This window comes from Hypanus sabinus, chromosome 6, assembly GCF_030144855.1.
Source record: "Hypanus sabinus isolate sHypSab1 chromosome 6, sHypSab1.hap1, whole genome shotgun sequence".
NCBI lineage: Eukaryota > Metazoa > Chordata > Chondrichthyes > Myliobatiformes > Dasyatidae > Hypanus > Hypanus sabinus.
Genome location: NC_082711.1, coordinates 21382633 through 21526811, shown reverse-complemented (window position 1 = coordinate 21526811; position 144179 = coordinate 21382633).

Below are 144179 nucleotides of genomic sequence, written 5' to 3'. Positions count from 1 at the left end.
GATCAAAGTTCAATTCCCACCACTATCTGTAAGGAGTTTCCCCATGACCTGGTGTCTTTTCCCAGGTGTTCCAGTTTCCTGCCTTATTCCGAAAACACACAAGTGAGAGTTGGTAAGTTGGGGGCATCATATGTTGGTGCTGGAAGCATGGTGACACTCATGGGCTGCCACCAGCACATCCAACGTTCATAAACCTTATGTCTCTAGTTAAGATTATTAGTTAAGCAGTAATTATTTCAATATTCTGATAACAGTTGCCAATTTGATTTGTTCCATGTTATATCAAGAAATGGTAGAAAGTACTGGATGGAGCGAAGGAAGCAATATCATCCAAGCTGAAAAGATAAAGATCTCCACTCCAGAATTAGCTGCACCCCTGGCCGAACAGTATATACACAATCGAAACATTTGCATCCATATTTTAATGATTTAAAGATTATCTGTGTTTATCACTCATACCTCAAGCCATACAGTGAAGTCAAATCGAGCTAGCAAGGGCTGTGCCGGACAGCCCACAAGTGACACCACACTTCCAGCAACAATGTAGCTTGCCCACAACTCACAAAATGGAGAGTGACCTCAGTGACTGAGGCCCATCATCCCCAATTATGGAAGTGTCCAGAAGGTCTTGCCTCCTCTGACCAGCACTAGTCAATCTGTCCTGTTGGTAGGACCATCCGGGCTTGGTGAAGGCGACACAGCAGCGAGGTTGCTGAGATCTCCAGCAGGGATTGCCATGGCTGTCCCCTGCTTCTTCCTTGTGCAATTCAACATGCAGGAGGGTCAGTCCCATCAGCTGATCAGTGTGGCTGGCTCCAATCAGGCAGAAATTTACTCACCCATGTCTGACATAGTAAAGCAAGACTGGTGCCCAGACTTAACGCTGAGCTGCCCCAAGGCCACTCCCTCACAACCGTTCCACCTGGTGCAGAGAGACAAGCCAAGCCTGGTGGTAATGAAGCAGACTGTTGGGATTTTATGACTTCTGTCTGAACACAGCCACCACCCCCTGATCTTATCTCACCTGTATTATAATGCATGAACTCCTTTAAAGAAGGTTGAGGTTAGAGTGTTGAAAAATCCAGAATAACGCACACCAACTGCTGAGGAACTCAGCAGGTCAGGCAGCATCTATGGAGAGGAATAAACAGTCGACGTCTCAGGCCAAGACCTTCTCACCAGGGCTGGAAGAGAAGGGGGAAGAAGACAGAATAAGCAAGTGGGGGGGAGGTGATGGGGTATGAACTGACAGGTGAGGGGAAAGATAGGTGGACGGAGGAGGTGGAGATGTATCAAGAAGCTGAGTTCCTATACCAGAGCCGGGAGTGATTGATTTTAAAAAGACAGTCAGATTCATTCCATTTCTAAGATTCTGCAGGTGCTGGAAATCTTGAGCAACACACAACACAAAACGCCCAAGGAGCTCACCTGACTTGCTAAGCTCCTCTGCTACTCTGAGTGCACTGCCAGCGATTCAGCTTGTCAGAATTTTATGATTTCTTCACCCAGCCTGTGATCTGTCTCACTTGTATTGTTATGAGTGAACTCCCTAAAAGAAAACACATGATATTGGGTTTGGAGAGAGGGTAAAATCTTATAGCCAGAGCTGAGAGTGACTGATGTCAAAAGGCAGTGATGAATGATTGTTCTCATTATTGAGAGTAATTAGTTATGAGAGGGGAACGTATCCTGAAGCATAGATAATGGCTTCTAGAAGATTTCCTTTCTGAGGATGGACTTAGCCTATCACTATAAATTAATTTTCTGACACTGGAAACCTCCATAAAATGATGAAATAATTGTGCATTACAAAACTATAATCTAAAGTAAAACATTGTAACTAGCTAATAAATCCAAGCCATAAATCAAACAAGGCTGTCTGGTGGATGTACTGTACAAGACATGAAGTATGCTGCCCATTGAACTGAAGGTTAATAGCTTTGAAGTTAAACATAAGAGGTATTGCATAGTGCAGAGTGATTTCAGTTTATATGCTGCAAATTAATTTTTTGGATAATTTGCCCAACGACTTATTGAAATGACCACGTAATCCTTTATTCTGAAGGCTTGACCTTGATTGATTATTGGCTAAATTGGAAAGGCTGTAAGGAGCATTTATGAGGAAATTACCGGACTGAAGAGGTTAGATGATAAGCAGTGGCTGGATAGTCTGGGACTACTTTCCCTACAATGCAGGAGGCTGAGGGATGAGATACAGTGCAGAGCAGGCTGTTCCGCACCACCCAGCAGCCCACTTATTTAACAGTCGTCTAATCACAGGACAACTTACAATGACCAATTAACCCACCAACTGGTACGTCTTTGGACTGCTGGAGGAAACCAGAGCACCCAGAGGAAACCCATGCAGTCACAGGGAGAACATACAAACTCCTTGCAGATGGTGATGGAATTGAACTCCAAACTCTGACTTTCCAAGCTGTAATAGCCTCGCACTAACCACTACGCTGCATGGCAATTTGATAGAGGTTTATAAAATCATGAGGGGAGTAGATAAGGTGGATAATCACAGTCTTTTCAAGAGAGTAGGGGAGTCCAAAGCTCTAAAGTTGGAAGTAAGAGGGGGAAGATTTAAAAGGGACCTGAGCGGTAACTCTTTCACACAGAGAGTGGTGGACATATGAAGTGAGCTGCCGGAGGAAATGGTAGAAGCAGGCACAATTACACGATTTAAAAAGCATTTGGACAGGTACATGGATAGGAAAGCGTTTAAGAGATATGGGTCAAAAGCGGGCAAATGAGATTTGGTTGGCATGGATCAGATGGGCTGAAGGGTCTCTTCTGTGTTGTATTACTTGATGACTGTACGAAAATGTGCTGAAAAGACAGTTGCTGTGTTGAATATGACACTAAAACAGTTTATTCTCTCCCCACTTTCTTCCCAGATAAGGGTGGATGAGTCTCTGAATCAGAATCAGGGTGATTATCACTAACATGTGTTGTAAAACTGGTTGTTTTATGGCAAGAGAACAGCGCAATGTATAAAAACTTACCATAAGTTACAATAAGAAATATATAAAAAATAAATAGTGCTAAGAAACAACAAAATATTGAGGTTGTGTTCATGGCTTCATGGACTGTCTAGACATCTGATGGTGGAGGTGAAGAAGTTGTCCCTAAAATGTTGTGAGTGCATCTTCAGGCTTCTGTAGACCCTCTGCAGTTGTAGTAATGAGAAGAGGGCATGTCCCGAATGGTGAAGATCCCCAATGAGCGATGCCATCTGAAACGGTAATTCAGTACACAAGCTATTCCTTCTCCATCTCTCACTTGATTCTGGTTTGGTTCTGTGGTTTGTGACCTGACAGAAGTCAAGTGGCAGGAGGTGTGCATCGGGACCACTTGTAGGCTGGTACGCTCTTTCCATTGCATGCACTCCAAATGCATACTTGAGGTTCTCAATACCATCATGGATGCTCTTTCATTGGGTCACCAATGGACCAGGGATCATTGAAAGTGTTGCACAGTTTCAGAGGATCAGGGAACATCTTTGAATTTTTTTCTCTCTGTCTACCTGTGGTCTTTTTCTGTGAGAGCTCACAATCACTGGCAGGCTGGTCCATCAACCAGCTGATGTCCATTAACCGGCCTGGCACTGCATACTCTTTTATCTCCCTCTTTAATAGAAGGAAGTCCCTTTAGAACAGAGATGAGGAAGAAGTTCTTCAGTCAGAGGGTGCTGAATCTGTGGAATTCATTGCCACCGGGTATGTTTAAAGCAGAGGTTGATAGGCTCTTGATTACTGAGTTAATGGGGAGAAGGCAGGAGAATTGGGTTGAGAGGGAAAATAAATCAGGTGTGATCAATGGTGGAGCAGCATTAACGAACCCAATTGGCCTCATTCTGCTCCAGTCTTATCGTCTCAGTTTCCCTGGGGATTGTAGGTGTTACAGTAGTGTAGTGGTTCGTGCCTTGCAGCTCAGAGCTCAGTTCCTACATCACCTGTAAGGAGTTTGTCTGTCCTCCCCTTGGAATGTATGGGTTTTCCCCTGGTTCTCAGATTCCCTCCCACAGCCCAAAGACACGCCAGGTATTGTAAACTCTCCTTTGATTTGGCTAGGGTTAAGTCGGAGGTTGCTAGGCGGCATGGCTCGGCAGTAAGAACCCATTCCGTGCTGTATCACAACAAACAAACAAATAAAGAATGAGCAACGACACTGCTTTATAACAACCCAGACAGACCTAATCTCACTATCACCCAGCGGCACTTACATCCACAGTGATAAAATGTTTGAAGAGGCTGGAAATGCAAAATATCAGCTCCTGCCTGAGAGGTGACTTGGATCCATTCCAATTCGTCTGGCAGAGCAAAAGGTCAGCATTGGATGTCATCTTATTGGCTCTTCACTCAATCCTGGAACACCTGGACAGCAAAGATGGACACATCAGGATGCTCCTTATCAACGACAGCTCATCGTTTAATGCCATCGTCCCCTCAAAACTAAACAATAAGCTCCAAGACCTTGGCTGGATTTCCTTACTTGTAAACCCCAGTAGTCTGTATGGGCAAAAACATCTCCTCCACAATTTCCATCAGCATGAGAGCTCCTCAGGACTGCTTAGCCACCTGTTCTATTTGCTTTACAGCTATGACCGTGTGGCTAAGCACCATATTCAAGTTTTCTGATGACACCACTGTTGGAGGCCAAATCAAAGGTGGTGATGAATCAGCATACAGGAGGGAGATTGAAAATCTGGCTGAGTGGTGTAATAACAGCAACTTCTCACTCAATGCCGGCAAAGCCAAGGAACTGATTGTAGACTTCAGGAGAGGGAAACCAGAGGTCCATGAACTAGTCCTTATCAGAAGATCTGAGGCAAAAAGGTTTAGCAACTTTAAATTCCTGTGTGTCACTATTACAGAGTATCTGTCCTAGACCCGGCATGTAAAAGCAATCGCGAAGTAAGTACGGCAGTGACTTTACTTCCTTTGGAGTCTGTGGAGGTTTAACATGTCATCAAAAAACTTCAAAAAACATCTATTTTTGTGCAGTAGAGAGTGTATTTATTGGCTGTATCATGGCCTGGTACAAAAACACCAATGCCGTTGAACAGAAAATCCTTCAAAAAGTAGCTGATTTGGCCCAGTACATCACAGGTGTACCTTCCAGAGCTGAGAGTGATTGATTACTGTCAAAGGCAGTGATGAGTGATTGGACATGAGACACTGCCATAGGAAAGCAGCACCCATTATCAGAGATCCCCACCACCCAGGCCATGCTAATTTCTCACTGCTGCCATCAGGCAGAAGGTACACGTACCTGAGGACTTTCACCGCCAGATTCAAGAACAGTTGCTACACCTCAACCATCAGGCCCTCAAACAAAACAAGATAATTACTCTCATCTTTTGAAATGTTCCCGCAGCTAACGATCTCACTTTAAGGACTCTTTATCTAGTTATTTCATGTTCTCGTTATTTATTGCTATTTATTTATTGCATATTTGCATTTGCACAGTTGGTTGTCTTCTGGCTGATCTCTCATTTATCCTGTTTACAGTTACTATTCTATAGGTTTGCTGAGTATGCCCACATTAGAACGGAAGTCAGGGTTGTATGCGGTGACATATATGCACTCTGATAATATAATTTACTTTGAACTTTGAGCTCACCATTGCCACCAGGCTCCACAGACCAGCCTGCTGCAGCCAGTTCTTTTATCGCCAAGTCATTCTGCCATTTGGAAGGATGAATGAATGAGGAAATCGAGCTTTGTCTGCAGAAGAGACGGTGGCTACCTCAGCCCAGTCAGAACTCGCAGAATTGCAATTGGAATTGGAATTGGTTTACTATGGTCGTATGTGCCGAGATACAGTGAAAAGCTTGTCTTGCCTCCTGTTCATACAGATCAAATCATTACACAGAGTACCGAGGTAGAACAAGCTACAACAATAACAGAATGCGAAATGAATTGTCACAGCCACAGAGAAAGTACTCCTGGATCTGATGATATTGATCCAGAGTTTCTTCAGAAGTCAAGAATGACTTGGTGGTTACAGCCGTGTTACAAGAGCGAAGAACAAACAAAGAAAGATAAAGAGCAAAGACGTTGTGGTTGTCTTATACTAAAACCCAGCTCAGACCAGACAGATGAAGGGCATTCCATTGAAAAAGGGTAACCTTTAAAACAATCAGTTTCAGTGGCATAATGCAGGCTGCAAGTAACCTTCTGGAAAACGACGGAATCAACTATATTACAATCACTGAAAATTCACTGAAAAATTACACAAATAGAAGTTATTATTTAAAAACTATAAGCAAGCATATAAAAGTTAAGCTACAAGAAAAATAACAATTCTACGCGCTTATCCAGCAGTGCAGTGCAGGTAAACGATAAGGTGCAAGACCATAATAAGGTAGGTTTTGAGGTCAACACTCCATCTTATCATACTAGGGAACCATTCAGTGTTCTTATAACAGCGGGATAGAAGCTGTCCTTGAGCATGTGTTTTCAGGCTTTTGTATCTCCTGCCCAATGGGAGAGTTGAGAAGAGAGAATGCCTGGTGCTGACTGCTTTACTGAGTCATGCTTTACTGAGTTCATGGAGGGGAGGCTGGTTTCCGTGACGTGCTGAGCTGTATCCACATTTCTCTGCAGTTTCTTGCGGTTATGAGCCGACCAGCTGCCATGCCAAATAGGATCATTGAGCAATCTAGATTAGAGAGTTATTAACCCTTAATCATTAGGCTCCTGAACCAGAAAAGATAACTTCACTCAACTACACTTGTCCCATCTTGTACGCTGATCTGTTCCCACAAACTATGGACTCACTTTCAAGGACCCTTCATCCCATGTTCTTAATTCTTATTGCTTATTTATTTCTTTTTGTATTTGCACAGATTGTTGTCTTATGCACATTGGTTGAATGCTGAAGCTGGAGTGGTCTTTCATGGATTCTATTACGGTCATTGGATTTATTGAGTATACCAACAAGGAAATGAAACTCAGGGATATATGTGGTGACATATATGTACTTCGATATTAAATTTACTTTGAACTTTCTGTCATACATTGTTAAAATCCCAGATTCATAAATAATGAGGTTTTTTACTCAGTGGTTGGTGCATGGAATGAGTCAGTGGTGGAGGCAGATACACTAGTGAAATTTAAGAGACTACTAGACAGGTATATGGAGGAATTTAAGGTGGAGGGTTATATGGGATGCAGGGTTTAAGGGTCAGCACAGCATTGTGGGCCAAAGGTCCTGTACTGTGCTGTACTATTCTATGTTCTATGTTCTATGAGGTGCTCAGCAAGTTGAGCAGCATCTGTTGGGGGAAGTGAATTGTTAATGTTTTAGTTTGAGACCATGGACATTTCAGCCCAGGACATTGACAATTTCTTTCCAGGACAACTTCATAGAATGCATCCATGATGGCTTTCTTGAGCAGTTTGTTACCAAACCTACAAAGGCACGGACTAGAAGGGCTGAGATGGCCTGTTTCTGTGCTGTAATTGTTAATATGGAACGTGCTATCTTAAATCTGGTCCTGTTGCAATGAGACAGGTAAAACTAGTGATCTTGTAAGTTAGGGATCCTCTTGGAAAGAGTGATCACAATATAACTGAGTTTCTTATACAAATGGAGAGTGCAATAGTTTCATCTAAAACCCATGTATTACGCCTAAACTATGGAGACCACAATGGGATGAGGGAGGATATGGCTAGTGTAGACTAGGAACACAAGATATATGCTGGGATGGTTGAGGAACAGTGGAAGACTTTTAAAGTGTGGGAAGAGCCAGCCTTAACTAAGGAAATAAAAGAAGGCATCAAAGTAAAAGCTTACGCGTACAAAGTCGCCAAGAGCTGGAAGATTCCAGCTGGAAGCTGGAAGATTGGCAAAACTTTAAAGAACAACTAAGCAAGTAATAAAGAAAGGAAAGCTAGATTGTGAAAATACACTAACACAAAACATAGAAATGGATAGTACAAGTTTTTATAATTATATAAAGTGGAAAATGGTGTCTAAAGTTAACGTAGGTCCCTTGGAGGACAGAAGGGGCAATGAGGAATGGCCGAGGCTTTGAATTATTATTTTGTGTCTGTCTTCACAGTGGAGGGCATGTCTAACATGCCAAAGAGAGACGTTAAGGATGTGATGGGAAGTGAGGGGACCTCAATACAAATTGTAGAAGTTATAATAGAGATTTTGGTGATAATTTACCAAAATCCTCTGGACTCTGAGCAAGTCCTGGCGGATTGGAAGACAGCAAATGTCAAGCTACTGTTCAGAAAAGGATGTAGGCAAAAGGCAGGTAACTATAGGCCAGTTAGTTTAACATCTGCAGTTGGGAATAGAAGGTATCATTAAAGAAGAAATAGCGAGGCACCTGGAAAGAAAATTGATCCATCAGGCAGATGCAGCATGATTCAACAAAGACAGGTCTTGTTTAACAAATTACTGGAACTCTTTGAGGATATAATGAGCACCGTGGATAGGAGGAACAGATGAAGGTTATTTACTTGCATTTCCAGAAGGCATTTGATAAGGTGCCGCATAAAAGACATCCATAAGATAAGGATGCATAGAGTTGGGGGAGATGTATTGGCATGGATAGAGGATTGGTTAACTAACAGAAAGCAGAGAGTTGGGATACATGGGTGTTACTCTGGTTGGCAATCAGTGGTGAACAGTGTGCCGCAGGGATCAGAGCTGGGCCCACAATTGTCCACAATATACATTAACGATATGGAAGAGGGGACCAAGTGTAGTGTATCTAGGTTTGCTGATGACACCAGATTGAGTGAAAAAGCAAATTTGCAGAAGACATGGAGAATCTGCAGAGAGGTATAGATAGGTTAAGTGAGTGGGCAAGGGTCTGGCAGATGGAGTACAATGTTGGCAAATGCGAGGTCATCCACTTTGGAAGGAAAATGAAAGAGCAGATTATTATTTAAATGATAAAAAGTTGCAGCACGCTGCTGTGCAGAGGAACTTGGGAGTGCTTGTGCATGAATCTCAAAAGGTTGGTTTGCAGGTGCAGCAGGCTATCGAGAAGGCAAATGGGATGTTGCCCTTCATTGCTAGAGGGATTGAATTTAAAAGCAAGGAAGTTGTGCTGCAATGGTCGTGGGTACTGGTGAGGCTGTATCTGGAGCGCTGTGTGCGATTCTAGTCTCCTTACTTGAGGAAGGATATATTGGCTTTGGAGGAGGTGCAGAGGAGATTCACTAGGTTGATTTCAGAGATGAGAGAATTAGATATGAGGAGAGAATGAGTTGCCTGGGAGAGTACCCACTGGATTTCAGAAGAATGAGAGGAGATCTTACAGAAAAATATAAAATTATGAAAGGGATAGATAAGATAGAAGCAGGAAGGTTGTTTCCACTGGTAGGTGGGACTAGATATAGCCTCAAGATTTGAGGATGTAAATTTAGGACGGAGATGAGGAGGAACTACTTTTTCCAGAGAGTGGTGAATCTGTGGAATTCTCTGCCCAATGAAGTTGTAGAGACACCTCAGTAAATATATTTAAGACAAGGTTGGATAGATTTTTTCATAGTAGGGGAATTACAGGTTATGAGGAAAAGGCAGGTAGATGGAGATGAGTCCATGGCCAGATCAGCCATGATCTTATTGAATGGTGGAGCAGGCTCGAAGGGCCAGATGGCCTACTCCTCCTCCTATTTCTTATGCTAGTATGTTCTAATTTAATTCGGTAACATTCTCTGTTAGACTTTGTAGGCTGAAGGGCCCGTACTTATGCTGTACTGATCTATATTTTTGTGTTTCTTTCCCGAAAAATCCCTTTGATTTTCACCTGATGTCTCCTTGTCAGCTCCTGCGAAATTAGTGTGTTCCCTTCAGCAGGGATCACTACCTGCTGCCTGGCCAGGTCTTTCATATTAGCTGTGCACGATTCGCCGAAAACATTCAAATCAGGCCTTGCTCACTGGCAAACGACTCCAATTACTGAGTTCAGAAGGTGACCATTGGCTCCCCTTGTCTTCGTCAGTTGTTGTAATCAAAATGATGGAGGAAGATTAAAACAATTTAAATATGCTAATCTACTAACTGAGCAGCGAGGGTCACCCTCCACTCTGGTGAATGAAATAAGAGCTCTCCGCACCAGACAGCTTGCTGACAGCTGATATCCTAGCTTGTCGTAGACATTAAATCGTTGCTCATTTCCACTGCCGGGCTGCTCCCCACTGTGCCTGAGTTTTGCTGATTCCTTCCATTTTACAGGCGATTAACTCTGTGTTTAAATTGCTACAATGCAGTGGAGCCATAAAGCTGTGGTGTGCATTGCCAGCATTGGCATGTACACCCTCACTCAACCTGCTTAAACAAACACTGTGCGGGGGCCTTAGTCCCAACTCCAACCTTTCCCTTCTTCTCACCTGCCAATTACTTCCCCTCCTCCTTCCCTTTCTCCTAGTGTCCACTCTCCTTCCAAGTCGCAAGCAAGAGAACATTTGCAGATGCTGAAAATCAAAGTAACACACACAAAATGCCGAAGGAACTCAGCAGGCCAGGCAGCATCTATGGAAATGAACAAACAGTTGACATTTTGGGCAGAGACCCTTCATCAGGACTGGAAGAGCAGTAAAGCATCAGAGTAAAGAAGGTGAAGTAGAGAGTTGGGAAGATGATTGGTGAAAGAGATAAAGGGCTGGAAAAAGGGAAATCTGATAGGAGAGGACAAAAGACCATGCAAGAAAGGGAGAGAGAAGAGCAACAGAGGGAGGTGATGGGCAGTTAAGGAGAAAAGGTGAGAGAGGGAAACAGGAATGAGGAATGGGGAAGGAGTAATTTCTTACTCTGACCTCCTCTTCCTTTCCAGTCCTGATGAGTTCCTCCAGCATTTTGGGTGTTTCTCTCCTCTCCTGTCAGATTCCTTCTTCTCCTGCCCTTGACCTTTCCCACCCACCTGGCTTCACCCATCACTTCCAACTAGCCTCCTCCCCCCGATGGGTTTGTGGCCAAGTTTGTGAATGCAACAAAGATAGGTGGAGGGACAGGTGGTATTGCAGAAGCAGGGAGTCTATAGAAGGGCTTAGATAGATTAGGAGAATGGGCAGAGAGGTAACAGGTGAAATTTGGTGTATGGTCATGCACTTGGGTAGAGTGCATAAAGGCTTAGATTATTTTTTAAACAAGAAACAAATTCAGAAATTGGAGGTGTAAGGGGAATTGGGAGTCCTGGTGCAGGATTTCCTGAAGGTTAACTTGAAGACTGAGTCAGTAGTAACCAATGCAAATGTGATATTAGCATTCATTTCAAGAGGTCTGAAATATTAAAAAAGAAGAGCGTTTTGATGAGGACTTACAAGGCATTGGTCAGGCAATATTTGGATATTGTGTGCACTTTTGGGCCCCATATCTAAGAAAAGATGTGGTGGCATTGGAGAGGGTCCAGAGGAGGTTTATGAAAATGATCCCAGGAATGAAAGGGTTAACATATGAGGAGCATTAGATGGCTCTGTGCCTGTACTCGCTGGGGTTTAGAAGAATGAGAGGGAATCTCATGGAAATCTGTTGAAAGGCCTGGAGAGAGTGGGCATAGAGAGGATTTTTCCAAAAATGGGTGAGTTTAGGACCAGAGAGCGCACCCTCAAAATGGAAGGACATCCCTGTAGAACAGTGATGAGGAGCAATTTCATAAGCCAGAGTGTGGAATTAATTGCTACAGAAGGCTGCGGAGGCCAAGTCATAGGGTAAATTTAAAACAAAGTTTGATAGGTTCTTGATTAGTCAGGGTGTCAAAGGTTATGGAGATAAGGGGTGAGAATGGGGTTGAGAAGGAAAATAAATCAACCATGATTGAATGGTGGAGCAGACCTGATGGATTGAATGGCCTAATGCAATAATAACAGAGTTGTTGTGATGGGAGATGTAATTTCCCCAATATTGATTGGCATCTCCCGAGAGCAAGGGGTATAGATAGGGTGGAGTTTGTTAGGTGTGTTCAGGAAGGTTTTCTGACACAGTATGTAGATAAGCCAACAAGAGGAAAGGCTGTACTTGATCTGGTATTGGGAAATGGATCTGATCAGGTGTCAAATCTCTGTTGGAGAGCATTTTAGAAATAGTGATCATAATTCTATCTCCTTTACCATAGCATTGGAGAGGGATAGGAGCAGACAAGTCAGGAAAACATTTAATTGGAGTAAAGGGAAATATGAATCTATCAGGCAGGAACTTGGAAGCATAAATTGGGAGCAAATGTTCTCAGTATGACGACAAACGTTCAGGTGATACTTGCGTGGAGTTCTGCATAGGTACGTTCCAATGAGACAGGGAGAGGATCATAGGGTACAGGAACCATGGTGTACAAAGGCTGTTGAAAATCTAGTCAAGAAAAGAAAAGCTAACGAAAGTTTCAAAAAGCTAGGTAATGATAGAAAACTTAAAAGTTTTAAGGATAACAGGAAGGAGCTTAATAATGAAATTAGGAGAGCCAGAAGGGGCCATGAGAAGGCCTTGCCGAGCAGAATTAAGAAAAACCCAAAGGAATTCTACAAGTATGTGAAAAGCAAGAGGATAAGATGTGAGGGAATAGGACCAATCAAGTGTGACAGTGGAAAAGTGTGTATAGAACCGGAGAAGGTAGCAGAACTACTTAATGAATACTTTGCTTCAGTATTCACTGCAGAAAAAGACCTTGGCAATTGTTGGGCTGACTTGCAGTGGACTGGAAAGCTTGAGCATGTAGATATTAAAAACGAGGATGTGCTGGAGCTTTTGGAAAGCAACGAGCTGGATAAGTTGCCAGCACCGGACGAGATATATCCCAGGCTACTGTGGGAGACGAGGGAGGAGATTGCTGAGCCTCTAACGATGATCTTTGCATCATCAATGGGGACAAAAGAGGTTCCGGAGGTTTGGGCAGTTGCAGATGTTGTTCCCTTATTCTAGAAAGGGAGTAGAGATAACTCAGGAAATTATAGACCAGTGAGTCTTACTTGGTAAGTTGATGGAGAAGATCCTGAGAGGCAGGATTTATGAACATTTGGAGAGGCATAATATGATATTATGAACATAATATGAACAGTCAGCATGGCTTTGTCAAAGGCAGGTCATGCCTTACAACACTGACTGAATTTTTTGAGGATGTGACTAATGTTACGTACCCGTGACACATGACAGTGGTGTACTTGTCATGTGACAGGTGTTGAAGCTATACTGGACTTAAGGTAGTGGTCTTGTGATGGCGGAGTGACGTCATTTTCCCACCAGTAGAGGTCATGTGACAGGTTTTTTGTACAGGGTATAAAAGGAAGATCCTCCCTGTGAGGAGGGGCAGTTTGTGGCTGGATTTGCCATTTTGACTTCATGCCACTGCGTGGTTCAATATTATGACGCAGTTTGGTTGAAAGATGGAATTTTATTTAATGCCTAAAGTTTAAAAGGTCATTGCCAGCAGTTTCTTTATAATACTGCCGGTTAAAAATCAGTGGAGAGTGAAGATCGGAATTTGGGAGCTAAAAGATCGAGAAAAGTCAATTTCGACGGCGAAACAGGTTCGACCTTGTTTGATCCTCATTCGAAAAGAATTCATTAGCTGTCCCCGTGCTAATCCCTGTGAATAGCAGAAAGGGTTGGGCACAGTTTTGTCAAGGAAAGGTCAGTGCCTTTAAGCCATTTCATTTCCATCTTTGTAAATTCTCCGTGGGAAAAGTATAGTTCAACTGGGAATCGCAGGAACACGATGTGAAAGAGAATTTAAATCTTCTAAAAAGTCTCTCCTTTAATGGACTGCAAGTATTTTGAACTTTTGCAGTACTACTTTGAAGAACTGTTTTTGCAACATCGCTTTAAGAACTGTTTAAGCTTCATTGCTTTAAGAACTGTTTAAGCTGCCGCACAGCAGCTGATTTCCGGTTACGTTAGTGGTTTGTTTACTTTTGGGAGTTTGTTTTTCAGTGTTTAATGAATATTTTATTTGTTACAAAATCCCCTGCCTCACTTATATATTTATTGTTGCTGAATCTGTAACATTAAACACATTGATGAAGGAAGAGCAGTCGATGTAGTGTATATGGATTTCAGCAAGGCATATGATAAGGTACCCCATGCAAGGCTTATTGAGAAAGTAAAGAGGCATGGAATCCAAGGGGACATTGCTTTGTGGATCCAGAATTGGCTTGCCCACAGAAGGCAAAGAGTGGTTGTAGACGGGTCATATTCTGCTCAGAGTTTGGTCACTAGTGGTGTGCCTCAGGGATCTGTTCTGGGTCCTTTACTCTTCATGATTTTTATAAATGACCTGGATGAGGAAGTGGAGGGATGGGTTAGTAAGTTTGCTGATGACACAAAGGTTGGGGGTGTTGTGGATAGTGTGGAAGGTTGTTAGAGGTTACAGTGGGACATTGATAGGATGCAAAACTGGGCTGAGAAGTGGCAGGTGGAGTTCAACCCAGATAAGTGTGAGGTGGTTCATTTTGGTAGGTCAAATATGATGGCATAATATAGTATTAATGGTAAGACTCTTGGCAGTGTGGAGGATCAGAGGGATCTTGGGGTCTGAGTCCATAGGACACTCAAAGCTGCTGAGCAGGTTGACTGCGTGGTTAAGAAGGCATAAGATGTATTGGCCTTTATCAATCATGGGATTGAGTTTAGGAGCGAGAGGTAATGTTGCAGCTATTTAGGACCCTGGTCAGACCCCTCTTGGAGTACTGTGCTCAGCTCTGGTTGCCTCACTACAGGAAGGACATGGAAACCATAGAAAGGGTGCAGAGGAGATTTACAAGGATGTTGCCCGGATTGGGGAGCATGCCTTATGAGAAGAGCTTGAGTGAACTTGGTGTTTTCCCCTTGGAACAACGGAGATGAGAGATGACCTTATAGAGGTATATAAGATGATGAGAGGCATTGATTGTGTGGATAGTCAGAAGCTTTTTCCCAGGGCTGAAATGGCTAACACGAGAGGGCACAGTTTTAAGGTGCTTGGAAATAGGTACAGAGGAGATGTCAGGGGTAAGTTTTTTTACGCAGAGAGTGGTGAGTGCGTGGAATGGGCTGCTGGCGATGGCAGTGGAGGCAGATATGATAGGGTCTTTTAAGAGACTCCTGGACAGGTACATGGAGATTATAAAAATAAAAGGCTATGGGTAACCCCAGGTAATTTCTAAAGTACATGTTCAGCACAGCATTGTGGGCCAAAAGGCCTGTGTTGTGCTGTAGGTTTTCTATGTTCTATGTTCTCCTGCCATGTCTTATGGTCTTATAATGTTCAAATTCATGCATTCCTGGATTTGTTAACGTATGTTACATACCGCTCCCTAAATGGTCAAATTGAAATCACTCCGCACACTCCAAATGCAAACCAATTATAAGATTATTGGCGCATGCGCGCACACATACACACACCACAGACACTGCATACCAGCACTCTCCAAATCTCACCCTCTTTCTCTCTTGCTGATTATTGCTGATTTCTTTCATTCTTTCACTTTCCAGGCAATTAAGTCCGTGTTGAAATTGCAATAAGCTAGCAACGACATAAAGACTTAGTGCAGGCTACAGTGGTCATTAAGTCATTGGACTTGCAGACTTGTAGTCAGAGTTATGGACCATTGATCCAGAGACTTGAGTTCAAATGTCGCCTGACTCTAAGGGAATTTCAATTCAAGTAATTACATGAAGTTAGAATTAAGAAAAGCTAGCACAGTAATCATGACCATGAAATCACTGGATTATCAAAGAAAGCCACTTGGTTTAATAATGTTCTTCAAGGGAGGGAATGTGTCCTCTTAACCCACATCTAACTCCAGATTGACTCCTCAGTTCAGGGGTAAATAGGGATAGAAGATAAATGCTGAATAAACTTAAAAAAATAACCTGGAAGGAGGTGGTCAGCAGGCACGCCTCCAACTCACACACCATCTTCACTTGGAAATACATGAAGGCACAAGAGAGACTACAGATGCTGGAAGTCCGGAGCAACACACCAAACGCTGGAGGAGTTCAGCTGGTTTATGGAGGCAAGTGGACTTCTGCAGTTTTGGGTCAAACTTTTGGGAATGTATCACTGTTCGTTACCTAATTCCAGCATCTCCACGTACTGCGGCACCTTGGGATACCGCCAACAGAAGCACTGCAACGTTTCGCACCTTCAACACAGAACATAGAACAGCGCAGAACAGTGTGGGCCCTTCGGTGACAACATTGTGCCGATCAATATCAACCCACTCCACGAGCAACCTAACTCTTCTCTCCTACACAGCCCACATCTCTCCAATTTTCTTTCATCCATTTATCTATCTAAGAATATCTTAAATGTCCTAATATATCTGCCTCTGCCAGCACTAGGGGCAGTCTGTAGGTCTGGAGTCCCATATGGGTCAGCACATGTAATTGATTAGATAATTACACGATTCCTTTCCAGGAAGGAGAAAGTTGAATGGCACTAAAGACCAATAGGAAGTGATTGGAACTGGATAGACGACGCATTCTCTGGTGATGACTCTCTGCAGGTTGCGAAGTGTGTAAACTCAGAGCCAATATTCCTTTCCCCACCTGGTTCACTGATCTGCTGTCCATTGGGAAGGAGCCACAGGGAACCTTCGGCCCCACATCCCCAGGTTCAGGAACAGCTGTTACCCTCCAACCATCAGGCTCCTGAACCAGCGTGGATAACTTCACTCACCTCCACACCAAACTAATTCCACAGCCTACAAACTCACTTTTGAGGACTTTACAACTCATGTTCTCAGTATTACTTAATTACTATTTATTTATCTTTTTTTTGTATTTCACAGGTTTTGTTAGGTTTAGTGTGTAATTTTCATTGATTCTATTGAATTTTGCGCTACTGTGAATGCCCACAAGAAAATGAATCTCAGGATAGTATAGGGTTAACGTCTATGGACTCTGATGATAATTTTACTATGCATTTTAACTTTGGGTATGCAGTCTAAGAAGGTAACAAATTATGGGCAGTATATTCTCTTCAGAAAGATCTCACTACACCACTGCATAATCTGAAAGATGCCGCCAGGATTTCTGCCCTCTGTGCCTTTTAATGAGAGGTTTTGATAGTTGCTATGTTTGAATACCACATATGTCCTTGAGAATCAGGAAAGTTTAACTTTCAGTTTTCTTTTCACTTGTAAGAGGCCTGGGGATAATCTACTGACACAAGAAGATCAATCTGAAGCATTTGTTTACTGTTTAATTAAATTGATTTACTGTTACGCCAGCAATGGAAATGGCTATTATTGTTAGCGGTTGGGGGAAACCTCGAGGGAGATTTTCCTTCAGACTACCTACATTGAGGGTCAAAGTGTTAATGGATTTACAACAAGTTTTGCTGGCAAAATTTGCAGACTCGGTCATTAACTCTGAATAGTCTGACACGGGTGATCAGCTGGGACATGGCATCATCAGGGCTTCCTTCCTGGACAAAAAAATTACTGGTGCTCTTTACCCTAAATGTGATCACCGCTCGGACAGTAACAGCTCGTAGTAAAGGATGGCGACCATTACGTATGCATGGAGCAAGAACAGCAACGGAGTAGTATAATTCAATGCTTTTTCTGAGTCACGTTAGTCACGCTATACACTGGGTGCTTACAAACTGGAAGCGACACACTGAGGCCCACTCCAAGTCTAAAAGCAAAACATACGCACTCGAAAGCCGTGCAAAAAGAGGGAGCCTTGCCGTGCAGGAGACCCAGTCGATCCTCACAGCAATCAATCAGCCACATGTGCACTTGCCACAATCTTGCAGTGGATCCGATACGGTTCAGAGGCCAGCTGTGTGTTGGGAATGAGTGCGGGGCTGTCTGACGAGGGGGATCAACATATCAACAGACATTTGGGCAGGTGTGTGGACAGGAAGGATTTCGAGGAATATCACATGCAGGCAGGTGGGATTTGCTTAGATGAGCATCTTGTCTGGCATGGGTGGGTTGGGCCGTAAGGCCTCTTTTCCTTCTGTATGAACGTGTACGGTTCATTTCTGTGTAGATGCAGTAGATAAGGTACCATGGATCATGGGGAAGTTACATACTATATACTACTTGAAATCTAATGCCCTTCCTTTGGGCAACATCGGTGGCATGGAGAGGGGAGACTTGCAGCTTGGGCAACTGCCGGTCATCCATAAAAAAAAACTTTGCCCAGGCTTGCGTCCTGGAAACTTTCTGAGGCGCAAATCCGTGGTCTATCGAGACTAACGGAGGCCTGCACGTACACACTACTTGAAGTGGCCAGTACAAAGGGACATAATTTTAAGGTGAGCAGAGAAAAGTACAGGGGGAATGTCAGAGGTGTGGAGGGCATGTGGAGTGCACCGCTAGGGGTGTGGTAGAGGCAGATACTTTTCAGACACATAGCTGAAAGAGAAATAGAGGGCTACATGGGAAGGAAGGGTTAGATTGGTCTAGAGTCGGTTAAAAAGTGTGCACGGCATTGTGGGCCGAAGAGTCTGCAGTGTTGTGTGTTCCATTGAGGCTGACACTCATTCTGTACAAGATCCGTCATGGATAAATGGAGCCAGATGCCGCTTTCCGTCGGAGCTTATGCTTCCGCATTGGTACTTGGTAGCCGGTTTGCTATTGTCATGTACACCAGGAGACAGTAAAACGTACTGTTTTGCTAGCTACCCAGACAGATCATTTCTCAGCGTAAGTACATTGAGGTGGTTTAAGGGAAAAGCAATGACAGACTGCAGAATAAAGTGTGACAGTTACTGAGAAAGTGCAGCGCAGGCAGACAAGAGACATGATGAGGTAGACTATGAGGTCAAGAGTTCATCTGTACTGGAGGAAAGGCCCACTCAACAGCCTTATAACAGTGAGTGAGAAGCTGAACTTCCACCTGGTGGTGTGTGTTAACTTTTTGCCTGATGGCAGTGGTGGGGGGAGTGAGGAGACAGGATGTTGAGGTTAGGAAGGGTCTTTGATTAGCTTGGCTGCTTTTCTGAGGCAGCCACAAGTGTAGACAGAATCCATGGAGGGGAGGCTAGATTTTGTGATGGGCTGGGCTGTGTGCAAAACTCTCTGCAGTTTCTTGCAGTCTTGAACGGAGCAGTTGCCACACCAAGCCATGATGTATCTGGACAGGATGTTTTCTAAAGTTAATTTACAAACATTGGCGAGGGTCAACAGCAGCATACTGAACTTCCGTAGCCTTCTGAGGAATCTGAGGTGCTGGTGAGTTTTCTTTGCCATTGTGTCTATGTGGTTGGACCAGGACAAGCTATTGCTTCTTATACCTAGGGACCTGAAGTTCTCAACCATCTCCATTGATACAGAAGCAGGTGGCAGGCACCCTTGCATTCTTTCCACCATATTGGCAAACTCCAGTTTCTCCACTCCAGCCAGCTCATCTTCCAGTCTTTATCCGTCACCAATCCCCTCCTCAGCAAGGTATTAAAGCTCTCAGCTTCTTTAAACAACTAAGATTCAACTAGTTCCCTTCAAGCAGCACTTCGATCCACCTGGCAGAACCTTTTCTTAGGCTTCTAGCTCCTCAACTCCCGGTTCCATCCAACACCTTTGCTTCCTGGTGTCCCTTATTGTTCCCACCAGAGGATATTTTCAACTGATTCTGGTAGTGAGATCAAAAAGTTGCTTGCTGTTTACTCTTCATTTCGTTACACATCAAAATTAATTAGGGTGTCACGGTAAACTAACGGTTAACGGGATGTTATTACAGATAAGGGCAGTGGAATTCAGAGTTCAGTCCTGGTGTCATCGATAAGCAGTTTGTATATTCTCTCTGTGACTGTGTGTGTTTCCTCCGAGTGCTCTGGTTTCCTCTCACAGTCCAAAGATGCACCAGTTAGCAGATTAATTGGTCACTGTAATAGTCATGTGATTAATCGGGGGGGGGGGGGGGGTCTCATTTGGCCGAAGGGCCTGTTCCTCACTGGATCTCTAAATTAAGTTAAAACCTTCAGAGTTCTAGTGGGCCTCTTCGCATCCTCTTCATGAGGAAAGATCTTAAATCATTCCAAGAGGGAGCATTTTCCTTATTATTCATTTTGCAGGATCTGCATACTACATACAAAGTCAAATTTTATTGCTCATTCTTAACTCTGCTCAAGGAAGTAGTGGCGGCCTCCTCTTATTTTCTAAAGATATGTACAAGTGTTTATACACACAGAAATGCATACAATAATCAGAGGTTCACAAAACTATTATTGATTTAAAATTAAAGCATGATTACTATTATCTCAAAGCATTCAAGCCCTGTAGGGCTCATTGCTTTCAGAACTCCCCCAGTGTACCCATAGAGACCATATGCTCCTTCTCCAAGGGCATCCAAGCATCGACCTTACCCGGGAAGAGGGACAGCCAGTCAGGCCAGGCAGAGCCTTCCATTGCCTGCCACCTGGACCATCTTGGCCAGGCCGAGGAGCGCGATTACCAGGAGATCCCCTATGTGACCCACCTCTTTCCATAGTGGGTGACCACAGATCAGGAGCATGGGGCTGAAGGGCAGCCAGAACTTGAGAAGCAGCCCCTTCAGATACTCAAGCAGGGGCTGCAACCTCCCACACTCAATATACTGTATACATGGTATATCATCTCCTTTAGGACACAGAGAGGGCAACTGGCTGCTGTGTGAGTGAACCAGCTCAGAAATCTGTTGGCAGCACCTTCCACCCCTGGTCCCCCGTGAGCCACTGCAGTCCTTCTGGGGAATGGCTAGCTGTGCAATTTTAGGAACTTATTTCAACGTCAAGAGAGAGAGCAACCTGGAAGGAAACCAAATGTGTGGTGTTCTTAAGCACCTGCAATCCTAGGTGATAGAGGTACTGTTGGAGTGTTGGAATTTTAGCTTCATAAAATTCTAGCTCCGCCACATTTAGAGTATTGTAGCTGGGTAGCCTCAACCTGAACACATCACCATCCATTTCTCTAAATTCCGGTAATTTCTATCCCTTTCCCCTTCTCTCTTTTTCTGTTCCTGATTCTGGCTCTAAACATTCTGGCATATTGCCAGCGGTTTTGGGTCTCCTGTTTAAGAAAGGATGTGCCTGCATTGGAGAAAGGCCAGAGGAGGTTCACAAGAACGATCCTGGGTATGAAAGGGTTAATGCATCCGAATCAGGTTCAATATCACTGCCACGTGTTGTGAAATTTGTCGTTATGCGGCAGCAGTGCATTGCAGTGCATAAGAATAAAAACTGTAAAGTACAGTAAGAAGTATATATATATATATTCAAGAAGTTAAATTAAGTAAGTAATGCAGAAAGAGAAAAAAAAACAGGAGTAAGGTAGTGGTCATGGGTTCAAAATCCATTCAGAATTTAGACGGCAGAGGGGAAGAAGCTGTTCCTGAATTGTTGAGTGTGTGCCTTCAGGCTTCTGTACCTCCTCCCTGAGAAGAGGGCATGTCCTGGGTGATGGGGTCCTTAATGATGGATGCCAATTTTATGAGGTATTGCTCCTAGAAGATGCCCTGGATGTTGGTGTGGCTCACATCTTTCTGCAGTTAATTTTGATCTTGTGCAGTAGCCCACCCATACCAGACGATGATGCAGCCAGTTGGAATGCTCTCCACAGTATACCTGTGCAAATTTGCGAGTGCCTTTGGTGACATGCCAAATTTCCTCAAGCTCCTAATGAGTAGAGTTGCTCTCATGGCTTCTTTGTAACTGCATCAACATGTTGGACCCAGGATAGTTTCTCAGAGATGTTGACACTTAGAAACTTGAATTTGCTCATCCTTTTCACTTCTGAATGGCTCTGAACCTGTACTCACAGGAGCTTAGAAGAATGAGAGCAGATCTCATTGAAACCTACCAAATACTGAAAGACCTAGAAAGAGTGGACATGGAGAGGATGTTTCCTATAGTGCAATGTCTAGGACTAGAGGGCATAGCCTCAAAATATAAAGATGTCCCTTTAGAACAGAGATGAGGAGTAATTTCTTTAGCCAGAGGATGATGAATCTGGAATTCATTGACATGGATCACTGTGGAGATTAAAGCAGAGGTTAATAGCTTCATGATTAGTAAGGGCATTAAGGATATGGGGAGGAAGCAGAAGAATATGATATGAGGATAAGAGTCCATTTTATCTTACACGAGGCCCATTCAGTAGCTTATAACAGCGGTGTAAAAGTTATTATTGAGCCTGGTGGTATGTGTTTTCAAGCTTTTGTATATTTTCCCTGATGGAAGGTGATGAAGTTGAGAGAATGATTGAGTTGGGTAAGGCCTTTGAGTATGTTGGTTGATATACCAAGGCAGTGAAAAGTAGAGACGGTCCTTAAGGGTAGGGTTCTTTTGTATGTGGGTGGGGTGGAGGCTGGTTTCTGTAATGTGCTGAGCTGTGTTCACAACCCTGCAGTTTCTTGCAATTGCCATACCAAGTTGTGATACATATGGATAGGATGTTCTCTATGATGCAGCTGTAAAATTGGTGAGGAAGAAGGTACAGGAGCCTTAGAGCCCACACCACAAGGTTTAACGGCAGTTATTACCCCTCGACCTTCAAGCTCTTGAACCAAAGCTGATAACTTTTCTCAACTTCACTTGTCCCATCACTGAAAAGTTCCCACAACCTATGGACTCACTTTCAAGGTTTCTTCATCTCATGTTCTCCATATTTATTACTTATTTATCAATTATTATTAATTCTTTATTTCCCATTTCCAGTCTGTTTTCTTTTGCACACTGGTTGAACTCCCTAATTGCAGTCTTTCATCGATTATATAATGGTTATCATTCTATTATGGATTTAGACCATAAGATCATAAGATAGAGGAGCAGAAGTAGGCCATTTAGCCCATTGAGTCTGCTCAGCCATTCAATCATGGGCTGATCCAATTCATCCAGTCATCCCCACTCCCTTGCTTTCACCCCATACCCTTTGATACCCTGACTAATCAAGAACCTATCTATCTCCGCCTTAAATGCACTCAATGACTTGGCCTCCACAGCCACTGGTGGCAACAAATTTCACAGATTTACCACCCTCTGACTAAAGTGATTTCTCTGCATTTCTGTTCTAAAAGGATATCCTTCAATCCTGAAGTCTTGTCCTAGACTCCCCTACCATGGGAAATAACTTTGCCATATTTAATCTGTTCAAGCCTTTTAACATTCGGATGTTTCTGAAATTCCCCCTCATTCTCCTGATCTCCAGGGAATACAGCCCAAGAGCTGCCAGACATTCCTCATACAGTAACCCTTTCATTCCTGGAATCATTCTTGTGAATCTTCTCTGAACCCTCTCCAATGTCAGTATATCCTTTCTAAAATAAGGAGCCCAAAACTGCACACAATACTCCAAGTGTGGTCTCTTGAGTGCCTTATAGAGTCTCAACATTACATCACTGCTCCTATATTCTATATTTCTAGAAATGAATGCCAACATTGCATTCACCTTCCTCACAATCGACTCAACCTGGAGGTTAACCTTTAGGGTATCTTGCACAAGGACTCCCATGTCCCTTTGCATCTCTGCATTTTGAATTCTCTCCCAATCTAAATAATAGTCTCACACACAAAATGCTGGTGGAATGCAACAGGCCAGGCAGCATCTCTAGGAAGAAGCACTGTCGACATTTCGGGCCGAGACACTTCATCAGGACTAACTGAAAGAAAAGATAGTAAGAGATTTGTAAGTAGGAGGGGGAAGATGAAATGCAAAATGATAAAAGACCGGAGGGGGTGGGGTGAAGCTAAGAGCTGGAAAGGTGATTGGGCAAAAGGGATACAGAGCTGGAGAAGGGAAAGGATCATGGGACGGGAGGCCTAGGGAGAAAGAAAGGGGGAAGGGAGCACCAGAGGGAGATGGAGAACAGGCAGAGTGATGGGCAGAGAGAGAAAAAAAGGGGGAAGGGGAAAAATAAATAAATCAGGGATGGGGTATGAAGGGGAAGAGGGGCATTAATGGAAGTTAGAGAAGTCAATGTTTATGTCATTGGGTTGGAGGCTACCCAGCCAGTATATGAGGAGTTGTTCCTCCAACCTGAGTTTGGATTCATTTTGACAGTAGAGGAGGCCATGGATAGATATATCAGAATGGGAATGGGACATGGAATTAAAATGTGTGGCCACTGGGAGATCCTGCTTTCTCTGGTGGACCAAGAGTAGGTGTTCCACGAAATGGTCTCCCAGTCTGCGTCGGGTCTCACCAATATATAAAAAGCCACACCGGGAGCACCGGACACAGTATACCACACCAGCCGACTCACAGGTGAAGTGTCGCCTCACCTAAAAGGACTGTCTGGGGCCCTGAGTGGTGGTGAGGGAGGAAAAGGGCAGGTGTAGCACTTGTTCTGCTTACAAGGGTAAGTGCCAGGAGGGAGATCGGTGGGAAGGGATGGGGGGACAAATGGACAAGGGAGTCGCGTAGGGAGCAATCCCTGCGGAAAGCAGAAAGAGGGGGGAAGGGAAAGATGTACTTGGTAGTGGGATCCTTTTGGAGGTGGTGGAAGTTACGGAGAATTATACGTTTGACCTGGAGGCTGGTGGGGTGGTAGGTGAGGACAAGGGGAACCCTATCTTGAGTGGGCTGGCAGGCGGATGGGGTGAGGGCAGATGTGTGGGAAATGGGAGAGATGTGTTTGAGAGCAGAGCTGATGGTGGAAGAAGGGAAGCTCCTTTGTTTAAAAAAGGAAGACATCTCCTTCGTCCTGGAATGAAAAGCCTAAAAAAATCGACAGTGCTTCTTCCTATAGATGCTGCCTGGCCTGCTGTGTTCCACCAGCATTTTGTGTGTGTTGCTTGAATTTCCAGCATCTGCAGATTTCCTCATGTTTGCTGAACAATAGTCTGGCCATTTATTTCTTCCACCAAAGTGCATGACCATACACTTTCCAACATTGTATTTCATTTGCAATTTCTTTGCCCATTCCCCTAAACTATAAGTCCCTCTGGAGGCTCTCAGTTTCCTCAACACTATCCACTCTTCCACCTATCTTTATTGAGTATGCCCGCAGGAAAATGAATCTCAGAGTTGCATATATATACTTTGATAATAAATTTACTTGGAACTTTGCAGGGTCAGCAAGGACTTGCTGAAATTCTAGGAAGAGGAACTTAAGAAAGAACACAAGGGTAAAGTTTGTGAAACTTTGTAATATAGAGTTGAACCAAAAAGTGGTTGTTTTGGCAACATCTATTAAAAATGCTGATGCAGCACGAATCAGATGGTTAAAGAAAATAATTCGGCAAGCTCTAAGGTTAGCCAACAGCTTGGGCTTGTTGTTCTGGCTATTAACCGCTTCCTTTCCAATCCTGACGAAGAGTCTCGGCCTGAAACGGTGACTATTTATTCCCCTCCATGGATGCTGCCTGACCTGCTGAGTTCCTCCTGTGTTCTGTGTGTGTTGTTTTCAAGAATCATGGGTCCAGGATCAACTTTATTCACCACATACATTTACATTTCAGTATTAGGAATATTTCTTGTGCTGTGTTGGCACGACTTGGGATGAAAAACAAGAAGATTCAACAATGACGAAGAATAAAAATTATATAAGAAGTTAGGGGTTAAAGTCAGATGTGGAATAAAATATACATAAATGCCAGCATGTATTATATTATATAAAGTGATTAACAGTGTTTACAGTGCAGTGACTGATATGGAGTGGGTGGGGGCTCACTAGAATGGTTGATTAGATAGAAGGGGGTGGGGGTTCACACACATCGCCCCCTGCTTTCCATGAGTTATCTGAACCCAGTTGGGTATCCTACTTCTTAGACCGTGATTGACAGATGGGTTTTTGTTGGAAGCCATTCCAGGAAGCCAAGATCTTTTAAGCTCCTCCAATGCTTAACATCAAAAAGGGAAACAAGCAGCAAGTCTTTATTGGTGCTGTTCCACCCTCACAATCCATCCGAAAACCTGCTGCCTCTGCGTTTCCCTGAAAATTAATTTGAAAGCACTGCCCTCAGCACTATCCTGGCAGCTTCTCACAGAGACACGACAAGGATGTCATCTCCTACAGTTAACTCAGGGGGCTGTGAATCCCACTGCACAGATCTACAAAGATCTGCAGGCGTGTAGACGTGTGAAAGCCAACCAAATTAAAAATATGTTTTTCATTTACACCAGGGAATAACGTAGAAGTGGAATGGATTACATGCTAATGGTGAAATTAATATGCACAAATTGCTTGAGGAATTCAACATCTCAGGCAGCATCTATGGAAGGGACAGTGGTCACTGAGGAAAAGGAAGGAAGAGGAAAACCAGAGGGGTGTAATGGATAGGTGAAGAGAAAGGAAGATAACCAGAATGGGTTTTGTAAATAAAGAAAAGAGGGGGTTTGGAATACAAGTCACTGGCAGGGTGTCAACTTGAAACATCAAATATTTATTCCCCTCTAGAGAGGGAATTACTCTGTTAAGAGCTGGAGCAGCTATGATAGCAAAATGTCTTTTATCAGTTGTAATCCTACGATTCTATGCTGGATCTACTTGGTGTAACAGAAAGATTGAATAATATTAATTGTGTATTAAGGGTTGAGAACCTCTACTCTCCAAGTGATAATTGTTATATTATCATTACATGCATTGAGTGAAAAGTTTCTGTTTCCATGCCATCCAAACAGAACATTCCATGTATGTTTTTTTTTATATAGGATCAGAATTAGGCCATTTGGCCCATCAAGTCTGCTCTACCATTTCATCATGGCTGATCCAATCTCCCTCTCAGCCCCAACCTCCTGCCTTGTCCCCGTTTCCCTTCATGCCCTGACCAATCAAGAATCTATCAACCTCTCTCTTAAGTAGACATACAGACTTGGCCTCCACAGGTGCCTGTGGCAAAGAATTCCACTGATTCTCTGCTCCCTGACTAAAGAAATTCCTCCGCATCTGGTTTCTAAAAGGCACCCTCTGCTCTGAGACGGTATCCTCTGGTCTTAGACTCTCCCACCATAGGAAACAGACCTTTTACATCCACTCTATGAAGCTATTTCACCATTCAATAGATTTCAATGAGGTCACCCCTCATTCTGCTGAATTCTGGAGAATACAAGCCCAAAGCCATCAGATGCTCTTCATATAACAAGCCGTTTAATCCTGGAATCATTTTCATGAACTTCCTTTTTAACTCTTTCCAGTTTCAGCACACCTTTTCTTAGATAAGGGCCCCATACCTGCTCACAGTACTCCAGATGAGGCCTTACGAATGCTTTATAAAGTCCCAACATTACATCTTTGCTTTTATATTCTAGTCCTTTTGAAATGAATGTTAACATTGCATTTGCTTCCTGACCACAGGCTCAACCTGCAAATTAACCTTTAGGGAATCCTGCATGAGGCCCCCCAAGTCCCTTTGTGCCTCCGTTTTTTTGTATTTTTTCTCCATTTAGAATATAGTCAACCCTTTCATTTCTTCTACAAAAGAACATGCACTTTCAGACACTGTTTTCCGTCTTCCATTCCTGTGCCTGTTTTCCTAATTTAAGTCCTTCTGTAGTCTCTCCATTTTCACAAAACTACCAATCCCTCCACCCACCTTCAAATCTTCTGTAAACTTTACAACCAGCCATCAATTCCATCATCCAAACTGTTGACATAAGATGCAAAAAGAATCAGTCCCAACACAGACCACTGTGGAACACCACTAGTCACCGGCAGCCAGCCAGAAAAGACTCCCTTTATTCCCACTCTTTGCCTCCTGCCAGTCAGCCACTGCTTTAACCATGCTAGAATCTTTACTGTAATATCATGGACTCATAGCTTGTTAAGCAGCCTCATGTGTGGCACCTTGTCAAAGGCCTTCTGAAAATCCAAGTACACAACATCAACCGATATTCCTTTGTCTATCCTGCTTGTTATTTCTTCAAAGAATTCCAACAGATTTGTCAGGCAAATTTTCCCTTGAGGAAACCATGCTGGCTGCAGCCTATTCATCATGTGCCTCCAAGTGCCCTGAAACCTCATCCTTAATAATCAGCTCCAACATCCTCCCAGCCACTGAGGTCCGACTAACTGGCCGATGGTTTCCTTTTTTCTGCCTCTCTCCCTTCTTGAAGAGTGAGTGACATTTTCAATTTTCCAGTCTTTCGGAACCATCTCAGAATCTAGTGATTTTTGAAAGCCGTTACAAATGTATCTATGATCTCTTCAGCCACCTCTTTCAAAACTCTGGGGTGTACACTATCTGGTCCAAGTGACTTATCTACCTTCAGACCTTTCAGTTCCCAAGAACCTTACGGTATCTTCAAACACTTCATGCCCCCTGACACCTGGAACTTCCACCATACTGCTAGTGTCTTCCACAGTGAAGACTGATGCAATCAGTTTGTCTGCTGTTTCATTGTCCCTCATTCCTACCTCTCCAGCATTGTTTTCCAGCGATCCAATATCCACTCTTTTACACTCTATGTATCTTAAGAAACTTTTGGTATCCTCTTTAATATTATAGCTCTGCTTACTTTAGTAATCATCTAGTCCTGACGAAGGGTCTCGGCCCGAAATGTCGATAGTGCCTCTTCTTATAGACGCTGCCTGGCCTGTGTTCCACCAGCATTTTGTGTGTATTGTTAGCAATCATCTTTTGTAAACCATGTTGCCATAATATTAGTCACTGGCTGCTTGAAAGACATCAGGAAATCTGCAATTATGTATCTTGAAAAGGAAGACATCAGCGATTTAATTATTGTGAATGAATCAGAATAAGAATTAAGTTTATTAACACTGACATATGTCATGTAGTTTGTTGTTTTATGGCAACTGTATGGCAAGACATAAAAATTATTGCAGTTACAATAAATTAATACATAAATAATGCAAAAGAGGGATTGTGTTCATGGACTGTTCAGAAGTCTGTTGGTGGATGGGAAGAAGTTGTTACTAAATGTGTGAGTTTTTTGTACCTCCTGCCCAATGGTAATAGTGAGAAGAGTGCATGCCCTAGGGGTCCTTAATGATGGATACTTGCCTTCTCAAGGCACCACCTCTTGAAGGTGTCCTCAGGTTGATGCTGGCTGGGATGCAACTCTCTGAAACCCCTTTTGATCCTCTCTACCACTCTCTCATATCTTCTCTATAGAATGGTAACCAGAACTTTACATATTGCGGTCTCACGGACTTCTTGCACACCCGCAACGTGATGTTCTGTCACTTGTTGTCAATGTCCTAAGCACAACAACAACTTTGCACTCGGCATCAATAAATTCAAGGACCTTATAAACAGACCATGGATTTGAGCCTTGGAAAGGTTGTATGCCAGGTTGTATGGGAGACCGGCAGTTGCCCATGCTGCAAGTCTCCCCTCTCCATGCCACCAATGTTGTCCAAGGGCAAGGGCCAACACAGCTTGGCACTGGTGTCCTCGCAGAGCAATGTGTGGCTAAGTGCCTTGCTCAAGGATACAACACGCTGCCTTACCTGAGGCTCGAACTAGCGACCTTCAGATCACTAGACCAACCCCTTAACCACTTGGCCACGAGCCAACACGAGGAACTTATAGAGATTTATAAAACTATAAGGGGCATAGCTGATGAGGTGGTCAGTGAATGTCTTTCTACCCCATCGCAGTGGAAAGGAACCTGAAACTAGATGGCATAGAGTTAAAATGGGAGAGGAAAGATTTAAATGGGACTTTAGGGACAACTTTCTCACACGGAATGGTGAGTACGTGAAACAAGCTGGCAGAGGAAGTGGCCAAAGTGGTTACAATTGTAATATCTAAAAGACATTTGGATATTTATCCAAAGGGACATGGACAAAATGCAGACAAGGGAGACTAACTCAGGTAGTCTTCTTGGTCAACACGGCTGAGATGGGCTGAATGGTGATCCCATGCTGTATAACTATATGACACTGTGGCACCTCTGTGTTGTCTCTTGCTTAGAGTGGTTGTGCAATTCCATTTTTCATCATCCCTTCCTTCAAGATAATTCCACATAAATTGTTAAATCAACATAAATTGGGGAACTTTGTGAAAGAATTGATACTGAACAAAGTCTGAGTATTTTTGGGTGATTAATTAGAATCGATTTGGTCACCATGTGTTGGAGGCTTCAGCTTGGCGTTACTTTTTTCACAGAACATCTTCAAACTATTTTCCATGCCCTCAGCAGCTTGATCTTTCAAAGGATTCTCTTGCCGCATTTAATGGATGCTGTTTGCAGCATCAGCAGTGAGAGGCTTGGATTAAAAGTTGAGAGTTAGTCCAGTGTTGACCGACCAGGTCACATACTGCTCAGTGCTGGAACCAGGTAAGGAGATCTGGTACCTCCCTCGGTTTAGAATCAGAATCAGCATAATTATCATTGACATATGCCATGAATTTGTTCTTTTGTATCAGAACAGTGTAAATCATAAAATGTACCATAAATTATAAGTATTTTATATTTGTACATAATATGTACAGTATATATGCATACACACACATATACATTATGTTTTATTATATAAATGCATTATATATATATATCAAATTAAATAAGCAGTACAAAGAGCAAACATTGTGAGGTAGTGCTTATGGGTTCGTTGTCTGTTCAGACATTCTGATAGTTGTAATGAGAAGACATAGCCTCAAGCTTCAGGGGAGAAGATTTGGGATGGAGATGAGGAGAAACTGCTTTTCCCAGAGAGTGGTGAATCAGTGGAATTCTCTGCCCAATGAAGCAGTGGAGGTTACCTCAGTAAATATGCTTAAGACAAGGTGGGACAGAATTTTGCATAGTGGTGGAACTAAAGGTTATGGGAAAAAGGCAGGCAGGTGGAGCTGAGTCCATGGCCAGATCAGCCATGATCTTATTGAATGGCGGATCAGGCTCGACAGGCCAGATGGCCGACTCCTGCTCCTATTTCTTGTGTTCTTATGTTCTAAGGTGGCACACCCTGAGTGGCAGAGGTCCTTAATGGTGGATGCCACCTTTCTGAGGCATTGCCTTTTGAAGATGTCCTCGATGGTGGAGGTGCTAGTGCCCATGATGGATCTGGCTGAATTTACAGTCCTCTGCAGCTTTATCCAGTCCTGTTCAGTTGCTTCTCCATACCAGACAGTGACACAACCAGTTCGAATCTTCTCTGGGATGCATTTATAGAAATTTGCTAGTCTTTGGTAGAAATCACCCCACTCCTTCAAAAAATTGTCAATTTTTATTCCCATCAGGATTTGCTATTGATAATTGGTGATTAGTAAAAAATGCAAAATGCTGGCAGAACTCAGCAGGCCAGACAGCATCTATGGGAGGAGGTAGGGACAATGTTTCGGGCCAAAACCCTTCATCAGGAGTGAAGTAACATGGGATGGTCGAGGGGGGATAAGAAGCGGGGGGAGGGATAAAGTAGAGAGCTGGGAAGTGATAGGCTGGAGGGAAATGGGCTAGGGGGAAGGTGGAGAATTATGGGAAATAAAAGAGAAGGAAAGGTAGGGCTGGGGGGAGATTATAGTGAGGGGGGGAAAAGAGAGAGAAAGAGAACCAGACTAAAATAATAGATAGGGATGGGTGTAAGGGTGGGGGGCAGGAGTATCAATGGAGATCAGTGAGTTGGATGTTCATGCCGGCAGGAAGGAGGCTACCTAAGCGGGAGATAAGGTTCATGCCGGCAGGAAGGATTCCTGCTTTATTATTGTCATGTGTACCGAAATACAATGAAAAGGTTTTACTTGCCTGCAGATTGATCATTCCATGTTTAAGTACATCGAGGTAGTACAAAAGGAAAAAAAATGCAGTATATAGTCTTAAAGTTACAGAGAAAGTGCAGTGCAGATAGACTATAAGGTGCAAGGAAGAGTCTTATAAGAGAAAGCAGGTGTATGGGATTGAGTGGGATCTGGGATGAGGCATGATGGAATGGCAGAGCAGACTTGATGAGCTGAATGGCCTAATTCTGCTCCTCTGTCTTGTGGTCTAAGAGTGAGAAAGCTTTCCATGAGCCTGGTGGTACGTGTTTTCCGTCCTCTTTGTCTTTTGCCTGAAGGAGAGGGGAGAAGAGAGAATGTCTGGGATTAGAGAGATCTTTGATTATGTTGGCTGCCATGGAGTCCATGGAAGGGAGGTTGATTTTAATGACTGACTGGGCTGTGTTCACAACTTTCCTCAATTTTGTGCTGCCTCGGGCAGAGCAGTTGCTATACCAAGCTGGGATGCATCCAGATGTGGAAATGGTAAATAGACTCAATAGTGTTGTTCTATTTTTTGCACATTATTTGTTTGTCCATCTTTCACTGATTTGTGTTGCTTTGTATTTATTGTGAATGCCCACAAGAAAATCAATCTCAGGGTTGCATCTAGAGAGTGGTGGGTGTGTGGAACGTACTGGTAAAGGCAGATAGGGACACTTAGAAGACTCTTAGATAGGCAATTGGATGATAGAAAACGGGAAATCTATGTAGGAGGGAACAGTTAGCTTGATCTTAGAGCAGGTTAAAAGGTCAGCACAACATTGCGGACTGTGCTGTAGTCCTCTGAAAAATAAGATTTGTCTCTGTACCTTTGTCATTTATTGGGTACGTGCCGTGCAGTGCCGTATAACATGGGCGATCGTGATTTTACATCGCATTTCTTCCCAATTCTGATATTTAGTCTGAACAACAACTGAACTCCTTGGCCATGTCTGCATGCTTTGACTTCCCGCTATATGACGGGCTGATTAGATATTTGCATTAGCACTGGTGGACTGAATAAAGTGTAAATCTAATGGACTTGTGGCTCTGACGCTGGTGAGTAAAACAGAGGGTGAGCTGGGATAATCTATGCTTCGCTCTCTCTCTCTCTCTCTCCTTTTCTTTTTCCCTCTCTTTCACTCTCTGTCTCTGGTCCTCTGTTCTGCTATCACTTCCCTTCTCTTTCTCTCCTCTCTCACCCCTTTGTTTGTCTCTCCCACCTCTCTCTTTTCTCCCCTTCTCTCTCTCCCCTCTCTCCTTCTCTCTCCTCTCTCTCTTTCCTCTCCCTGTCTCTCTGTTTCCCATTGCAGTTAATTTGATTTCATTCTAACAAGGTGTGTCCCATTCACGTGGAGTGAAATTGCATTCATAAAAGCATTCCATTGTCAGCTGTTTAATGGGTTATTTTAAAGGTCTGTAAAATGCACTATGGAAGAATCTCTGTTGTGTTGGCAATAACTCCCAGTGAGCATCATCTCAACGGCAATGTAATAGTTTGATAACACTACTGAGTCAAGGAATACTGATTACCAAGGCTGCCATCCATATCAGCGCAGATAACACTCATTCCAACACTCCACCCGCCTACAGTGGAACTTCCCGGTGGTCAAACATTTAAATTCTGATTTCCATTCCGTTTCCGACATGTCGGTCCCTGGCCTCCTCCTGTGCCACAATGAGGCCACCCTCAGAGTGGAGGATAAACGCTTTATATTCTGTCTGGGTCATTGACTTCTTCTTCTGGTAAAAAATGTTTCCCTCCCCCTCAACTCTTCATCTATTCCTCACTTTGTCCCTTCTCACCTGCCTATCAATTCCCTTTGGGTCCCCTCCTCCTTCCCTTTCTCCTCTGGTCCACTCTCCTCTCCAGCCCTTGACCTCTTCCATCCCTCTGGCTTCACCTATCACCTCTGGCTATCCTCCTCCCCACCTTTTCATTCCAGCTACTTTTCCCTTCCTTTCCAGTCCTGAAGAAGGATCTCAGCCCAAATCATCACTTCCATAGAGGCTGACTGACCTGCTGAGTCACCCCAGCATTCTGTGTGTGTTACTACAGAAAGCTCTGTTTCTTTTTCTTCATACTACGAAACGTAAACGTTTCAAGGTTCCCTCCTGTCTTCCAGTTCTGGAGATGAAACGTTGACTGTAGTATGGACAAGAAAGCCAGCTGATCTTGGGCCACTGGATATCAAAGCTGTCCCACACCAACAGTTTGTGTCCCAATACAGAATGTTATCAATAAAACTGGTCACCAACTAGCCTAGGAATTGAAAGTAAAATAGATGACCTTTGGATCCTTTATAAGTTTGATAAGGTGTATGAGCCTAGTGAGTCCATCAAGTGTATTTTAACTGGCCACAAGGCCCATTTCACCAGAGCCCTGAGTCACGCTGTCCCAAATGTACATCCAATGTCTGTCTGAAGGCCTAGATCAGGGTTTTCCAACCCGGGGTCAAAGGACACCTTGTTTAACATAGTGGCCCATACCATAAAAAACAGCTAGGAGCCCCTGGCCGAGATGGTTCTGACTCCATCATTCCTCCATCAATGCCCCATTAATCCCCAACCCTCTACCCACAGAAAAAGACCAGCGACAATACAATCCCCGAACACCTCCCTTCAGAACAGACCAGGAACAATACATTCCTTGACCCTCTCCTCTGGTCCCTTTCCAATGCTTCCACATCCTTCCTATAATGAGGCAACCAGAACTGGACAGAGCACTCCAAGTGTGGCCTAACCAGAGTTTTACAGAGCTGCATCATTACCTCGTGACTCTTAAACTCTATCCATTGACTTATGAAAGCTAACACCCCATAAGCTTTCTTAACAACCCTATCTACCTGTGAGGCAACTTTCAGGGATCTGTGGACATGTACCCCCAGATCCCTCTGCTCCTCCACACTACCAAGTATCCTGCCATTTACTTTGTACTCTGCCTTGGAGTTTGTCCTTCCAAAGTGTACCACCTCTCACTTCTCCGGGTTGAACTCCATCTGCCACTTCTCAGCCCACTTCTGCATCCTATCAATGTCTCTCTGCAATCTTCGACAATCCTCTACACTATCTACAACACCACCAACCTTTGTGTCGTCTGCAAACTTGCCAACCCACCCTTCTACCCCCACATCCAGGTTGTTAATAAAAATCATAAAAAGTAGAGGTCCCAGAACCGATCCTTGTGGGACACCACTAGTCACAACCCTCCAATCCAAATGTACTCCCTCCACCACAATCCTCTGCTTTCTGCAGGCAAGCCAATTCTGAATCCACCTGGACAAACCTCCCTGGATCCCATGCCTTCTGACATTCTGAATAAGCCTACTGTGTGGCAGAATATAGAATTAATGATAAGACTCTTGGCAGTGTGGAGTATCAGAGGGATCTTGGGATCTGAGTCCATAGGACACTCAAAGCAGCTGTGCAGGTTGACTCTGTGGTTAAGAAGGCGTATGGTGTATTGGCCTTCATTGATTATGGAATTGAATTTAGAAGCCGAGAAGTAATGTTGCAGCTATATAGGACCCTAGTCAGACCCCACTTGGAGTGCCGTGCTCAGTTCTGGTCGCCTCACTACAGGAAGGATGTGGAATCCACAGAAAGGGTGCAGAGGAGATTTACAAGGATGTTGCCTGGATTGGGGAGCATGCCAAATGAGAATAGGTTGAGTGAACTCGACCTTTTCTCCTTGGAGCAACGGAGGATGAGAGGTGACCTGATAGAGGTGTATCAGATGATGAGAGGCATTGATCGTGTGGATAGTCAGAGGCTTTTTCCCAGGGCTGAAATGGTTGGCACAAGAGGACACAGGTTTAAGGTACTGGGGAGTAGGTACAGAGGAGATGTCAGTGGTAAGGTTTTTCACTCAGAGAGTGGTGAGTGCGTGGAATGGGCTGCCGGCAACGGTGGTGGAGGCGGATACGATAGGGTCTTTTAAGAGACTCTTGGATAGGTACATGGAGCTTAGAGAAATTGAGGTCTATGGGTAACCCCAGTAAGTTCCAAAGTATTGACATGTTCAGCACAACTTTATGTGCTGAAGGGCCTGTATTGTGCTGTAGGTTTTCTATGTTTCTACATTTCTATAACAAACCGCAACCCCTCCCTGCAGAAACAAAACAGCATACGTACAAAGCCGACCCTCCCCCACAGATGGTGGCTGGGTTTCTGTCGGAGTCCGTGATCTACAGCTGCACTCAAACTACGGTTCTTCACAGCAGATGAATTCCTGCTCCCAGAGCTCGCCGACCTGGGAGGTCAGAGGAGTCACGTGCAGCCGGGCGACCCACAGAATCAGAGGGAGAAAGGATGTATCCTCCACAGAGAGCATCCAAGGTCAGGATCGAACCTGGGTCTCTGGAGCTGCCAGACGGCCGCGCTATTTGGCGCACCAATGTGAGTAACTCTCTAGAGGCAATCTCAATGGCTTATAACAGCACTGCAGATTTCCCAGAGCTCGCTGAAAAGAATCCAACCTTCTCTGGTTACCAACTGGCAGCTATCCTGTCACTGAGTAGTTGAAACCCTAAGGAGATTGCACTTATGTCCCAGTGACACAAAACATAGGAGGAACTCTGCAGAGATAATTAGTAAAGTGGTTTGCTATTGTCACACATAACCAAGGTACAGGGAAAATCTTGTCTTGCTTATCATCCCTGCATCAATCAATACAACAATGTATTGAGGTAGTACATGGTAGAACTGCTTGACCGTGCCAGCATTAGGAAAACTGGAATTCAGTTCTCACCACTGTTTGTACGGAATTTGCACTTTCTCCTTCTGCAGGTTGCTTCCAGCTTCTCCAGTTTCCTGCCACATTCTGAAGACAGATAGGTTAGGGCAGGTATGTTGTGGGCATGCTTTATTGATGCCAGAAGCAGGGCGACACTTGTGGGCTGACCCCAGCTCATCCGTGGATTGTGTAGATCATTAATGCAAATGACTCATTTCACTGTATGTTTCAACGTTTTGATAAGCATGTGACAAATAAAGCTGATCTTAAATATCACAATTCTTAAGCAAAACAATAGAATGCAAAGCAAAATGTCACGGAGAAAGTACAGTGCAAGAAAACATAAGGTGCGAGGCCATAAGCAGGTAGATTGAAAGGTCAAGACCCTCATTGGAACTAGCTTCCCCATTGTCGAGGACACCACCACAAAAAAGCAGCATCCATCACGAAGGGTGGCGGGTGGTGGTACAGGAGCCTGGCGACGCACACTCAACATTTTAGAAACAGCTTCTATTTACTTAGATACAATGCAAGACAGGCCCCCCTGGTCCTTCAAGCCACACCGACCAGCCACCCCCGATTTAATTTAAGTCTATTCACAGGATAAGTTACAATGACCATTCAACCTACCAACCGGTACGTCTTTGGACCGTGGGAGGAAATTGGAGCACCCGGAGGAAACCCATGTCACGGGGAGAAAGTGCAAACTGCTTGCGGGCAGTGATGGGAATTGAACCCGGATCGCTGGTACTGTAAAGTGTTGTGCTGGCCACTGTGCCCCTCTGCCATTAGGGTTCTGAACAGATAATGAACCCTACCTCACTATTTTGCTCTCTTTTTGCACTGCTTATTTATTTTTATTATGTATTGTTATTGTAACTAGTATTTTTATGTATTGCACTGTATTGCTGCTGCAAAACAACAAATTTCATGTGGTTCGTATCTTATCATTAAAGTTACTTGTATTAAAATAACTGGGTAATTAGGGTCCTGATGAAGTATCTCTGTCAGAAATATTGACTGTTTATTCCTCTCCATAGATGCTGCCTGACCTGCTGAGTTTCTCCAACATTTTGCGTGTGTTAGCTAGGTGAGAGAACAAGGACAGACCTAATACAGAAAGGTGCAATTTCTGCAGATAGTGTGAAGACTGTGGGCTGAGGAGCCTTTTTCTGCACTATATAACTCTATGACTTTGTGACCCTAAGCAATGAAGCAAAGATTATGCAACAGCTGATACCCCTTCACATAATGCACTTCAACTGTCCAGGAACCAGGGAGGGGGAAGGCAAGGAGATACGTTGGTGGGACTTCAAACACAGGTTGCTCTCGTTTCTGCAGAGTGAGGGGAAGGAGTGGTCTGATCTGGGAGGTCTAATGAGTCCTCCAGCGAGGGGTGAGCGTTCTGAGTTGGTGTCACCCCTTACCTCCTTGGTGAATAAATGGCCCAGTGCACAGGCGGGGGCTTCTAGTTATCGAAAGCTGGGAATGTTCTCAGGAATGAAGCCCACTCCCCAAAGGGGAAGAGGAATATGATGCTTGGGCAGAGCAGACCTCACAGATGCTGGATAAGTGGCGGTGCTCTGATGACGAGAGAAAGACAGCGGTTGGTTGAAAGTTTGAAGGAGCCAGCGGCTGACATAGCGAGGCACAGAACCCCTTTGTTACCACTAAGAGCTACATGCAAGCACTAGAAAATGTACTTGGCACAAAGGGAAGCCCAGTGGAGCTTATGACGGGGTTTCAGATCATGTTTCAGGAGAAAGGAGAGAAACTTTCCACCTATATTTACGATAAATCTTTACGATTTATGTCAATCTCTTTACGATTTATGTCAATGATTTAGATGAGGGCATTGAAAACTACATCAGCAAGTTTGCTGACGATACTAAACTGGGTGGCAGTGTGACATGCGAAGAGGACGTTAGGAGAATACAGGGAGACTTGGATAGGCTGAGTGAGTGGGCAGATACTTGGCAGATGTCATTCAATGTGAATAAATGTGAAGTTATCCACTTTGGAAGCAGGAACAAGAGGGCAGAGTATTGTCTGAACGGTGTCGAGTTAGGTAAGGGAGAAATGCAAAGAGACCTAGGAGTCCTAGTTCACCAGTCAATGAAGGTGAATGAGCAAGTGCAACAGGCAGTGAAGAGGGCAAATGGAATGTTGGCCTTTGTTACAAGGGGAATTGAATACAAGAGCAAGGATGTTCTTTTGCATTTGTACAGGGCCCTGGTGAGACCACACCTGGAATATTGTGTACAGTTTTGGTCTCCAGGTTTAAGGAAGGACATTCTGGCAATTGAGGAAGTGCAGCGTAGATTCACTAGGTTGATTCCTGGGATGGCAGGGCTGTCTTACGCAGAGAGATTGGAGAGATTGGGCTTGTACACGCTGGAATTGAGGAGATTGAGAGGGGATCTGATTGAAACGTTTAAGATAATTAAAGGATTTGATAGGATTGAGGCAGGAAATATGTTCCAGATGTTGGGAGAGTCCAGTACCAGAGGGCATGGATTGAGAATAAGAGGTCAGTTATTTAAAACAGAGTTGAGGAAGAGCTTCTTCTCCCAGAGAGTTGTGGAGGTGTGGAATGCACTGCCTCGGAAGACGGTGGAGGCCAATTCTCTGGATGCTTTCAAGAAGGAGCTGGATAGATATCTGATGGATAGGGGAGTCAAGGGATATGGGGACAAGGCAGGGACTGGGTATTGATAGTGAATGATCAGCCATGATCTCAGAATGGCGGTGCAGACTGGAGGGGCCGAATGGTCTACTTCTGCACCTATTGTCTATATTGTTTGGCTGGAGAGGTAGCTGAGTTGCTTGTGGTGTAGGGGGGCCATTCAAACAGCTGAGGTGAATCAGTTAAAAATGAACCAAGTAGCGAAAGGGGCCCATTCACTGGACCCGATCGCTTCGGGTCTCCAAATGTCTCGTAAGACGTGGCCCCCCCCCCTCGTTTGTTGAGCTGATCAGAGAAGTAAGAGAGGAGGAGAATGCGTTGAAGGCATGGGAGGCCTCCGTCAGCAGGGTACAGTTCTCGTTAGTAGCCCCCTTGGCTGAGGTGACCACTGATAACCCACCCCGGGGGAGTGGTGAAGGAGCTCACGGAAGAGTTTAGGACTGAGATGTCCTGGTTATTACCGGCGGGTCTGGCCCCCATGCACGATAAGGCCGACAGGAAGTGGACCCTCTGAGGGTCGGACTAAGCAGAGGGCTGCAAGTGAACAGGGTCCCATGGGGGGGGGGGGGGGCGGAATGGTATTGTCTGTTATAACTGTGGTGAAGAAAAGAGGGACGTATCAGGAGGGAGGTGAAGGACAGGAAAACCCTCGGAGAGTGAGCCCCTGGTTACCTAAGCTGGGAGACCCAGTGAGGGAACGGCCTAGCATCTCGGGTAGAACACATCCCCAACAATATATCAAGGAACACCCTAAAGCAAACAATCCTATTCATGAAGGCTTAGTGGAACCAAGCTCCAGTATATCCCTATGGATTGAGGGAATTTATGCTAGAACCACACTTGACACCGGCTCTCGGGATATTCTGCTGTACCGTTCGTTTTACAACCATATTTTGATGCATTTACCATGGATGCCACTCAGTGCGCTAGAGATCTGGGGTCTTCGTGCAGATGACTACCCACACGATGGTCACTTGTCATTGAAGCTACAGTCTTCAGAGGCAGATGTGGGAGTCGCTGAGGTCCTTGATACATTAGTGTTGGTTTGTCCGGACCAGGGCAAGAAAAACAAAGCTTCAGTTCTTGGGGGACAGATGCTCCTATTGGGAGGAGGCTAGTGGGAGCCTGCAAGGAGAAGGTCGGAAAGAGCTTTCTGAAAACATTGCCCATTCACCATGTGTTCCAAGGAAGTGTGTGGCCGCACTGGGTGGATGATGAGCATAAACGAGGGACTGTGTGGTACACCCAGTCAAAACCAGTTGTGTTATGGCCTAGGGAAGTAGCTAGAGTGACAGGAAACCCCAAATTTCCTGGAATGCCTGATGCTGAGGCCCCCTTGGTGGAATTGGGCTTACCTGCTGGGGTACTGGTGAGGCCTTAACTGCAGAAGCCCTCGGTTGTACAGGTGAACAGGATGACAGTGGGTGTCAGGAACACTTCAGAATGGGAGGTCACACTCAGGCGAGGGGATGCCAATGGCGCACTTCTTTCTGGTGATGGTAATGTCTAGTGTCCCTGTCAGACAAGCTGGGGAAAAACCCTCTCCCAAAGAGGGGAAGTTGACTGCTGAGTCATTCATCTTTGGGGCGTGTTGGCCCAGAGCCTGACCTGGACCCTACACCTAGTAAGAGGGCTCTGGAGCGATGTGGGGAGACCAAAGGAACAGCGGCAGGAAAGATTGGACTGGCCCCCGCCCCTGAACGGGATGCAGACTCGGAGGATGAGGAAATGGGGGTGTGGTATAGGCTGCCTTTCGCTGACTCCCCATGAATTGAGGAAGAAATTCCCAACGCTTCTCGCGCTGAGGCAGGTGAAATGGGGGGGCCCAATCAACGCTGTGCTTTGTAATTAAGTGTAGTATATTGTATAAAAGGCAGCTAGATGGAGTCCATTGGTTAGTTGACCATTGGAAAAGACCTGAGAGGGTGCATAGCTCACACCTGCTTTTATGTTCCGAAACGTTTAAGGTACCCAGGGTCGGAAAGGAAATCGTGATAATTCAGCCCCTTTCCTATAGTGTATATCTGTCACCCAGAAGAAAGCACTGGGAAATCACCCCTGTAGAAAAATTTACCAAGAACAATCATGGATCGGTCAGGAAGACCATGATTGCCCACATCATAAGACACGGTACATAGTGATGATGATGACTTCGATCACATCTGTCATTGTCATAATTTTCTATAATTCCTCTATGCCGGTGACTAAATATTTGAGAAGGGACTTGCTTTGAGTGTTGAGTGAATGATGGCTTCCGTTTTCCACAGCAGGAACAGGGGGTCAAGAGCTGAGCTTTACTAATCAGCAGTGACTCTCCTTAAAAGCTTCGTCTTGGTGGCAGAGGAATGCTTATGCATTCTGCATATCCGTTTGATCTTTGCTCTTATTTTCATGCAGTCCTCCCCTCTGAGGCTGCAGAGGGTTCTTTGCAGGAACCCTTAGCCGGCTCCATCACGGGCACAACCCTCACCACCAATGAGGACATCCTCGGTGCGTTCATTAAGAACCCTCACCATCCAGGAGATCCCTCTCTCGTTGCTACCGTCAAGGAGGAAACACACCTTAGCCTGAAACGTCAACTGTTAATTCATTTTCACAGATGCTGCCTGACTTGCTGAGTCCCTCCAGCTTTTTGTGTGTGTCGCTCTAGATTTCCAGCGTCTGCAGAATCTCTTGTGTTTAGGAGTCTACAGACCGCACTTCGAAATAGCTTTTTCTTCTCCTTCAGCTTTTTTCTGAATGGTCCATAAACCTATTACCACTATCTTGTTTTCTCACACTATTTATTTACAGTATTTTTATGATTTATAGTAGTTTCATGTCTTTGTGCTGCTGCTGCAATAGATCAGATATCATGTAATATAAATCAGTGAGAATAAAACTAATTCTGGTTCTTCCTCATTGGATCTATCAACTACCCCTTGGCAAACCTCCTGTCCCCAAATCCAATTTATGGAAGAGCGAGGCAGTTTTCACGCTCCTGACGAATACCAGAAGAATGGTCCCTGAAGGTCATTGTGGTGGGGTCCATCATTGTGATGGATCCAGCAACCAAGAATAGGTGGTGCGTACTAGAAATATAAACAGGGAATGCTAGAAACACTCGTCAGGTCAGGCAGCACTTACAGGAAAAAAAGAGAGGAAACAAGTTAGGCTTCTAACTTGCTGCTGATACTACTGTTGATGGACATACCACAGGTGCTGATGAGGCAATATGCAGGGGTGAGCTGGGACACCTGATTGTGTCCTACCACAACAACGATAAGCTCACTCAATGTCAGCAAATCAAAAGAGCTAATTGTTGACTTCAGGAAGTGGGAGGGTGGAAGATGAACATGTGCCCTCCCATCAGGGGATAGGCAGTAGACATTTCTGGGCGTTAACATATCAGATGATATATCCTGGATTGTGCACATAGATACAATCATTAAGTAGAAGCACAGAAAACCTACAGCACAATACAGGCCCTTCGGCCTACAAGCTTATGCTGAACATGTCCCTACCTTAGAAATTACTAGGCTTACCTATAGCCCTCTATTTCACTAAGCTCCATGTACCTATCTAAAAGTCTCTTAAAAGACCCTATCGTATCCACCTCCACCACCAATGCCGGCAGCCCATTCCACGCACTCACCACTCTCTGCATAAAAAACTTACCCCTGACATCTCCTCTGTACCTACTCCCCAGCACCTTAAACCTCCGTCCTCTTGTGGCAACCATTTCAGCCGTGGAAAAAAGCCTCTGACTATCCACATGATCAAAGCCTCTCATCATCTTATACGCCTCTATCAGGTCACCTCTTATCCTCTGTCACTCCAAGGAGTAAAGGCTGAGTTCACTCAACCTGCTTTCATAAGACATGCTCCCCAGTCCAGGCAACATCCTTGTAAATCTCATCTGCACCATTTCTATGGCTTCCACATCCTTCCTGTAGTGAGGCGACCAGAAATGAACACAGTACTCCAAGTGGGGTCTGACCAGGGTCCTGTATAGCTGCAACATTACCTCTCGGCTTCTAAATTCAATTCCATGATCAATGAAGGCCAAAACACCATATGCGTTCTTAACCACAGAGTCAACCTGCACAGCAGTTTTGACTGTCCTATGGACTTGGACCCCAAGATCCCTCTGATCCTCCACACTGCCAAGAGTCTTACCATTAATACTATATTCTGCCATTATATTTGACCTACCAAAATGAACCACTTCACACTTATCTGGGTTGAACTCCATCTGCCACTTCTCAGCCCAGTTTTGCATCCTATCAATGTCCCGCAGTAACCTCTGTCAGCCCTCCACACTATCCACAACACCCCTAACATTTGTGTCATCAACAAACTTACTAACCCATCCCACCACTTCCTCATCCAAGTCATTTATAAAAGTCATGAAGAGTAAGGGTCCCAGAACAGATCCCTGAGGTACACCACTGGTCACTGAACTCCAAGCAGAATATGACCCGTCTACAACCACTCTTTCCCTTCTGTGGGCAAGCCAGTTCTGGGTCCACAAAGCAATGTCCCCTTGTATCCCATGCCTCCTTACTTTCTCAATAAGCCTTGCTTGGGGTACCTTAACAAATGCCTTGCTGAAATCCATATACACTACATCTACTGCTCTTCCTTCATCAATGTGTTTAGTCACATCCTCAAAAAATTCAATCAGGCTCATAAGGCATGACCTGCCCTTGACAGAGCCATGCTCACTATTTTAATCATATTATACCTCTCCAAATGTTCAGAAATCCTGCCTCTCAGGATCTTCTCCATCAACTTACCAACCACTGAGGGAAGACTCATTGGTCTATAATTTCCTGGGCTATCTCTACTCCCTTTCTTGAATAAAGGAACAACATCTGCAACCCTCCAATCCTCCGGAACCTCTCCCGTCCCCATTGATGATGCAACAATGATTGCCAGAGTCTCAGCAATCTCCTCCCTCGCCTCCCACAGTAGCCTGGGGTACATCTCATCAGGTCCCAGCGTCCTATCCAACTTGATGCTTTCCAAAAGCTCCAGCACATCCTCTTTCTTAATAATGCTCAAGCTTTTCAGTCTGTTGCAAGTCATCACTACAGTCACCAAGATCCTTTTCCATAGTGAATACTGAAGTAAAGTATCCATTAAGTACCTTTGTTGTTTCCTACAGTTCCATACACACTTTCCCACTGTCACACTTGATAGGTCCTATTCTTTCACGTCTTATCCTCTTGCTCTTCACTTACTTGTAGAATTCCTTGGGACTTTCCCTAATCCTGCCCACCAAGGCCCTCTCATGGACCCTTCTGGCTCTCCTAATTCCCTTTTTAAGTGCCTTCCTACTAACCTTATAATCTTCTAGATCTCTAACATTACCTAGCTCTCTCAATCTTTTATAAGCTTTTCTTTTCTTCTTGACTAGATTTATTACAACCTTTGTACACCACAGTTCCTGTACCCTACCATAACTTCCCTGGCTCATTGGAATGTACCTATGCAGAACTCCACACAAATATCCCCTGAACATTTGCCACATTTCTTCCGTACTTTTCTGTGAGAACATCAGTTTCCAATTTAAACTTCCAATTTCCTGCCTGATAGCTTCATAATTCCCCTTATTCCAATTAACACTTTTCTAACTTGACTGTTCCTATTTCTCTCCAATGCCATTGTAAAGGAGATAGAATTATGATCATTATCTCCAAAATGCTCTCCCACTGAGAGATCTGACACCTGACCAGGTTCTTTTCCCAATACCAAATCAAGTACAGCCTCTCCTCTTGCAGGCTTATCTACATATTGTGTCAAGAAACCTTCCTGAACACATCTAACAAACTCCACCCCATCTAAACCCCTTGCTCTAGGGAGATGCCAATCGATTTTTGGGAATTTAAAATCTCCCATCACGACAACTCTTATTATTACACCTTTTCAGGATCTGTTTCCCTATCTGCTCCTGTTACTATTGGGCAGCCTATAAAAAACATCCAGTAGAGTTATTGACCCTTTCCTGTTCCTAACCTCCACCCACTGAGACTCCGTAGACAATCCCTCCATGGCATCCACCCTTTCTGCAGCCGTGACACTATCTCTGATCTCCCTACCTCCCTCCCTGTCCTTTCTGAAATATCTAAAACCCAGACTCAACCCTCACACATCTGACACAGAGTGCAGAACACCGGCCTCACACACTTATTACTTCCCTTTCCACAATTAACACAGGTAGACCTATCTCGCCTCGTCCCGTTACTGCCTAAGCCCATTGAACCAAAGCCTTATCACTCTGCTGCCTCTCACTCCGCTAACCACTCCGAACGCTGCCTGCTGGATATGGCAGTCTTCTTTTTAAACCCTTTGTGCTCTACTAGCTGACATCACGCACCTGCACAGTCTTGCCTCTCTTTTACCCCGAGTAGTAAAACTGCCTTCGCTCCTGAAATCAGCCGTTCACTCGCAGCCTTCTTACTCCAAATAGTTTGCCAACACCTGAGGAGGTTAAGAAAGTTTGGCTTGTTACTGAACTCTAACAAACCTCTACAGATGTACTTCTGAAAATAGCCTAACTGGTTGCATCATGGTCTGGTATGAATACACAAGAACTTAAAAATCCACAGAGAGGAGTGAACTCAGCCCAATATATCACAGGCATATCCCTTCTCACCAACTGTAGCATCTACAAGGGTGCATCAAGAAAAACACATCTATCATCAAGGATTCCCACCGTGCCGTGAGACTTATTCCACATTGTATCACTAACTAAAAACATATCCTTGCCCAACAAGTCTTTGCAAAGCCGCACTCAGAAGATCAGAATCAGGTTTATTATCTGTGTTGTGAAATTTGTTAACTTAGCATTAGCAGTTCTATCCAACATAATATAGAAGAAGAAGGAAAAACTAAGAATAAATGAATAAGTAAATCAATTACAGTATACCTATTATACATATACCGAATAGATTAAAATTCATGTAAAAAACAGAAATAATATATATTTTAAAAGTGAGGTAGTATTCATGGGTTCAATGTCTATTTAGGAATCGGATGGCAGAGGGGAAGAAGCTGTTCCTGAATTGCTGACTGTGTACCTTCAGGCTTCTGTATCTCCTATCTGATGGTAACAGTGAGAAAAGGGCATGCCCTGGGTGCTGGAGGTCCTTAATAATGGACGCTGCCTTTCTGAGACACCGCTCCTTGAAGGTGTCCTGGGTAGCTTATAGGCTAGTACCTAAGATGGAGCCGACTATATTTACAACCCTCTGTAGCTTCTTTCGGTCCTGTGCAGTAGCCACCCCACCTCCCATACCTGCAGCCTGACAGAATTCTCTCCATGGTACAGCTATAGAAGTTTTTGAGTGTATTTGTTGACATGCCAAATCTCTTCAGGAATCTAATGAAGTATGGCCACTGTCTTGTCCATCCATTTAGATGTTCACTGTACTGTAAAGATGTGGAAGAAGGTCTTGTGGTCAGATGAGACTAGAGAAACTTTTTGACCTCGACACCCAATGATGATCAAATACTGCACTTCACCTTCCCTACTGTATAGTGGAGGTAGCATCATGATATGGGGATGCTTTTTAGCAGCAGGGACTGGAAATCTACTCAGAATTGATGGGAAAATGAATGCCGATAAATGCAGAGAATTCCTGCTAGCCTCTACCAGAAAGTTTAAATTGGGAAGAAAGTTTGACCTTCAGCAGGACAACAACCCAAAGCACACTGCCAGAGCAACCATGGAGTGGCTTCAAATGAAGAAAATTGATGTCCTTGAGTGGCTCAGTCAGACTCCAGACCTTAACCCAAGTGAACATCTCTGGCAAGACCTCAAGATTACTATTGCCCACCACCACTCCCCAACTAACCTGGCACAGCTTGAGTAATTTTGCAAAGAGGAATGGGTAATTCACACTGTGCAAAGCTAATAGGGACTTATCCAAAAAAAAACTACTGGCAGTAATAGCTGCAATAGGTGGTTCAACTGAGTACTGAGTAAAAGGGGATGAATACTTCTGAAATGGTTTTGAATTTTCAGTCTTTCTTGCTTTACAATTTTCTCTGGTTATTTTGGGCTCTACTGTGAAAAAAAAATGAGCATGTGATTCACAAATTAAAATCGCAGTGTTAAATTGATCAAAATCAGCTGTAAATAATAAATCAGGGATAATAAATTAGCCATGGTGGACTAGCAGAGCAGACTTAATGGGTTGTGATAGTTGGACCTTGATGGCTTAATTCTGCTCCTTTGCTTCTGGTCTTAATTGTCCTTTATGACCATTTCAAAGTTCAAAGTAAATTTTATTATCCAAGTATATATATGTCACCACATACAATCCTGAGATTCAGCTTCTGGTGGGCATACTCAGCAAATCTATTAAATAGTAACTATAATGGGATCAATGAAAGATCAATTAGAGTGCAGAAGACAACAACCTGGGAAAATGCAGATGGAAATAAATAGCAACAAGTAATGGGAACATGAGATCACAAGGTAAAGAGTCCTCTTTGTGGGAATTGAGCCATTGGTTGTAGGAACATCTCAATGGATGGGCGTGAGTTTAGCTATCCCCTTCTGTTCAGGAGCCTGATGGTTGTTGGGTAGCAACTGTTCTTGAACCTGTTGGATTGAGTTCTGAGGCTCTTGTACCTGCTACTTGATGACAACATGGCCTGGGTGGTGAAGAACACTGATGATGGATGCCACTTTCATAGGACAGTGTTTCATGTAGATGTGCTCAATGGTTGGGAGGGCTTTACCCATGGTGTACTGGGCTGAATCTTACAACCTTTTCTGAGGTTTTCCATTCAAAGGCATTGGTGTTCCCATACCAGGCAGTGATGCAGCCAGTCAATATACTCTGGTGCATAGCTAGCCTCATGTAGGGAAAAGATGCCACTTTCCTTTCTTGAAGGGAATTAGCAAACCAGATGTTTGTTTATGACAACCTCGTCATTTCATTGTCATGATTACAAACAACAGCTTGTTAATTCTTGGCTTATTTAATTATTCAGCTGCTATGACAGGAGGGGGGATCTGGAGTTGTACCTCTGGATAATTAGTCCTAGTCTCGGGATTTCTGGTCCAGTAACATAGCTATTAGTCATATGGTACATTTATGTCAGTTAGAACTTGAGCAATTAATGGCCTGAAGTACTTACGTTTGTGAATACGTACTTTCATCCTTAGCTTTATAGGTAAAGTCACAGAAGTGTATTTAAGTGCCTAGATAATATATGTTCCGCATTGCTAGAAACTGCAGTGAAGACAGTTGGTTAATTAGAAAACATTTCTGCTCACAAAGTAAATCCAGTCCACATTGATGGATTAGACTGTGAAGGCTGATATCTAGTATATGCGACCGAGGGACTGAGTTCAAATTGCCCTGCTTCCTCCATAATATCTCCACGCTTGGTAAAAAATTAGATCTTGTTTTATTTACTAAGGAGACGGATCGCCAATGTAACGGCAAGACCAGCCTCTGATTAGCATTCAAATAATCGACCAATAAATTTGTCTGCCCCTTGTCCTGACATGTAAGTCATAACTGATTACTGCCCCATGGAATATCCTGCAATGTTTTACTGTGTTTAAGACAGTACAGAAATCCAATCTAATGTAGAAACCTTGAGAAGAAAATTCCTCCAACCTGACAGCACGAACATCAATTTCTCTCATTTCCAATAACATTTCCCTCCTCTCTCCTTCTCTTCTTTCCATTAGAAACATAGCAACATAGAAAGCTGTGACAAACATGTCCTTACCCTTGAACTACCTAGGCTTACCCATAGCCCTCTACTTACCTGAGCTCCATGTACCTATCCAGGAGTCTCTTAAAAGACCCTATCACTTCCACCTCCACAACCGCCATCAGCAGGCCATTCCACGCACTCACCACTCTCTGCATAAAAATTTACCCCTGACATCTCCTCTGTACCTACTTCCAAGCACCTTAAAAATATGCCCTCTCGTTACTAGGGTGACCCATAGAGCTCAATTTTTTTAAGCTCCATGTACCTATCCAAAAGTCTCCTAAGAGACCCTATCATATCTGCCTCCACCACCATTGCTGGCAGTCCATTCCATGCACTCACCCCTGACATCTCCTCTGTACCTACTCCCCAGCACCTTAAACCTGTGTCCTCTTGTGGCAACCATTTCAGCCCTGGGAAAAAGCCTCTGACTACCGACACTATCAATGCCTCTCATCATCTTATACACCTCTATCAGGTCACCTCTCATCCTTTGTTGCTCCAAGGAGAAAAGGCCGATTTCACTCAACCTATTGTCATAAGGCATACTCCCCAATCCAGGCAACATCTTTGTAATTCCCAGTTCTGGCTCCCCTCTCACCCTTTCTCTTCTCCTCAGCTGCTCATCACCTCCCTCCTCCTTCCCTATCTTACATGGTCCACTCTCCTCTCCTATCAGATTCCTTCTTCCTCAACCTCTTCCACCTATCACTTCCCAGCTTCTTACTTCATTCTCCTCTCCCTTCCCACCCAATAGATCTCACCTATCACCTGCCAGCTTGTACTCCTCCCCCTCCACCCACCTTCTCATTCTGGCTTCTCCCCTTCCTTTCTAGTTCTGATGAAGTGTCTTGTCTCAAAATGGCGACTGTTCATTCTTCTCCGTAGATACTACCTGATCTGCTGAGTTCCTCTAGTGTTTCATGTGTTTTACTCTGAGAAGAAAATTAGAAGCCACGATGCTTGAATGGTTCGGTGGGGAGAACAAAATGTTTGTTTGATACAAAGATCTATTCAATATATACACCACAACACATGGCATCTTGATGACAGGAAGAAGTGGATGTGACCCATTCATATTTGTGATTTTTATAATAATGAAAATTAGTGTCCTGTGATGCGTGTGGATTGCTTAGGAAGAGGCTCTAATGGTGTATCACAGACGAAGAGGCTACAATGGTGTGTCACTGATAATTAGAGTATGTAATTGATCAGTAACAATACTCTTGGGTACACTGCAATTTTTGTCTTGTCTTCTCTTTATACAGCTCTGCTGGGAACACATGTAACCCTAGGTTCAGCTAGCGGCTTAATCTAGGGGAAGACAGCCCCTAACCCAGCCAAACCTAAGAAATCTTGTTTGGATGAATGCTGTGTGATGTGTTCCCCTGTTATACATCAGTACCATGAAATAAAAAATAGTACACAATTTGCAATTAAATGATTGAGCTTTGTAATTCTTAATTTGACTATATGGTTAGTAAAGAAATGAAAAAGGAAAAGGGCCCACTCTCATGAAACAGTTTAATGGAGCTCACAGTTCCGTCTATTCATTCCTTGTCAACCTCCTCTGAGCATAGCCGACCCTTGGACCCTCACCAAGTCCACTCTGTCCAGTGGTCTACCAAGTCTCTCCATTCGCGTCTTCTCTCTTCATCTCTCCCCCACAAAAGACCACAAAATCCCTTCTTCACACAAGAACGAAACAACATGCCTCTCACTGGATGGCACACATTCCAAAGCCCCCATTATCTCTCGTCATAACCCAAACACCGCTGCTATAGAGAAACCATTACATGAGCAGTGAAAGCTTACAGTGCATTACATGCAAAAAAAACTTTCTTGTAAAATTCCGTAGCTCCAATGTAAAGAAAATAATCATTTGCATTTGTTCTTTATTTGAAGTGCTTCTTGCTTGGATCACTGCAGTCTATAACTTCTGTATATGAAATTCATTACCTTCCAGGAACGGGCTGGTCCTGTCTTCACAATTTTCCATGGGAAGGATGAGCTAGAATGAATTGGAATTGCTTTATTTTTGTCATATGTATTGAGGTACTCACCTCAACTTGGAACTGATTCTGCAATCCATTGACCCAGTTTCAAGGACAAGTGTGTTTTCTGTAGTAAGTGAGTAAATATTTATTTCTTTGCCCAGTTGGTCTCCTTTTGCACATTGGTTGTTTGTCAACCTTTGTCCAATCCTATTGCATTTCTGCCCTGATGGAATGGCGGAATAGACTCGATGGGCTGAATGGCCTAATTCAGCTCCTAAGTCTTATGGTATTATGGAATGCCAGCAAGAAGATGAATCTAAAGACATATGCGGTACATGCTTTGATATTAAACTTACTTCGAATTTTGAGGTACAGTGAAAATCACACAGACTAAATTATTTCACAGTGCATGAGATAGCACAAGGTAAAACAAGAACAGAATGCAGAATAAAGGGCAGAACACTGCAGTTAAGATATTAATGACTTCTCACTTCAGACACCTGAACATGATATTTAGACCGATACAGCACTATGAAACCATTGTTGAGAATGCACGGCCTTTTTCAAAGGGTACTTTCAAAAATCATTAAACATGACGTATATCATGTAAAGCGTTTGTAGCGACATGTTCTACCTCAGCTGCTTTGAATGAAGGGAGAACCAAATAGCCACAAGTTCCTGCAGAATAGAAGATGCAAGGCTGTTTTGCATCAGATTCAAGATTATTTAGTGTCACTCCTCAGTACCTGAGTGTAAAGGAGAAGAAAAGTTTCTCCACATGCATAAAGTGTAAAAAAGAGGCAAGAGTGGAATTGGACCATTGGAAAATTGATGCAGGAGAGTTAGTAATGGTGGGCAATGAAACAGCAGACGGACTGAATAAGTATTTTGCATCAGTCTTCACCATGGAAGACACTAGCAGTATGATGGATGTTTCAGGTGTCAGGGGTCATTAAGTGAGTGAAGTTACCATAACTAAAGAGAAGGTTCTTGGGAAACTGAAAGGTCTGAAGGTAGATAAGTCACCTCGACCAGATGGTGTGCACAAAAGGATCCTGAAAGAGGTGGCTGAAGAGACTGTGGAGGTAATGGTAATGATCTTTCAAGAATCACTAAATTCTGGAATGGTTCTGGAAGACTGGGAAATTGTAAATGTCTCTCCACTCTCCAAGAAGGAAGAGAGGCAGAAGAAAGGAAATTATAGGCCAGTTAGTCTGACCTCAGTGGTTGGGATGAGGTCTCAAGATAGTTGGAGGCACAAGATAAAATAGGCTGTAGTTAATATGGTTTCCTCAAGGGAAAATCTTGCCCGACAAATCTGTTGGAACTCTTTGAAGAAATAACAAGCAGGATAGACAAAGGAGAATTAGGTATCTAATTGGTCAGGGTATCAAGGGATATGGGGAAAAAGCCGGAAATTGGAACTAGATGGGAGAATAGTTTAGCTCATGGTGGAGTGGTGGAGCAGACTCGATGGGCCAAACGGCCTACTTATGCTCCTTTGTCTTGTGATCTTGTGAATTGGTTGATATGTACTTGGATTTTCAGAAGGCCCTTGACAAGGTGCCACACATGAGGCTGCTTAACAAGCTATGAGTCCATGGTATTACAGGAAAGATTCTAACAAGGATAAAGCAGTGGCTGACTAGCAGGAGGAAAAGAGTGGGAGTAAATGGAGCCTTTTCTGACTGGCTGCCAGTAATCAGTGGTTTTCCACAGGGGTCTGTGTTGGGACCAATCCTTTTTACATTATGTCAATGATTTGGATGATGGAATTGATGGCTTTGTTACAAAGTTTGCAGCTGATATGAAGAAGCTGGAGGGGCAGGTAGTTTTGAGGAAGTAGAGAGGCTACAGACCTCATTTTCTGTTCTAAATGCCTGGGAACACCACCACTTGGAAATCCCAATTGCCATCTTGACTTGGAAACATATTGCTGTTATTTCATTGTCACAAGGTAAAAATCATTGAACTCCCTTCCTAACAGCACTGTGGGTGCAATGGTACAAGAAGGCAGCCCATCACCACCTTCTCAAGGGCAACTAGGGATGGGCAATAAATGCTGACTTAGGTGATGACTTGGGTGATTCATCCCGTAAATGAATGAATGAACAAATAAATAAATAGCTAGATAGATAGATAAATAAATAGATGGATAGATAAATAAATGAATAAATAAATAAATAAAATCAGATGAATGGGCAAAGAAATGGCAGGTGGAATACAGTATTGGAAAGTGTATGGTCATTCACATTGGTAGAAGATATGAAAGGATTGATTATTTTCAACATAGACAGAAAATATAAAATACTGAGGTGCAAAGGGACTTGGGAGTCCTTGTGCAGGATTCTCTAAAATTTTCAGGTTGAGTTAGTGGTGAGGAAGGTGGATGTGACATTAGCATCCATTTCAAGAGGACTAGAATATAAAAGTAAGGATGCAACATTGAGACTTTATAAAGCTCTAGTGAGGCCTCACTTGGAGTATTGTGAACAATTTTAGGCTCCTTATCTTTGAAAGGATGCGCTGAAAGGGTTCAAAGAACATTCACCAAAATGATTCCAGGATTGAATGGCTTGTCATATGAAGAACATTTAATTGCTCTGGGCCTGTACTCATTGGAATTCAGAAGAATGAGGGATGACCTACCTGAAACCTATTGAATGTTGAAAGGCCATGATACTGTGGATGTGGAGACCATATTTCTTATGGTGGGAGAGTCAAAGACCAGAGGACATAGCCTCAGAAAAGAGGGGCATTCTTTTAGAATGGAGATGAGGAGGAATTTCTTTAGTCAGAGAGTGGTGAATCTGTGGAATTCTTTGCCGCAGGCAGTTGTTGAGGCCAAATCGTTATGGATAGGGCAGAGCTTAGGAGAACGATGGCACCTAACAGCAACTCCTTTGCTTGCATCTTCAGAAACAGTTCTATTTCCATCTTTGACATCTCTTTTTTCCCTTTTCAGGATTCTTTTGAAGACCTGGAGTTACACACTGACTTCGGTTCTGTGTGGAAATGGGATCTGCTCTCAGGGCCTCGCGCCTGGCCACTATTCGATATGCCAGGGACGCGGCCTGGAAGACTAGCGCGCCTTCAGGGTGCCAGATTTTCGTGGGTCTGGAGGCGGGCGGACTCGAGGCCGGTGCTGCGGCCTGGTGCGTCGTGGAAGACAGAAGATCGTAAGCAGCGAGCTGGCTGCTGGCCGTTTGCCCGAGTTCTTTGGGCGCAGAGCTCGGAAAAACTGATGCAACCGGAAATCAGAGTTGTTTGTTATGTCTCCCCCCTCGCTGTGAAATGGGGAGAGAGCCTATGGTGTGTCAAATACTGGGTGAACGAATAGTCTTTGGAGAACTGCAAGTCTGTGTCTTTATTGCTGCTTTTCTGCACGCTCGAGTGCTCAGTGGGGGGAGGGGTTCTTTTCCACTGGTGGGGAGGTGGGGTTATAGCTTTGCTGCTGCTTGTGTGTGGGAGGGGAGAGCTGGGGGTGGCTTTGGGTTTCTAAGATTTAACTGCCATTCGTTCTTTGGGACACTCACCTGGTTTCGTGGACGTTTGTGAAGAAAAAGAATTTCAGGATGTACATTGTATACATTTCTCTGACCTTAAATGCACCTATTGATTGAAACCTATATTTAAGGAAGAGTTTGATAGTTTCTTGATTGGTCAGGGCATGAAGGGATGGCGGGAGAAGGCAGGAGGTGGGGCTTACAGGAAAATCGGATAAGCCATGCTGAACATTTGAACATTAGAAAGTTTTTGATAAGAACAGGCCATTTGGTCCAACAAAACCTGCCAAATTCCTATTCACATAATGTGTTGAAGTAACTATCGAGTTTAGATTTGGAAGTCTCTCAGATACTACTCTCAACTACATAACTAGGTAGAGTAGTTTGTTCCTTGTGTCCACAACTCACTGTGTAAAGAAATGCTTCCTGGTGTTAGTCTAAAAATCTCCCCTTAATCAATCTTCACGTCTGGCCCTGTGTCCTTGGTGATTGTGAAGTAGCACCTGGCATCCATTTTACTTATACCCTTAATGATTTTGAACATTTCTATCATGTCTCTTCTCATTTTACATCTGCTTAGGCTAAAAAAGATTTAGCTCTTTCAATCTTTCTTCATAGTTCATATCCTGCAGACCTAGAATGAGTCTGGTTGCCCTTCTCTGAACTCTCTCCAGTATGACAAATGATCTAGTGCTTTCCTGGCATATATGACAAATAAATTCTTCTCGGGCTTTCAACCAGGTACAGTCATCGATTATAACCGGCATTTCAATGACTAACTCTGCTATCTTCATCGGGGGTAATGCCTAGGCATGTCTCGTCTGGTGGTATTTATACCCTTGTATTCTGTGCCTCCTGATCGGTTAGTCCTTCTCCTATCAGGTTTATGCTCTTCCTCCTTGTTTACATTCAAATTCCAGTTCTTACTTAGAGCAAGGTCATCGTCTTGGTTAAAATTCTTTTCCTCTTGTTTTATTTTAATGGCTTCCTTTACCAGGCAGTCCCAAAATCCATTGGCACGGCACGGTAGTTTTGTGCCATCAAAGTCAACCCTATGGCTATTGTGAATGCAGTGCTCCGCTGCCGCTGATTTCTCCAGGTAACTCAAATGATCAAAGGGTGCAGAGAAAGCAAACGTGAGAGAACTTGTACCCATCTTAGCAGAGCAGTACCACCCTTTAATGTTCTCTCAGCTGCGCGGGCCATCTACTGCTCTGAGCAGGAAGTTTTTACTTGGCCCGAAAACTGCGTGACATTTTAATAAAACATCATACGAAAAAAATTCCAGCTGCTTGGCAAGCAAGGCTATGTGTACAGGAGCATTGCGGCTCTCCGAGCTGCATGGGTGCACTCACTGTACTTGCTGCAATACATTGCATTTTCCCTGCAGTTGCTGCACTCTATTCTGCATTCTAATACTGCTTTGTCTTAGTAACCTGCAGAAAATGCTGGAGGAACTCAGCAGGTCAGGCGGTGTCTATGGAATGAACAACGAGTCGACATTTCAGGCCGGGACCCTTCTTCAGGACTCATCCTGAAACGTCGATGGTCCATTCTTCCCTTGGACGTTGCCCAACCTGCTGACCTCCTCCAGCATGTTGTGCATGTTACTTTGGATTTCCAACAACTGTAGAATTTCTTGCGTGTGTGATTACATTACTCTGTTCTGCCTCAGTGCACCATGCAATATTTTGATCTGTAAGAACAAGCTTTTCACTGTATTGAAGTATGTGTGAAAATAATAAACCAATTCTTTTTTTTCTTTCTTTTTCAATATTTTTATTGATTTCTTACAAAACAGAATACAGAATACTGGAGGATATATATCATATATCAATTACAATATATTTGAATCACACTTATAATCTCATTACCCCATATTCATGTAAATTAAATTGAATAGTAATATTGAAAAGTAATAATTCTATTATACAAAGAAAACATAAACCCACTACCAAGAAAAGCTGTTTGGTAAAGAAAGAAAAAAGGAAAAAACTCCTTATCATATAGTAAAATATATTGTTAGCCAACAACTATTCTTCGTAACAAATCAAAGATTTTGAAAATAATTCAAAAAAAGGTCCCCACAATGTTAGGAAGTCTTGTCTTGATTCAGAAATTGAGCAGCAAATCTTCTCTAAATTTAAGCATGACATAACATTGCTTAGCCATTGAGCATGAGTAGGCAGAGCAACAGCCTTCCACCTAAGCAACAATGCCCTCCTGGCTTTAAGAGAAATAAACCCATTCCAAATCCTGTTCCAAAATTCATTAGTTTTGGGATCTCAGCAGACAAGATTAAAGTCATAGTTTACCGGACAAAATGGAGGTAGAATTGACCAGCCCCAAACTTGCTGCATGTACTTCCTGGCCCATTCACCCTTACCTGGGATAAATGCGGAGAAGAGAATCAGCTGTCATAGAGTCACAATCCAACACTGAAACAGGCCCTTCTGCCCAACATCCTATGCTGACCATCAAGTACCCATTTACATTAATCCCATACTGACCCCACCTTCTAAGAGCCATGGAGTTATACAGATGGAAGCTGACCCTCTGGTCCATGCTAACCCAAGCTAGTCCCGGCATGGTAGCACAGCCATCAATGCAACTCTATTACAGTGCCAGCAATCAGAGATTAGGGTTCAATTCCCACCCCTGTCTGTAGGAATCTGTGCATTCCTCCTGTGACCAGGTCGAACCCTCCAGGTTCTCTGCTTCCTTCCCACATTCATAAGGTGTATGTGTTAGGGCCAGTAAGTTGTGGGCATTCCATGCCAAAAGCTTGCCGGCTGCCCCCAGCACATGTTCAGACTGCTTTGGTCATTGACGCAAGTCGGTTACTCTGATGTTTCGATGTACATGTGACAAATAAAGTTAACTGCCACTACTCCGCAAACTACAGACTCACTTTCAATGACTCGACAGCTCCTGTTCTCAGTGTCAAGTGTACTTGCACAATGGTGAGAACAGGTCTGGGAAAACACAGCCGGAAGTTAGAAATAAGTCAGGAAGTTTCTGGTAAGTTTTTTCCCCTGTTAGTACATTGCTCGTGCACAGAGAATGGGTCCAGGGGTGGCAGTATGTTTCTTGTGTGAGATGTAGGAGCTCTGGGAGACCTCCAATCTCCCTGATAACCACATCTGCATGAAGTGCATCGAGCTGCAGCTCCTTAGAGACTGTGTTAAGGAACTGGAGCTGCAGCTGGATGACTTTCAACTCTTACAGAAATTTCAGGCGGTGATAGATAGGAGCTACAGGGAGGCAGTCAGCTCTAAGTTGCAGGAGGCAGGTGACTCAGGAGAGGGAAAGGGAGTAGGCAGCCAACACAGAGTACCCCTGTGGCCGTTCCCCTCAATAATAAGTATACTACTTAGGATACAGATTGGGGGGTGTGGGGTGTGATTAATGACCAACCAGGGGAAGCCACAGTGATCAGGTCTCTGACACTGAGTCTGGCTCTGTGGCTCAGGAGGGAAGTGGGGGTGAAGAGGAGTGCAGGAGTGATAGAGAATTCCATAACTAGAGAAGCAGAAAGCAGGCACCCAGATGGTATGTAGCCTCCCAGGTACCAGGGACAGGGATGTCTCAGATTGGGTCCATGGCATTTTAAGGGGGAGTGAGGGTGAATAGCTGGAAAGTGTGGTACACTACATAGGTAATGGTACCAACTACATCGGTAGGAAAAGGGAGGAGGTGCTAAAGAGAGAATATAGAGAGTTAGGCAGAAAGCTGAAAAACAGGACCTTCAGGGTAGTAGTCTCTAGATTGCTGCCCGTGCCACGTACCAGTGAGAGTAAGAATAGGGTGATTTGACAGATGAATGCATAAGTGAGGAATTGGTACAAGGGGCAGGGTTTCAGATTTCTGGATCATTGGGATCTCTTCTGGGGAAGGCGTGACCTGTACAAAAAGGATGGGTTGCACCTGAACCCATGGGGAACCAATATCCTTGCGGGCAGTTTTGCTAGAGCTGTTGCGGAGGGTTTAAACAAAGTTGGCAGGGGAATGGGAACCGGAGTGATGGGACAGTTGTTATACAAGCAGATGCAGTGTGTCGTAAGAATCTGAGGAAGGACAGGCAGATGATTGGGCACAATTGCAATCAGTAAAGGTGAGTTAAAGTGTAACGGGGAGCCAAAATCAAAATGGGGAAACCCTTCAGCAGGACAACAAGGGTCTTAGCCCAAAACGTCGACTGTCCTTTTTTATCCATAGATGCTGCCTGGCCTGCTGAGTTCCTCCAGCATTTTGTGTGTGTTGCTTGGATTTCCAGCATCTGTAGATTTTCCCTTGCTTGTGAGTGGAAGGGTTAACATATGAAGAGAGTTTGATGGCTTTCAGCCTGTACCTGCTGGAGCATAGAAGAATGAGGACGAATCTCATTTAAACCTATCAAATATTGAAAGGTCTGGTTCGAGTGGATGTGGAGAAGATGTTTCTTGTGGTGGGGGAGTAAGGACCAGGGGCCACTGTCTCAGAATTTAGAACAGAAATAAAGAAAGATTTCTTTAGCCAGAGAGTACCAAATCTGTGGAATTCTTAGCCACAGATGCCTGTACAGGTCAAGTCATTGGTACATTTAAAGCGGAGAGTGATAGGTTTTTGATTAATCAGGACATCACAGATTACAGGGGGAAGGCAGAAGAACAGGGTTGAGAGGGATTATAAATCAGCTACGATGGAATGGTGGAGCAGAGTAGATGGGTCCAACGGCCTTATTCTGCTCCCATGTCAGACATCTTTGTTTTCTATAAGCACAGTGTACATTAGCTGTGTTTACGTATAGCTTTTTGTGAAATTCTCACATTGATCCCTTTTTTCTCCAAATGCCTGCACAAAAGTGGATCACAAGGTAGTGTAAGGTAGCCTAGGTGTACTTTGATAATAAATTTACATTGAATTTTCAATTTTGAATGACTAAGTCCTACCCTGCCCAATGTCTCCCTAAATAGGGAGAAATACACTCCATGGTCACTTTATTAGGTAAAGGAAGGTTCCTAATGAAGAGGCCTCTGAGTGTATTTCTGTGTGCTTGTGATCTTCTGCTACTGTAGTCCATCTGCTTCAAGGCATAACGTGTTACATGTCCCAAGATGGTCTTTTGCACATCACTCTTGTAACATGTAGACAGTTGAATTACTGTCGCTTTCCTGCCAGCTTGAACCAATCTGGCCGATCTTCTCTGACCTCTCTCACTAACTGTCAACAGAACTACTGCTCACTGGATGTTTTTTTGTTTTTCACACTGTTCTTTGTAAACACTAGAGATCGTTGTGCATAGAAATCCCAGGAGACGAGCAACTTCTGAGATTCTCAAACCACCCCATCTGGCAGCAACAACTATTCCACAGAGAAGGTCACTTAGATCACATTCTGTTGTTTGGCCTGAACAAAAGCTGACTCTTGTGACTGCGTCTCCATGCTTTTATGCATTGAGTTGATTCCATATGATTGGCTGATTAGATATTTGCATTAACAAACATTGGTGCAAGTGAAACTAATAAAGTGGCCACTAAATACTTTAATAAAAAATTTACTCGGAACTTTCAACTTTGAATGAATAAAGTCCTACCCTGCTCAATCTCTCCCTAAATAGGGAGAAATAAATTCATTTATCAAAAAGAAAGACCTCCTCATTCTACAGTATATTTGGTAAGTTCTTAACTAACAAATTACATCATTATTTCACAGCACCTCACGTGGAGAACCAGATCTCCTCCATTAACAAAAAGGCTCATCAGAGGGTGTAGTTTTTTCTGAATTAAGTTGAATTGACTTTATTTCTTACATCCTTCATATACATGAGGAGTAAAAATCTTTACATTACATCTCCATCTAAGTGTGCAATGAGCAGTTTATAGTAGTTTATAATAAATAGTATGTACAACAGGACAGTAAATATAACATAGAAATACAACTGTATCAATATAACTAATCAGTCTGATGGCCCGGTGGGAGAAGCTGTCCCGGAGTCTGTTGGTCCTGGCTTTTATGCTGCAGTACCGTTTCCCAGATGGTACTAGCTGGAACAGTATGTGGTTGGGGTGACACGGGTCCACAATGATCCTTTGGGCCTTTTTACACACCTGTCTCTGTAAATGTCCTGAAAAGTGTGGGAAATCCACAACTACAGATGCGCTGGGCTGTCTGCACCACTCTCTGCAGAGTCCTGCGATTGAGGGAAGTACAGTTCCCATACCAGGCAGTGATGCAGCCAGTCAGGATGCTCTCAGTTGTGCCCCTCTAGAAACTTCTTACAAATTGGGGGTCTGTACCAAACTTCTTCAACCGTCTGAGGTGAAAGAGGCGTTGTTGTGCTTTTTTTCACCAAACAACCGGTATGTAGAGGTCATGAGAGATCCTCGGTGATGTGGGTGCTGAGGATCTTAAAGCTGTTCACCCTCTCAACCCCAGATCCATTGATGCCTATAGGGGTTAACCTGTCTCCATTCCTCCTGTAGTCCACAACCAGCTCCTTTGTTTATTGAGGCAGTTGGTAATATTCCACCTTCCCCAGAGCAAACAGGTGCAATGTTACTCTGCCATCATAGAGAGCCTCTCACATCGATTACAGACATTGCACTGCACTGTAAATATTTTAAACCATTTTTATAATGTTGTTTACATTGTAAATACATACTGGTACTTATGTATTTATGCATATTTTATTCTCTACCTATTCTTCTGAAATATTTTTAATGAAGTTCTTTAATCGTTGTAATTGTTGAATGTTGATTATTGTGCATGTCTTGCCAACACACTGCAGTAAATTCCTTATGTAAATAATTGTATATGGCAAATAAAATTGATCGTTGATCCTTCACATATTTTTCATTCAATCATAAGATCATAAGACATAGTAACAGAATTAGGCTGTTCAGCTCATTAGGTCTGTTCCTACATTCATTCATGGTTAATTTATTATCTCCCTCAAACCCATTCTCTTGTCTTCTTCCCCTAACTGTTGATGCCCTTACTAATCAAGAACCTATCAGCCTCCATTTAAAATATACCCAGTGACTTGGCCTCCATAGCTGTCTGTGGCAATGAGTTCCACAGATTCACCACACTCTGGCTAAAGGGATGTCCTTCTATTCTGTGTCCTCTTCCCAGAATCTTCCACTATAGGAAACATCTTCTCCATGTCTACTCTATCCAGATGATTCAATATTCAATAGATTTCTACGAGATTCCCCCCACTCCCCCTTCATTCTTCTAAACTCCATCAAGTACAGGTCCAGAGCCATCAAACACTACTCATTGACGACAGAGAGACTGATAACACCAACGTACTCCTGGCAGACTTCTTTATTAATTTGCAGGCATACTTGTGTCGGAGTTCAAAATAAAAAAGATTTGCCATCAATTGCCTGTGATTGGTGCCTTGTTCCGAAGTACTCAGTCTTTATAAAACTATAGTTAGACCACATCTGGAGTATTGCATTCATTTCTGGTAATCCAGAAGGATGTCGAGGCATTGGAGAGGGTACAGAAGAGGTTTACAGGATCAACACATACGACACGCTGGAGGAACTCAGCAGGTCAGGCAGCATCCGTGGAAACGAGCAGTCAATGTTTCGGGCCGAGACCCTTAGCCAGGTTTACAGGATGCTGTCTGGTTTAGAGCACAGGAGGTCGAACAAACTTGGGTTGTTTTCCCTAGAACGGCAGAGGCAGAAGGGAGATCTAATGGAGGTTTATATGATCATGAGAGGCATTGCCAGAGTATACAGACAGTATCCATTTCCCAAAATTGAAATGTCTAATACCAGAAGGCATGCATTTAAGGTGAGAGGGGATAATTTCAAAGGAGATGCACTTTGATCGTAAATAAATGTGCAGACTGTTTTCTAAAGTGCAGGGATGTGATGCTAAGGTTTTAGAAGGCACTGGTGAGGCCTCTCCTTGAGTATTAGCAACAGTTTTGGGCTCCTCATCTAAGAAAAAAATGTGCTGGCATTGGAGAGGGTTCAGAGGAGGTTCACAGGATGATTCTGGCTTATCATATGAGGAACTTTTGATGGCTCTGGGTTTGTACTTGCTGGAATTTAGAAGGATGAAGAGAGATCTCATTGAAAAATTTTGAATGTTGGAAGGCCTAGACAGAGTAGTGGAAAGGATGCTTCCCATGGTGGGGAGTCTAGGACAAGAGGGCACAGCCTCAGGATGGAGGGGCATCCATTTAAAACAGAGATCTGGAGAAATTTCTTTAGCCAAAGGGTGGTGAATTTGTGGAATTTGTCTGCTACCAAAGTGCATGACCATGCATTTTCCAACATTGTATTTCGTTTGCCACTCTCTTGCCCATTCTCCTACTCTGTCTAAGTCCTTCAGCATTCTACCTGTTTCCTCAACACTACCTGCCCCTCCACCAATCTTTGTATCATCTACAAAGTTGGTAACAAAGCCATCTATTTCAACATCTAAATCATTTATGTACAGTATAAAAAGAAGCGGTCCCAACACTGACCCCTGCAGAACACTAGTAGTCACTGGCAGCCAACCAGAAAAGGATCTTTTATTCCCACTCACTGCCTCCTACCAATCAGCCAATGCTCTAACCATGTAGGTAACTTCCCTGTAATTCCATGGGCTCTGAACTTGGTAAGCAGCCTCATGAGTGGCACCTTGTCAAAGACCTTCTGAAAGTCCAAATATACAACATCCACTGCATCCCTTGTCAGCCACGGTTGTACTGTTTTCCCATCTGAGTACTTCTTTGTTTTTGGAATACATCTATCCTGCACCTTCCTCATTTTTCCCAGAAACTCAAGCCATTGCTGATCTGCTGTCATCTCTGCCAGCATCTCCTTCCAATTTACTTTGGCCAACTCCTCTCTCATACCACTGTAATTTCCTTTACTCCACCGAAATACTACTACGTCAGACTTTATTTTCTCCCTATCAAATTTCAAGATGAACTCAATCATATTGTGATCACTGCCTCCTTTACTTTAAGCTCCCTAATTGCCTCTGGTTCATTACATAACACGCAGTCCAGAATATTTGATCCCCTACTCGGCTCAATGACAAACTGCTCTAAAAAGCCATTTCATAGGCATTCAACAGACCTACTGTCTTGAGATCCAATTGCAACCTGATTTCCTCAATCAACCTGCATGTAAAAATCTTCTGTGACTATCATAATATTGTCCTTTTAACACGCCTTTTCCATTTCCCATTATAATCTGTGGTCCACATCCCAGCCCTGCATATAACTGCCATCAGGGTACTTCTACCAGTTTCTTAACTCAACCCACAAGGATTTAGCATCTTCTGACCCTATGTCCATCTTTCTCATAGCTTGATCCCATTCTTTACCAGCTAAGCCATCCCACCCTCTCTGCCTACCTTCCTATCCCTCCGATACATTCTGTAACCTTGGACATTCAGCTCCCAGCTACAACCAACCTCCAGCCATGATTCAGTGATGGCTACAACTTCATACCTGACAATCTGTAAAAGTGCAACAAGATCATCCACCTTATTTCTTGTACTCCATGCATTGAGATACAACACTTTGAGTACTGTATTTGCTACCCTTTTTGATTCTGCCTTCCTCCTACACTGATACTCACCCTACTGGTTGCAATTTTGTCCTATCATCTGCCTTCCCTTCCTGGCAGTCAGACTGCATGCTATCTTTGCTTTTTTGCCATCCATCCTATCCTGAGTCCCTTCACTTCAGTTCCCACACCCCTGCCAAATTAGTTTAAGCCCTCCTCAACAGCTCTAACAAACCAGCCCTTGAAAATATTGGTCCCCCTCAGGTTCAGGTGCAACCCATCCCTTTTGAACAGGTCATAACTCGCTCACAAGAGATCCCAATGATCCAAGAATCTGAACCCCTCCTCCCTGCACCAGCTTCTCAACCACACATTTACCTGCCAAATCATCCTGTGTCTACCCTCACTGGCATGTGGCACTGGTAGCAATCCAGAAATTGCTACCTAGGAAGTCCTACTTCTCAGCTTTCTACCTAGCTCTCTAAACTGTCTCTTCAGGACCTCTTTGCTTTTCCTTCCTTTGTCATTGGTACCAATAGGTACCAAGACACTTGGCTGCTCTCCCTCCAAAATCCTCTTACCTCTTTATTACCTGCCAAAAGCAGACTATTGATTTCTTAATTATGATCTCAGAAAAAGAGACATGGAAGGTGTATGTAATCAGCAGACTGCAGTAGTGATGGAAATTCACTATTCTAACTAAGACAATGATTCCAGGAATGAAAGGGTTACCGAATGATGAACGTCTAACAGCTCTTGGGCTGTATTCCCTGGAGTTCAGGAGAATGAAGGGAGATCTCATAGAAACATTCTGAATGTTAAAAGGCCTGAACAGATTCAACATGGCAAAGTCATTTCCTATGGTAGGGGATTCTAGGAAAAGAGGGCACGACTTCAGGATTGAAGGACATCCTTTTAGAACTGAGATGCAGTGAAATTACTTTAGTCAGAGGGTAGTAAATCTGTGAAATTTGTTGCCACGAGTGGCTGTGGAGGCCAAGTCATTGGGTGCATTTAAGGCAGAGATAGATAGGTTCTTGATTAGCCAGGGCATCAAAGGGTATGGGGTGAAAGCAAGGGAGTGGGGATGACTAGAAAAATTGGATCAGCCCATGATTGAATGGCAGAGCAGACTTGATGGGCTGATTGGCCTACTTCTGCTCCTATATGTTATGAACTCATGGTCTTTCTTCACATTAACACATCTGCTTCTCAGATTCATTCCAAGTAAGTCAATGAATAAATCACAATATAGATTGCATTGCATACAGTTCTGGTTGCCCCATGTTGAGGCTTTGAAGGGGGTGCAGAAGACATTTATCTGGATGTTGCCTGGATAAGAGAGTAACATCGAGATGTTGGACAAACCTGGGTGTTTTCTCTGGGCTGCTGGAGGTGGAATAGGGGATCTAATAGAGGTTTATAAGATAATGAGATTAGACAGACAGTATCTAGTTGAAATGTCTAATACCAGAGGACATGCATTTAAGGCAAGAGGGGTAATTTCAAAGGAGATGTGAGGGGCTTCTGTTTTCACACAGAGTAGTGGGTGCCTGAAACATGCTATCTGGTGTGATGATAGAGACAGAAGCATTAGAGCCTTTTAAGAGACATTTAGATGGGCACATGAATGTGAGGAAAATGGAAGGATATGGACATTGTGTCGGCAGAAGAGACGAGTTGGCCATTTGAATACTAATTTAATTTGTTTGGCATAACACTGTGGGGGGTGGGGGGTAGGTCCTGTTCCTATGCTGTACTGTTCTATGCTCTGCTCTATTAGATCTTGAAAATAAAAAGAAAACTGCAGTTACTGGCAATCTGAAATAATAACAGCAAACATCACAAGCACTCAGCAAATCAGGCAGAATCGGGAGAAAGGGTTAAATCAGTTTGTTTTCCCTACAGATACCGCCTGAGCTGCTTCCCACATGTTCCAGCGTTGTTTCCGACTGTACAGTACAATTTGCCTGGGAGTGAATCTCTGTGCAGTTGTTTGGGCAGTGTCGGCTTAAAGAAAAGATATTGATCAGATTATTTAAATTCTTTCTGGAAAGCCATGTGGCAGAGGGTTGAAACTGCCGTTAGCTCCGTGAATTAAAAAGAGCTGACACTAAAAACAAATATTGCATAAATTTTAGTGGAGGCTTTCAAACAAAGGATTTCCAGTGACCTTAATAATAAACCAACACATCACACCAACATCCAGAGAAATGCACAGCCTTTTCCTGTCACTGTTTGAAAGGGTTTGGCAGCACTTTCTGTCCTCCCTCGAATGATTCATTCTCACTGTTAACTTTTATTTACTTTAGTGTGCCTGAATGAGGGGGTTTCTTTGCCTTCTCCCCCGATTGAGGGTGACTTTATTCCTCAGTTCTGCGGGATCTGAGCTGACGTGGTCACAGATGGGGTAGGAGGTGTTTGATGGGATCGGGTGGGTGGACTGCTCGGAGGCGACGCATTCCTTCTCCCATTTATTCTGGCACAGGGACTCAAGGGTTCTTTTTAGTTCCGTATCAGCTGCTGCTGTTTCATTAGGAGCGGTCACGAGCCAGCGATTCCCCCGAATTGGCTGGAACGTTGCCCGTTGAAAGAAGGCAAGTGTGGCTCGCAGGTGACATGGCCTGCCAGCCCAGCAGCAACCGACTGTGTTTGTTCAAAGACTCAGCTGAATGATACACACTCTTCAGCCATCAAGCCCACGCCAGCCACAGCTCTACAATCTCTACGCTCATGACTGGGTAGCTAGATGTAGGTCAAACGCTATCTACACATTCACCGATGACACCGCTATTGTTGGCAGCATCTCAGATGGTGACGAGGAGGCGTACAGGAGTGAGGTAGATCAGCTGGTTGAGTGGTGCCACAACAGCAACCTCACACTCAGTGTCAGCAGGGAGTTGATTACGGACGTAAGGAAGGGGAAGCTGAGGGAACACAGGACAACCCTCATCGAAAGATCAGCGGTGGAAAAGTCCTGAAAAAAAAAAATCTCGGCCTGAAATGTCGACTGGTTATTCATTTCCGTAGATGCTGCCTGGCCTGCTGAGTTCCCAGCATTCTGTGTCAGCAGCTTCAAGTTCTTGGGTGACAACATTTCAGAGGATCTATCCTGGTCCCAAAACATAACCATTTTCCTAGAGAAGGTGACCATTAAATTAGTGGACTTAGATTTAAGTCGAGAGGGGAAAGTGAACTTCTATGCCCTTCAAGATTTTATACATTTCCATAACGTCCCCTCTCTGTCTCATGCACTCCAAGGAATATAAACCTAACCCGCCAGTATTCAATCGAGGCAACATTTTCCTAAATCACACTATTTATCTGAATTGTTTAACTTCATAATATAACACACCCAGCATCACATCCTCGATTTTCCAATGCCATAATTCCGGGCATCATTCAATCTGTATTAGCCCCCAACCTGTAACAAACCTCCTCTGTCTTCTCTCCACACCCCTGCGCCTTCCGTTCTTCAGAATCAGAATCAGACTTAAATCGCCAAGTATCTGTGCACATACAAGGAATTTACTTCCGGCAGATGTTGTCTCTCTGCTCATAACAATAATAATGATAAATATAAATGAAAATAGGTGTCTAAACACATTTAACCATAACTTTCTGAAGTTCCGATGAACAGCCAGCAGCTGCCAAGTCAACCCCGTATCCCTCTCCTCAGGTGCTGTCTGACCTTCTGAGCTTTTCCAGTATTTTGGGGGGGGGGGGTTTTGAAATTACAATGAAGTAACTAGTTTAGATTTAGGTTGGTTTAAGGTGAGAGGAGAGAGATTCAATAGACATTTGAGTGGCAACCTCTTCACACAGTTGGTGCTGTGTATGTGGAATGAGATGCAGGAGAAAATGATTAGGGCAGGAATATGGTATTTACAAACATTTAGAACATAGAACCGTACAGCACAGGACAATACAGGCCCTTCAGCCTATAATGCTGCACTGACCTTTTAACCTGGTCTAAGATTAACCAACACTTCCCTCCCCAAAGCCTTCCATTTATAAGATGGCACTAGCAAACAATGCGACCAAATGGCGATGTCCTGCAGACAGTTCACAAAATGACTTATTTTAGTTCTTCTTTCAAATATCATTCTATAAGTTTTTCCGGTGACGTCATCGTTGAGAATGGCAGCTTACGTCACTAGCTCCTCCAGAAAAATACGTATTAAGCACTGTTAACCCATCAAATATAATATTTTTTGAAAAATATTTGAACTGAAAAGAGGGGCAGGAATCGGGAAAAGGAATGGAAATTAAAAAAGCAACACTGCGGAGCCTGCAACTGAGAGGAGTGCAGCGAGTGGCTCTCCTACCTGACCATGTGCTAGCGAGGCGGACGCTGGGCCTCATTCAGGCAAGGTGGCGAATGTGATCAAAATCCTGAAAGAAATAATGGAGTTCCAGAAAGATATAAAACAGCAGCTCCGTGATATTAAGTCAGAGCTTGCCAGTGTCAATCAAAAAATAGCGGTGGCAGGGACTCAAATTGAGAAGGTGGAAGATCGCGTTCAAGATGTGGAACAGATACTGAGTAAGACAATAAAAATATTTCATCACCAAGAAGGTAGACTGCTTGACCTGGAGGAAAGATCATGGCAGAAAAATATCAGAATCTACAACACTCCCGAAGGAGTGGAGGGCTCGTCTATGACGGAGTTTGTCAGAAAGTTACTGGATCTTCCCTAGCTGGAAGTCGAAAGAACCCATCGTGCGCTCGTCCCGAAACCTACCCGGGATAGAAAGCCACGCTCAATAATAAGTAAATTCCTTTGGTACAGCACCAAGGCGGAGATTCTATGAAGGGCCTGGGGTAAAATAAGAGTGTTTTTCAATGATAAATTAATATATTTCGACCAAGGTTATCCCCCCCAGGTCCTGCAGAAACACAAAGAATACTCTGAAGTAAAGCGAGTACTAAAGCAAAATAAGATTAGATTTCAAACTCCGTACCCTGCTAAACTTCGAGTGTTTTATGACAACGGGACGTGGTTGTACCAGACAGTGGAAGGGGCGACTACAGACATGAAGGCCAGAGGGTTGCCTGTCAGCATGACCAAAACGAGGGAAAGCCTGGCTGAGGAATTATCCCGCTCCGCTTGGGAAATAGTGCGAGAATCAAGAAGGCAGGAGACGGGAGGAGGCCGAGAGAAATATATCAGGAAGAGACCGGGAGTTTCCCAAATACAGTCTTCACCACCTTCAGAAGAGCCATAAGGTTTGGCTAACTTTAAAAATGTTGAGAAGTTAAATGGAAGCAAAAGTACACGGTGATATACCTATCTCGAGAAATACTTATTATAATGTGGATTTTATATTTGTTAGTTGTTATTCTTTATTCGCTCACTTACTCCTTTTTCCCCATCAAAATGAGAATATATATATATATATATATATATATATATATATATATATATATATATATATATATGTGTGTGTGTGTGTGTGTGTGTGTGTGTGTGTGTGTGTGTATATATATGTATATATAGGAGTACCCAGGGAAATCTTTTCTGTGTAATGGATTTGTCACTGACTTTTATGAATACTGCAATGGGGGCCCTCAACTCACAAGTAGGAGGGCTTATCCCCCACAGCTAGACACTTACTCTAGCTCAATGCAGGGTCATCTACTAGAGACCTTAGCCTTGGAATCACATGTTCGTTGCCATTTTTGTTATTATTTGCGTTTCTTGGTTCTTATTTGTTCAGGGAGTAGATCGATTAAGTTTTATTCTAATTTCAATGATATATTGACAGATAAATACAGATGGCTAAGGACAAGGTAAAATACATTTCTTTATTGTCAATGGGCTATTAAATCCAATCAAACATAATAGAATTTTATCCAAAATAAAAAAGAACAAGCCCATGTAGTATATTTATAGGAAACTTATTTAAGTGATAATGAGCATGAAAAACTAAAGAAAATGGGCTTCACTAATCTGTTTTTCTCCTCATATAGATCAGGACATAGGAGAGGAGTTGCTATTCTTATCTCAAGTAAGCTAAATTTTGAAAAAGTATTCGAAATGGGAGATAAAGAGGGCAGATGTATTCTGATAAGGGGGAATATAGATGGAAATTCAGATACTCTATTGAATATATATGCACCCCCGGGAAGTGATATTGGTTTCTTTCAGAAAATTACTGATATTATGGTAGCGGAAACAGAAGGTCTCCTGATATGTGGGAGAGACTTAAATTTACAATTACAACCAAACTTAGACTCTTCCAATAAACAAACCTATGAAAAAATCCTTACATAAGAAAGTTAATACACTTTTTGAGGATGTTGGTTTAATTGATATATGGAGGGACCTTTTCCCTGACAGAAGGGATTACACTCATTATTCTGCTCCTCATTCTGTATGTACAAGAATAGACTATTCCATAACATTTGGAAAAGACAAAGACAAAATAAACACCTGTGCAATTGGGACAATAGACGTAAGTGACCATGTACCTATATATTTATCTGCTGATTTTGACCTACAACCAAAGAATACTATTTGGAAACTAAATTCAAGTCTACTCAATGATCTGTACTTTAAGGAACAAATTAAAAAAGAAATTGGTCTCTACTTAGAATTTAATGATAATGGAGAGATTTCACGTCCCTTTTTATGGGATACTCTGAAGGCGGTTTTAAGAGGGAAAATTATAGCGATATTTTCATATAAGAAAAAAAGGAATAAAACATTAGAGGAATTACAAAATAGGCTGAAGGAACTAGAGAAAAAACACAAATTGAATTTGGCACAGGATATATTAGGGGAAATTAAAAGAATTAGGAATGAAACAAATAATTTGGCTACGCAAGAAATCAGGAAAAACTTAATGCTTCTGAAACAGAGACATTATGAAAGTGAATCAAAATCTATGAAAATATTGGCGTGAAAACTGGAAAAAAAAATAGCAGAAAATACAATTCATAGAATTAGGGACCCAAGAACGAAAACGATAAAAAATAAGCTAAGTGAAATTCAAGAAGCTTTTGAAGTGTTCTACAAAACTCTATATTCCAAAGTTCCAGGGGGAAGCATAACCCAAATTGACACCTTCTTGAATTCTCTAGAGTTACCCACTTTAAGCGAAGAACAAAATAGAACGATGACTGCTGACATAACTGAAGTTGAATTAAAAGCTGCAATTAGTAGGCTTAAATTAAGCAAGTCACCAGGATCAGATGGGTATACAGCAGAGTGGTACAAAGAATTTAAAAATGAGTTAATTTCTATTTTACTCCCCACACTGAACTGGGCTCTAAAAAAGGCACAAATGCCACCCAGTTGGAAGGAAGCGATAATCTCAGCTATACCGAAAGAAGGCAAGGATAAAGTGGAATGCAGGTCACTTAGACCAATATCCATTCTTAATGTAGATTATAGATTATTTACCTCCATCACGGCCAAACGATTAGTTTCTACCCATACTGATACGTAACAATCAGACAGGTTTTATACAACAACGCCAAACACAAGACAATATACGAAGGACACTTCACATTATGGATCATATACAAAAAAATAAAATCAAAGCAATAGTGATAAGTGTGGACACTGAAAAAGCATTTGATTCGGTTAATTGGAATTTTCTTTACAGAGTTTTACATAGATTTGGTTTCCAAGACACAATTATTAAAATTATACAGGCACTATATGACAACCCCACTGCTAGGATTAAAATCAATGGATATTTATCAAATAGTCTTACCCTAGAAAGGGGCACGAGACAGGGTTGTGCATGGTCTCCGCTACTCTTTGCATTATATCTGGAACTATTAGCTCAATACATCAGACAAAATGAAGATATCAGGGGAATTACTATTAAAGGGACAGAGCATAAATTGGCTTGTTATACGGGTGACATTTTGATCTATCTCGTGCAACCAACATACTCTTTACCTAAATTGATGCAATCCTTTGAACAATATGGTCAATTATCAGGATACAAGATCAACATAGATAAAATTCATATTACTATAGCCCACCAATAGAAATTGAAATTCGATACCCCTGGGCATGGCACACAGAGTCTTTCAAATATTTGGGCATCATTATGCCAAAAGATTTGGCAAAGTTATCAGAATGTAATTATTAGCCTTTATATTAAAAAATTAAGGAAGATGTGGCAAGATGGAACCTGATTCCTTTTTTCAGTCTCAGTTCAAGGATTGAGTCTATTAAAATGAATATACTACCCAGACTGTTATATCTCTTTCAGACCCTACTAATAGAGATTAATCAAAATCAATTCAATGAATGGAACAAGATGCTATCAAGGTATATTTGGCAAGGTAAAAGGCCAAGAGTTCATCTCAAAACTTTGCAATTAGCAAAGGAAAAGGGGGAGGATGGGGCTTGCCTTCTCTTAGAGATTATTATTTTGCAGCACAGTTGAGAGCTGTGATATGTTGGTGCAACCCATCATATGACGCTCAATGGAAAAACATTGAGGAGCGGGTACTTCCCATCCCCATACAAGCAATTTTGGCTGATAACAACCTGCAAAGGTACATAAATACTATTGATAACCTATGAGTGAAATGGACTCTTAAAAAATCAAAAACTACTATAAAAGAATATAATGTAGAGGGAGATATTGCAATTCTTAAATGGTGTGCATATGACTCTGATTTTACACCAAATAAATTGGATGCTAGATTTAAGGACTGGACAGCTAAAGGAATAACAGTTCTTTGCAACATAATGAAAAAAGGAATACTGTTCAGTTTTGAAATGCTTAAAGTGAAACACTTATTAGAAAAACAAGTTTTCTATCGGTATTTACAGATGCAACAATATGTTAATAAGACGCTTAAAAATGTAACCAAGGCAAATACATGCTTGATAGAGCTCTTTAGAAAAGCATATAATTCAGATAATGGTAGTAGAATCATTTCAAGCATGTATAAGGGGTTGTCAAATCTTAAAACACATTCGACTTCAATGGGAGAAGGAAGGGGGGATAATTATATCTGAGGAAGAATGGACAACAATATGGAGGTATCAATGGAAGTGTACCAGTTCACAGAAATGGAGGGAGTTTGGATGGAAAAACTTGATAAGGTATTTTATTACACCCTCTCAGAAATTCCATTATGATAATAAACTCCCTGTTTGCTGGAGAAATTGTGGAAATCAAAATGCAAATCATTATATTTTTGGGACTGCCCTGTTATCAAAAACTAATGGAGGGGGATACACAATGCCCTACAAGACATCTTTAAATGTGAAATACCCTTAGAGAGTAAGACCATATATTTTGGGTATATACCTCAAGAATGGTTGAAAAGAGATAAATATTTAATGAATATACTGTCGGTGGCTGGTAAAAAGACTCTTACTAGGAAATGGTTATCACAGGAGAGCCCAACTTTAAATGTATGGATGGAAATTACAATGGACATTTACAAAATGGAGAAGATAATAGTATCTGTTAATCATAAACTGGAACAATTTGATTCATACTGGGAAAAATGGTTTAACTACATAATGCCTCATAGGCCTGATTTTATTCTCACAAATCAATGAATCTGTTGTAAAAAAAAAGATCACTCCCTACTTGTACATAGTTCTTTCCTTTTGCTTGTTTTTTCTTTCCACTCTTTTCTATAAGTGTATACCTCAGATAAATACTTTGTGGAGATTTGTGATCTATATGATTATATGATATATATGTACAATGTCTGAAATACATCTTATGGAAATGTTTGTTTGATGATGAACTTCAATAAAAAAATAAATTACAATTATCATTCTATGGTTAAGCTGCACCTGACTGGAACCCGTGAGTCACATTTTGATGGTGTGGTTTTGGGCCAATTGAGCGATCCAGCACTTTGTTTTCTCCGAGGCAGTCCAGCGAGCTTGGGAGTGGAGCAAGCAGCCTGGAGCTGGGGCGCGAGCCCATGGTTGACTCCATTGCTTCTCCCTGATCGAGGCATCGAAGGCGTTGAAGTCAATGAGGACGAGAGCGGAGGGCTGGCGGGTGCTTGGTGTTGTTTGCCTGCATTTGACCAGTCTTCCCCTCCCTCCCGTTAGCTGCTGTCAGAGGAAAGTGGAGGATCTTTCAGTTCCATACTGCCAGGGGTGATCGGCGAGGCTGCGGGCTCATCTTGGGGGACTTTGAGGTTCATGGTGCATGTATTACTGGATTCTGACTACTCCTTTTGCAGTTTTTGAGCCGTTTGATCAGGGCAACTGACGTGGATTGGGGCGCTTCAGCAAACAGTGATCCGCATTCAGCCTGCATTGGGCTAGCAGCACGGTGCTGAATGTAACTAAACGGAATACTACTGGGCTCCTGGTTTGATGTTTGAGATCCATGTGCTAATGGCTCACTTTTTGACACCTGCACAATTTGCCCTTTTCTCACGCGTTGGGGGTTTGCCGTTTCCTTGAATGGGTCCCAAGGTGTTCCCTTGTCTTGTGGCTGCCTGCTGGAAGATGAATCACAGAGTTGTGTTCTGTATACGTACTTTGATAATAAATGTTCTTTTGAATCTTCTTTCATACCTGTGCCTATGGAAGAGTCTCGTTAATGCCATAATTTAGAAGGCACCAGGACTGGCACGTGGATAGAAAAGGTTCAGAGGCCTGACCTGCTGAGCTCTGCCAGTATTTTGTGCGTGGAGGGGTATGAGCCAAACACAGGCAAATGGGATGAGCGTTGATGAGCATCTTTCTTGTCAGGCACTGACTGGGCTGAAGGGCCTGGTCTAAGAGATAGTCTTTCTCCCACCATGGAAATGCCGAACACTAGGAGGCACAGCTTTAAAATGGGGTGGGGGGGGGAATTAGGAAAAGGTTTAAAAGATATTTTCAAGATGCTTTTTAAAATCTGGAGTGGAGGAATGCACTGCCAGGAACAACAGAAGTGTTTAGGAGGCATTCAGACAAACATATGAACGGGTAGGGAATGGAGGGATACGGACTGTAGACTTGCAGATGTAGAGCTTAAATTGTCAGCACGATTGACATAGATCATTTGGGCCAAAGGGCCTTTTTATGTGCTGGACTGTTACATTTTCTATATCAAGGATTAATTATATTTGCCATATCTGTTACATGTATTAGGAATTTGCTGTGGAGCGTTGATCAGGGTGTGACATGCAACAAAATACTGTAACGTAGTATTTTTAGTGTTTTGCAATGGTTTACAGTGCCAGTCCTGATGAAGGGTCTCGACCTGAAACACTGACTGCTTCTTTCGACGGATGCTGCCCGACCTGCTGAGTTCATCCAGCTTTTTTCGTACGTCTTTACAGTGCCAGTGACTGCGCTCAGTTCCCGTCGCTACCTGTAAGGAGTTTGTACATTCTCCCTGTGATCACCTGGGTTTCCTCCCACAGTCCAAAGACCTACTGGTTAGTAGGTTACTTGGCCATTGTGATTGGGCTAGGGTTAAATCAGTGGTTGCTAGGTGACGTGGCTCTAAGGGCCAAAGGGGCCAAAATTGTGCTGTATCTCAATAAATAAATAAATTTCAGAATGATAAAGAGTACAGAATTATATAAAAAGTGAAGTTAGAAGTGAAAGGAAAGATATGGAATAAAATGAGTATAAATACATAAATTCTATGAAAATAGGATGCATTAAGTGGAAGTGGTCTTATAAAGAAATGGTTCCTTCCCTTTCCATAAATCAATCTCATCTTTCATCAGGCCTAACTTTTGTCGTTTATAAAAAGAAACTTTTTAAACCATGATCAAGGTATATAATGATAGAACATAATCTACAGATCCCTTGACTGTCGTCTCGATCCTATGTACGGTGTATGGTGAAACATAAAATGTTCCAAAGGCAGTTGAAAGAGAGAGAAAAAAATCATTTGAAATTCTTGGCTTGCAAACAAAGCCACCAGGAGGACCCAGAAGCTGAGATTGATGCCTAGCATATGCCTGTCTCTGCTCCAGCTGGACTCTGCCTCCTGGTATTACATCTGATGAGAAGGGTAGAAATTGGAATGATTAGATGTTTCTGGGGATATTGAGAATTTTCCACTTTCCCATAAGGCGAGCAAAAGCTAATTAAAGCATGTAGACTGACCCTCTGCAGTTATTAAAAGGAAACGTAGTTGACAATGAAGCAGCTGAGGCATTAAAATGTTCAGAACACTCACTCAGTGGCCACTTTATTAGGTACACCTGTATGCCTGCTCATTAATGCAAACATCTAATCAGCCAATCATGTGGCAGCAACTCAATGCATAAAAGCATGCAGACATGGTCAAGAGATAGATAGATACTTTTTAATACCAAAGGAAATTACAGTGTCACAGTAGCATTACAAGTGCACAGATATACAGATATACAAATATTAGAAGTAAGAAATAATAAAAATAAATTAAAAATAAGTTACCTCAAACAGTCCAACAGGAGGGGGGTCATCGCTTCCCCCAGCTATAGGCTGACTTATTATAGAGCCTAATAGCCGAGGGTAAGAATGACCTCATATGGTGCTCTTTGGAGCAGTGCAGTTGTCTTAGTCTATTAGTAAAAGAGTTCCTCTGTTCAGCTACAGTGACATGCAGAAGGTGAGAAACATTGTCCACAAATGCCAGGATTTTCCGTAGGGTCCTTTGTTCTGCCACAGCCTCCTGACTGTCCAGTTTGACCCCTATATCAGAGCCAGCCTTCCCGACCAGTTTATTGAGCCTGTTGACATCACTCATGTTGATACCATTGCCCCAGCACACCACCTCATAGAAGATTGTACTGGTGACAATAGGGAACATGTGAAGGAGAGGCCTGCATACTCCAGAAGATCTAGACTCCTCAAGAAGTAGAGGCAACTCTGGCCCTTCGTGTTCACAGTGTCTGTGTTGGCACTCCACTTGAGTCGGTCATCCACGTGCACCCCCAGGTACTTGTAGATCCTCACCACATCCACGTCCTCACTATCAATAGTTTCGGGGAGTAGTGCAGGCTTCGCCTTCCTAAACTCCCTCACCATCTCCTTTATCTGATGTGAGCTGCAGATGATTCAGTTTGCACCATTTGACAAAGTTCTCCACCAGGGCCCTGTACTCATCCTCCCATCCTCCCTTTATACACCCAACCGTTGCCGAGTCATTAGAGAATTTCTGCAGATGACATGACTCAATGTTGTATTTAGTTAATACCCGAGGTAGACAGGGTAAACAGGAAGGGAGCCTATACAGTCCCCTGTGGGACCAGAGTGCTACTTATAGCCATGTCTGACACACAGCTCTGAAGCCACACAAACTGTGATCTGCCAGTCAGGTAGTCCATTAACCAGGATACAGTGGAAGTGCCAACCTGCACTGAATGGAGCTTTTCCCCCCGCAATAAGGGTTTTATGGTATTGAAGGCCCTCGAGAAATTAACAATCATGATCCTCACAGTGCTGTCCTGCTTGTCCAAATGGGAGTAGGCTGTGTTCAATGAGTTCTGGTGTTGTTCAGACCCAAAATCAGAAAGGGGGAGAAATATAATCTAAGTAACTTTGACCGCAGAATGATTTTTGGTGCCAGACAGGGTGGTCAGAGTATCTCAGAAACTGCCGATCTCCTGGGATTTTCCTGCACATCTGTCTCTAGAGTTTACAGAAAACAGTGCGAAAAACAAAAAAAATCCAGTGAGTGGCAGTTTTGTGAGAGAGCATACCTGCTCAATCACGCTGAGCAGTGGTGCTCCCCAGGGCTGAGTGCTCAGCAAGCTGCTGTTCACACTGCTGACTCTCAACTGCACTGCCAGTTCCAGCTCAAACTGCATCATCAAGTTCACTGATGATACTACAGTGGCTGCCCTCATCAGCAGCGACGATATGTCAGTGTACAGAGAGGAAGTAGAGGGGTTTGTCAAATGGCCAGAGAACAACAGCCACAGAGTCTCAACTTGGACAAGTCTAAAGAGAGGACTGTGGACATAGGGAAGGCATAAGTTTGTCACTCTCCATTGCACATCAATGACTCTGTCATAGAGAGAGTGGAGAGCACAAAGTTCCTTGGTGTGCACATAAGTGAGGATCTAACCTAGGTCCACAGCACCTCCTCACGAGTGAAGAAGGCACAGCAACATCTGCATTTTCTTAGGAGATTGAGGTGTGCAAGGCTCCCCACCCCCGTCCTAACAGTTTTCTACAGGAGCACCATCGAGAATGGCCTTTCTGGCTGCATCATCATGTGTTACAGAAGCTGCAAGGCAGTGGACCCAGCAGAAGATAGCAAAAATATGGCAAAAGGTGCACTAGCGTCTCCCTCCCACCTATTTGTGACATTTAGTGCCCATCCAATAATCTCTTCGACCCACTACCATCAGGAAGGAAGTACAGGGGTATCAAGACCACAAGACTAGGTAACATTTTCTTCCACCAAGCTGTGGAGGCAGCACCTCTACTTCTGAAGTAGTTTGCAGAGATTCAGCAGACATCTAAACTTTTCAAGAGCTTCTGTACATGTGTAGTGGAGAGTATATTGTAGTGGAGACGTCACAGCTTGCTATTGAAACACCAATGCCCTTGAACGTGAAATCCTACAAAAAGTAGCTGATTTGACCCAGACCATCACAGATAAAGCCCTTCCCATCACTGAGCACATCTACATGAAATGCTGTTGCAGGAAAACAGCATCCATTATCAGGGACCCCACCAACCAGGACATCCTTTCTTCTCACTGCAGCCATCAGGAAGAAGGTACAGAATTGCACATTCTCTCATTGGAACTTCTTTGGACTGATTTAAGAAACTTTTCTGATCACATCTGACAAACTCTCACCCATTTTGTCTTTTTACAGTATGGGAGTTCCAATCAATATGTGGAAAGTTAAAATCACCTACTATCACAACTTTATGTTTCTTATGATCTCTCTACAAACTCATTATTCTAAATTCTGCAGACTATTGGATGGTCTATAATATAATCCTATTAACATGGTCATACCTTTCTTATTCCTTACTTCCACAAGTAATAGAAACATAGAAAACCTTCAGCCCACAAAGTTGTGCCGAACATGTCCCTACCCTAGAAATTACCAGGCTTACCTATAGCCCTCTATTTCTCTAAGCTCCATGTACCAATCCAGGAGTCTCTTAAAAGACCCTGTCGTATCAGCCTCCACCACCATTGCTGGCAGCCCATTCCATACACTCACCACTCTCTGAGTAAAATCTTACCCTGATCACCTCTCCTCTGTACCTACTCCCCAGCACCTTAAATCTGTGTCCTCTTGTGGCCACCATTTCAGCCCCGGGAAAAAGCCTCTGACTATCCACACAATCAATGCCTCTCAACATCTTATACACCTCTATCAAGTCACCTCTCATCCTCCATCGCTCCAAGGAGAAAAGGCTGAATTCACTCAACCTATTCTCATAAGGCATGCTTCCCAATCCAGGTAACATCCTGGTAAATCTCCTCTGCACCCTTTCTATGGCTTCCACATCCTTCCTGTAGTGAGGCGACCAAAACTGAGCACAGTACTCCAAGTGGGGTGTGACCAGGGTCCTATATAGCTACAACATTACCTCTCAGCTCTTAAATTCAATTCCATGATTGATGAAGGCCAATACACCATACACCTTCTTAACCACTGAGTCAACCTGCGCAGCTGCTTTGAGTGTCCTATGGACTTGGACCCCAAGATCTCTCTGATCCTCCACACTGCCAAGAGTCTTACCATTAATATTATATTCTGCCGTCATATTTGACCTACCAAAATGAACCACCTCACACTTATCTGGGTTGAACTCCATCTGCTACTTCTCAGCCTAGTTTTGCATCCTACCAATGTGCCGGTGTAACCTCTGACATCCCTCCACACTATCGACAAGACCTCCAACCTTTGTGTCATCAGCAAACTTACTAACATATCTCTCCATTTCCTCATCCAGGTCATTTATAAATATCATGAAGAGTAAGGATCCCAGAGCAGATCCCTGAGGCACTCCACTGGTCACCGGCCTCCATGCAGAATATGACCCGTCTACAACCACTCTTTGCCTTCTGTGGGCAAGCCTGTTCCGGATCCACAAAGCAATGTCCCCTTGTATCCCATGCCTCCTTACTTTCTCAATAAGCCTTGCATGGGGTACCTTATCAAATGCCTTGCTGAAATCCATATACACTACATCTACTGCTCTTCCTTCTGCCTGACTAATGCCTGACTAGGTGAGCTCTCCAGTCTGTCCAGACTGAGCACTGCCCTGTCATTTTCCCTGACTAGTAATGCCACCCCTCCCCCTTTAATTCCCCCATTTCTGTCATGTCTAAACCAATGGAACCCCAGAATATTGAGCTGCCAGTCCAGCCCCTCCTGCAGCCAAGTCTCACTAATGGCTACAATATCTTAATTCCAGGTGTTGAGTCATGCACTGAGTTCATCAGCCTCTCCTGTGATACTTTTTACATACAGTACAACTCAGAACACGAGTCCCACCCTACTCAACCTTCAGATTCCTGACTTTGTCTGAGGTCTTAACATCTGTCTCTGCAACCTCTACATTACCTGCTGTGCTGCTTTAGATCCCGTCCCGTTGCAACTCTAGTTTAAAACACCCTGTGCAGTACTTTCCTGCAAGGATATTAGTCCCGCTCCAGTTAAGGTGCAAACATCTCTGCTGTGCAGGTCCCACCTTCCCTGAAAGGGAGCCCAGTGATCCAAAAATCGGAAGCCCTCTCTCCTACACCAGCTCCTTAACCACGTGTTACACTGTATGATCTTGATATTTCTGGCCTCATTAGCATGTGGCACGTGTACAGGTCCTGAGATCTCAACCCTGGAAGTCCTGTCATTTAACTTAGCACCAAACTCCCTGAACTCACTTTGCCGGACCTCATCACCTCTCCTACCCATGTCATTGGTACCTACATGGACACAACCTCCAGCTGCTTACCCTCTCACCTAAAAATGCAAATGACTCAACCCAAGACGTGCTGGACCCTGGCACCCTAGAAGCAACGTACCATCTGGGAATCTCATTTTCATCCACAGAACATCCTTTCTCTTCCCCTAACCGATGAATCCCTTCTCGTCACAGCATGCCTCTTCTAACTAGAATCAACAGTGTGTGCTTCTATGGCTGCTGCACTGTGCTTAGAGTTAATAATTTTAACATAGCGTCAGTTGTGCGAGTTGGTGTTCAAAAGGCTTTTGTCACTGATAGTTCATGGGAAATAAGCAGGAAGACAATTTAGAACAGCTTTGTTCTCTGCAATTTCAAGGATTCAGACTTGGAAATGCCAGAAACAGCCCAGAATGAAAATGAAATGATTTCACTTCTTCAAGTTAGGAACTACAAAGAATTTGAAGGTACAGTAGACATAGGCAGGAAGAGGGATGAGGTCCTGAAGTGTGAGTTTCGGGAACTAGGCAGAAGGCTGAAGAACAGGACCTCAAGGGTGGCGTTCTCAGGATTGCTGGCAGTGCTACGTGATAGTGATGGTAAGAATTGGAGGAGATGGCAGTTGAATGCGTGGCTGGTGCAGGGGGCAGGGTTTTAGATTTTTGGACCAATGGGATCTCTTCTAGGGAAGGTGGGACCTGTACAGATAGGATGGGTTGCACCTGAACTCAAGGGGGAGAAATATCCTTGCTGGTAGGTTTGCTAGCATGGTTCGGGAGGGTTTAAACTAATTTGCAAGGGGGATGGGACCCGGAGCAATAGAGCAGTGAAAGAAGTGCATAGAGTAAAGCCAGATCTAACATATAGAGAGGCTTTAAGGAAAGAGCAGCAGAATAAAGGGTATAAAGGTAGTAAGGTAGAAGGGCTAAAGTGTGTGTACTTCAATGCAAGAAGCATCAGGAACAACGGTGATGAACTGAGAGCTTGGATACATACATGGAATTATGATGTAGTGGCCATTACGGAGACTTGGCTGGCACCAGGGCAGGAATGGATTCTCAATATTCCTGGATTTCAGTGCTTTAAAAGGGATAGAGAGGCGGGGAAGGGGAGGAGGGGTGGCATTACTGGTCAGGGATACTATTACAGCTACAGAAAGGGTGGGTAATGTAGCAGGATCCTCTTTTGAGTCAGTATGGGTGGAAGTCAGGAACAGGAAGGGAGCAGTTACTCTATTGGGGGTATTCGATAGGCCCCCTGGTAGCAGCAGAGATACCAAGGAGAAGATTGGGAGGCAGATTTTGGAAAGGTACAAAAATAACAGGGTTGTTATCATGGGTGACTTTAACTTCCCTAATATTGATTGGCACTTGATTAGTTCCAAGGGTTTAGATGGGGCAGAGTTTGTTAAGTGCATCCAGGATGGATTCCTGTCACAGTATGTTGATAGGCCAACTGGGGGAATGCCATACTAGATCTAGTATTAGGTAACAAATGGGGTCAGGTCACAGATCTGTCAGTGGGTGAGCATCTGGGGGACAGTGATCACTGCTCCCTGACCTTTAGCATTATCATGAAAAAGGATAGAATCAGAGAGGACAGGAAAATTTTTAATTGGGAAGGGCAAATTATGAGGCTATAAGGCTAGAACTTGCGGGTGTGAATTGGGATGATGTTTTTGCAGGGAAATGTACTATGGACATGTGGTCGATGTTTAAGGATCTCTTGCAGGATGTTAGGGATAAATTTGTCCCGGTGAGGAAAATAAAGAATGGTAGGGTGAAGGAACCATGGGTGACAAGTGAAGTGGAAAATCTAGTCAGGTGGAAGAAGGCAGCATACATGAGGTTTGGGAAGTAAGGATCAGATGGGGCTATTGAGGAATATAGGGTAGCAAGAAAGAATCTTAAGAAGGGGCTGAAAAGAGCAAGAAGGGGGCATGAGAAGGCCTTGGTGAGTAGGGTAAAGGAAAACCCCAAGGCATTCTTCAATTATGTGAAGAACAAAAGGATGACAGGAGTGAAGGTAGGACCGATTAGAGATAAAAGTGGGAAGATGTGCCTGGAGGCTGTGGAAGTGAGTGAGGTCCTCAATGAATACTTCTCTTCGGTATTCACCAATGAGAGGGAACTTGATGACGGTGAGGACAGTATGAGTGAGGTTGATGTTCTGGAGCATGTTGATATTAAGGGAGAGGAGGTGTTGGAGTTGTTAAAATACATTAGGACAGATAAGTCCCCAGGGCCTGACATAATATTCTCCAGGCTGCTCCACGAGGCAAGGGAAGAGATTGCTGAACCTCTGGCTAGGATCTTTATGTCCTCATTGTCCATGGGAATGGTACCGGAGGATTGGAGGGAGACGAATGTTGTCCCCTTGTTCAAAAAAGGTAGTAGGGATAGTCCAGGTAATTATAGACCAGTGAGCCTTACGTCTGTGGTGGGAAAGCTGTTGGAAAAGATTCTTAGAGATAGGATCTATGGACATTTAGAGAATCATGGTCTGATCAGGGACAGTCAGCATGGCTTTGTGAAGGGCAGATCGTGCCTAACAAGCCTGATAGAGTTCTTTAAGGAGGTGACCAAGCATATAGATGAGGGTAGTGCAGTGGATGTGATCTACATGGGTTTTAGTAAGGCATTTGACAAGGTTCCACACGGTAGGCTTATTCAGAAAGTCAGAAGGCATGGGATCCAGAGAAGTTTGGCCAGATGGATTCAGAATTGGCTTGCCTGCAGAAGGCAGAGGGTCGTGGTGGAGGGAGTACATTCAGAATGGAGGGTTGTGACTAGTGGTGCCCCACAAGGATCTGTTCTGGGATCTCTACTTTTCGTGATTTTTATTAACGACCTGGATGTGGGGGTAGAAGGGTGGGTTGGCAAGTTTGCAGATGACACAAAGGTTGGTGGTGTTGTAGATAGTGTAGAGGATTGTTGAAGATTGCAGAGAGACATTGATAGGACGCAGAAGCGGGCTGAGAAGTGGCAGATGGAGTTCAACCCGGAGAAGTGTGAGGTGGTATACTTTGGAAGGACAAACTCCAAGGCAGAGAACAAAGTAAGTGACAGGATACTTGGTAGTGTGGAGGAGCAGAGGGATCTGGGGGTACATGTCAACAGATCCCTGAAAGTTGCCTCACAGGTAGATAGGGTAGTTAAGAAAGCTTATGGGGTGTTAGCTTTCGTAAGTCGAGGGATAGAGTTTAAGAGACACAATGTAATGATGCAGCTCTATAAAACTCTGGTTAGGCCACACTTGGAGTACTGTGTCCAGTTCTAGTTGCCTCACTGTAGGAAGGATGTGGAAGCATTGGAAAGGGTACAGAGGAGATTTACCAGGATGCTGCCTGGTTTAGAGAGTATGGATTATGATCAGAGATTAAGGGAGCTAGGGCTTTACTCTTTGGAGAGAAGGAGGATGAGAGGAGACATGATAGAGGTGTACAAGATATTAAGAGGAATAGACAGAGTGGACAGCCAGCACCTCTTCCCCAGGGCACCACTGCTCAGTACAAGAGGACATGGCTTTAAGGTAAGGGGAGGGAAGCTCAAGGGGGATATTAGATGGAGGTTTTTCACTCAGAGAGTGGTTGGTGCATGGAATGCACTGCCTGAGTCAGTGGTGGAGGCAGATAGACTAGTGAGGTTTAAGAGACTACTAGACAGATATATGGAGGAATTTAAGGTGGGGGGTTATATGGGAGGCAGGGTTTGAGGGTCGGCACAACATTGTGGGCCGAAGGGCCTGTAATGTGCTGTATTATTCTATGTTCTACAGTACTGAATCAACAATCATCTTGAATGCCAACTTTGGTCCCCACTGGACAGTCAGCTCTAAGTAGCTGTTTGCATGTGACAGAGCCACACCCCATTACGTTGCTTTGACAGGTGGATTAAACCAGGAGAGGGTATCCTGTGGGTATCATATCCCAGTGAGTTAGGTACATGCCTGCGAAGGCAGCCCTGGCAGACTGGGTGGACAGATCTACAGTGAGATCCAATGGCCAAGAAGACTGTTCTGAATCTCTATGTGAAGAGTGGAGGACGTAGTGAAGAACAGAATCCCAGCAACACTCTGTAACCAGCAAAGACCCCAGTTGTGATGTCTACTCGCAGCACTGGACCTGCACTTCCAAGATCAAGAGAGTGGAACCGCCCCAGTACAATGGCTTTAACGCTTTAAAACCTCTCTTGCATGGATTTCCTGGCATCATTGTATCCGACGGACATCCACCAGTAGTATTGATCATATTCTAATTTGTTCTGTATTTGATTTAAATACATCATTTTGTCCAAAGATTCAATGTCCCTTTAGGAATTGGATGGCGGAGTGGAAGAAGCTGTTCCTGAATCACTGAGTGTGTGTCTTCAGTCTTCTGTACCTCATACCTGAGCTCCAGGAGAAAGCAAGGTTGTTTTTAATCGGAATTCCCACCTCATACCTGATGGTAGCAGTGAGAAAAGGGCATGCTCTGGGTGCTGGAGGTCCTTAATAATGAACATTGCTTCTCTGAGACACCGCTCCTTGAAGATGTCCTGGGTACTTTGTAGGCTCGTACCCAAGATGGAGCTGACTAGATTTACAACCCTCTGCAGCTTCTTTTGGTCCTACACAGTAGCCCCTCCATACCAGACAGTGATGTAGCCTGTCAGAATGCTCTCCACGGCACAGCTATAGAAGTTTTTGAGTGTATTTTTTAACATACCAAATCTCTTCAAACTCCTAATGAAGTATAGCCGCTGTCTTGCCTTTTTTCACATCAATATGTTGGGACCAAGTTAGATCCTCAGAGATCTTGACACCCAAGAACTTAAAACTGCTCACTTCTTCATTCTGACAAATAAACTCTTCTCGGGCTTCCAGGTATCAATTTTAACAAATGTCTCGGTGACAAACTCTGCTGTCTACATCAGGGATCATCAAAATGTTGGTTAAATTCAATACCTGTAACCCCCGGCTGGAAGCTCAAGAACAGTTTATTTGACACAGTTTGTTACTCAGTTAAACAATATTTGGTCGTTTTTATACCTTTTCAACAATTTACATGAAACTTCAGCTGATTGGGGCAGCTGCTTAATTGGGCCAAAACGTTCTGGTTGGTCCCAATGTGTCAGAATTCACTGGATTCTACTGTGCTTTGTTTGATGTGCTGTGTGTGATATATATATATTGTGGATGGACCATGGTCCAAAAGAACACTGGATCAAGCTGCCAGGGAAGTGACTGTAAAATTCCTTGGTGTTATCTTTTCAGAGGACAAGTCCTGGGCCCAGCACGTAAGCACAATTACAATGACAGTACGGCAGTGTTTCTATTTCCTTAGGAGTTTGCAAAGATTTGGCATGACATGTAAAACTTTGACAAACTTCTGTGGTGGAGAGTACATTGATGGCCACATCACAGCCTGGTATAGAAACAACAATGTCCTTGAATAGAAAATCATACATAAAGTAGGATATGACACAGTACATCATCAACCTAGCCAATGAGCAAATCTACACCGGAGCATTGTCGTAGGGAAGCAGCATCCATCATTGAGAACGCCCACCATCCAGGTCATGCTCTCTTCTTGCCGCTGCTACCAGGAAGAAGGTGCAGGAGGCTCAGGACTCACGCCACCAGGTTCAGGAATAGTTACTACCCCTCAACCATCAGACTCTGAAACTGAAGGGGATAACTTCACTCAACAGAAAGTCTGCAGATGTTGGAAATCCAAGCAACACACACACAATGCTGGTGGAACTCAGTAGGCCAGGAAGCACCTATGGAAAAAAGTACTGTGGATGCTTTGGTCCAAGACTTCACTCATCTTCACTTGCCCATTCACTGAACTGCTCCCACAAACCATGAACTCACTTTTAAGGATTCTTCATCTCGTGTTCTCGACAATCAGTGCTTATTTATTATTATAATCATTTTTCTTTCTTTTTTGTATTTGCATTTTGTTGTCTTTTGCACACTGGTTGTCCGCCATGTTCATATGGTCATTCATTGATTCTGTTATAGTTATTGGATTTATTGATTATTCCTACAAGAAAATGAATCTCAGGATTAAACTTTGAACTTTGATCTCAAATGATCATGTGTTATAATATTAGTGTGCAGAAGAGCATTGAACCTTGAAGCGGATAAACTACAGTAGTGATTCTCAAAGTATGCCATATGCCCTCCCAGGCCATATGCCCATCCCAGATTTTGTAGGGACCACAAGCCAAAAACAAGAAACTGGGGACCAAACGAGTTTCTGCATAGACCATGATAATTTTCTTGTTTTAATGAAATACCACTAAAATATTTAAAATTAAAAAGAAAATGATTTATGTAATTTAATTGCAACCCTGAATGAAATGAATGGGAAAAATATGCTAGATGAGGCAGCAAGACAGGTGTGTGTGTGTGTGTGTGTGTGTGTGTGTGTGTGTGTGTGTGTGTGTGTGTGTGTGTGTGTGTGTGTGTGTGTGTGTGTGTGTGTGAGTGTGTGTGAGTGTGAGTGAGTGTGTGTGAGTGTGAGTGAGTGAGTGTGTGTGTGTGAGTGTGTGTGAGTGTGAGTGAGTGAGTGAGTGAGTGAGTGAGTGAGTGAGTGAGTGAGTGTGTGTGTGCGTGTGTGTGTGAGTGTGAGTGTGAGTGTGAGTGTGTGTGTGTGTGTGTGTGAGTGTGTGTGAGTGTGAGTGTGAGTGTGAGTGAGTGTGTGTGTGTGTGTGTGTGTGTGTGTGTGTGTGTCCGCGTGCGCGCGAGGAGGTGGGGAGAAGTGCGGCACATCAGTCGTTGTCTCTGCTCCTGTTTGACCATGCACAGATCACCGCTCACACCTTGCAGGGCGACCTGCTGAGCCCCCCGGTGTGACCCATCAGGATGCTTTGCAACGTGGTCCACCAGCTAATGATATGATTACTTTGTTATCAATAATTACACGTTAATAGGGGGCCACCCACATCTCATTCCAGCTGAAAGACTGTCAGAAGCTGCCAGAGTTTCCTTATTGAAACCCTTATCAGAAGGGAAAGCCTGCATTGTAGTAATCTAATTAAAATAGTTATGAGTATTATGAACAAACTGAGGATTGGGTGGGGCTCTCTGCAGCAAGTACAGCTTGAGGCTGGTTCTGTTTGCCTTCCACTGGCCCGTGCATGTTGTAATACTGATAAAACATGACAAGAAGCCTGTGATGACTGCAGTGGGGCCTTCTGCCAGAAACAGAGGTGTGAGAACATGTGATGTCTACCACTATCTATCACTACGCTTCTATTAAGTCCCTGATACTTATTGTATTTTGGTAGGAAGTTCAATTAACTTTTCTTAGTGAGTGCGCACTCTTTATTGCCACGGAATTTGTATATTCAGTTTCAGATTCAGTTTATTGTCATTTAGAAACCACAAATGCAATGCAGTTAAAAAATGAGACAACGTTCCTCCAGAATGATATCACAAAAGCACATGACAAAACAGACTACACCAGAAAATCCACATAACGTTTGGCAATCCCCAATCCAGAGTCTGGAGAGGCTGCTGCGTATTAATATCGCGCTACCGTCTTAGCTTGTTCCCCCAAAAGGAGCTCCAAATCCACCAGACAAACAAGACCAAAAACTAAAGCTACAAGACCTGCACAAAACCACATAGTTACAACAGTGCAAACAATAGCATAATTGATAAAAAAAACAGACTATGGGCACAGTAAAAATAGTCCAAGATGTTAAAGGACTGTAAGTTCAAAAGAAATCACCACACAGTTTTCACAAGTCCCCAGGGTCCCGACAGACTCGCCATCCCACGCCGGCGGCAGAAGGGAATACCCCCGCTATGGACTTCCACGGCGCTGCCGGTGGTGAACTACATATACCTGTCTGGACACGCCCCCCCCGCTGACTGCTCCTGTGGCTCCTCCCACAGACCCCGGTATAAAGGCAATTGAGGCCTGAGCCCGGCCTATCTGTCCCCAGGATGTAGTATGGTGGTCAACCACTGCTTGTTCCTTCTTCCAGTCAATAAAAGCCAGTATCTCGCCTTTACATCTCAGAGAGAGTTACTGATGGTGCATCACTGCCCGACTCAGCCTCGCAGACGCAGCACACAATGGAAGCTCCAACGAAACCAGCCTCGCAGACGCAGCACACACCAAAAGCGACCTGAGTCCGTCGAACCTCTGAGCTGATGACCATCTCCTCCGAGCTCCATCCTCTGCCAAGCGTATTAAGACGGCCCCACCAATGGCCATCGGCAACGCGACCCCAAGGACTGTTCTTCCCAGCAGAGTCCCGGACCTCGCAGCAGCAGCAGCAGCAACAAAGAAGGTCTTCCTGGAATTTCCTGATGTTTCTCCATGCTTCCACGTCCGTTTTCAATCAATTATGATTGTGCACGGCACCCCACTTCACAAATAACAGATAATCACTTCCGGAGTGGCCGCTGCAAGTTGCGTCGCACCGCCATCTTGGATCTATCTTAATATCTAATAACATTTTTAAGAACAATTATGACATGAATCTGATAACTGCCTAAAACGTTAATTTTATTTTCACATGTTTATAAAATGTTGATACTTCTTCATGTGAGATTATACCAGTGAGGAAATATAACCATACAACCATATAACAATTACAGCACGGAAACAGGCCTTCTCGGCCCTTTGAGTCCGTGCCGAATGCTTACTCTCACCTAGTCCCACCGACCTGCACTCAGCCCATAACCCTCCATTCCTCTCCTGTCCGTATAACTATCCAATTTTTTTTATCCAATTGTTTTTTGACTGAAAGCTTAAGACAGCTACCAAAGGTGAAACTATTTTAGAAATAGTCCAAAGCTATTTCTCGGAAAACAATATTCCACTGGAACATATATTGGCTTGTGCCACTAATGGTGCTGGTCCATTGGTAGGAAGATGCAGAAGATCCATTACTCACGTAAAAACCTGACGATATTTGCATACATTGTGTTATCCACGGTCAGCATTTGGTTGCAAAAGTATTAGGAGGACGTGTACATGGCACCCTTGCTGTGTGATAATGGCTGTCAATTTCATCAAATCCAATGCACTTTAATATCGTCTTTTTCAACAACTTCGTGAGGAGAATTATTGAACAACTACTAATGCATACAGAGGTCCACTGGTTTTCAAAAAGTAATTGTCTTTCTCGTTGTGTTGCACTTTGGGATAGCATTTTTAGCATTTCTAAGCAATAAGCAGCTAGCGGAACGAAGTGTCACTGCTCTGTCTAATATATTTTCCATGTCAGATATATTTTAAAACTGAATTTATTAAACAGGACAGTTGTGAGGGAAAAAAACTGCAATCTCACGTCATGCAAAGAAGCTATTACCATTTTCCATGAAAAACTCAAACACCTCGGCATTAATATTGGACACCGGGGGCTCATGCCACTTCCTTCCCTGGCCACTCTTAAAATGGAATGATAAGGGAACGACCTGATTGCGCACATTGAAACAACTGGACTCTAATACGGAATTTCGATTCCGAGACCCACTGGAGATGGATATTGAAAGTGGGTAGTGGATCCATTTGGGGAGGTGTGATTGGTGTTAACTCCACATTGCAGGAATGTCTTATTGAGGCGCAGAGCGATATAACAGCTCAAGCAAAATTCTAACACAACGAGCAACGTTTCTGGAGAACTAGTGATATTTAAAATACGTTTCCACAGCTCTAGGAGGAAGCAAGGTTGTTTTTAATTGGAATTCCCACCTCTTAGCCAGTTGAATGTGGTTTTAATCAAGCTTTTCACCTGCTATCAAAAGCTCGTAACCATTTTGATGTTGTGAAAAGAGGTGATCTTCGATTATCTTCAACCAAGTTGCAACCGGACATTCAAAAGCTTGCTGGATTGCTTCAGTCACAAGGATCTCACGAAGTACCCGAAGTAACAACATTAATCGCGATTTCATTGCTGATTGGCAGAATATTATATATATTATCAATAAATTATCTAGTTCAGAGTTTTAAAGAAGTTTTATTTTTCATAAACACCTATAACATTAAGCTTAACCTATAATAATACTTATAATCTGTTAAAACTTAAAGATTGACTATATATTAAAATAATACTAAAAGAAGTTACCAACTAATGGAGTCCACGGAGGGTGAGGGCCCGAGAGGGAAATGAAAGTCACACAGGGGAAACAAGCAGCAAACATTTGGCAACATGGGGAGGTGATTCCCATGTGCCCCGTGCCTTTGATCTTCTACGTGGGGTAGGGGTGGACTTGGGGGCTGCTGTTGGAGACACTGAGGGAAGTGGCACCCTCTCCCCCCGGTGCCCTGCCCTGACACGCTCCTAGATGGACGCTGGACCAGCCGCTCTCTGGTGTTCATGTTGGCGCCTCTCTGCTTTAGCTCGGAGAGGCCACGGATCCAACGCCAGGCCTCGGTGGCCACCAGATCCAAGTTCTTCCTCGTTGCCTTAAATACGATGGTGGAACAATGGTCGGTGGGCATCTCCGTGGCGTACCGCTGCATTCCCTCCGTCTGGTGACCAGGTCTCAACTCCTTGATGTCCTCGATCGGGTGGGGGAGGGAGTAAAACAGCAGCAGGGATCAAAACAAGAGATTCAGACACAGATTCATAAGCACAAGAGATTCTGCAGAAGCTGGAAATTCAGAGTAACACACACACTGTTATTTGTTCACAGTACTTTATCTGTTTAGAGATGCTCCGTGGAACTGGTCCTTCTGCCCCAAAAGCCACATTGTCCAACACCCCACCTATTCAACAGCAGCCTAATCACAGGGAAATTTCCAATGACCAATCAGCCTTCTTTCAGCTGCAGGAAGAAACCCACATGGTCACAGGGAGAATACACAAACTCCTTACACACGGCACTGATATTGAACTCTGAATTATCACCTGCCCACTCCCCACCCTGAGCAGCAACAGCATCGCACAAACCCCTCTGCTCTTGAGGTGACCTACAATGCTGGAGGAACCTGTCAATCGCGATCGACTAGTTGACCTTTGAGACTTTCCCAGTAGAAAAACACACAAACAATGCTGGAGGAAGTCAGCAGGTCAGGCAGTATCTATGGAGAGGAATAAAAAGTTAACATTTCAGGCCAACATCCTCCATCAGGGTGGGTCGTGCAGACAGGTCTCAGTGTGACATGTCAGCTCTTTATTCTCTCCAGAGAGAGCTGCCAGACCTCAGATACAGATTGGGATTTACTTATCACATGTACATTGAAACACACAGAATAAACAAAGGCCCCTCTCACTCCAAACATGCGCTTTTCTCCCCTCTCCCGACAAGGTACAGAAGCTTGAAAATCGTACCAGCAGGCTCAGGGACAGTTTCAATGCCACGGACACAGTTCTGGTCAGCTCACTATAGGAGTATGTGGAAGCTCGAGAGAGGGCGTCGAGGGGATTTACCAGGATACGGCCCGGGCAGGAGAGCTTGTCCCAGGAAGGTAGGTTGAGTGAACTAGGGCTTTTCTCTTTACAGTGAAGGAGGATGAGAGGTGACTTGATAGGTGTGTACAAGATGATAAGAGGCATAGATCAAGTGTTTATAGCCAGAGACTCTTTCCCAGGATGGAAATGGCTGATACCAGGGGGTATAATTTTAAGGTGATTGGAGGGAAGTATAGGGGGAAATGTCAAGGGTAAGTTCTTTACCAGAGAGTGGTGGGTGGGTCTGTGGAAACCCCTGCCAGATGTGATGGGAGAGGCAGATCTCAGACAGGTATGTGGATGATATTAAACTAGGGATATGTGGGTGGGAATGGTTATATAGATCATAGAGTAGGTTAAAAGATCAGCTGAACATTGTGGGCCAAAGGGTCTGCACTGTGCAGGAAGATTTTATGTAAAACAGCTCTTGAATGGGAGAAAATAAAAACACAAAATGCTGGCAGAACTCAGCAGGCCAGACAGCATCTATGGGAGGAGGTAGTGATGACGTTTCGGGCCGAAACCCTTCATCAGGAGTGAAGTAACATGGGATGGTCGAGGGGGGATAAGAAGCGGGGGGAGGGATGAAGTAGAGAGCTGGGAAGTGATAGGCTGGAGGGAAATGAGCTAGAGGGAAGGTGGAGAATTATGGGAAATAAAAGAGAAAGAAAGGTAGGGCTGGGGGGAGATTATAGTGAGGGTGGAAAAAGAGAGAGAAAGAGAATCAGACTAAAATTATAGATAGGGATGGGGTAGGGGGTGCAGGGGTATCAACGGAGGTCAGTGAGTTGGATGTTCATGCCGGCAGGTAGGAGACTACCTAGGCGGGAGATAAGGTGTTGCTCCATCGACCTGCGTGTGGCCTCATCTTGACAGTAGAGGAGGCCATGGACAGACATGTCGGAGTGGGAGTGGTCTGTGGATTTGAAGTGTGTGGCCACAGGGAGATCCCGTCACTGCTGGAGGACCGAGCGTCGGTGTTTGGCGAAACGGTCTCCCAGTCTGCGGCGCATTGGTGTGTGTGTGTGTGTGTGTGTGTGTGTGTGTGTGTGTGTGTGTGTGTGTGTGTGTGTGTGTGTGTGTGTGTGTGTGTGTGTGTGTGTGTGTGTGTGTGTGTGTGTGTGTGTGTATAAGCATTTATGGATGCTTTCTGACCTGCAGTGTTCATTCTGTATTTTGTGTGTGTTGTTCTAGCATCTGCAGAACCTCTTGTGCAAAGACATCATGGTGTTGCTAAACCGTAGAAATGAGGGTTCTGCAATGTGGGGCTTCAGGTTTCCGTAGCTCCTACCTGATGGGTGTGACTCCGGTCGTGTTTGTGGGAAACCTGGATCACAGAGGAATGGAAATGGAAATGGTCCGGGAGGTGAGACATGAAGGAGCTTAGGAGGAGCATATTGCAACATGTGGGTCATATCGTCTGAAAGTTCTGCCTGTGAAATACTGAAGGAATTGGAGAGTTGTTATCCTGATCAACACACACACACACACACACGATGCTGGAGGAACCCAGCAGGGCAGGTAGCATCTATGGAGGGAAACGAGCAGTCGATGTTTGACGTTTCGGGTCGAGACACTTCATCAGGACTGGTGGAGTTGGGGTCAGTGTGTTCCCCACTGTGGTGTGGTGACTAACACTGTCACTGCCTCAGCCAGTTTTAACTGGGCCCGAGTGCACACTGGCGAGAGCCTGGGGCTGGAGTAACTCCTCTGCCCCCTGGACAGGGGGCAGGAATCGGTTCTACAAGCACCTGTGTGAGCCTGCAGCCTGGAAAGGAACCCTTGCCCTCGCTCTCTCCCCCAGCTGGCCCAGTACACCAGGCAGGTTGCACAACCCCCAGGCGCACGGATACTGGCGCATGCACAATGCCACCCTTCCACCCCCCACCCATGGGTGCTTCTGGCACCACTTAATGGGCTGTTGGGGCCTGATGACACAGGACACAGCACAGAAGTGACTGCTTAAGCTAATATTCTTCCTTTTTAATCAGAGAAAGCACACTGAGTGTTGGAGTTGGGGCATTCTGTTGCAGTGGCAGAGACTGCGTTTGGAGTACTGTGTACAGTTTAGTCCTGTTATGCAAAATGCACAAATAAATTGGAAAGAGTTGAGAGATTTTCCTGTCTGCAGCCAGGACTCGAGGGTCTGATGTAATAGGGAGAGGTTGGGCAGGCTCAGACTCGCACCTTGTGTCAGAGTGATATATATTTAGTGGGTGCACTGTGGTCCGGAGTAATGTTGTTTCATTCAGTTGTAGATAATTACTGTCATATGGCAATAAACTCAAACTTGAACTTTATTCCTTGGAATGTCGGGAGACTGAGGTGAGGAAACTGATGAGGAGGGACAGACAGGGCAAATACACACAATCTTTACCCCGGGACATGGAACCAAACACGAGGGCTCAGGGGTTTAAGGTGTGAGGGGAATGATTTAAAAGGGACGTCAGGGTGTTGTCATATGGAGTGGGCTCTCAGAGGAAGGAATTGAAGGTAGAACAATAATATTTCAGACATTTGGGTAAGTGCATGGTAGGAAAAGTTCAGAGAGATTTGGGCAAAACTGAGCGAATGGGACGAGCTTGGCGGACACCATGGATGGCATGCACCAGTTGGGCCAAAGGGCCTGTTTCCACGCTCGGACTCTGGAATGAACCTCATTGTTGAGATTGTTTGGCAGGAACAGAGTTTCAATGAAAACACGCACACGTAAAGGGAATGAGCAGCGGGGGGGGGGGAAGGGATGAGATAGCACGGGCAGGATGGGCCAGGAGGCCTCCTTCTGCCCTGGGGAGTGCGTCAATGGATGGTGGCTGTGGCATTTGCTCTCAGGAGTCATGTGACTTTGGCAGAGTTGCCGAGGCTTGCCCCAGTTTGCTCCTTTTGTTTGGCAGGCTACAACCAACCTCTGGGATTTAAGGTCAGATGAGCTATATGTCTCTCATGCGCAGCGTAACAAACAATGAAACACCTCATTTGCATCAATGACCAGCACAGTTCGAGGATGTACCGGACGCAGCTGCAATGGTCGCCATGCTCCTGACGCTACCATTGCATATATTCAGGTAAGATGTTGGTACCAGGACATGGCGATGCTTCTGCGGGCTGCCCAGCGCAACCTTCGGCGACTTGATTTGACACATTTCACTCTACTTTCAGTGTACATGTGACAAATGAAGCTGACCTTGATCTTTTTCCGCCACCACCTCTGGCAGCCTCTGCACCCACCGCAGTGTCTCCATTCCGGTGCTGTCTGTGTGGAGTCCGTCTGTTCTTGCTGTGAGTGCTGGGATTCCTCCGGGTGCTCCGGTTTCCACCCAAGGTCCAAACACTGACCGGTTAGTAGGTTAATTGGGCATTGAGACAGTAACTCTACTGGCCTCAGCATGGTGCCAGACCAGGAATCAAGGACTAATTCCTGCAATTATTGGTGCCCTGGACAAATATCTTTTTACATTTTTTAAAAATATGTTCCCTGTCACACCATCCCTCTAAGACTTGAGCAACACTCACACATTTGGCCCCCTGGCTGACCTCAGGATCTTTTTGGAATTGTACCACACCGTCCAACAGTCTTCCTGCAGTTTGTAAAAACCGGGCTTCATCAACGAGCCGGATTTGATCTTCTGCATGTGACTACCCTTGAGCATGGCTTTGATATCGTCGTCCTCCATGAGGCCTTAGGAGGAACACAGAGAGGGCGCATCAGACGGAGTGATGGCAGAAGGGAAGTGGAGGGTGAGGGGAGCGGGTAGTGAAGGGGAAGTGGAAGGGAGGGAAGGAGGGATGGAACAGAGAAGAGGAGAGAGAGGATCTGGTGAGGTAGGGGTAAGTGGTCAGGAGTTAGGAAGGTAGGGGAGAGCAGTTGAGGACAGAGGGAGGGTGTTAATGGGTAGGAAAGGGGAAGGTATTGCAATGAGTGAGATAGAACACTAGAGCACACTACAGGCCCTTCAGCCCACAGTATTGTGCCAAGGTTTTAACCTGTTCTAAGATCAATATAACCCTTTCCCCAGATAGAGCACTCCCTTTTTCTATCATTCATGTGCTCTGTACAGGTATTTCTTAAGTGTCCCTAATGTATCTGCCTCTACCACCACCCCTGGGGTGGTTCCACACACACACCGCTCTCTGTGTACACTCCCTGGTATTTGCCATTCCCCCCCTGGGAAAATATCTCTGGCTATCCACTCGATCTATGTTTGTTATGACCTTGTACACCCCTCTCACCCTCCTTCACTACAAAGGGAAAAGCCCTCATGTGTACATCCTCTCCTCCTATGAGGATGGGTTAAACTATCCAGCCAGCATCCTGGTGAATCTCCTCTGCACAATCGATACGAGGAAGGGGGGAGATTGGAGCTTTCAAATGAACTTGGAGGAAATCCATGGTGTCTCGGGAAGAATGTACAAACTCCTTACAGAGAGCAGTGGAACTGCACCCCGATCGGTGATTGCTGGCCCTGTGGAGCGTTTAACTAATTGCTTCTCCACTGTCCCGTACCAGTGGCAAGGGCAGTTAGATAATTAATGTCTGATGTTGCAGTATTTCAGTCGAGTAAGGGAAATTACAGTGGTATGAGAGAGGAGTTGGCCAGAGTAAATTGGAAGGAGCTGCTGGCAGGGATGTCAGTAGAACAGCAATGGCATGCATTTCCGGGAAAAATGAGGAAGGTGCAGGACATGTGTATTCCAAAACTGAAGAAATACTCAAATGGTAAAATAGTACAACCGTGGCTGTCAAGGGAAGTCAAAGCTAATGTAAAAGTAAAAGAAAGGGCATTCAACAAAGCAAAAATTAGTGGGAAAGTAGAGGATTGGGAAGTTTTTAAAAACCTAAAGAGACCAACTAAAAAAATCATTAGAAAGGAAAAAGTGAAATATGACAGCAAGCTAGCAAACACTATCAAAGTGGATAGAAAAAATGTTTTCAAGTATCTTAAAAATAAAAGAGAAATGAGAGAGGATATAGGACCGTTAGAAATTGAGACAGGGGACAAGGAGATGGCTGATGAACTAAATGAGTATTTTGATTCTGTCTTCACTGTGGAAGCCACTAGCAGTGTGCCAGATGTTGAAGGATGTGGGGGAAGAGAAGTGAGAGCAGTTACTATTACAAGGGAGAAGGTGCTCAAAAAGCTGAAAGACCTCACAAAGTACATAAGTCACCCAGACCAGATGAACTGCACCTGAGGGTTCTGAAAGAGGTAGTGTTAGAAATGGTGGAGGCATTAGAACTGATCTTTCAAAAATCATTGGACTCCGGCATGGTGCCAGAGGACTGGAAAATTGCAAATGTTACGCCACTCTTTAAGAAAGGAGGAAGGCAGCAGAAAGGAAATTACAGACCAGTTAGCCTGACCTCAAGTGGTTGGAAGAATTTTGGAGTCAATTGTTAAGGATGAGGTGATGGAGTGCTTGGTGACACAGGACAAGGTAGGACAAAGCCAGCATGGTTTCCTTCAGGGAAAATCCTGCCTGACAAACCTGTTGGAATTCTTTGAGGAGATTACAAGTAGGATAGATAAATGAGTAGATTCAGTGGATGTTGTATATTTGGACTTTCAAAAGGCCTTTGACAAGGTGCCACACATGAGGCTGCTTACTAAGTTAAGAGCCTGTGGTACTACAGGAAAGTTACTGGCATGGTTAGAGCATTGGCTGATTGGCTGGAGGCTTCGAATGGGAATAAAGGGATCCTTTTCTAGATGGCTACCAGTGAATAGTGGTGTTCCACAGAGGTCGGTGTTGGGACCACTTCTTTTTATGCCTTATATCAAAGGTTCAGATGATGAAAACTTGTTGCCAAGTTTACAGATGATTGAAAGATTGGTGGAAGGGCAGCTAGTGTTAAGGAAACAGGTAGGATGCAGAAAGACTTAGACAGATTAGGAGAATGGGCAAGAAAGTGGTATATAAAATATAATGTTGGAAAATGCATGGCCATGCACTTTGATAGTAGAAATAAATGTGCAGACTATTTTCTAAACTGGGAGAAAATCCAGGAATCTGAGATGCAAAGGGATTTGGGAGTTCTTGTGCAGAACACCCTGAAGGTTAACTTTCAGGTTGAGTCGGTGGTGAGGAAGGCAAATGCCATGTTAGCATTCATTTCAAGGGGTCTCGAATACAAGAGCAAGGATGTGATACTGAGGCTTTATAAGGCACTGGTGAGGCCTCACCTTGAGAATTGTGAACAGTTTTGGGCCCCTCATCTTAGAAAAGAGGTGCTGGCATTGGAGAGGGTTCAGAGGAGGTTCACAAGGATGATTCCAGGAATGAAAGGGTTATCATACGTGGAACGTTTGATGGCTCTGGGTCTGTATTCACTGGAGTTCAGAAGGATGAGGGGTATCTCATTGAACTCATTTGAATGTTGAAAGGCCAAGACAAAGTAGACATGGAAAGAATGTTTCCAATGGTGGGAGAGTCTAGGACAGGAGAGCACAGCTTCAGGATAGAGGGGCGCCCTTTCAAAACAGAGACGCAGGGAAATTTCTTAAGCCAGAGGGTGGTGAATTTGTTGCCACATGCAACTGTGGAGGCCAGGTCATTGGGTGTATTTAAGGCAGAGATTGATAAGTTCTTGATTGGACGTGGCATCAATGGTTGCAGGGAGAAGGCTGGGAACTAGGGTTGAGGGGGAAATAGAAAAAAAGGATCAGCCATGATTGAATGCCGGAGCAGACTCGAGGGGCCAGATGGCCTAATTCTGCTCCTATGTCTTATGGTCTTAATTGGTCATTGTAAATTGCTCAGTGCTTAGGCTAGGGTTAAAGAGGTGGGTTGCTGGGAGGTGCACCTCATTGGGCAGAAAGAGCCTATTCCACTGTGTTTCACTAAATAAAATAAATAAAGAGTACATTCAGACAGCACAAACTTCGTAGTTTTGCAATTGCCAAAGCTGAGCTCAAAACAGTATGAAGCACATTTTACCTAATGGCAGTAATTATCAATGGGTTTACGCAATTGGCCACGGCTTGTTAAATAGATCATATCAGAAAGCAACAATTTATATGTTCTTAATACAATTAAACAGTCCCTTTACTAATTGATATTTGTCTGTTGCTGCTCTAAGCCTTAATAAATACTCATTAAACGGGTAATTTGTAAAACGTTAGCAAGTTGTAAATAATACATCGGTTTCAGAGAAACAAAATGAACAAATAAATATTTGTTCCCTGCCAAGATTAAAATAAATAACAGCCATTACTATGAGGAACTATTAGGAATGCAGGGAATTTTTCTTTCTTTATTACAAACCACAGAGAAAGCAGAGATAAATATTCTAGATTCAAGATTCGAGGCTGTTTAATGTCATTTCCAGTACACAAGTGTAAAAGAGAACAAATTAATCACTCTGGATTAGAAGCAGCACAAAAATAAATGAGATAAGGAAGACAATAATAAAAAACACAATAAATATAAATATATAAGATAGCTTATATGTATATATAGATTGATTGTACAGTATGTCTATAAAATGATGTCAGGCACAGGAGCATCTGCATATAAGCTGACTGACAGGAAATCATAAAGTACAAGACTGTAAAGCCATAAGAGATAGGAGCAGAATTAGGCCATTCAGCCCATCAATTCTGCTCCACCATTTCATCATAGCTGATCCAGTTTCCTCTCAACCGCATTCTCCTGCCTCCCCTCCACCCCCATAGCCTTTCAGGTCCTGACTAATCTGGAATCTATTAACCTCTGCCTTAAATGCACCCAATGACTTGGCCTCCACAGCCACTTGTGACAACAAATTCTACAGATTTACCACACTCATACTCCACAACATTCAATATTGAATATTGAAATGTTGAATGACCAAATTGCTAAATGAACCTCCTTGCAGAAGTCTGACTTTTCTAACGTTACCTGGATACAAAGGCACCTAAATCAATACAGAACCTCTATCAGTAAATAGATAATCGCAGAGTTATAGAACACTACAGCATAGAAACAGGTTTTTCAGCCAATCTGGTCAACGTCAAAAAATTCTGCTTAGTCAACCTGCACTCAGACCGTAGCCCTCCATACCTTCCCATTCATGTACCTATTCAGATTTCTCTTAAATAAAGCCTGCATCTATCACTTCTGCAGGCTGCACATTCCATACTCTCATCGTCCTCAGAGTGAAGAAGGTTCCCGTTATGTTCCCCATTAAACATTTAACCTCTCACCCTTAACCCATGTCTTTTATTCTAGTCTTGCCAAACATCAGCAGAAAAAACCTGCTTCCATTTTCCCTACCTACAGTATATCCTTCATAATTTTATATAAAATGTACAATCCTAATAGCATACTGATGATTAATATCCTGAAATAGCATTTCATGAACCAGGCATCAACTGAATCACTTCTGTTTGACTGAATAAATTGTTATTGCACATTATTTGGAAAGTTTAATAAAAATAATCCATTAAGCCAAACATGTCATTCTTTCTCTTCTTTTCATTCTTATTATCAACTAACCCGTGAAAATTGGACGCAATCTGAGGTGTTTTAAAGCAATTTAGCATACTGATGTATTTACTCATCAGTCCTATCCCACACACCAGGGATTGAAGTCCGAAAGTCAAACAATTGTAAGTCAGGGCATCAAAGCCCAATGGCCGAAGCCTGGAGACTGGTGACTGGAGGCCAGAGGCCTGTCTGTATGTGTATGGGAGGGGAAAAGGGGCTTATCGTGTTGTTTTGTTGCTTGTTGTTGCGTTCTGTGTTGTTATGCCAAGCACTTTGGGCGTGCTATGTCGGTGGCGGGTCGTGCAGCAACACTTGTGGGCTGTCCCCAGCACATTCTCAGGTTTTGTTGGTTGCTAATGCAAGTGGCACATCTCACTGTATTCTTCATACACGTGCTAAATAAATCCGAATCTGAACACTGCAACCCCAAAAAGGGAACATTTGCAATATCTTCGCATTGAAGATTCCAACGATTTCCCTCTCATTAATAAATATTCCAAGAGAGTGTTTAAGCCCTGGGCATACTGCCCATAACACCTAAAATTGCATCTGGAACATGTTTGGACTGTGACAAAGACTCAAATGGCTTACTTCCAAGCTGTATTTTTCCTTGATTCTGTCAGTGATGAATCTGAATGGATTTCAAGTCCAGACATCTCCCAATGTCTTCCATTCCTTTACATCCATGTGCCCTCTCCAGCTAAAGGCAGATAGGTCCTGCTTACTTACCTGGCTCTATTTAATTTTATACTATTTCACTATGTCCTCCATTTGCAACAACCCCCCCCCCCCCCTTATCCATCCATAGAAAGGAGATGGCTCAGGGAGTTGTCACACATTATTTAAAAGAGAGGGTGAGGATGCAACCAATATTGGGAACCTCCTAGAAAACCTCAACTATCCCATTATGCCAACCAGAAATTTCCAGAAGCTTGCAGGAGACCGAAGCCGGACATCACAAGGGTGGCACCCACTCCCACCTTCCCAAGTGCAAGTTAATGGGCCCATGAGGTTGGCAATGGCAGACACACCCTGTGGCCCAACAATGAGTAACTGCAGCCTACGAAAGTCCAATAAGTTCAAACAGTTTCAACCACTGACAAAGGAGTTTAATCAGTAAATCAAAGAAGTCACACAAGAATCTGGAACCTGGAGAGAGAAAAGAAAACAAACAGCTGGAGGAACTCAGCTGGTCAAACAGAGTCTGTGGAAGGGAAATGATTTCAGGGAAGATCCTGCATCAAAGAAGTCAAAATCAATGTAAATTTATTATCAAAGATGCATTCTGTATGTCACATATATCACCTATGACTCATTTTCTTTTGAATATTCAAAGTAGAACAAAGAGATACAATAGAATCAATGAGAAGATACACTCAAAGAAAAGCGGAGAAACAACCAATATACAAAAGAATACTAAAAAACAAATAATAATAATAAATTTATATTTGTAGGCTTTTCCTTCATGGGAAGGGATGACGTAGCCCCGCTGAGTGTCCCAGAACATCTTTGCTGAAAGGCTGCTCTACTCAGATTGACACCAACGACATTCTTTGCTGAAGCATTCAGGCAAAGGCCAGGGACCACAGATTAGCTTCCCACACTTGTTGGCATTTTGGAACCCACTAAACTTGGTTCAGGCCTCAGGCTATCTGCACCTATTTCTGAAGAGCAGAAAAGATTACCAAGATTAGAAATAGCACTTTGCCATCTTTAACTTTTCATTCCAGGCAAAATAAATCAAGAGCTAGCATTAGGCACTCTGATCAGCAACTGTAGAGGGATTCTCATCCCAAGATACACATTTCTTTGCCTTGGCTTCTATAACAACCAAACCCATTCCCTCCTGATGTCTCCTACCATGCTGTTAATTACAGAGCGTCAGAAAAGTAACGACACAGATGGAGACCATTCAGCCCAGTGTTTTGGTGCTAGTTGAAATATTTATTTTATTTTATTTTATTTAGACATACAGTACAAAACAGGCCCTTCTGGCTCAATGAGCCACACTGCCCAGCAACCCACCTATTTAACACGAGCCTAATCACTGGGGGGGGGGAACATGTTGCGTCCTTTTCAAGGCAGTTTGTTCATCTTTGGTCCCCACCTGGCACCTCCCTGTAGCTGTTTGCATGTGACAGCAGCCACACCCCGGGCAACGGCTTTGACAAGCTGGCTAAACCAGGTGAGGGTAGCCGATGGGTCTCAAACCCTCGGTGAGATAGGGAGTTGTCTATCCCAGCATGTGAAGACAGACTCCAGCAGATTGAGCAGATGAGACCAATGGAAGGCCCAACGGTCAAGAAGACGGTCTCTGCAAAACATCGTGGAACGTGTAGAGCACGACAAGACACAGAAGATGACCTGGTCATCCACTGCGTCTAGTCCCATCCCCAGCCATCTCAACTCTTGTCTTGCCACTGGATCCAGATGGGAATTGGGAAGAGAGAGTGAGGCTGACGCTGTGCAACTCTTCCTCACTTAAATCCAAATCAAGCGCTAGCCTCGATACTGGTTGGTGGCGTAGTGGCATCAGTGCTGGACTTCGGTGCGAGAGGTCCCAATTTCGAATCCGGCCGGCTCCCTTGCACGCTCTCCATCCGTGCTGGGTTGAGCGTCGAGCCAGCAACTCGACCTCGTAAAAAGTACTAATGGTGTTGAGGTCTTCATCGATGATGATGGACGAACCTTAATCACTGTGCAATCTACAATGACCAACTGATCTACTCATCGGTACGTCCTTGCAATGTGGGAGGCAACCCACACAGTCAGTGGTTAGTGTGATGTTCTGCCGTACTAATTTGTAATCAAATGCCCAACCAAACTAATCCCTTCTAACTACCCAAGGTCCATGTCCCTCCACTCCTGTGCCTACCGAAGAACCTCTTAAACAGCTATATTGTACCTGCCACCACCAACAACGCTGGCAGATCATTCCAGATACCCAATACTCACTGTACAGAGCAAAAACCTGCCCCACACATCTCCCTTGAGCTTTGGTCCCCTCTAGTATTAGACATTTGGACTCTGGGAAAAGATACTGGCTGTCTACTCTATCTAAGCCTCTCATAATTCTGTCTATCAGGTCTCTGTCACTTCAAAGAACACAAAGCTAGTTTATCCTTGTAGCACGGCACCCTCTAACCAGGCAACATCCTGGTAAGCCTGTTCTGCACCTTCTCCACATCCTTCCTGTAATGGGGTGACCAGAATTGGATGCAGTATTGGAGATGTGGAGACTTGTCTCTTTGGAGTGGAGGAGGATGAGAGGTGGCTTGACTGAAGTGTACAAGATAATATGAGGCATGGGTCAAGTGGATAGCCAGAGATTTTTTCTCTCAGAGTGGAACTGGCTAATACGAGGGGGATAATTTTAAGGTGATGTGAGGGAAATATAGGGGAAAGTCAGAGGTACATTTTTTACACAGAGAGGGGAGGGTGTGCAGAACGTCTTGCCAAGGGGTGGTGGTAGAGACAGGTGCATTAGGGTCACTTAAGAAACTCTTAGGCGCATGGATCCGGGATCAGCCATGATGGAATGGTGGAGCAGACTCGATGGGCTGAATGGCCTAATTCTGCTCCTATCTCTTATGATCTTATGGTCCTATGATAAACAAATGCAGGGCTATGTGGGAAAGGGCTAGATTGATCTGGAGTAGGTTAAAAGGTCAGCATGACATCATGGGCTGAAGGGCCTGTTGTGTTTTATGGTCTATGTTCAGTACACCAGGTGTGGCCCGACTAGAGTTTAGCATCTTCACTCCCAAGGGACTCTCTAAGATTGCCATTCACAACTGCACCTTTCAAAATGCATTAATCCACACAATGCAGCATAGCACAGTGACACCGTTAGTTAAGGTGCTGCCTTCCAGCCTCTGGGGATGTGGGTTCAATCCTGGCCTCGGGTGTAGAGTTTGTGATTGTGGGGCTTTCCTGTGGGTACTCCAGTGTCCTCCCACATACCACAGAGATGAATGTTGGAAGGTTAACTGCTCACTGTAATAAAAGTGCAAAGTGCATTTATTATCAAAATATGTAGACTATATACAACGATGTGATTCATCTTATGGGCGGCCACAGAACAAAGAAACCCAATAGAATCCATTAAAGAAGGAAACAAATCACGCAAACAATAAAAGTAAGGAAATAACATTCAGAACTGAAGTTATCAGAAGAGAGCCCACAGGCACAAAACCTGGTGGAGCAGTGAGCTGAAGGCTGGCCCATCCCTCCCTCCAGACCCGATGCCCCACCTTTCCAATCTGCCCCAGAACCTAAATCGGCCAAACAGCCAGGCTGCTCCTCGCGCTCAGGCCTAGGCTGGGCCTGCTCAACTCTGCAGCCTGCGAGTCCATGTCCACCAGAGGCTGGAGGCCGAATGCGGCCTGTCTTGGGTTTGGAGTGGCTGGGAGGGGGAGGAGTTGCTGCTTTAGTCACTGGATAAGTCCTGTTACGCTCTTCTGCCAAGCATTCGGGGAGTGCAATGTTGACACTGGAGTGTGTGGCTACACTTGCAGGCTGTCTGCAGTACATCCTTAGGTTGCTAAAGCAAACGAGACATTTCATTGTATGTTTCAATGTAGATGTGATGAGGAAATCCGAATCTGAATACACCTACTGAGTAGGTGAGTGGTGGAACCTGGGACAGGCTGACGGTAATGTGCAGAGATTAGAGTGGATTAGTGTAGGATTAGTATAAATGGAAGCTGGATGGTTGGTTCAGATTCAGTTTGCCAAACGATCTGTCTCCATGCCACATGGCTCTACACTGTAACTGGATTAAATCCTACACAACAGAACAAGCCTCCTCTATCTTCCAAAAGTATTTTGGCTTCCGCTTCTTGATGCACTGGTGCATCAGCAACTATTCAGGGCCTCATTGGTCATACTGGTCAATGATGCATCTGCTTGGTACATGTCACCATGGTACATGATGTGCAACAGAGGTGCAAGGCAACACGGGGGCGTAGAGGTTAGCACGCTGCTATTACAGCTCAGGCCTTGGAGTTCAGAGTTCAGTTCCAACGCTGTCTCCCCGTGACAGCATGCATTTCCTCAGGATGCTTCGGTTTCCTGCCACAGTCCAAAGGCCGTAAGACATCCAAAGGTTCAAAGTCCAATTTAATGTCAGATAAATGTGTGGAATATACATCCTGAAATGATTTTTCTCCACAAACATCCATAAAAAAAGAGAAGTGCCCCAAAGAATGAACGGGAGATTAATGTAAGAACTCCAAAGTAAACCCCCCAGCTCCCTCCCTCCTGCGCGGAAGCGGCAGCGAGCAACAATCCCCCCTCCCCCCACCAGCAAAAAAAAGTAAGCACCATCGCCAAGCACTCAAGCGTGAGCAAAGCATTAGCAAAGACACAGACTTGCAGTTACCCAAAGACTTGGCGTTACACCCGGCATTTGACATAACACAAATTCTCTCGATCCCTAATAAAGGAGAAAAAGGTGTCTCCATTTTCCCAGCGAGCGGGGCGACATAACGACATTACGATGTTAAGAAGTCCATTATGTCACTTTTTTCGACATAGGAGATGGCCTAATTCTGCTCCTACGTCAAAGGCCTTCTGAAAGTCCAAATATACAACATCCACTGCAATCCCTTTATCTATCCTACTTGTAATCCTTAACAATTGACTCTAACATCTTCACAACCACTGAGGTCAGGCTAACTGGTCTATAAGAGTGGAGTAATATTTGTAATTTTCCAGTCCTCTGGCACCATGCCAGAGTCTAATGATTTTTGAAAGGTCATTTCTAATGTCACCACAATCTCTAACGTTACCTCTTTCAGAACCCTAGGGTGCAGTTCCTCTTGTCGGGTGACTTATCCACCTTTAGGTCTTTCAGCTTTTTGAGCACCTTCTCTCTGGTAATAATAACAGCACCCACTTCTCTTCCTTCACACACTACAACGTCAGGCATGCTGCTCGTGTCTTCCACAGTGAAGACTGATGCAATATACACCTTTAGTTCTTCAGCCATCTCCTTCTCCCTCATTATTATTTCTCCTGCTTCATTTCCTGGTTGTCCTATATCCACTCTAATTCCTCTTTTATTTTTAATGTACTTGAAAAAGCTTATACTATCCACTTTGATATTATTTAGTTGGTCTCTGTAGGTTTTTAAAAACTTCCCAATCCTCTAAAACTGCTCTAAAAACCCATCTCTTAGGCATCCAACAAACTCACTCTTGAGCTCCATGACCAGCCTGATTTTCCCAATCGACCTGCATGTTAAAATCTCACTTGACTACCATAACATTACACTTTTGATTCGCCTTTTCTATTTCCCGTTGTAACCTGTGGTCCACCTCCCAGCCACTGTTGGGAGGCCTGTATATATCTGCCATCAGGGTCCTTTCACCCTTTCAGTTTGTTAACTCAACCCACAAGGATTCAATATCTTCCGATCCTATGTCACATCTTCCTTCTGATCTGATCCCATTCTTTACCAGCAGAGCCACACCACCCCCTCTGCCTTCCTTCCTATCCCCCCCCCCAATACAACATGTTACCTTGGACACTCAGCTCCCAACTACAACTATCCTTCAAATACGATTCAGTGATGGTCGCAACATCATACCTGGCAATCTGTAATAGTGCAACAAGATTATCCACCTTATTTCTTATACTCCACACATTTAGATACAGCACCTTGAGTATCGTATTTGATATCCTTTCTGATTCTGCATCCCTAATGATTTGATACTCACCCTGCAGGCTGCAACCAAGCCCATCACCTGCCTGCCCTTCCTGACAGTCTGACTGCACCTGTCTTTACTATTTTACCATCTATCCTATCCTGAGTCCCTTCACTCTGGTTCCCACCCCCTGGCCAAATTAGTTTAAACCCTCCCCAACAGCTCTAACAAACCCATCCACGAGAATATTGGTTCCCCTTGGGTCAGGTGCGACCCGTCAGTTTTGAACAGGTCATACCTCCCCCAGATGATTCCCAAATGATCCAAGAACCTGAAGCCCTGCCCCCTGCACTAGCTTCTCAGCCGCACATTTTACTGCCAAATCATCCTGTTTCTACCCTCACTGGCGTGTGGCACAGGCAGCAATCTAGAAATTATTACCCAGAAGGGTCTGCCTCTCAGCTTTCTACCTAGCTCTCTAAATTCTCTTTTCAGGACCTCATTGCTTTTCCTTCCTATGTCATTGGTACCAATATGTACCAAGACATCTGGCTACTCCCCCTCCCTCTCCAAAATGCCGTGGTCTGAGACATCCCTGACCCTGGCACCTGGGAGGCAACGTACCATTCGGGTGTCTTGTTCATGTCCACAGAATCTCCTGTCTGTTCCCCTCACTATCGAGTCCCCTATCACTACTGCTCCCCTCTTCTCCCTCTTTCCCTTCTGCACCATGGACCGTGCTCAGTGCCAGTAACCTGGTCTCTGTGGCATTCCCCTGGGAGGTGCTCCCCTACAAAAGTGTCCAAAGCGGTATACAGTACTTGTTTTTGATGGGAATGGCCACAGGGGTGCTCTGCTCTAACTGCCTATTTCCATTCCTCCTGACAGTCACCCAGCTACTCGCCTCCTGCAACTTTGGGGTGACTACTTCCCTGTAACTCTGATCGATGATCTCCTCACTCTCCCGTACAAGTCAAAGGTCATCCAGCTGCTGCCCCAGATCCCTAACACGGTCTTCAAGGAGCTGCAGCCAGATGCACTTCACACAATTGTAATTCTCCAGGAGACTCTGGGTCTCCCAGTTCTCCAACATCTTGCACAAAGAACACACCACAGCCATTTAAATGGTACAGTAAGAGAGGATAAAATGGAGACCGGAACAGACGCTTTACACAGAGCCGACGTCTCTACCAAGCTGAAGCCTCTTTTGAGCCAAAGCCTGTCGCTTCTACTCTCGCCACTGGCCTACTCCCGACAATGGCCAGGCAGCTTATCCCTTCTGTACTTTTATTTAGTTTGTAGAGCTCTGTTGATGCCAATGATAGGCCCCTTAAAATGGGCAAACACCCGCGGAGTTCTCTTTTTAAATAATCGTCGCCAACTTGAGAGAAATACCTCTTTGTAGACACCACTGATAGGCCCCATACAATCAGTTAGTAGGTTAGTTAGTGACTACAAGTTGTCCTATGATTAGGCTAGGGTGATAATATTCCTGAAGAAGTGTCTTGACCTGAAAAGTCGATAGATGCTGCCTGAACTGCTGAGCTTCTCCAGCAGTTTGTGTGTGTCGGTAGAATCTCCTGTGTTTACAATGTTGGGCAGGCTGCTGGATGGCATGGCTCGCTGGGCTGGAAGGGCCTGTTCTGCGCTGTATTTCTAAATAAAACGTTTTAAAATGGAAGAAATAAAGAGATCATGTAAGGTCTCCTGCTGGCATTTAGAAGAATGAGAGGAGACCTCTCTGAAACATACAGAACACTGACCAGTCTTAGCAGACTGGCTGGCTGGGAGTTGGTGGGGGGCAAGGGTGGTAGGTTGAGAACCAGGGTTTGCAGACTCTGGAGAAAGGGTAAAATACCTGGGACAGAGATGAGGAAGAGTTACATCACTCAGAGTTGCTGAACCTGTGGAACAGAAGGCAGAGGATCCCAGTTCACTGAAACTGGACTTAAAAGACATTAAGTGGCATGGAGAGACAGCAGATTTACCAGGATCTGTATGATGGAGCAGGCATGAAGGGTCATGTAGCCTACTTCTGATCTATATCAGTGGCCACTTCATTAGATACCTCCTGCACATAAGATAGTGGCCAACGAGTGGGTGTTCATGGTCTTCTGCCGCTGCAGCCCATCCACTTTAAGTTTCAACCTGTTGTGCCTTCACAGATCTTCAGCACACCACTGTTGTAACGCGTGATTAGTTGAGTTACTGTCAATTTGAAGAAGTCTGGCCATTCTTCTCTGACTGCTCTCAATAACAAGGCATTTTCACTCACGGAATTGCAGCTTACTGGATATCTGTTTTTGATTCTCGCACCATTCTCTGTAAATTCTGGAGACTGGCGTGTATGAAAATTTCAGGAGATCAGCAGGTTCTGAGATCTCAAACCACCCTGTCAGGCACCAATAATCATTTACTTTGAACTTTATACTTTAAACTATTTCGAGCAGTTACAACATGGGACCTTGTGAAAAGTCTTGCCAAAATCAATATAGATTACATCGAGGTTCATTCAGCTTAGTGAGATGCAAACTTTACTTGTCAAGTCCACTCGCGCTATCCCTTATTAATCTGTGGGTTTCATTTCCGAAGGGTAGTGAAAGCTTTTATTGCGAGTCTAATAATTTGCCCACCACTGAAATTAAACTAATCGCCTTGAAATTATGCTGTTTAACCTTCAAACACACAACAGGTAAAGTACAAAATAAGAAGACTTTGAATAGGTTCACAGTTTTGCTACTCTACACACCTCAGTCTCTTTCTCTCAACCAATAGCTGTGGAAAGTGGAGACTGGGGATAAGAGAAAGATATGTTTTGTGGAAGGTCCCACTGAAAATGGCAGAAGTTATGGAGAATGATGTGCTGGATGTAGAGGCTCATGGTAGATAAGGACAAGGGGAACTCCATTTTTGTTATGCCAGCAGGAAGATGGGGTGAGGGCAGATGCCCAGGAAATGGAGATGTGGGTGACCATGGCCGTAGTGTGTTCCTTTTACAAGATGATTGCATTTACTCTCCCATTTTCCTCTGGCATCTCCTCTACTGCCAACAGGGACATTGAAAACAGGCAAATGGAACGACACCAGCTTCTCCACCAAGTCACACACTAACCTGATTTGGAAGGGCAACACCAGCCCTTGTCACTGGGTCTAAACCCAACAACTCCTTCCCTAACAGGACTGGCAGTAAAACTGCAAAGCTCAAGCAGGCCACCACCCCCTCAAGTTTTTGATTGATAGCTGTTTGAATGAGCAAGACAGAGAAGGATATGGAATTAATGTAAACAGGAGGGATTAAGGATCAGCTTTATTCATCCTATACATTTATATGTATTGGGAATTTTTTGTAGTATGTTGCTGCAACATGCAATAAAAACAACATTCAGCAATTATAAGCAATTAAGAATCACATAAAATAAAGTAATAAGCATGGATTTGGAATAAATGTCCGAAAGTATTTACACTGTAAACAACATTCCCTCTCCCCTCTTCTCCCATTCCCCACTCTGGCCTTTTAACTCTTCTCACCTCTCCCTAGATTGCCTCCTCCTTCCCTTTCTCCCCTGGTCCACTCTCCTCTCCTATCAGATTCCTTCCTCTCCAGCCCTCTACTTCCCCACCCACCTGGCTTCACCTATTATCTTATAGCTATCTTCCTTCCCCTGCACCCACCTCTTTGTTCCTGCATCTTCCCCTCCCCCTTTCCCGTCTTGATGAAGGATCTCAGCCCAAACCATCGACTGTTTATTCATTTCCACAGTTGCTGCCTGACCTGCTGAGTTCCTCCTGCATTTTGTGTGTGCCATTATAAAACATAGGTTAAAAATGTTTATAGTGCAGTGACTCAGGTAATTGATAGAAGGGGCTGGGGTGTTTAACTAGAATGGTTGCTCAGGTTAACTGCCTGGGGAGGGAAGTTTTTAAAAGGCCTAACAGTTAGCATAATGGAGGAGGGTTGAAGGGCCTGCTTCTATGCTATACAACTCCATAACTCTTAAGTGTGGGGAATAAATGCCAGCCTCACCGTTAATGCATCCTTCCTAAAAATAAAGAAATGGCAAAAGAAATAACAAAACAAAAGAGATCTCCCTTATATTCTGAATGCATCTGTCTTTGAGATTTATTGGCTAATAATGTTCCAACATTTGCCGACAGTTGCCAGCACTGAGGGTTGTAAATTGCAAAAGAAAAATGCGCTCCACCAACACTCTACAGAAAAATTAAACAAACATATCCATCTCCTCTCTGCATTCCTCCCCTACTTGACACATCGTGCTGTCATCTTCTACCACGTCTCAGTACAACATTCACCTCAGACCGCTTTCCCACCACTCCATTTCTCCTACGTGTGTCTACGTGGTTAGTCTGGGACTCTAGCTTGGCCTGGTATTGTCTCTTGGCATTCCTGATGGATTTACAGAGATCACACCTAGACTTCCTGTAGGTCAAGGTCATGGAGCCGCAGACTTGAACTTCAGGAAGAACTGGATCTCCTGGTTCATCCTTTGGGAAACACATGCATTGACTGCTTTGGCATTCAGTGCTTAGCACATCAGGGAATTGATTGATTAGGGACTAATTATCCAGGGTGGATTGTTCTTTTATCCCTGCATAAATTTGCTCAAAGTTCAAAGTAAATTTATTATCAAAGTACGTATATGTCACCATATACAACCCTGAGATTCATTTTCTTACAGGTGTACACATTAAATACAATAACCATAATAAAATCAAAAGAAGACCGCATCCAACAGGGTGGACAACCAGTGTGCAAACGACAACAAACTGTGCAAATACAAAAGGAAATAAAAATATATTAATATCATATAAATAAGCAATAAATATCAAGAACATTGACCAAACACATTGATGAAGGTATAGTCATAGATGTAGTGTGTTTGGATTTCAGCAAGGCATTTGATAAGGTACCCCATGCAAGGCTTATTGAGAAAGTAAGGAGGCATGGGATCCAAGGGGACATTGCTTTGTGGATCCAGAATTGGCTTGCCCACAGAAGGCAAAGAGTGGTTGTAGACGGGTCATATTCTGCATGGAGGTTGGTGACCAGTGGTGTACCTCAGGGATCTGTTCTTGGACCCCTGCTCATTGTGATTTTTATAAGTGACCTAGATGAAGAAGTGGTGGGATGGGTTAGCAAATTTGCTGATAACACAGAGGTTGGGGATAGTGTGGAGGGCTGTCAGAGGTTATAATGGGACATTGATAGGATGCAAACTGGGCTGAGAAGTGGCAGATGGAGTTCAGCCCAGAAAAGTGTGAGATGGTTCATTTTGGTAGGTCAAATATGATGGCAGAATATAGTATTAATGGTTAGACTCTTGGCAGTGTGAAGGATCAGAAGGATCTTGGGGTCCAAGTCCATAGGACACTCAAAGCGGCCGTGTAGGTTGACTGTGTGGTTAAGAAGGCATACGGTGCATTGGCCTTCATCAACCGTGGGATTGAGTTTAGGATCCGAGAGGTAATGTTGTAGCTATATAGGACCCTGATCAGACCCCACTTGGAGTACTATGCTCAGTTCCAGTTGCCTCACTACAGGAAGGATGTGGAAACCATAGAAAGGGTGTAGAGGAGATTTACAAGGATGTTGCCTGGATTGGGGAGCATACTGTATGAGAATAAGTTAAGTGAACTCGGACTTTTTTCCTTGGAATGATGAAGAATGAGAGGTGACCTGATAGAGGTGTATAAAATGATGAGAGACATTGATCATGTGGGTAGTCAGAGGCTTCTTCCTAGAGCTGGAATGGCTAGCTTGAGAGGGCACAGTTTTAAGGTGCTTGGACGTAGGTACAGAGAAGGTGTCAGGGGTACGTTTTTTACGCAGAGAGTGGTGAGTGTGTGGGATGGGCTGCTGGCAACAGTGGTGGAGGCGGACATGATAGGGTCTTTTAAGAGACTCTTGGATAGGTACATGGAGCTCAGAAAAATAAAGGGCTATGGGTAACCCTCGGTAATTTCTAAGGGAAGGACATGTTCGGCACAGCTTTGTGGGCCAAAGGGCCTGTATTGTGGTGTAAGTTTTCTACGTCTCTAACATGAGATGAAGTGACCTTGAAAGTGAGTCCAAAGGTTGTGTGAACTGTTCAGTAATGGGGCAAGTGTAGCTGAGTGAAGTCATCCCCTCTGATTTAAGAGCCTGATATTTGAAGAGTAAGAACTGTCCCTGCACCAGGTGGTGTGAGTCCTGAGGCTCCTGTACCTTCCTGATGGCAGCAGTGAAAGGAGGTGGGTGGTCTCCGATGGATGCTGCTTTCATGCAACAACACTCAGTATGGATGTGCTCAATGGTGGGGAGAGCTCCACCTGGAATGGACTGGACCAGATCCACTACTTTTTCCGTTCAGGTGCTTCCATGCCTGGCTGTGATGTGGTCTGTGTTAATTCTATCACACATCTACAGAAGTTTCTCAATGTTTTAGATGTCATGCTGAATCTTCACAAACTCCTGAAGAAGTCAAGGCGCTGCTGTGCTTTCTTCATAATTGACTTCCATGCTGCGGGCATATATAAAATTCTTTTTGAAATTCACTATCAACTCTGTTTTCTCTGCACTTTCAGGTAGAGAATTCCTAACCATGGCAGGTAATTGGGTGAAAGAAACTGCCTTTGACAGATTTGTATTTTCGCTTCATTTGCTTGGGTGAGCTGAATTCAGACTGACGTGCTCTAACACTGATTGATATTAAGACAACACCATTCCTTTGAAAAGCACTTCTGTCCTTAAAGTAAGCATTGACATTGAGCTTGGCAAGACTGTTAAGTATGCCTTTTGTCAAACTCACGTATCCCTTAAACTAAAATGACTAAAGGTACCTCTGCTATAGACAAAGAATAAACACAATTGCTTCAAAGTGATATATGGCAGAATTATCTCAAGCCTGCTTTAATCAATAAGCATTAATCAGTGGATGCTTGGAAATGCAAATATTCCCTACTCAAACATTTTGAAGCTTTCCTTGTAGCTTAGTGAAGCTTGAAAACAAGGAGTTCTGTAGGCCGTGCAGCATCTATGGAGGCAAAGGGACAGCTGTGGTCTCAGGTCGTGCCCCTACATCAGAACTGAATGGATCACAGATGCCCTCAGACCCGCTAAGTTCTGCCGGCAGTTCGCGTCTTTTTCCACAAGATGTCTGCAGTCTGTTGTGCCTCCATTTATCAGAGGTGCCCTGAGATATTCCCTCTGGCCCACCACTTATCTTAACAAGTGGCTGCAAGCCCTTTCAGTGTCAATAATGAACTAACAATCGCAGCAAACTTTGAGATTTATTGGCTAATAATCCTCAGGCATTTGCTGGTAGTTGCCTGCATTTCAAATTAAGTGTTGTAAATTGAGAAAGGAAAACGCACTCCACGAAACAGCACTGCAAAATTAAATAAATAAAGCTACAGTCAGAGGCCACTTTATTAGGTACACCTGTGCACCTGCTCCTTAATGAAAATATCTAATCAGCCAATCATGTGGCAAGAACTTAATGCATAAAAGCATGCAGACATGATCAAGAGGTTCAGTTGTTGTTCAGACCAAACATCAGAGTGGAGAACCAACGTGATCTAAGTGACTTTGACCGTGGAATGATTGTTGGCACCACCACAGGTTGGTTGATCTCAGAAACTGGATTTTCAATCCAACAGTCTCTAGAGTTTACAGAGCATGGAGCAAGAAACAAAACAAAAATATCCGGAGAGCAACAGATCTGTGGGGGAAAGTGCCTTGTTAATGAGAGAGGTCAGAGGAAAATGGCCAAACTGGTTCAAGCTGACAGGAAGGTGACAACAACTCAAATAACATGTTAAAACAGTGTTGGGCAGAAGAGTATCCCTGAACACACAACCTTGGACGTCGAGCCTTGAAGTGGATGGGCTACAGCCGCAGGAGATGCACTCAGTGGCCACTTTATTAGATAGAGTAGGTACCTAATAAACGTGGCCACCAAGAGTAGATCATGGACACCTTTGGTGCATAGAGCCAATGCCTCAGAACCCTTCCTTGGGTTGGAAGTTTGAGAAATATCCATTTATTCCTACTCCTTCAGTGTCCTAGACAATCCTCACTCCATGGTAGTACATTACTGCTAAGTCCATATGTTGTGTAAATGGCAAACCAAAATTTTCAATTCTTCCAAATCACAAAAGCAAAATATTGTAGATGCTGGACATCTGAGGTCAGATCAGGACATTTTGATCTGCAGAGAAGCAAAAGCAGGCCTCTAGCTTTCTACACTGCCACTTCAAGCTTTCTTCTCTCTTCAGTTCCCTTGCATCTTGAACCTTCTAGTTATTACAGTTTGTGGCACTTCACTTTGAAGTGTTTATTGTTCCTCTCACACAGTGACGTGCAATGATAAAACGCAGAGATCTCACAGAAAAATTATTTAATAAGTATTCTTTCTTCCTACATATGCCTCCTGTCCCAGTCAATGACAAACCATGTCGCAAATTTCCCTCCATTTCTGTGCAATCATTTGAGTTAATAATTTCTCATCAAATTATTTGTCAAAGCTTAAATAGGCAGTATATATAACTTCAAAGCAAATTCTCTCTTGAGTACATTTCATCTCTCTTAGTTTGCCTGTCAAGTTTGCTGTAAAAAAAAATCCATCAATTTTCCTTACTTTCCAAAAAATAATTCTGCAAGAGCATTTCTCTCAGTGGCCACTTTATTAGGCACTAGAGGAACCGAATGCTTCCTTGCTCAACATCATACGAAGGCTTATGAGTATGACTCAAGAATAGCTTCTATCCCACTGTGACTGGGCCTTTCATATCATGTAAAAGAGAACTCTAGAACTGTTGATCTCCAATCTCTCTTGTCATAACCCTTGCACTTCATTTGTCGGCCTGCATTGCCATTTCTTTGTGTCAGTAATGCTATAATGGGAAAATCAAATTCTCAAGCAGGGTAACCACATTCCTCTGCCCCTTTCCCCCTTTTTCTTTTCTCTGTCTTTTGATCAACCTTCCCTTTCTCCTCTCCCACCACATCCGTCTGCCCATCACCCACAGATAGCTCCCACTAAGTCCCCAATGAACCTCCATCCCTTTATTCCATTCTCCACCCTCACCTCTTATCAGATTCCATCATCTCCAGCCCTGTCATTTCCACCTATCACCTCCCAGCTTCTAACATCATTCCCGCTCTCCCTCCTTCCCCATCTGCCTATCACAGCCCTCCGCTGGATCCACCTATCACCTGCCAGCTCTTGCTCCATCGCTTCCCTTTTTACATTGGCTAACTCCCCTCATTCAGTCCAGAAGAAGGGTCGAGACTTAAAATGTCAGCTGTCCATTTCCCTTCATAGATGTTGCCTGTTCTCTAACATTTTGTGTGTGTCTGATCCTCCTGCATCTGCAGTCTCCAATGTCACAATGTATTCTGCATTTGATTTTCTTTTTACCATGTTGATGAAGTTTTGAATGTCCTGGACTGACAGGATGGCACACGAAAAGGTTTTTGTTTCGAGACACAGCACAGTGACTCAGACTGACACAACTATAGTTAGGCCGGACTAAGCTTCTACACAGGAACATATCTGTAGAAGTATCAACATTGACCTCTCTATTAATTTATTTGTTTGTTTATTTATTTATTCAGAGCCTTCCGGCCCAACGAGCCCACGCCACCCAATTCCATCTATGTGACCAATTAACCTCCTAATCCGTACACCTTTGGAATGTGGGAGGAACCAGAGCTCGCGGAGGAAACCCGCATGGTCACGGGGAGGTCACACGAACTCCTTGCAGACAAAGCCAGAACTGAACCCAGGCGAACCGTCATGTTCCATGCCTCCCTGGTACTTTTATCCCATCCAGGATGTCTCAACTCATCTGTCATTTTCTCTCCCATTCCTTATTCCCTTTGTTTTGTTCAGTAATTCCTTCTTCTCTCTCCATTTCCAGAAGAAGTTGGTGCCAGTGAACAACACCACCACGGGCAACGTCCTCGAAATGGTCCAAGAGATGGAAGATTGAAAACACGGATGCGAGTACAGAAGGTGAGTGAGTGTTTAGCACCTTATGCCAACCTCTTGCTCGCTGCAGCCGGAGGAAGGTGCCTGCGTGTGAAGGTGTCTCTCTCCCCTCGCTCGCTGCAGGAAGGTCACTCCCTTTCGCCCTCGCTGCGCCAGAGGATGGTGCCAGAGCAAGGTTTAATTGAAGCAGTCTGTAGATTGGGTGGCATTCCACTTTACAGTGAGTTTACTGATCCTGGTCGCTCCTTTGTCACTTTGGGCGACATTGAATGGGCCAGCCTGCAGATAATGAACGCTGAGCTGTACTGAACATGAACTCCTTCGTTTTTGTGTTTTGTATCTTGTGTTTTCGCTCGTTCTTTTTTGTTGCCGATTTGTGCAATTAGTTCTGTGTGTGTGTGCAGGGTGAGGGGTGGATGTAAATATTTTTCTGTGAACGGGTTCCACGGGTTCTTTGTTTCGTGGCTGTCTGTGGGAAGATGAATTCCAGGGTTGTATACAGCGTACATATTTTGATAATAAATGTACTTTGAATCCTTTGGCTTACTGATGTGTCATCTCTATCCAGGAGATTAACTCGTTTTATTCTCTTTTCTGCACAAACTAAATATTTAAAAGAATATGTATTTCTTGCACTTCATTGCTATGGAAACCAAGTTTTTCCCTGTATTAATTGTTCTCTACTGTGGAAGTACTGATTCAGGTTTAGATTTATCTATCACGTGTACATCGAAGCGCAGTGAGACGTGTTGTTTGTGGTAACAAGCATGTGCTGGGGGCAGTCCGCAATTGTCGCCACACATTCCGGCACCCACGTTGCACACCCACAATGCTTGGCAGAACAATGCAGGATACAACAAGCCCCTTTCTTCCCTCTGACCCACACCCACACACACAGACAGTCCTCCAAACCCAGGCCTCTGATTTCCAGTCTCCAGTCTCGCGGCCTTCAGACTATGACTTCCCAACTTCTGATCGACCTTCGGCCTTCAATCTCCAGTATGAACCCCTGGACCAGCTGATTATGGGACCCCCGTACTCCAGGCACAGCAACTCACCAGCCCTCATGTCTCCTGTTTGCACAGACATTGATCCAGGGACCCATCCATGGATATGCTTCATCACACATCCACGTCTTGGCCTTCTAGCGTGGCAGAGCCCTGAGCTCCGCAGCTCCTTCGTCACCTGACCATCAAATGTGAAGCAGAACCCTAGACTGCAGCTCGAGGAAGTAAAACAGAGATTGCAATGCATAAAATGTTGGAGGAGCTCAAAGGATCAGGCAGCGTCTATGGAAGGGAATGGACAGTCGATGTTTCAGATCGAGACTTCATCTGGATTGAAAGGAAGAGAGGAGGCAACATCTTCCTTTCTTTCTTTCTGTCAAGATGAGGGGTCTCAAGCTGAAACATCGACTGTCCACCTCCATCCTCCCCTGCCTGACCCACTGAGTTCCTCCATTGCTTCATATTCCAGTATCTGTAATCTCTTATGTCTCCAATGAAGCAGTTGGCACCTTCAGTTAGGCTGAAGCATCACTTGGAATAGAAAATCAGCAGGGCTCTGGCAAAGGGCCAAGGGAATGGAACGAACTCTTTCTGTGAGTTGGCAGAGGGACAGTGAGACATGTGTTCCTCCATCTGTGGTTCAATGAGACTATGGCTGGAATCTCAAACATACAACAGAGCAACACAATGGAGCACAGAGTCATATTGCTGCCTCACACAGCCCCAGTGACCCAGGTTTGATCCCGACCTCAGGCGCTGTCCTTGTGGAGTTTCTGCACTCTCACTGTGACCATATACTTCCTCTGAGTATTCCAGCTCCTATTTGCTCAACTAGGTCAAATTCTGCCTTGATATCAAAGACAGTAATTCCTGACCCTCCTATGCAATTCAGCTCTTCACTGCCTTTTTGGACCAAGGGTGTGATGAACGCAAGAACATCAGAACTAGAAGCACAAGTAGACCACCTGGCCTTTCGAACCTGCTCTGCCATGCAATAAGGTCATGGCTGGTCTGGGCATGGACTCATTTCCACCTACCACCCTTTTCCCCATAGCCCTTAATTCCCCTGCTATGCAAAAATCTGTCTAACTGAGTCTTAAATGCATTTAATGAGGTAGCCTCTCCTGCTTCCCTGGCCAAAGAATTGAACATTCACTACTCCCTAAGAGAAGCAGTTTCTCCTTGTCTCCATCCTAAATCTATTTCCCCAAACCTTGTGGCCATGTCCCCTGGTTCTAGTCTCCCTTAGTCTCCAGCAACTTTTCTGCCTCTATCTTATTTATCCCTTCCATAATTTTATAAGATTCGATAAGATCTCCTCTCTTTCTTCTGAATTCCAGCCAGATACGTCCCAGCAACACATTCTTTCTTCATAGGCTAACCACCACATCTCCAGAATCAACCCACTGAGCCTCCTCTGTACTGCCTCTCAAGACAGTATGCCTCCGGCGTTCGTCAGACGCAGCCGGTTCACAGATCAGTTCCACAGCAGAGTCTATGCAGTAACGACTGTGGGTTTCAGAAAAATTGGCATGGACCAGAGAAGCTGAGTGGTCCTGGAGAAACCCAAGTGGGACATCAGTGTGCAAGCTATTGGTGCATGGGTGCTGACTGATTCAGACATCTTAGAGGGCATCTCTGGGTAGTGATTAGCCAGACGAGATTTATCCTGCTTTTTATGATGTGCTTCCAGCAATTGTCCACATTCTCTTTATCTATCAATTAATTAAATAAAAGAGTATATATATATATATACACGAGAAGAATTATCTCAAATATCTATATCAATAACAATTCATATAAAAGGTGAAATAAATGTTATCAAGATCATACATGATATTAATCTAATAAAAGATAATTGATTCTTCTCTTATCCATGAAAAGAAGAAAGAAGTTAAAGAAACTTTTATAATTTAATATACATTAAAAAACCCACAAAACAGAAAAAAAACAACAAAAAAAGAGAGAGAGAGAAACTGGGCAGCTCAAACTGAGAGTGAAAGCAAGAAAAAAGAAAAACTTTCTGATCAAATCCAACATTTCGAGAAAGTAGAGCGATAAGTCAAAGTATATGAAGATATTGAATAAAAGGTTGCCAAGTTTCCTCAAATTTAAATGATGTATCAAATGTCCAACTTCTTATTTTCTCTAAACTTAAACAGGACATAATGGAACACATTTTCTGGCTGGCTGGAGACAGTTCATCCTAATATACAAATCTCCAGTACTTCAGGGTGAACAGATCTCCAGAGCTCAAGGGTTCAGGCAGCATCTGTGGGGGTGGGGGTGGTGGGAGGTGAATGGATAGTAGTCATAGTTGGTTTGGCACATGTGCCCCACGATGTGTACACGATAAAGAACTTCAGTTCCCAGTGTGCAATGCGGGCGGTTCGCCCTGGAACTGGAAGTGACATTGGTGAACTGGTCACACACGCTCATGTTGGGCTGGACAGTTCCGAATAAAATATATGCTAGTGTTTTTGTCCACAATAAGTTTCTTTATTAAGAACAAATATAACAGGGCGTAGAATTGTTATTTTTCTTGTAGCTTAACTTTCCTGTGTTTGCTTGTATTTTTCTTATACAATCACTTATATACATGTAATTGTTCAGAGAATTTTCCACTAATTTCAGGATAATTGCTTGTGTATTTCTCTAGAAACTTCTTTGTTTTCAGCACCAGGTGTCACACCACTTAAATCTGGTTATTTTATACTTTAGTTGTTATCACTGGGATTTCTGACCACAGCTACGCTTTCTTTTGTCTTTTTCTTTATTCTCTGTGATCTGTTTGTTCATTATTCATTCTTGTGAGAGTTAACAGTACAGCTGTAAGTAACAAGGTTTACGTCTCACTCCTGACTTCCAAAGAACCTTTGAGATGCAAAAACACCAGGATCTGACAACATTTTCAGTCGAGACACTGCATCAGGACGGGGGTCGGACCAAACTTTAATCCTCCACAGATTAGGCCTGACCCACTGAGCTCCTCACAAACAGGAGAAAAACTTGCAGATGCTGGAAATCCGAGCAACACACACAAAATGCTGAAGGAACTCAGCAGGCCAGGCGGCATCTACGGAAAAAAGTACAGTTGATGTTCCGGGCCAAGACCCTTCAGCAGGACAGTTTGGGCCCGAAAAATCGACTGCACTTGTTTCTGTAGATGCTGCCCGGCCTGCTGAGTTCCTCCAGTGTTTTGTGTGAGTTACACTGAGTTCCTCCAGCAGCTGGACTTCTGCTCCAGACCCTAGCATCAAAGTCAAACTTATGATTATTGTCACCTGCACAAGTCCACGGATTGCACGGCTTTCTTGCAGCGGTATCGTGGGCACATCACATCAGATAAACAGCATCCACAAAAAAAGATGATTAAACATAAATTATACACAGCTTGCACTAGAAAGGGCACAGTTAGAACAGCTCAGGTGAAGAGTCTTGACCCGAGCATCAACCATCATGAGGGCCTAATCTGCTGAGTCTCTCCAGCGTTTTATGTGCTGCTTTAGAACAGACAAAAGATTCCAAAATCTAATTCAGTGCAAAGTGACCAAGGTGGTCACAGTGATGTGCCAGTCAGTTCACGAATGCCATGTTTGAAGACAGCAAGCTGTTCAGAACCAGAATCAGGTTTATTATCACCAGTGTGTGACGTGAAATTTGTTAAATCCACTGCAGCAGTTCAATGCAATACATAATATAGCAGAGATAGAAAATAATAAAATAAAACACAATAATAAATAAACAAGTGAATCAATTACATATATTGAATAGATTATTTAAAATGTGCAAAAAAAAACCAGAAATACTGTACATTAAAAAAGTAAGGTGGTGTCCATAGCTTCAAAGGCCATTCAGGAATCGGCTGGCAGAGGGGAAGAAGCTGTTCCTGAATCGCTGAGTGTGTGCCTTCAGACTTCTGTATCTCGGTGGTGTGGGGACTTCAGGAATCTGTACCTCCTGCACAATGGACGCTGGCAGCTTGTACTCCTTATCCTCCCCAACCTTCTTATCAAATACCATCCCCCCACCACTCGCCTAGACAAATGCAGCTCTGAAATCACTGAAGGAATTGTAGTCCATTCAAATCAAAGCATCCTACTTGGCGGGACACCCAGCCATCATCTTCCACATTCATTCCCTCCTCCACAGCTGCTGTGTAAACCACCCACAAAAAAATAGTCTGCAGTCATTCAAAGTTCAAAGTAAATTTATTATCATATTCACCCATGTTATTCCCTCCAAACCCATGATCTCTGTCAACAAGAAGCACAGAGTCTCACCAGCCCCCACAGTTCAAGTATCACATAATTCTGACTTACAGATATGGAAGTATTCCCTTATCATCAGTGGGTTCAAATTTTGGATATCCCCCCCCCCATCTGTGACCCTCTCCTCCCCTCCCCAACAGTCTCTCGCCTCCCCCATCATCTTACACTGTCCCCGCTCCTCCCATCCCATCACAGACTTTGTCCCCCTGTCCCAGTCACCCTCCACCCCCTTCCAAGACCTTCTCCCCCCATCCCCAACCTCTCTTCCGTCCTTGACCCCTCCCATATTTCAGACTCCTCCTCCTATCCCCAACCCTCTCTCCTCTTCCCTGACCCTCCGTTCCATATCCTCCGTCCCTGATTCTCACCTTCCCCCATTTCAGCCAGGAAAACATGTCAAATCCGATCAAGAATGTGTTTCACTTCCACGCCAATTAGGGACAGAAGCACTTTTGTTGACTTTGCGCACGTCTCAAACATACGATTTTTTACAAATGATAGAGACTAAAACAATTATTAATGTGAAATCACAGCAGCCAGCAGGCTGCTTACAACAATTACATTAGCAAGATCTCCCTCACACTGGAACCAAATGCATTCCTTTTCCAATCCCCAGGTTGTATGGAAATTGCCTGTGTTCCTGTCACTTATCGCCGATTTCATTCCATTTTAGAGCCTGTTCTGACTCACCCCCTTTGTCTGCCTAAAAGCTGCCTGGAGGTGACCTTTACACAGCAGACGGTACTTCCAGAGATTTTCACCGCATGTTTCAAATCCACTTACTGGCATATTAGATGGCAACTGGATGCAATTTGCATCTCTAAATTCATCCCCTGCCTGTTGTGCTTTCTTTCCATTCCAACGAGTTTTCAAAGGGGGACATCTCCAGACTGACAGATGACTGAAACAATAGCGAAGCTTTCCCTTGTGCATTATAGCTCAGCTGCTAGAGTTGTCCCTCACGGTAATGCAGCAGTTAGTTTAACACTCTTACAGCAACTGCAATCAGGGTTCAATTTCTGCCACTGTCTGTAAGGAGTTTGTACATTCTCCCCGTGACCCTGTGATTTTCCTCTGTTTCCTTCAGCATTCAAAAGACATATGAGTTAGGGCTAGTAACTTGTGGGTATGCTATGTCGATGACCCCAGCAAACCCTTGGACTGTGTTGGCCGTTGACCCATTTCGCTGTATGTCCCAATGTTTACATCACAATTAAATCTAATCTCTTTAATCTGTCTCTTGTCACAATTTAAGATCCAAGATTCAAGATTATTTATTGTCATACTTCAGTACATGAGTGTAAAGGGGAACAAAATGATTGCTGGTCCAGTTCTGATGCAGCATTAAAATACAATAAGCATAAAGAATTCAATAAAAAAGAACAAAAACACAATAAGTAACATGATGGAAGCCTCCTGCAGTTATGAAAAGACCATTCAGAGAGCCGACAATACTATAAGGCTCTCCCAGTGCGTCCTTTATGTTCGCATTAGGGGGAAAGGATGGGGTGTAGACAGCGGTAACTCCCTGAGCAGGCAATGTGGCCAGTATTTCACTGTACGATGTTCAACAGCGACTGCTCACTACAACAGGATGTGTGTGACTATTGCATCTCATCATGACAACAGCCATGGTTACTATTGGAGCAAGAGATTTAATTATTCCATGCACTGTCCAATCAGGATTGTTAGTTTGTAACTTGGAGTGGTGACCCGTGTATAGTAGTGTTAGTGAGTGCTTTGTCTGACCTGGTTTGTTGGTCTGTGTATATTTATTTTTATTTACAGATACAGCATGAAACAGGCCCTTCCGGCCCAACGAGCCACACCACCCAGCAGCTCACCTATTTAACATCGGCCTAATCACTGGACAACTTACAAAGTTCCTAAAGAAGGGTCTCGGCCCGAAATGTCGACTGTTTACTCCTTTCCATAGATGCTGCCTGGCCAGCCAAGTACCTCCAGATTTTTGTGTGTGTTGCTTTGGATTTCCAGCATTGGCAGAGTTTCTCATGCTTACAATTTACAATGACCAATTAAACTACTAACTGGTATGTCTTCAGTCAGTGGAAGGAAGCCCATGTGTTCATGGGCAGGGTGTACAAACTCCTTACAGACAATGCCAGAATTGAACTCTAAACTCTGACGCCCGGAGCTTACAGGGGTCTGTGCTGGGTCCATTGTTGTATATCAATGATCTGGATCAGCAGTTTTGTGGATGACACCTAGACTGGGGAGTAGTGGACAGTGAGGATGGTGATCAGGGCTTGCAGTGGGATCTGGACCAGCTGGAAAAAGGCAGATGGAATTTAATGCAGACAAGTACGAGGTGTTACACTTTGGTAGGACCAACCAGGGTAGGTCTTACACAGTGAACAGTAGGGCACCGAGGAGTGTGGAACAAAGGGATCTGGGAATACAGGTCGCATAATTCATTGGAAGTGGAGGCACAGGTAAAAAAAAGTTTTTGGTACATCAGCTTTCATAAATCAATGAATTGAGTAAAGGAGATGGTTATGTTGACTTTGAATAAGATATTGGTGAGACCTAATTTGGAGTATTGTGCGCAGTTTTGGTCACACACCTACAGGAAAGATGTAAACAAGGTTGAAAGAGTACAGAGAAAATCTACAAGGAGGCTGCCCGGACTGGAGGACCTGGAGAAAAATTGAGTAGGTTAGAACTTTATTCCCTGGAACATAAAGATAGAGGGGACATTTGATAGAGGTAGACAAAGTCATGAGAGGTATAGATAGGGTAAATGCAAGCAGGGTTTTTCTATTGAGGTTGGGTGGGACTGCAACTAGAGGTCATGGGTTAAGGGTGAAAGGTGAAAAGTTTAAGGGGAGCATGAGTTGAACCTTCTTCACTCAGAGGGTCATCAGAGTGTGGAATGAGCTGCCAGTACAAGTGGTGCAGGTGAGCTCGATTTCAACCCTTTAGAGAAGTTTGAATAGATACATGGATGGTTGTGGTATGGAGGGCCATGGTCCAGGGGTACATCAGCAATTTAAATGGTTCAGCATGGACTGGATGGCCAAAGAGCTGTTTCTGCGCTGACTCGATGACTCTGCGGGTTTTTTCACACAGAGGGTAATAAGTGCCAGGGGTGATGGTAGAGGCAGGTGCATTATTGACATTTACGAGACTCTTAGAGAGTACGTGGATGAAAGAAAAATGGAGGGAAAAGTGCAATGCCCAAAAAGTTCAAAGCAAATTTATTATCAAAGTACATACGCGTCACCATATACTACCCTGAAATTCATTTTCTTGTGGGCATGCACAGTAAATACAAAGAACAACAGAAGCAGTATAAAACTGCACACAAAGATAGACAACCAAAGTGCAAAAGACAACAATCTGTACAACTACAAAAAAGAAAAAAAGTAGACAAAATAATAATAACAAATAAGTAAACAATAAATATGGAGAGCTTGAGGTGATGAGTCCTTGAAAGTAAACCCATAGGTGTGGGAACAGTTTAGTGTTGGGGTGAGTGAGGTTGAGAGAAGTTATTCCCTCTGGGTCAAGAGCCTGATGGTTGAGGACACCACAGTAGTGTGGTGGTTGGCAAGACACTATTCCTGCTCGGGGCATCAGAGTTCGGAGTACAACTGTGGCATGATCTGTAAAAAGGTTTATACGTTCTCCTCTTGTGCACGTAGGGTTCCACTGGGTGCTCCAGTTTCCTCCCACAGACTAAGGACATACCGATTAGTGAGTTAATTTGTCATTGTGAATTGTCCTGTGATGAGGCGAGGGTTAAATCAGTGGGTTGCAAGGCGGCATACTTCAGTGCACCTGAAGGGTTTGTTCCATACTATATCTCTAAATAAGAATAATATAGATAGATAGATAAATAAATTGTTCCTCAACCTGGTTATGTGGGCCCTGAGGCTCCTGTACCCAGACGGGAGCAGCAAAAAGAAAGCATGGCCTGGATGGCGAGGGTCATTGATGATAGATGCAGATTTCCAATGACACCACTCCTTCTTAAAGTGCTCAATAGTGGGGAGGGCCTCACCTGTCATGGACTGTTTATACCCTTTGATTTTGTCGGCTTTTCCATTCCAGGGCATTGGTGTTTCCATGCCAGGCCTTTATGCAACCAGTCAATATACTCTCTCTGTGAAAGTTTTAGATGAGTTGCCAACTCCTTGCAAACCTCTAAGCAAGTGGAGGCGCTGCTGTGCCATCCTCATAATGGCACTTATGGGCTGGACTCGAGATGGATCCTCTGAAATAATAAAGCTGAGGAATTTAAAGTTCTGAGTCTCTCTACCTGGTGACGATTGGTTCATGGTTTCCTCCTCCTGTAATCAATAATCAGCTCCTTGGTCGTGCCGACATTGAGTGAGAGGTTTTCGCTGTGGCACCGCTCAGCCAGATTTTCAGTCTCCCTCTTCTGTGCTGATTCATCACCACCTTTGATTCGGCCAACAACAGTGGTGCCAGCAAACTTAAATATGGCATTGGAGCTGTGCTTCATCTCACAGTCATAAGCATAAAACAAGCCGAACTAGGGCCAAGCACACAGCCTTGTGGTGCAGCTGTGCTGATAGTGATTCTGGAGGAGATGTTGTTGCTAATCCAGAGTGACTGGGATCAGCAAGTGAGGAAATTGAGGATGCAGTTGCATGAGGAGCTATTGAGGCCTAGGCCTTGAAGCTTATTGATTAGTTTTGAGGGGATGATAGTACTGAATGCAGAGTGCTGGTCAATGAAGATCATTCTGATGTATGCATCTTCACTGTCTGGATGTTCCAGGGTTGAGTGAAGATCTGTTATTCACCTGTTATGACAGTAGGCAAACTGAAGTGGATCCAAGTTGCTCCTCAGGCAGGAATTCATCACCAACCTCTCAAAGCACTTCAATCACAGTGGATGCAAGTGTTACTGGATGATTAATCATTGAAGCAGGTTACACGTCCTTCTTGGGCACTGGTAAAATTCATAGGGTCATCAGGGACTGTGGGAGGTCATAAAGGTGCCTCCATGTTTTGTCAGTCAGAGTGAGCATATAAGGCATGTGGGAGGAAAGGGTTAGATTGGCCATGAAGTAGGTTAAAATGTGGGACGAAGGATTTGCACTGGAATGTTCTATGTTCTACCTTCTAATGGTGCTTTTATAAGTTTTGTTCATTTGTCAGTTTAGGGTTGGGGGGTGTCCAGGGAGGGGTAGGACCTCTGGTAATGGGGGCTTGTCGCGTCCATTTCAGGGCGATTCACTCGCCTTTGGGCTCCCCGGATACTCAACTCTCACCTGCTGCTCCAAGAAACTGCTTGCACGCAACAGCGGCCACAACCCCGAGACACAACTTCAACGGGCAGGCTAAACCGATGGCCTCATATCTCAGTGAGATAGGAACATGCCTGTCCTAGCATGCAGAGTCAGCTCTGGGGGATGTGAGATCCGACAGCCAGGAAGGCGGTACCGTGGAGAGCGGAGGATGCGACTAGTCGCCACAGTCATCCTTTACAACCAAGACAGACCCCAGTTTGTGATGCCTGCTGGTACCACTGGATCTGGACTTCTGAAATAAAGAGATGGCATTTCCACTTTAACAACTCTCCCACGCGGGTTCCCTGCCATCGTCAGACAGGATGGACAACCACCAGTTGTCAGTTTCTGATCTGTGTTCTGTCCACCTATTACCCATTTAATGGGCATAAGAAGAATCCGTAGACCTAGTAACAAATCTTGGGAAGATCCGCTATATTCCCCACCCATTTTTCATGTTGACTACAATCAGCTTTCCAGATCCCAGTCAATTTTACATTTATACATACAGTAGCTGTTGAGTGGTTATACCGTGGCCTGGTATGGCACTTTCAATGCACAGGAATGCGAGGAGCTGCAAAGAGTAGTGAACACAGTCCAGTATATCACAGGCACATCACACCCCATTTCAATTCGAGCTCCAGGAGGTGCTACCTCTAGAAGGAAATATGCATCGGTAAAGATACCCACTAGCCAAGCCACAGCAGCTTGTTGCAGCTGGCATCGGGCAGGAGAGACAGAAGACGAACGGTTACTTACCTTCAACCACTCAGTTCTTCAAACAGCCAGCACAACCCTAATCACTACGGTTCAGCAACACTTCAGTCACTGCACAAACTCTCTGATTTTCTCCTTAATAAACATGTCCTTTCTTGTAAATATTGTACCTTGTTAGATAGATAGATACCTTATTGATCCCAAAGGAAATCACAGTGTCACTGTAGCATTGCAAGTGCACAGATATACAAATATACAAATATTAGAAGAGAAGTAAGAAAGAATTTAAAAAAGTTACTTCAAACAGTCTAACATGAGGGGTCATCACTTCCCCACCTAGAGGTGATTCAATATAATCCTATAATCAGGTATGAGGGTAAGAATGACCTCTTATAGAGCTCTTTGGGGCAGTGCAGCTGTCTCAGTCTATTACAAAAAGAGCTTCTCTGTTCAGCTAAGGTGACATGCAAACGGGGATTAACATTGTCCAGAATTCCCAGGATTTTCCATAGCGTCCTTTGTTCTACCACAGCCTCCAGTGTGTCCAATTTGACTCCGGTAACAGAGCCGGCCTTTCTAATCAGTCTATTGAGCCAATTGGCATCACCTGTGTTGATGCCACTGCCCCAGCACACCAAAGTACAGAAGATTTACAGATTGGTAGAACATGTGAAGGAGGCATGCACACTCCAAAGTATGGCAGTCCTTGGGAAGTAGAGGTGGCAGTGACACTGGGTACGGGAGTGTCCCTGTACGTAGACGGTGAGACTGGGTACGGGAGTGTCCCTGTACGTAAACGGTGAGACTGGGTACGGGAGTGTCCCTGTACATAGACAGTGACACTGGGTACGGGAGTGTCCCTGTACGTAGACGGTGAGACTGGGTACGGGAGTGTCCCTGTACGTAGACGGTGAGACTGGGTACGGGAGTGTCCCTGTACGTAGACGGTGAGACTGGGTACGGGAGTGTCCCTGTACATAGACAGTGACACTGGGTACGGGAGTGTCCCTGTACGTAGACGGTGAGACTGGGTACGGGAGTGTCCCTGTACGTAGATGGTGACACTGGGTACGGGAGTGTCCCTGTACATAGACGGTGACACTGGGTACGGGAGTGTCCCTGTACGTAGACGGTGACACTGGGTACGGGAGTGTCCCTGTACGTAGACGGTGACACTGGGTACGGGAGTGTCTGTGTACGTAGATGGTGACACTGGGTACGGGAGTGTCCGTGTACGTAGACAGTGACACTGGGTACGGGAGTGTCTGTGTATGTAGATGGTGACACTGGGTACGGGAGTGTCCGTGTACGTAGACAGTGACACTGGGTACGGGAGTGTCTGTGTACGTAGACAGTGACACTGGGTACGGGAGTGTCCCTGTACTTAGACGGTGACACTGGGTACGGGAGTGTCCCTGTACGTAGACAGTGACACTGGGTACGGGAGTGTCTGTGTATGTAGACGGTGACACTGGGTACGGGAGTGTCTGTGTCTGTAGACGGTGACACTGGGTACGGGAGTGTCTGTGTCTGTAGACGGTGACACTGGGTACGGGAGTGTCCCTGTACGTAGACGGTGACACTGGGTACGGGAGTGTCCCTGTACGTAGACAGTGACACTGGGTACGGGAGTGTCTGTGTCTGTAGACGGTGACACTGGGTACGGGAGTGTCCCTGTACGTAGACGGTGACACTGGGTACGGGAGTGTCTGTGTACGTAGACAGTGACACTGGGTACAGGAGTCTATGTGTACGTAGATGGTGACACTGGGTACAGGAGTGTCTGTGTATGTAGACGATGACACTGGGTACGGGAATGTCTGTGTCTGTAGATGATGACACTGGGTACAGGAGTGTCTGTACATCAGGTGACTCTGACCATCTTGAAAATACTATCTGGTACGGGGGTTGGGGGAGTCACAATGGCACATGATTGAAGGAATTTGCAGGGAGTTTTAATCTCCATCAGTTCCATCTCAGGCATCAGTCTCCAGTGTCCATGACATCTTCAATGAGTGATGACTCAGAAGAAGGCATCTACCATTGAGGACCCCTATCACTCAGGACACGCCCTCTTCTCGTTCCTACCATCAAGGATTCAGGAACAGCTTCTTCCCCTGCATGATCAGACTTCTGCATGTACATTCAACCCATGAATACCACCTCACTATTATATTTTTCTTTCTGCATTACTTGTTTAGTTTCACCTTTTTAATATGTATACTTACTGTAATTTACAATTTTTACTTTTATGTATTGCAATGTACTGCTGCCGGAGATTTCTGATGTTATCACAAGTTAGGGAAATGGATGTTCATGCCATCAGGGTGGTGACTACCCAGATGGAATATGAGGTACTGTTCCACCATTCTGAGTGTTCCTCATCATGGCAGCAAGGAGTTCGTACGTTCTCCCCGTGACCGCGTGGGTTTCCTCCAGGTGCTCCGGCTTCTTCCCACAGTCCAAAGAAGTACCAGTTGGTTGGTTACTTGGTCATTCTATATTGTCCCCTGATTAGGCTATGATTTAAGTCGGAGGTTTGCTGGGCATCAGGGTCGAAGGGCCGGAATGGCCGATTTCATGCGGTTCCTCAATAAAATAAAACAAGCCAGTCGGCCTGTATAGTCGGGTGGTGTATGGAATCTCGCTGTTCTCAAAGTGTGGCTATGCTTTGCACACCGCAACAGTGCCTCCATTTCAGTAAGAATCCTGCGAGAAGCTCATCCAGCTGATAGAAGTCTGCAACATTATAGGAGGCAGAAATGGAGCTGATGGCCATATTCTGTTTCCCAGGGTTGAAATGCCCAATAGTAGAGGGCGTGCATTCAAGGTGAAAGGGAGAAAGCTCAAAGGAGGAACGTGGGGCAACTTTTCTTTACACAGAATGTTCTGGAAGGGGCAGCGGTGGAAGCAAATAAGACAGAGGTGTTTGAGAGGCTCACGGCGGTGCAGAGAATGGAGGGATATGACCAACGTGTAGACAGAGAGGGATCCATTTAGTGAGGCATTCAATCAGCTTGCCACAAAATTGTGGGCTGAAGAGATTGCTGCACTGCACTGTTTATGTTCTACTCTCAATAACCAAAAAGTACCTTGACATTGAAAGACACGCAAGATTGATTAACGTGCCTCTTACTTTATCTGATGCCTTCGATACTAAGGGAATGAAATAATTCTGTGCAGAGGCCAGGGTTGGTGAACGTTCATGATGAGCCAAAGACAATTTCACAAAAGTTCTTGCTGGAGGAAGACCAGCAGCAAATGAAGGATTTTTTTTCTTTTGGAAACGTCAAATGACGAGCAAGTATTTCAAATATGTATTACGGCAAATTATCACATTCTATTTCTTACTGATAATAAGCATTCCTAAAGGTAAAATAATTTTATGCTTTAGTTCCAGCCTCCATATCCTTCTCTATATCTGTGGCTATGGCAACAGCTGTAGGATAGTCTCAAGCAAAAGGCTGTATTTTGAAAAGGTTATCAGCAATGAAGCGTGACTGTTAAAGGTTGCAGATTAATTGAATGCCATCTTTTTTTAAAGGCCCGGTAAGCAGTGAGGTGATTACTACATCAGTCCGCAAGTTTGCAATTACGTTTCCAAAGAGGCAGAAAAATGCTTTTATTGCCAAACCTCGGTTGTGAGCTTTTAAATATGTGTACAAGGCAAAGATCAACAATTGCCAGGCTGGCCATTATACTGCATCTTGTTTGTGCATCATTCCCACAGGTGAATTATATTTTGCAATCCATTACTGTGGAGCTCAAATTATTCACAAATAATAGCTCTATTAAATTCTTTTATATCCAACTACACTTAAAGAGGTGGTGGCTCTAATTATTTGCCATGTTATTTCGTATAAGCAGCCTAGTTTCCAGTGTTCAATTATCACACTTAAGAAAGATAAAACAATAAGTGGATTGCATCTCCCATCCAGCTATTAAAGAAGGCGTGGAATGCCGGTGCAGAAACCAGACTCAGTAGCCACACCTGTACACCTGCTCATTGATGCAAATATCTCATCAGCTCATCATGTGACAGCAACTCAAGGCATAAATGCATGCAGACATGGTCAAGAGGTTCAGTTGTTCTTCAGACCAAACATCCAACAGGGGAAGAAATGCAATCTAAGTGACTTTGACTGTGGAACGATTTTCGGTGCCAGGCAGGGTGGTTTGAGGATCGCAGACGTTGCTGATCTCTTGGGATTTTCATGCACAACAGTCCCTAGAGTTTACAGAGTGGATCTGTGGGTGAAAATTCCTTGTTAATGAGAAACCCAGAGGATAATGATCAGATGGGTTCAGTTTGACAGAAAGGCAACAGTAACTCAAGCAACCATGCATTACAACAGTGGTGTGCTGAAGAGCATCTCTCAATGTACAACTCATTGGACCTTGAAGTGGATGAACTACAGCAGAAGACCACACTGTGTTCCATTCTGTAAATAATAACATGGCCACTGTGGTACTGAGATGTAGACTATTTTCTGAACAGGGAGGAAATTCAAAAATCAGAGGTGCAAAGGGACTTGGGAGTCCTCGCGTAGAGTTCCCTAAAGGTTAACTTACAGGCTGAGTTAGTGCTGAGGAAATCAAATGCAATATTAGAATTCATGATAATGTGAGGCAAAACAGCAGTGAGGTCACGGACTGCATATAGATGACAGGTGTTTACTGTCTTGAGGGGAATTAGGGTGGATAAACCCTAGGGCCTTACAGATGTTCCCCAGGACCCTGTGAGAGGCCAGTACAGACATTGCAAGAGCCCTAGCAGAGATATTTTAAATGTTCTTAGCAACAGATGAAGTGCCAGAGGTTTGGAGGATAGCTAGGGTTCTTTTAAGAAAGGTTCAGAGGGTTAGCTTGGAAGTTATTAGAAAGTTATCAGAAAGTTATTGGAAGGTATTATAAGGGACCAGATATTTGGATTGACAGGGACTGAATACAGATAGTCAACATGTCTTTGTGACCAATATTACAGAGTTTTTCCTGAAACTTGCCAGGAAAGTTGATGAAGGGAAGGCAGTGGATGTAGTCTACATGGACTTTAGCATGCTGAAATAAATACAGGTCAGCTGCGGGACCCAGACACATGCAGTTTCGGACACTGAACGAGCTCTGTTGCACCCACAGGAAGATGGGGTGTCGGAGGATCGACTCGGGGAAATCAAACAATAGCTCACAGTGTGAAAAGGTGCGACCGGTGGGGAATTATTTATGTGTCCATCCTTGCCTGGGTGATAATTCCACCACTGAAGAATGGTTGTACGTGTTATGGTCATAGTCGGTGACTACAACAGGATTCCGGAAGGCAACATTTCTGCTGGTTCTTTAACCCGGTCAATGGGGTACATGACAATGGGAAGTGGCCATGCCTGTGGTCTGTGAAGAGATTGAACTCCCTGCCAAGGGGGAGGCACCAGAGGCAGACAAGGGCCCAGTTAATGAACAGAGACATCTTTTCAATGGTGGAGTACCTACTTTCCCTTGGGAGGAGCTCTCAGCTCGGGTAAAGGACAGGTCACTCTTCTCCAGGTTCTCAATGGGCCAGGACTGCTCCAATGCCCACTCCTGAGGCATCCCTCCGGACAAGGAACCATTGGTCAAAGTCTGGGCTCTAAAGAACACATGTGGGTTTAAAGGCTTGAAAAGCATTTTCACATTCACTTGTCTGAGTCACTGGGTTACTTACAAACTTCCCAGTAAGTTTAATCAGAGGTGTGTCTAGAGATGAATTGGGGAATGAACCAGTAAGTTTGGTCAGAGGTGCGTCTAGAGGTGAATTGGGGAATGAACCAGTAAGTTTGGTCAGAGGTGTGTCTAGAGGTGAATTGGGGAATGAACCAGTAAGGTTGGTCAGAGGTGCGTCTAGAGATGAATTGGGGAATGAACCAGTAAGTTTGGTCAGAGGTGCGTCTAGAGGTGAATTGGGGAATGAACCAGTAAGTTTAATCAGAGGTGTGTCTAGAGATGAATTGGGGAATGAACCAGTAAGTTTGGTCAGAGGTGCATCTAGAGGTGAACTGGGGAATTGTGGTAAACTATGTATGCCTGTCCGGACACGCCCCTCTGCTGACTGCTGCTCCTGTAACTCCTCCCACAGACCCCTGTATAAAGGCGATTGGGGCACTGCTCCTCCCTCAGTCTCTGAGATGTCGTGCTCCCTTTTTGCTGTTAATATTCCCCAGGGCCCTGCACAGGTGGTCCGGGTGCCGCCTGGCTGCAGGCAACCACACCATCTAGGTAGGCCGCGCTGCAGTCCTCACAGCGTCGAAGCGCCCAGTCCATCAGCCACAGGGACCAAAGGGCGTCACTGTGAGTTGGAACAGTCCCTGGTGTGTGTGGAAGGCAATGAGGAGTTTTGATTGGCCATCCAGTAGCCTCTACAAGGGTTCAATGTAGTAATGTACTTTGCCCGTCCAATTCTTTCTAGTAGGTCATCAATATAGGGCAGAGGATAAGCACCAAAAGAAATAACATTCAACTTGTGGAAATTAATTTCTACCCTCTTGGTGCCATACTTCCTGGGGATGGTAGGACTGCTCCACACACTATTTGAAGGCTCAGTGTCTCCCCACTCCAGCATGGTTCAAATCTCATCCCACAGGACCCCCACAAGTACTCTGCAGCAGTGTAAGCACACTGAAGCTTGCTCAGGTCTGATCATATGGAATATTTAAGGATCTTTTCCAGCCCTGATCTCCACTGGAACAGCTGTGGGAAGTCAGCACACACCCTCTGCATCCTCACTGGTTGGCAGGCCAGCGAGCGGTGAGATGTCAACCTCTCCAGGCACCCTCCGACTTCATTTCTTTTTCTCCGAGTTGAAAGCCCTCTGCGACTGGCTGTCCCACCACTGCCACTACGGGTTATGTACACAGATATTGACTGAAGAAAAGGTGACTGGAGCCACTTAGCACTTAGCGAAAAGAGAACTGCCAATATTTACTAAGAATCACAATCATAGCTACATACTACGTCAGTGTGAGCTCCTGGCAGCTCAGTCTCTCTCCAAATGAGAGTGAATCACCCCATTATTTTCAGGCACCAGGACACACCACCTTCCAGAAAGATGGTGACGCATTTGAATGTACTGACCCCTCAGGGGGCTAACCAAAGGTGCTTTTTTTTCTTTGTTGTGCGCTTTTATGATTGCAGGATGGCGCTGGGCTCCAGAAACTTCAGGTTCAGCAGGTCTACCACATTGGTGAGCTGCTTGTTGTTCGGAGTAGCAGGCCCGAGGGTCAGAGGAGAGTCAAGCAGTGGGTCGGAGGAGCTGGCTTGGGTGCAGATCATGTTGCTGCCTGCCACTCAAAGGCATCGGAGCTGGTGCGCGAAGGGGGCATTCAGTGTAACCGTGAGTGATCGTCTTGGATGTTTCCCTTACGATCGCAAGACCCCGTTGGACAATGATAATGTAAGATGCCACTAGCCTATTTCCCTTGTTTGGCGGCGAGACGGGCACCGAGGACTAGGCCTCAAAGCATTGGCTTGCCTGCTGCTGCAGATCAGGTGAGGTGGTGTAGTGTGCTTGGTTAAGGGCCAGCCTCTCCTACCGGTGCTGCCCTCCAGTGTTCAGTCAGTCTCATGACAGGCTGGGTTGATGGGAACTTTACCATCAATTTGTGGGGACATGTCACTCAGGGTTTAGGACAATGTATATGGTTTTTTTTTGCTCGCTAATTTGAATGTGCTCTGTATGCTTTGCATCCTGACCCAGATGAACACTGCTTCATTTGGCTGTATCCACTGATGGTTGAATGATAATTAAACTTGATTTGATTTGAAACCATCTTCAATTACCCACAAAGTTAACCTAAGTCTACACATGGATCAGAATATGATGCACTACATAATGTAATTACAGAATAAACAGAAGTATCTACCTTAAATACAATATACAAACAATATTTACACATCCCCATTACTAAAGAAGTGGGATAGTCTGCTGTGCACGGCAGGAAAAGCCCCATAAAGCCAAACCCTTTGGGACCATTAGTAAGTATACTGGGGGAAGACATTGAAGTAAACACGCTCAGCACGATGGCAGCAGAATGACAAGGCAATGTTCGTGTGAGTAAAAATGAACGCGTGTAAAAGAGCACGTGTGTACGGAGTGTGTTTACCAAGAGCTCTCTGTCACAAGTAGCAGACTGAGTTTAATGCAGGTACGAGGTGTGGCACTTTGGGAGGACACACTAGGGTTGGACTTGCACGCTGAGCGGTAGGGCATTAAGAAGTGTGACACTGGGGAATACAGATCCATAATTCATTGGCTCTCTGGAAAATAAGAATCGCAGAGTTGTATACTTTGATAATAAAAGAGATCAAGGAATGAACGAAAGTGGAAGATAGGTTTGTAAAGAAAGCTTTTGGCACATTGGCCTACACAAACGAAAGGGCTGAGTACAGGAGGCGGGACATAATGTTGAAGCTGTATAAGACATTAATGAGGCCTGATTTGGAGTATTGTGTGCAGTTTTGGTCACCAACCGACAGGAAAGATGTAAATAAGATTGAGAGAGTACAGAGAAAATTTTACAAGGGGTATGATGGCAGCTACCCATCAACTGAGCTGGTTTACCTGGAAATATTATTGAAATTTTGGAAATGGTCTGTCAATCCTTATTGATGGATAACAGATGTCCTTTTCTGACCTTGTCAGCCTCCATCCACTAACTGTCAGGAAGTAATAATATCCTCGCATTCCATATTTATAGGAAGAGTGCTCATTATTTACATCAATGTCCTTGTGAAAGAACCCACTTTGTCCTCCATTTCCTGGTGAAATAATTCATAAGGATAGATCTCTGGAAGCGTAACATTTAAATATTTCTACAGTTGGTCAGCAACTCCATCACGATTGCATCGTAAAAGCAGAAAGGTTGAGGGCAATTGAATAACCTTGTCGGGAATTATTGATTAATTTTGAAGATTACTTGCTAGTAAGTATTCCATTGTGGAATGGAGGCCAGAAGTATTAGCTTAGAAATCCCTAAAGGCCAGAGTGCTGGAGAATACAAAGAAAGAAAGAGGGAGGGAGGCGAGGGCAAGGAGATGAGAGTGGGAGAGGGGGAGGGGGAGAGAGGGAGAGGTGGAGAGGGAGAGGGAGGGCAAAGGGATGAGAGATAGCAAGGAAGAGAAGGGGAGAGAGGGAGGGAGAAAGAAAGAAGGAGAGGAAGAGGGAGGGGGTGAGGGAGAGGAAGAGAGGAAGAGAGGAAAAGAGAGAGAGAGAGAGAGGGGACAAAAGATTTTGCAGATGTTGGAAATCTTAAGCCGCATACACAAAATGCCAGAGGAAATCTGCAGGCCAGGCAGCCTCTATCTCCACAAATTTCCCCATAATTTACTATCTTTTATATCAGTCATAGTGTGATAGATTGATAGAAATATCCAACAGGGAAACAGGCCTTTCAGCCCATCTGGTCCATGACAATCAAGATTTCCCACCCAAGCTAGTCTCATTTGCCTGACTTACTGATTTCCTCCAGTGTTCTGTGTCTGTTGCTCAAGTGGCTACATAAGACACGTTACTAAAGGCAGCAGCTCGAGAAAATGCAGGAGGACCAGGAGATCTGCTCAGGGGACAGTGGCGGACATAGTATACAGAGAAGACAGCGGCAGAATAGCAGGTTAATGCAAACAAGACTCCTAAGTTCTTTTCTCAATGTATTTATTTAATTTATAATTTATGGTAATTTTATGCCTTTGCTGCAGCAAAACAACAGAATTCACGTCATATGAGTCAGTGATAATAAAACTGATTCTGATTCTGAAAACTCAGCCGGTCAGGCAGCATCTATGAAGGCAAAGACGTGATAGTCAATGTTCTAGGTCAACACCCTTCGTCTGGACTGGAACGTCTTGATCTGCCCACTCTATAGGTGCTGCCTGACCTGCTGAGTTCCTCCAGCGTTTGGTGTGTTACTTTATGCACTGCCCACTGAACAGAAATGTGCCCTGTGTCTGGTTACAGTGCGCGCAGCAAGGCCTGGAAAATAGTCAGGTATGGATGAGACAGCCGCACCAATGGCAGCTGGGTCTCTTATGGTGAGGGATTCACCTTCTGACATCCTAGGGTCATTTTACCACTACAAGAGTGTGTTGGAATACTCTCCACTTGCCTGGAAGAATACAGCTCCAACAAGGCTCAAGGAACTTAATCCCACCTGGAGTGAGGCAAGCCACCTTTTTCATCACCTTAAACATGCACTCTCTCCATCATCAACATGCCATCTACAAGGGTATAACCCAAACTTAACAATGTCTACCACCAATAGACAATGGCTACAGACACCTGTATGTCCCCTCTCCAAGTTAATGTACTTGTTCTACAATAACACACAGCACTGCATTAGCTGCTGTGCCAGAGGCCAAATAGACCTACTTGACTCAATGGGGCATGCTGTCTTAATATATTAAAGATGTCTCAATAAGTATTCATTTTAACATGAGAGCATGGGCATGTCAAACACTTGTTCCTGAAGGCTCAGCTCTCTATTTGCAGAGCTCTCAGTATTTGTTCAAATATCTGGGAGGAAATATTTCTTCTGTGCTTATGGAGCCATCTGTGACCTTCTGAATAGTATAAAAAGACAGCAAATGTGTGGGTTTCAGTCAAATATTCTAATGTTTAGTGGAGGTATGAGACAAAATTACAGAGAGAGATGCAGTGTATACTGAGACTATGCTGAGGGTTAACCATCCATCCACACTAATCCAATTTTAGTTCCATTTCTTTAGTTCTCCCCATGTTGGAGTGAACATCACCAACAGCCTGTTCTGGTCCAACCACATAGATGGGACATCGAGGAACGCTCGACAATGCCTCCATTTCATGAGGAGGCTGAAGAAACTTGGCATGTCCCTGTCAACCCTTACTAAACCGTGTCAATACTCCATAGAAAGCATAGGAATCTATCTTCCACTCATAGATCATTAATAGGATAGCTACATGCTTAACATTGTCGAGGATCCCTCCCAACCATCCCACAATCTCTTTGAAGTCCTACCATCAGAGAAGAGGTACTGTAGCATTAAAACGAGGACTACTAGGAGGAAAGCAACTTCTTCTCCCAGGCTATGAGACTACTGAGCATCCTGCCACCACCCAGGTCTCATGCGAAATGAGCACCAGTAGCATTATACTGTTTACTTTTCAATTTGTGTCGCAAATGCAACTTAGGCTAAATGCCAGTCTTCTGGAATATTTCATTATTTGTCAATTTATTTTGTGGTAATATTACTTCATGTGTTGTGTGTGAGTTATACATACGGAGTTATGCACCTTGGTGCAGAAAAATATTGTTTCATTTGGTAGGATACATAAGAACATAAGAAATAGGAGCAGGAGTCGGCCATCCGGCCCATCAAGCCTGCCCCGCCATTCAATAAGACCATGGCTGATCTGTCTGTAAACTCAGCTCCATCTACCTGCCTTTTCCCCATAACCCGTAATTCCCCTATTATGTAACAATCTATCTAACTGTTTCTTAAATATATTTAGTGAGGAAGCCTCAACTGCTTCCCTGGGCAGAGAATTCCACAGATTCACCAGTCTCTGGGAAAAACAGTTTCTCCTCATCTCCATCCTAAATCTTCTCCCCTGAATCTTGAGGCGATGTCCCCTATTCCTAGTCTCACCTACCAATGGAAACAACTCTCCTACTTCTAGTTTTATCTATCCCTTTCAAAATTTTGTATGTATATATATATATTACTGGATACTGTACATGTATTATTGAATCACAATAAACTTGAAGCATCCTGCCTGTTTGATTCACGATTTGGTTCCCTCCACCCTCTGTAAGGAGTTGGTATGTTCTCCCGATGACTGCATGGTTACCTCCGGGTGCTCCAGTCCAGAGACGTACCAGTTGGTAGGTTAATTGGTCATTGTGAATTGTCCCATGATTAGGCTCAAGTTAAATTGGGAGTTGCTAGTTGGCATGGCTCATAGGCCAGAAGAGCCTATTCCATGCTGTATCCCAATAAATAAACTGATCTACCTAAGAATACAAGAAACTGCAGAGAGTTGTGGACAGTTTATCACATTTTGGAAACCAGCTTCCTCCAGAATTTTGTGTGCGTTGCTCAAGATTTCCAGCATTTGCAGAATCTCTTCTGTTTATGATATATATCCTGCTGCGTACTTTGAAAACTAACCACACTATCCACAACACCACCTACAATTTTCATCCAGATCATTTATTACAATGATATATAGAGACACACCACCCATAAATGGGCCCTTCAGCCAATCTGGCCCATGCCAACCAAGATTCCCATCTAAGCTTGTCCCATTTGCCCACATTTGGCCCATATCCCTCTCCAAGGCTTCCCAATCTGGGGTCCACCAACCCCTCGGCAAGTGGTACAGGTCTCTGGAATATAAAGGGTCGGGATCTGCTGTTCTAAACCCTTTCTTTCCAAAGTACCCAAGTACCTTTTAAATGTTGTTAACCTACCTGCCTCAGCCACTTCCTCTGGCAGCTCATTCCACATATAATCTAATTATATATTACAAACAGTAAGATCTCACAAATATACATACATTTAATACTGCAAACACACACATAGTGGCCACTTTACTAGGTATATCTGTGCACCTACTTGTTAATGCAAAAAATCTAATCAGCCAATCACATGGCAGTAACTCAACACATAAAAACATGCAGACAGAGGTTCAGTTGTTGTTCAGATCAAACATCAAAAATGGGGAAGAAATATGACCTAAGTGGCTTTAACCATCGAATTATTGTTAATGCCAAACAGGGTAATTTGAGTATCTCATAAAACCTCTGAACTCCTGGAAATTTCATACACAACAGCCCCGAGTTCATAGAGAATGGTGTGAAAAACAAAAGACATCCAGTGAGCAGTTTTGTGGGTGAAAGCAGCTCGTTAATGAAAGGTCAGAGGAGAATGGCCAGGCTGGTTCAAGCTGACAGGAAGATGACAGTAACTCAAATATCCACTTGTTACAACAGTGCTGTGCAGAAGAGCATCTCTGAATGCACAACACCTCGAACCCTGGAGTGGATGGGCTACAGTGGCCGAGGACCATGAACGTACACTTGGTGGCCAATTTATTAGGTACAGGAGAGACCTGATAAAGAAGGCATTGAGTGCATCCTTGGACAACACAGCTCTGGGAAGTTTGACATTAATTGTCATGTCACCAACTAAGTAGAGGTCATGATGGGTTCCATTTCACGCTTCAAGTCAGTCCTACATTTTATTTTGGTTAGAACATTTCCAATAATTCTTATCGCAAGAGCAGATTACAAGGACACGTGACGACCACTCTTCACCAGCTATTCCCACTACTGTTCACGGGTCAAAAGTAGCGACCATATAGAGAGACACACAAAGGCAACGTGGACATCCCTTGCCCTTTCAACCGGGATGTTACCCAACAGCAGCTCAGGTAAATGATTGACCTACTTTTTCCAAGAAGCAACTTAACAAGGTGTGTAGCCTTTTCTTGTATATTTTCACTTTGGGCAGATAGGATTTTCTCATTTCTACTTATGGGTAAAGTGGAAGTGCCAAGACAAACCACTTCATCTGGATGATACCATATTGGTCTAAGCATTGGGATGGCATGGTAGTGTCACGGCTTGCTTAATGTTTTTAAAACACTAATAACCCAGGCTCATTTCCTGCCACTGTTTGTAAGGAGTCTGTACGTTCTCCTCTTGACCACGTGGGTTTCCTCTGGGTGACCTGGTCTCCTCCCACATTCCAAAGACGTATGGGTTAGTAGGTTACTTGGTCACATGGGTGTAATTGGGCATCACTGGCTTGTTGAACCAGAAGGACCTCTTGCCATGCTGTGCCTCTTAAAAAAAAAAGAGAAAAATAAATTTGGTCGCAGAGTGCCTGCAAGCTCTGGCTTCACAATAAGCAAAATAGCTCTCAGTGCTCTGAAGTAAGAGGCACTGACTTTTGCTGTGAATATAATGGCTCTGCTGCTTTTAAGTTCATTTTATGCAGAGAAATATGAGTGTTCCCAAAATGCTGTGTAGACACCAGCATTAACATTTTCTTTTTCGCTTTTCTCTAGCTCTGCAAAAATGTATTTGCTAACCATAATAATATCATAAGACATAAGAGCAGAATTAGGTCATTTGGCCCATCTAGCCTGCTCCACCATTTTACCATGGCTGATCTATTTTCCCTCTCAATCTCCTGCCTTCTCCCTGTATCCCTTCATGCCCTGACTAACCAAGAAACTATCAATCTTAAACATACTCACTGTAGCCAATGTGTTAAGATGGAGGTATTTTAATCTTATGTAAAATAATCCTGCAACAGGAATCCAATCAGAAAGTTCATGTCCCATTCCTTGATTACATGTTTTCCTGTACACTCTCTCATGTGCCCATTAACTCTGCTTGGATTGTTTTTGGGGTTTATAACAGCTAATTAATCTACCTGCAAGGCTTTGAAACGTAGGGGGAAAGCAGAGTGCTCACAAAGTCATGGAGAGACAGTGCAAACTCCACACTGATGATGATGGTTGAGTGAACTGGCCTTTTCTCCTTGGAGTGACGGAGGATGAGAGGCGACCTGATAGAGGTGTCTAAAATGATGAGAGGCATTGATCGTGTGGATAGTCAGAGGCTTTTTCCCCAGGGCTGAAATGGCTAGCATGAGAGGACACGGGCTGGGGTGTAGGTACAGAGGAGATGTCGGGGGTAAGTTTTTTTCAAAACTCAGTCGCGAGTGTGTGGAATGGGCTGCCGGCAACGGTGGTGGAGGCGGATATGATAGGGTCTTTTAAGAGACTTTTGGATCGGTACATGGAGCTTAGAAAAATAGAGGGCTATGGGGAAGTCTAGTAATTTCTAAGATAGGAACATGTTCAGCACAACTTTGTGGGCCAAAGGGCCTGTATCGTGCTGTGGGATTTCTATGTTTCTATGAGAAGGAACAGTTTTCCCCAGAAAGTAGTGAATCTGTGCAATTCCAGGAGTAGAAGTAGAGGCTATGTCATTAAATATGCTGAAGACAGAGTGCAATACATTTGTGCATAACATGAGAATTAAAGGGTATGGGAAAGGGACAGGTAGGTGGAGCCAGATCAGCCACGATCTTATTGATTGGCAGAGCAGGCCTCCTCCTGCTCCTATTACATTCCTATAGACCAATTAAGGGGTGCTGATTTGTAATATTTAGGGTAATCACAAGAACTGAGGACCTGCTGCTCCAGACCCGTGACTCCGCCTTCAGAGCAGGTGACAAGGCAGCCCTAACAACAGCGAGAGCCAAACTGTCCAAGGCCATCAGAGAGGCAAAGTGTGCACATGCCCAGCGAATCCACAGCCACTTCCAGGACAGCGGCTGATGTGAGGAAAACTATGCAGGGTCAACCTACAGAAGGCTGCTGGACCAGATAATATTCCCGGTAGAGTGCTCAGAGGATGTGCAGACCAGCTGTCAGATGTTCTCACTGACATCTTCAACATCTCCCTGAGCAGCACCATCATTCCAATGTGGTTGAAGGCCACCACCATCGTCCCCATGCCGAAGAAGTCTTCAGTGTCCTGCTTCAACGACTACCATCCCGTTGCTCTCACATCCATCATGAAGTGTTTCAAGATGCTCGTCATGAGGCACATAAAGACCCTGCTGCCCCCCCAACAACTGGACCCCCAGCAGTTCGCGTATTGTCCCAACCACTCAACAGACGATGCCATTGCCACCACCCTCCACCTGACTCTAACCCACCTGAACAAAAAAGACACATACATTGGAATGCTGTTCAAAGACTCCAGTTCAGCATTCAACACAATCATCCCTCAGAAACTGATTGGAAAGCTGAGCCTACTGGGCCTGAACACCCCCCTCTGCAACTGGATCCTAGACTTCCTGACTGGGAGACCTCAGTCAGTCCAGA